At 40.5% G+C, this 144,179-nt stretch overlaps 1 protein-coding gene and 4 long non-coding RNA genes across 9 annotated transcripts in view; 1 reads left to right on the top strand and 4 right to left on the bottom strand.

Annotated features, from left to right (window-relative positions):
• LOC123372119 overlaps nucleotides 1-7,290 on the bottom strand; it is a 14,169-nt gene extending 6,879 nt beyond the window's left edge. Inside the window, exon 1 of the long non-coding RNA XR_006580108.1 lies at nucleotides 7,235-7,290. This is a non-coding gene — a long non-coding RNA (uncharacterized LOC123372119). The remainder of the gene's footprint in view (nucleotides 1-7,234) is intronic.
• Nucleotides 7,291-29,275: 21,985 nt separating this feature from the next.
• LOC123373065 lies at nucleotides 29,276-35,431 on the bottom strand. The gene is made up of 3 exons (XR_006580543.1): nucleotides 35,269-35,431; nucleotides 31,221-31,309; nucleotides 29,276-29,510 (listed from the first exon to the last, which is right to left on the bottom strand). It is a non-coding gene; the product is annotated as an uncharacterized LOC123373065 (long non-coding RNA).
• On the top strand, nucleotides 33,331-140,304 carry ZNF608 (zinc finger protein 608). 5 transcript variants are annotated; one of them, XM_045021823.1, is made up of 10 exons: nucleotides 33,331-33,527; nucleotides 36,571-37,629; nucleotides 78,432-78,687; nucleotides 129,979-130,066; nucleotides 130,560-133,011; nucleotides 134,709-135,126; nucleotides 135,670-135,842; nucleotides 136,758-136,911; nucleotides 138,175-138,256; nucleotides 139,331-140,304. In XM_045021823.1, exons 2-10 carry the CDS (start codon nucleotides 36,745-36,747, stop codon nucleotides 139,335-139,337), a joined length of 4,515 nt encoding a protein of 1,504 aa, XP_044877758.1. In that variant the 5' UTR covers nucleotides 33,331-33,527; nucleotides 36,571-36,744; the 3' UTR covers nucleotides 139,338-140,304. The 5 variants fall into 5 exon arrangements, with proteins under 5 accessions (XP_044877758.1, XP_044877759.1, XP_044877755.1 ...); XM_045021820.1 differs by lacking the exon at nucleotides 33,331-33,527 and adding an exon at nucleotides 35,543-35,690; XM_045021821.1 differs by lacking the exon at nucleotides 33,331-33,527 and adding an exon at nucleotides 35,873-35,904.
• On the bottom strand, nucleotides 82,931-88,566 carry LOC123373067. Its single transcript, XR_006580545.1, has 4 exons — nucleotides 88,443-88,566; nucleotides 87,311-87,355; nucleotides 86,343-86,437; nucleotides 82,931-83,077 (listed from the first exon to the last, which is right to left on the bottom strand). It is a non-coding gene; the product is annotated as an uncharacterized LOC123373067 (long non-coding RNA).
• Nucleotides 120,879-127,955, bottom strand: LOC123373066. Its single transcript, XR_006580544.1, has 3 exons — nucleotides 127,901-127,955; nucleotides 123,270-123,362; nucleotides 120,879-121,328 (listed from the first exon to the last, which is right to left on the bottom strand). It is a non-coding gene; the product is annotated as an uncharacterized LOC123373066 (long non-coding RNA).
• Nucleotides 140,305-144,179: the final 3,875 nt, after the last annotated feature.

Below are 144,179 nucleotides of genomic sequence, written 5' to 3'. Positions count from 1 at the left end.
TGCTTCCCAGGATAGAATCCCCTCACCCCCCTTAAGGATGACTTTCCTTCTCTGTGCCTAGATGTATGGCTTTACAATATGGCTAGCTCATTTTTGTTTCTTTGTTACTATGAAAGCATTAGTGCTGTGTCAAAGTGAAAGAGGCCATATTTTAAAGTAACAGGTCTAAAGAGCCTAAATGTTCAAAATACAGGGCCATATACTGTGTTTGATCCCTTCATACAACTACTATTGAATTCATTAAGAGCAGTTTCACAGCTCAAAGGCATAGTTTCACCAGGAATCATTATTTTAAGATAGAAACTAATACTGAGGAGGCTCCTTAATTTGATCTTTTCTTTTTTTAAGTTACTTTTTTCTATATCCCCTACATCTAATGTTGGAGCCTTTTGAGATAATACTAGAATGGGATCATAGTACAAACACATATTTGGCACAGGCCATTGGCATAATGAGAATGAAAGAAAGGTGAACATGAGTCTGACAAGCAAACAGAAGAGTAAAAATATGTTTTTCTCTTAGACACCTACAGCGCCTTTGTGTGCCGTGGTATGGGGTGTGTGTGTGTTTTTGGGGTATTTTTCTCTAGAGTTCAAATCTCTGGCAAACAACTTGCTGCAGCTCAAGTTAGTTTGTTTGGAGAAATCTAAAAAGGTTAAGCCAACTAAACCCATGAAACAAATGGTTCAAAGGTATTTGAGCCCTGTGGAGTCAAAGTATTAAATAAGTTGTAAGTTCATACTGTATAAGTTCTTAGTTTTCACTGTCTTCAACTAACGGATGAAGTAAAGTAAATCAACGTCAGATAAAAGAACATGTCAGTAACTTGACACAACATCTGTAAAATAGAAAATAATTGTTTTCAGTAAGAAAGCTCATCATCTAGAAACCAATAAACCAGGTTTTCTTATACAAACGTTTGAAAGAAACTTGAAACATTTACATTCTGAACTTCCTCCTCTTCCTCCCCTATGCCCCATTCTGTTAAGCCTTGGGTTGGTCTGATAGTGTGGCATTGTGTTTGTGTGCTTCCCGCCGTGTCTGTAGGGTTTTTTTGCCCACTGTATGGTACTTGTGCAGCAAATCAAACTGTTAGTTGAAAATTTTCAAAAGTTCAAGCACCTGATACATACACAGGAGTGCATACGTAGCTGTGTGTACATGCAAACCAAAACATGCATGCACACGGAACATTACATAGGAATTTGTCTGCATGCAATACCTGATGCACACAAGATTAATCCTTGACTTGCATGTGAATCAGGCCTTGTGGGTGTACAAGTTAGGTATGTGCAAAACTGTGTTTTTCTTTAAATTTGCACCTGGCTGTATGCTTTTCTGTTCAAGTAGGTCCTACTTCTGTTTAAAAATACCAGTCAAGGTCATTTTTCTAAGGTTTGATGAGGTCACCATGAAAGGAATAGTATCTAAAATAAAGTGCTACTTAGATGATTCAGCTTAGTTCTTATACAGCATTGCAGTTGCTGTCTATTAAGCCTTTGTCAGGACTTAGTTTAGACCAAAATAAGATTAGAATAAAAGCAAAATTGAAAAAAATATGAGGTCATTTTCTAATGGACATATTTTTTTGTGGTTTCTTTAGACTCTCCTCTAATCCCTTTCTATTACTTTTGTGTTTTGACTAGAATTATTCACAAAGGCCAAGCACAATCTGTACTTTAAACCTGTAAGGTGCTTTTTTATCTTTTGTATAGCTAGTGCAAGAAAGATCACCACAATATAAACTCTGAGATAACCAAGTGAAGAAATTTTGTAGCCTTTGTTTTTTGCTAATACAGAGCCTGATCCTGCAAGGTGCTGAGTGCCTTTAATTTTCAATGGGCCTAATTCTGAGAGATGCTGAAGACCCTGTAACTCCCATTGAATTTAATCCTACAGCTCACAGCATTGGGCCCAAGTGTACATGTTCTCAGTGTTTGCTCTTTGCTTCATTTTAAAGGTTGAAATTTGGCATTTTAAAAATGTAATGTCAGGTAGGTAATACATTTGAATGTTGAGAGGTTAGTGAGTATCAAATTTCTTTTTTAACAGAGGAGGAAGCCATAATTTCCTTAATACTTGTTGGAACAGGGTTTTTGTTTGAGGGGGAAGGGCAGATTTTGTTATAGGGGCTGGAGGCTCCCTGTCAGCAGACAAGTAGTATAAGAAGCTTCCTTGTGTTCAATATCAGCAACTCCTGCTCCATTTGCATTTGAGGGAGTTTTTTTCCATAGTGTATTCATTTGCCAGTGAGTTAATGTGTCCCTGCATAATCAGATAAGAATGGAATAGAATTACTAATGATAAGCGGAGGTGGAACAAGGGCACAACAGCAATACAGCCTTTCCTTCTCCCAACTAATCTGAATAGAATCTCAAGTTCTTTTTCAAGGTGGCAGTAGGGATATTTTTTTCAAAATTAGGATAGGAGAATTAAATACCATGGGTTGAATATGGCAGATACTGCTGCATTCTACAAAGCTCTATTTAAAGAACAAAGTGTTCTCTCTAACAGATGGGCAGATATGTTAACTTACCTTCCCAATCCTAGAACCAATTAATTATATCAGAGTGAAAAATACTCAAGCATTGAGCAAAAAATACAAAAAAAATTCTAATGAAAACATAAGCTGTCAGTGTAACATATTTTAATATGCATAAGTCAATAGTTATACTTGAATTAGAGTAAATGTCATTAGATCTAAGGGTTATTTACTGTGTCTTTTATGAGGCAGAGCTGCACAGGAAGCAGTAGCACTGTTCAAATGGCTATCACCTGGCACTGTGCTTTCTGGGCTTTGGGAGAGGGTGGTGAACAGCTTTTCTTGGGATGGCCTCCAGCACTCGTTCAGGAGGCAGGGTGTTGGCTGCACCCAGGAGGTTACAGCACCATTTCTGAAGCAATGCTACAACGGGGACAGTGTTTTAGACTATTTAACAAAGCATTTGTGGTTCTTTCTTAAACACAAGGGTAGGGAACACAGTAATAGACAAATAAGTAGCACCAGCTTCTACAATGGTGCCATCGAACCGGGCACACACTTGGAAGGGGCCCGTTCAGGCAGGAGTGCTGGAAGCTCCCTAGAAGTGGGGGGGGCAACCAGTGTCTGGACTGTTGCCCTGCCCCCTGCTCCACCCCTTCCTCAAGGTCATGAATCCATTCCCTCTTCCCATCCCATTCCACCTCTTCCCCTGAGGCCCTGCCCTCACTCCAAGACCCTGCCCACTGCTCGCTCCTCTCCACCCCTTCACCCCCTTGCTCGCCCTTAACACCGTAAAAAAGTGAGAGGGCACTTTTAAAAGTGATGGGGCCATGGCCCCTGGCCAATCTGTTCCAGTGCCACTATTGCCCAGGTGTCCAGTTTTCGACCAAAAAGTCTGGTTACAGGAGTAACCGCAATCAGCCTGCCCACCAGGAGGGTGGGAACAGCAGTTGCTGGTGTCTGGAGGAGCTGCAGCTCAGCTGGAGAGAGTGCGAACTGGCTCCTAAGGACCCGGCTCCAGTGGAGAGAGGTAGGTACTGGATCTGTGCTGCCCTGGGGTAGGGTGACCATAACTTCTGTTTTGACTGGGACAGTTCCTTTTTTAAGTCCTGTCCCGGACATCACAACTTTTTTCACAAAAATGGGCATTTGTTCTGTCCAAGAGTGAACGGGACAAATGCCCACTTTGGCCAAAAAAGTGAGGTGCAGAGGAACGTGCGGAGGGGGTGAGCAGCAATGCCAGCCCTGCACAGGGCAGGGGGACAGGTTGCAGGGCTCAGGCAGGGTTTGGGCGAGCAGCAACACCAGCCCCAGCCTTGCACGGAGGGCAGACAGGGCTCAGGCAAGCGGCTCAGGCTAGCCCCGCACAGGGAGAGAGGCAGGGCTTAGGCGAGTGGCTAGGGCCAGCCCTGCGAGGGGCAGGGCTCAAGCTAGACCCATGCAGTATCCCATATTCTCTTTGGATCCTGTCCTCCCACCTACCCCTCTGCGCTTGCCCCTGGCCCCTACCTCCTGCCTCACTCCAGGGACTGACCCCACTCCCGCCACACTGTGCTTGCCTCTGGCCCCTGCCTCGCTCCGTGGACTGACCCCCCGCAATCCCCATCCTGCTGTGCTCTTCTCCCCGACCCCTGCCTCAGTCGGGAACAAACTCCCCGCAATCCCATGGGGACCCACAAATATATTTGGCATCAGGACCACAAAAGGTTAATCCTGCCCTGCAAATAAGCGTAACAGACATTATGAGCATTTTAATAAAAACACAAAAAATGAGTGTGTCAACCCATTAATTTTTTTCTGTGTGTTCTCTTAGATCAGGGGTGAGCAAACTACAGCCCGGGAACCACATCTGGCTCTCCAGATGTTTTAATCTGGCCCTCGAGCTCCTGACAGGGTGCGGGGTCAGGGGCTTGCACCACTTCACGAGACTCCCAGAAGCAGCGGCATGTCCCTCCTCTGGCTCCCATGAGTAGGGGCAGCCAGGAGGCTCCACACGGTGCCCCCAATTCAAGTGCTGCCCCTGCAGTTCCCATTGGCCAGGAACCACGGCCAATGGGAGCTGCAGGGGCGGTGCCTGTGGACAGAGCAGCATACAGAGTTGCCTGGCTGCGCCTCCGCTTAGGAGCCAGAGCGGGGGAGACATGCTCCTCCTTTTGGAAGCTGCTTGAGGTAAGTGCTGCCCAGAGCCTGCACCCCTGATCCCTTCCTACGCCCCAACCCCACGCCCCAGCCCTGTTCCCTCTCCTGCCCTCTGAACCTCTCGGTCTGAGCTTGGAGCACCCTCCTGCACCCTGAGCTCCTCATTTCTGGCCCTACCCCAGAGCCTAGAACTCCCAGCTGGAGCCCTCACCCCCTCCCACACTCCAACCCCTAATTTTGTGAGCCCAGCGTACAATTTCCATACCCAGATGTGGCCCTCGGGCCAAAAAGTTTGCCCACCCTGTCTTAGATTGTTAAGGAAGGGAAAACACCCAGAATTAAATGTTGTCATATTCTGTTTGTATGTCTGTAACTCAGCATAAATTACTCCTTAATCCAAAATTTTCTCATAATCCAGATCAATTATTTTTATAATGGAGAGAAAAATGTTGATGACCAGGATGCAGTAGGTCAAATTTTAACCTGGTGTTTGGAATCTTTCCATTCAACTTTGACAGGCTTTGTTAAATCAACAGAGCTGCATCCATTTATTCATGCAGAGAATTTGTTCAGAAGATTGGATACTTCATTTGTGTAGTAATTCTGTTTTAAAACATTTTACAATTATTTTTAGTGCCCAGTTTGAGCATGCACATTGCAGATAGAGCCAGGAAAACACAGAGCCAATAAAGTCCATAGTGATGTGTAAATAATTTGAAAGAAAAGAAGGATTTACAGGATAGATCAATGACTCTGTTAGTCTTTTGCATCTATAATCAGCATTTACATCCCTAAATACACATTTACATGATAAATTGTAACAACTCCTTCAGTCTAAATACTCCCCTATGGGGTCTATTCTGGCTTTCTTTCTTTTTTTTAACTTATATAAACATATTTTCTTTCAACATATCATTTGCCCAGCAGGATAGATATGCTGCCTATATGGTATTTTGCCTAAGTAACACAAATTATGCAACCTTGCACTGGTCTCTGAAACTGATCTGTGCCACTAATATATTTGAATGAGGATTTCAAACAAGGGCAAGAGTGGTTCCTTCTTTATCTGATTTAACTTTGTGTTATTCCGGTTTTATACTAGTGAAACTCTTTTGATGTTGAAGGAACTACACTAACGGATAAACTGGAGCAAAATATTGGTGAATCAGGCCCCGTATGTCTATTTTGCGGACAAAATCAACAGAGACTTGATGGAACAAGGAAAATGGGTCTTGAATCAAGAAAAGTACCCAACATTCTGTTTCTGATAGTATTTGGGTCAGTCATCCAGAAAGAAGCACTAGAATCTCAAGGAACATCCCGCCTACCAACAATGAAGCTGCCCCTCCCCGTGCTCCTGCCATGACTGATGAAGACCAGCAAAAAAAACCCACCTGAGCTGCAAAACTGCAATCATAAGTGCCTGTTTCAAACAATGCAAGCCACTGACCACCCTAAAGATGACAGAAGTCTGAGCAGCTTTGAAGAAGTCTACCCTTGGTGCCAACAAATTCACCAGTTATGGCTCTCCCATGTTCAGCCTCCCTTTTCTTGGCAAGATGATTGAGAAGATCTATCAAGGTTTTTGTACTGTGTTCTTCATTATAGTATCTGAGCACCTAATAGTGTCTTGTAAATTACAGTGGTGTCTGTCTTTGTCCAGTATTCCAAGTTTCAGAAAAGAACATGACACAGAGGTCAATTTCAAACCAAACTGAAACCCAAACTCTTGGCCCTGAATGAACCAGAACTTGATTATCTCTAAGGCCACCTTTGCATTAGCAAACTTATTACAAACAAATGACCTACACGGTTATGGTGTAGCTCAGTGTTTCCCAAACTTGGGACGTCGCTTACTTAGGGAAAGCCCCTGGCGGGCCGGGACGGTTTGTTTACCAGCCCTGCCCACAGGTCTGGCTGATCACGGCTCCCACTGGCCGCGGTTCACTGCTCCAAGCCAATGGGAGCTGCAGGAAGCGGCGTGGGCGAGGAATGTTCTGGCCACCGTTTCCAGCAGCTCCCATTGGCCTGGAGCAGTGAACTGCGGCCAGTGGGAGCCATGATCGGCCGGACCTGTGGGCAGAGCAGGTAAACAAACTGGCCTGGCCCTCTAGGGGCTTTCCTTAAAGAAGCAGCGTCCCAAGTTTGGGAAACACTGGTGTAGCTGAAGAGATCCAGTATAAGATTCAAGCATTACAGCAGAACTTTCTGAGCAAGGGGACCTCAGCTGTGGAAAGTGGAGAGAGGAAAACATCCCTCAGAAGTCTTTGTGCTTTTCAGGGCCGCCCAGAGGATTCTGGGGGCCTGGGGTCTTCGGCGGCGGGGGGGCCCTTCCGTTCCGGGACCCGCCACCAAAGTGCCCCGAAGACCCGCGGCGGGAGCCCCCCGCCGCCGAATTACCGCCGAAGCGGGACCCGCCGCCGAAGCGCAGCCCGGTCTTCGGCGGTAATTCGGTGGCGGGGGGGTCCCCGCCACAGGCCTTAGGGGCACTTCGGCGGTGGGTCCCGGAACAGAAGGGGCCCCCCGCCGCCGAAGACCGGGCTGCGCTTCGGCGGCGGCGGCGGCGGCAGGTCCCACTTCCCCCCCCCCCCCGCCCTGGCCTCGGCCTCTTACCCGAGCGCGCCTCCGGCGGGGCCTGAGCTCCGTCCCGCTCAGAGCCGCGTGGTGAGGGGGCGGGGCTGTGAGCTCCATGCCTAGCGGAGGCAGCTGCCCTGCCCCCTCCCCACGCCGCTCTGAGCGGGGCGGGGCTCAGGCCCCGTTGGAGCTCCCAGCCCCGCCCCCTCACCACGCGGCTCGGATCGGGGCGGGGCTCAGGGGCTCGGCCGGAGACTCGGCGCTTTATGCGCTGAGGCTCCAGGAGGGGGGCGGAGGCGGGAGCCTCCGCTCTTCTCTTGGGGGCCCCTGCGGAGCTCGGGGCCCGGGGCAAATTGCCCCCTTTGCCCCCCCCTCTGGGCGGCCCTGGTGCTTTTTACATTATGTTTGGTGCATATATACCAAGTTGAAAAGCTACCTAATACCTAAGATAGACAGCTAATCAAATATGAGAAACAACCCAAGTTGTGTGCTTATTCAGTCTAGGTTTTCTCAGAAAAAATGAGGTTTTGATATTTGTTTTGCTTTGAAATTTTTCATGAAAGAGACTCCAGAATAGCCAAATCCCAGCAGTTAGGACACTCACCAGGATATGGGAGACCCAAGTTCAAGACCCTTTCTGCCTGATTCAGAGCAAGGACTTGAATCTGCATTTTTTGTCTCCAGACTATGGAGTCAGTCTCTTTAGTTCAATTAATATTTAATTTTTTATACAAAGTGGAGCAGCTTCCACAGGATAGATTGAGATAGAGACTGACTCTATAATTTGGTGGTTAGGGCACACACCAAGGAAGATCCATGTTTAAGTTTGAGCAGGGACTTGAACTTATGTCTCTCAGGGCTGGTCTACACTTACCTTGCAGTCCGACGCGGGGAGTTCGACTTCTCGGAGTTCGAACTATCGCGTCTGATCTAGACGCGATAGTTCGAACTCCGGAAGCGCTAGGTCGAACTCCGGTACTCCACCGCGTCAGGAGGAGTTGCCGGAGTCGACCTGCGAGCCGCGGACTTCGCTTCCCCGCCGTCTGGACGGGTAAGTTTTCGAACTAGGGTAGTTCGAATTCAGCTACGTTATTGACGTAGCTGAATTCGCGTACCCTAGTTCGAATTAGGGGGTGTGTGTAGACCAGGGCTCATATCACCACCAGTGAAGGCCCAAACCACTGGCCATTGGCTATTCCAGAGGCTCCCTCTCTTATTTTACCAAAAAGTTCATCCTGGACATGAGACACTTTCCTGACATTTTCGTTACCTTTCTGCAAAATGTTTCTGTTTTGATAAATCTGCATTTTCTGAACATTCCCCCGGCCCCTCCTCACCCCCAAAAAATGTTTTGTCAAAAAATTCCCCAACAATTCTAATTTTGTCTGAAAGAGACAGCTTTGATTAGTGAACAGTGCATTTAGAACAAAGAGTAATAGGTGGTAAAAAATGCTTCGACACAGTTTGACTGTAAAGATGCTACATCTGCATTGTTTTCTATTGCTGTTATTGCACATTCTAGACAGGTAAGATAAGCACATGTTCTGAATGTTAATATACTAGAATGAAGATAATTAATCTCAACTCCCTCATCCTGTCTCAGAGAGAGCTACTGGTGGGGGACTGGTGGAATGAAAAGATCTGCATGTTTCTGCTGTTTAAATGTCAGTTTATGCCTACTACATTGGAGCTATTGTTCAAGAACTGCTCATCACTCAATGAGTTGTTGAAACTGTTAGCAAGCATGTTTAGCCAACTAATAATTTTTCCATAATTTGAAAAATATCTGTAAATTGTTTGCTCGTCTGAGCTTTTCCAAAACTCCTTAGTGCATAGACTTTCCCCATCAGGTATCCCGAAAAATGTCTAGGAATGTGCATGAACTTCAAAAAGCGACTTTCCAATTTCATTTCATTGGAATTTTGCTTTGAAATTTTTCAAAGCAATCATATATAAAGGACAATACTGGGCCTAAGTAGCCCTGCCCCTCCAGACCTGCAGACCATGCTCCATCTGGAAGCTTAAAAGGGAGCAACTCAGCTTAGAAGAGAGAAGTTGGGGAGGAAGCTTCCCTGTGAGAAAGAAGACTGTCTGCTGAGCCTAGTTCGGGCTGGAGGTTTAGTTGGCTAGTTCTTTTGCTATTTTATATTGGACTTGAGGATGATGGGGGAGAGTGATGACAGAGAATGACCCAGTTCTGGGGTTACTCCAGAGTGCCTGATACTTGTCTCTCTTAGGGCCCTAGGTTGGAGCCTGGTGGAGTCGGAGGGTTAGGGCTTGCTTAACAACTGCACTTCTTACAAGAGGGGCATAAGATCTAAACTTAAAGACTCCAACAAACAAAAATTCTTTAGAATGATTGATAGTATTAGTGAGAAATAACTTCTAAACAAATCACTTTTCACTGTTGATTGATGTGGCAAATGATTAACAAGTTGTGAAAACAAATCAGATCAATCATGAATTGTGCAATGATGTAGATAGGTGCATGTGTATTTTCTGTAATACAGTTGCTGCCAACAAAGCTAAAGCAGATCATCTATTTTTTTATTGTCTTGTATCTTAAAAAGCATGGCGGTTGATGTTGCACAAAATAGGAAGATGCATTTGTGTATATTATATTTGTTCTTCTTTCCAGGTTTTTGTCAAACGATCACAAATCAGAATCACGTTATTTGATGAAAATGTCTTGTACATTTTCGCTGTATAATTGCTCCTATTGTATTTCTTTTAGTAGCATAGAATATGTCAATTACTGTTTGCAGTCTTGGTGACGTATATATTCCTTAATACCATCTTCCCTGAAAGGCTTGTAAATAGAATAGTGATTTCATTTAGTTTATTAACATTGTTTAAATAGCTACATAACTAGTGTTGATTTGCTGCCACTACCTTGGATATATTTAAACATTATAACTTAGCTCAACATTCCCATTTTACCTCTGAAATTAATGCTTTTAGGCTCAATTTATGCCTGTCAACAAAGAATGATCATAGATGTGAGCTGGGCTGGCTCATAATCCAGAAGTACTAGGTTACAATGCATTGCCATGGAAACTGTGTTTTATTGCATTTTCTCTACTTGATTTAAGACATTTGACAATCATAGCAACTGTTTGCCTGTCTTCCCACATCATAAAAAATTCAAAAACACAAACATCCAATAGTGGAAAATCATACAGTTCTTGGACCTCACTATAAAAATAAAAAAGAAATGACAACCTTATATTTAACAAGGACCTTTTGTGAATAGTTTATCTCACAGAATGTCCAGGAGTGTTGGAAAATTCAATCAGTGGTTAGTCATCGATGGACCTGTCTTGCCTGTGGTTCATTTTGTTTATTGCATCATATATTTTTTATGATCACTGGGACTTTAGCCTGAAACAGCATTTTCTTTAACAAGAACCATGTTTCCTCTAACGTTGTTTATTGCATCTGAAACATTACTCTTTGAAACCATGGTACATTTTCAATTGAGCAAAGGTCTGTAACTGAATACTGCATGTCTGTGTTTATTCAGCATCCAGAGTAAAAAATATCCCAGTTCATGTAACATTAATCACTTTGCCAGTGTAGCTGAGGTCATTGCCACATTCCTAGCAGTATTAAGGCGAGTCAAGATTAATCACATACATTAAACTCTGCAAGGAAAGCACGTGAAACGGATCTGAAATTAGACATTTGGTAAAAGACTGAGAGCACTGTAACAAAATATGTTAGCACTGCTACAGCAAGCACTTGGCATGATTTGGGATTTTTCTACTACGCTGGTGTCAGCTCATCTATATTTAAGAGTTTGTCAGTGTTTTCCATTTCTGAGTTTTTAACTAAAATCTTTAGACAAACAATCTTAGTTTTTTAGAGTGATTTTTTTCTTTTGCTTTCTACTTGAATACATGAGTAAAAAAATGCATTTTAAAAACAAACTTGTGCTTTTTTATGTAACTCAAAAATAGGTTGTTGAGTTTTGAAAATAAAAACAGATACTAGGACCATATGATATTTTAAAACATACCAACACTAATACTATCTAATGGACACTTAAAAATCTGTTATTGCTTATACATCTCTATCTCAATATAACGCTGTCCTCGGGAGCCAAAAAATCTTACTGCGTTATAGGTGAAACCGCATTATATCAAACTTGCTTTGATCCACCGGAGTGCACAGCGCCGCCCCCCCCCGGAGCACTGCTTTACCGCGTTATATCTGAATTCTTGTTATATCGGGTCGCGTAATATCACGGTAGAGGTGTACACTCTTTATTCTTTTTGTATGCACACATATTAACAATGTAATGCTTCATATTTTAAACAGACATAATTCAGAGTAGCTTTCTCATTGACGCATAAAATATGCATTTAAACTACAAATTTATGTTGTAAATGATAGACTAACAATTTCTGTGTCCATTCTCTATTAAAGGTTTGTTTATATTTAGTGTGTTAGGTTTTCATAAAAGAGTAAAAACAAACAAAAACAAAACATTGCTAGTGCTGTTGAGAGCAAAGGCATATTTAGGCCTGACAGAAGCCTGCTATGGATTTTAAGAGTCTGTTCTGATAACATTTAACAGTGTAAGCATTGTATGTGTAAGAACTGTGTATGTGTAAGAAATTGCAGAATAATCATTTGTGAGAACAACAATAAATAAATAAAGTAATGGAAAAGATCAGTTTGAATTAACACTAAACCTGTACTGTCAGGGGAGGAGAGTTCTCATGGAAATTAGACTAATATGTATGTGGAAGACAAGATGATAAGAGTTATAAATAGGTTGGGTTTGTTTGTTTGTAACAAAGGGAGGTTGAAGCTGTATTGTCCAGTGCTGGAGACAACTGTGTGATGAGATTGTCCTGCATGAGCTTCCCACTTGTAAGTAAGTGATCACTACTTGATGAGTGTTTTGCCTTAATAAATATTTGTTAGACCCATCTGAATCTCAGTCCAACAAAAGTTACGCTAAATTTGAATGCATATATTTTTGCAATGAGAATTTATTACATTTAAAGAACATTGAAATTCCTGGGATAATAATTCTTTTAAAATAGAGTTAATGTTAAACTTAAAAGAAAACTAACTGTGGAAATAAAGCTAAGGTAACCAAACTACCTTAATTCTGCCCCTTTGCAATGCCCTGAGAAAATCAGATACTCTTATTCCCTTCTGCATCAGTAACCCCAAAATCTAGAACTGCCTTATTCTACATTGTCTAATGGTTGTGCTACTTTATGGCCTGCTTTACAGTCACATACAGTACATATTTACCATCATACCGTATGATGAAATGCAGTACACATATTTTATAAATTCCTGATCAGGCAGCCAGCCTGCTGATGGGAATCATTCCTCCATCCTCATTAAGAGCCCTATGCAGTGAGGTGCTACATGAAGCATTTCCCCCTTACTTCCTGAGGTGTGCAGGAGAAGTACCTCACTTATGCATACTTCCTATGGTCCTTAGGAGAGAAGCTCATTTCCTGCAGACCTTGGGTAAGTGCATCAAGTCTCATGAGTCTCCTAATCCTTGTCAGGGTCACCATCGCCAATCTCTACAAGCTTTAGGAGACATATTGAGGCTCCTCCAATGCTCAGTGATCCTTATGTTTGTAATCGCCTCACCTGTGAAACCTAATAGCTTGAAAGGATTGGAGCTATGAGGTGCATAGTGAGGGAAGTGGGCTTTTGGCAGGTGGTTATGTGGGGGAGAATGGGAGTGGTTGCTAGCACCTCAATGCTTCAGGAGAAAGCAGGGATAAGCACTAGTGCTGCCCTAGCTCTTGCAACTAATGATCCTCCTGTGGGTCATCATAGTGGAGGCCTGTTACTGTGAACCACAGGAAATTTGTTGTGTAGAGAAGTCAGAAAAGTGGTAGTTCATCCCCTGAGGTGCAACTGAGTGGCTTCTCTGCACTAGGACCTCTCCTGGTAGCCTTCATGCCTGTTAGGCAAAGAACAGAGGCTCATGTTCCCATTTCTCCTACCAGAGATCCATTTCTCCCCATGTTCACCACACTAAACAGCCAGTGCATTGGAAATGGCTCAAGCAGCTGAAAGGGATAGATGGAGCAGCTTGGTGCAGTAGAAGGCTGTGGGGAAACATTAGTGGTTCCATTTCTTCTCCACCTGATGAATGTCCTGTGGCTTGTCAGAGGGGAGTCCTGCTGCTGTGAGAAATGTCAGAGGATTTCAGGAGATACTGAGGAAGAGCAAACTGGCTGAGAATAGGGAGCATTCTCTTCTCTTCCCCCTCCCTGCCCCTACACACACACTACCCGTGGGGCACTTCAGGTCTGCAGGGAGTAGGGGAGAGACAACTTGGCAAGCCTCAGGAGGTTCATCAACGCCATTTACAAGCTTTAGGAGACTTGTCTTGGTCCTCCACATCCTCCCACAAGCCGTTGGTAGAAAAGTTCTGGGATTTCCCATTGACAGGGCTCCCTTATGATCAGAATGTATTCTGACATCTATCTTTCTAAGAAAAAGGGCTACAGACTTGTTTTATTTTTTAAACGCAAGTTGAATTTAAAAGTAAGTTTCAAATTTTGAAATTAAACTTTAATCATCTGAATCTTCATCTTAGACACAAATTTTAGCTAGAGGCGTCCAGTACACAAAATTTTATTTTTCCTCTACTTTTCCTTGTTTTGCTATAAAGTGGCAGAGTCCAAAGATCATTCTTGGCTCTGCCAGACTTCTTTGTGGACTTAACAGCAAGTTGCCTTAGCTTGCCCTGCTGAACAGTGGCTAGGTATTATCTCCATGTTTCTATCTAAGTTATATCAAAGGTACCTGTGTCTGTGGCATCTAGGGGCTGCATCATACTTCACAGGGATATTCTGAGGATTGACTAATTATTTGCGAAGTCTTTTGAGCTCTTCATGGAAAGAGCAAAAGAAATATAAAGTACTAAAGGGATTCCATCTCCTGAGCTGCCAGTTTAGAACCTTTCACAGTTACTCCAGTAATTGAATGTTAGAATAAATCTGTATGCATAGTACATTGTATTCTCTTTTCTCATGTTTTATTACTAAGGACTTTTATATGAAAACCATGATGCAAACAGAAACCACACTCTAACGCTAACCCTAATAGCTAAGTATCCCAGATTAAAAAAAAGTACATCATGTTTTTCCAGCACTCTATTTGAGGAAAGCTTAATGGTTCTGGGCTCTTGCCATGTTTCTACACAGCCTCAAGTGTGCGCAGGGATGCATTCTCGCCCTGGCACTATTCTGTTGAGCTATTGACTGGGTATTAGGACTTGTCCTTCCACATGTCTGAATCAAGGTTGGTCAAGAAGTCTTCGCTGACCAAGACTACGCTGATGACACTGTCTTGCTTGTGGAGAATTTCAGCCTCACTCTCCAAGGTCTCCAAGATACTGCCTGCACTATTGAGTGGAACATCTCATGACAGCAGACCAAGGTTCATAACCTCAGAGTTGAGCCACCAGAACCCTCGGTGCAGGTAGGGTAGAGAACCAGGGAGAGAACTGACAAGTTCATCTCCTATGCTGAAAGCAGTAGCAGAATGATGGCAGCAAACAAACAGGTCTTGCTGCCTCCTACATGAAGTCCATGTCTCGGTTATGAATGCAAAAAAGTCTTTCCACTGAGACAAAGTTCAGGATCTATCAAACCTGTGTGCTACATGTATTACTATATGGGTCAGAAACCTGGACCCTTTTGCAGGCAGACTTGGGGCGACTAGAAGCATTCCATAGGAACTGTCAGCACTAAATCCTGAGCATGAAGTGGTTTGACTTTGTGCAAAATATCAATCTTGCAGGACCTGTTCTTCTTTCAATTGCGCATTACATTCAAAAGTAGCTGTAATACACTGCTGGAAGCACCCAAAGCTATAAACCACTGTGTTATTTCTCTGCCTCAGCTAGAGACTAAATTGTGTCAGGTTCTTGCCACACCAGTCTCTCTTCCTCACCAACAAACTTCTCAAGGCTCTCCTGGCCTGAACCTCGCCTAGCAGGTAAGAATCAGTGAACTCCAGCCCCCCAAACTCCTCAGAGATGTTTCTCTTCAATGCACAGCCCCTGCGAGTGTGCATTCACACATGACATTAAGTTAACTGCTCTTTTAAAGAGTCAGTACATTACAGTTTATTAACTTAACTGGGGTATACATATCCTTCCCTTTAAATACAGTACTGAGTTGGTATATAGTAAAAAGTGTATTAACAAAAAGCCATAAGTTAAGTGACACCAACTAAAAGAAATAAAGGTAGAAATGGTTTCAAGACATGAAAGTGAAAACACTCATCTAAAACGCTAAAACTTAATCTAGCAAGATAGTCTTTTTTCTAGATGGCTTCTTTTACCCACAGACTCCTTTCTAGCTTTTATTGGCCAGGATCTATCACAGAGATCAAATCACTTGCGTCTTTGCCTCCTAAGGTGAAGGAGAATCTGGGGGTTCTTTGCCCCTCTCTTTTATAGTCCAGTGAACCTTTGAAATGTATTCATCTGAAGAGTACCTCCAGCTAAAGTTCATTAGTTTATACTGAGTACAATAGCATGAGGTCCGAAGGATAAGGCTCCATGCTGGTTCATCCACTGTTCCCCACCCCGCTTTGCTGGTGATTGCTACAATGCGATTGATCTGTTCCTACAATCTCTGATATACAAATGAATAATGAATTGATTGTAATTGCACCTTGATGGAGGCATCTGCCTTTCCTTTCCCCTGAATAAAATCTGTTTATCAACCACCCAGACTTCTTTGGTTTGGACCATTTTAGTCCTGTATTTCCAGTGCAACTGTACAGTCCTTTGGGTGATTACTGTATATATAAGAATAAAGATCAGTGTGTTAGTTTTTATGATGATTCCTTACATGACACCTACTGGATATAGGTTATGACATTAGTGAGTTGAGATACACTGAACTGGTTTGGTCATCTGAAACTCACTGCTAGATATCAGGGCGCTCCTTGTCCTCTGACATTGGGATGCACAAAAACACCCCAGCAGACTGGGCTCTCAGACTCTCCATTGATGTGTGAAGGGGCACATGCCTTGACCCTACTGGCTCTGCCCACAAGGCTGCCCCAGAGATTAGTGGATTCACAGGATTGAGTCCGATCTGGGAACTCCACTAGTTACCTTGTCTGATGCCATCAACTGTGGTCACTGTGGCTGGCACAATGGTCTGCAGTAAACTATGCATGTTTTGATGATATTTCGAGAAAGCTTAAATATGAGCTTCAAAGGGAGGGAAAAATAGCTATGGGCCTCCTCCCCCTTCATTCTTGATGATGTATTCATTACCCCAAAACTTAATTAACATAGAGTTAAAGTTGACTGGCAATGGCTCATACCCTTCAAGTGAACCTGCATTTAAGTCTCTAAAAAACATGAAATATAATGAGACATATATCTTGCCCAATTACCTCAACTTGAACCACTAACACTATCCCTGACCTAATGTGGCATAGTAATATTATAGTAGCAGAGCCACCACAGCTAAGGTTACACCAAGATTTTCATTTTAATGGGGTTGAAAAAGATCTACAAAAACTCTTTTGCATTATGGTATCACTTTTAAATGTGTGTTGTATTTTGTCCACTGTTCAATTTTTCTGTAGAAGTTTGTAGAGGAAAATATCATTTGAGGTTGCTGTCTGTTTTTAAAAAGGGCCATGTGGCTGACATTTTTTCCAGTGTACAGTGTTTGACCTCTCCTTCACACCCCTTTTTCCAAGGAACTACAGCACTTTGACGGATAAAATTGATAGGTATGAACTCTGGGTTTGGTAAATTGGATTGGATGAATTATTGTAGAAAACTGAAATTTGTTTTCTGTGTTTATTTTTTACGATAACATCAGGTATTGTTTTGACTGGTGACAGTATCTCGGTGCTGCATTAGTCAATATCTACCACAGGCCACTCATTTGAAATTCCCTGAGAAAGGGGATGGATCTCTGGCTTTAGGACAGTTTTATGGGAGGGGCTGTCCTGGAGCTGCAGACTGTGGAAGTCAAGGGGTCCATGACTCTGAGGCAGTCCATCTGGTGGGCTATCCCAGAGTCATAGACCCTGAAAGCCCTGGGTTCCCCAGCCCCAGGATAATCCACATGGTGGGGTGCTGTGGATCCTCAAACCATGGGCTGCTGAGGAGCCAGTAGTTGAGTTGGCAGGGAACAACGCAGGTTTCTGTTGGAATCTTGCCTGGTTTCTGGAGGAACTTTGACAAAATCGAGCTTTCTGTGCAGTAAATCTTAACTTTGACTAATTAGAAAGTTCAAACAAAAAACTGTTTGTAATTGTAATCTTTTTGCCCAGCTCTATTCAGTAACCCCTTTGATCACATTGATTTGATGAAAGTTGAAGCTACCTGCTTTCTTTGATCATGCTTGGTACCACTATTCAGGAAATAGGTGAAAAGCATGCAGCATGCTTACATTACCTTAGTGCTGCTACTTACTGGAGTCTTTCATCTTCCCTCTAGTTCATTAATGCTGTTTTCCTTGATAATACTCTACAGTAAAATCAGAGTATGCATGCAAATTTTAGGGTACTCTGAAATATTAAACTCTGCTCTCAGGGCAAAACTTCCAGAAGAAGCCCCTGCAGAATGCAACTAATGTGCACAACACACATTCTCAGAAAGCTTCCCAAGTCATGACTCAAACTTACAGTACTTGGGAGCTCTTTGGGTTTAGTGACCACACATGTATCCTTGAGCTACTACCCACTTACTCTGAGATATCCCAAATACTGGCTTGTGACAGCTCCAATCTTGCTGTACAGATGCCAATGACTTTCTCTGGCTTGACAAATGGGCTTGAGTCAAAATGTAGATCCAACTTATTTTTTATCTTGAAAAACTTTTAAAGTATTCTTTCCCCAAAGACCTAATGGGCACTGGACACTAGCTGAGATAAATCCCTGGGTGATACCAGTCTGGAATGGATCAGAGACATAGTTTGAGTCCCAGGAATGTGCAAAAGGAGTTTAGAATTGTAAAATATTTTTCACTTGTGGGGACAGGAGTGCAGAATGGGGGCTATGAGCAAAGGTTTCTTGATATAGATGACCTCATACCTGGATCACTAATCTTAACTCAGATTCCTATGAGGCACAACAGTTTCCAAGATAAACTGGGAGAGCATATAGATTTTACAGCACTTAGAAAAGTTGTCTAGTAAACAAGAAGATAGTCTCAGCCTTAGCTACAATGGTGCTAATGCCTGACTATAATAAGGAGGGCCAATTTTATTTTATTTTAACAAATAAATTCATAAATTTTTAAAAATCTGCTTTATTTTTACTTAGAAATTCAGATTCTGTTTGTTCCAGTTTTTGTCTAGGATGGGAGAATGGCAAGTGGAGAGAGAAAAAAAATGATGTCACAAGACAGTGAAAGTTGAGCAAATGGGAAAGGAAGGAATTTCTAATCAAATGGTTTGAAATTTTGCTCTTTGTTAACACCTATTTAGTTTAAATAACTAATTAACGTTCTAGGAGAGAGACTGCTTGTTTAAAAATTCCACACCTCACCTCTTCAATTCAGAGGTGAAATCTAACAATGTACATCTTCTGAGCTCTGCCCTACCAAGCCAGAGTTGGCAATGCTACTATTTCTGACTTAAAAAAAAAAATTCCTGAAAGAAGAAGAGAGTCCAGAAAGAAGGTAAAAGAGGGTGCACACACCCAATTAAAAAAGATAGAGAATGTGTAAGTCATTTTAAAATACCAAATGTTCCCCAGTCTCCATGTTGTAGCCCAAGCTGCTACATTTTCATTGGGTGGTGGGAGAGGATGCCAAAAAAGGTTTTTCTGGATGAATGCAAGTATATTACACATTAGAACATGTTAGGTCCACTATTTAATTCCGTCATTAACGGACACCACCCAGTTTTCAATTTATGCATCTGTCATAAACAGTTAGTTAAGGGTTAAAGTCTCTTTTACCTGTAAAGGGTTAACAAGCTCAGTAACCTAAGAAACACCTAACCAGAGGACCAATCAAGGGACAGGATAATTTCAAATCTCTGTGGAGGGAAGGCTTTGTCTGTGTTCCTTGTTTGCTCTGTGTGCTCTCTTTGGATCTAAGAGAGGCCAGACATGTCTCCAAGTTCTCCTGGAGTATTTCCTACTATCCAGTATAGTGAGTATTAGAAAGGTGAATTAGTCTTATAATTTGATTTCTACATTTGCAATTGTGTGTTTGCTGAAGGAAATTCTTTATTTCTGTTGCTGTTACTGATTATGCTGAGGAGGAGGGAGGGGGAAGTCTCTCCAGTTTTTATAAGTTAGACCCTGTATTTTTGCATCCTGGTAATACAGAGATAGTGTACTTTTTCCTTTCTTTAATAAAATCTTTTTTTTTTAGAACTTGATTGATTCTTCTCTTGTTTGCATTTTCAAGGGAAGGGGAGGGGGAGGTGAGTCCCTCTTTGTGTTGAGTCAAGGATTTGACTCGGTGTGTATCGCTCCGGAGCAGGCTGGAGAGAGAGGGAGGGGGAGGGGAACTGGCTGTTTCTCTCTCTCTGGTGAGATTCAAGGGGTTTGAATCTGTGTTCCCAGGGGAAGTTTTTGGGGGAACAGGCAGTGTGTCAGACACTTAGAAAACTGACTGGTGGCAGCAAGAACCAGATCTAAACTAGGATTTTAGTTTAGAGGAGTCCATGCAGGTCCCCATCTTGGAACCCAACAGCTCCAAGTGGGGGAGAAACCTATGACAGCATCTTTTTCAGTGTATAATGCCAGTGCCAGGTGCCAAGAGTGAAAAATTATTTGTTTGTGAATGGAACACTTAAGGCCTGATTCTTATTTTATTTCCACTGCTTATTTTCAGGATTACTCCTCTGAAGTCAATAACAAGTTCAGTATAAGAACCTTAGAGTCTCTTCGTGAGACATCAAGTGCCATGCCATGTTCGAAGTTGGAAACTTTTAAGCTGCAATTAGATATATATTGAGTAAGCCATTAAAACATCATTTCATTTTAATGATTTGTATCTGTGAGAGGATGTAAATTAGTAATGGCCTATTAAATGTTACAGTTTAAGTTATTCAAAAAAGACGTGTATATTAGAGGATGAAAAAAATAATTAGCTTTTTTAATATACTTAACCACATCCCTTTCAAACACGAATGAGAAGAACTGAAATAATTTAAGGAAATTTAACATGTTTTTTGTCACTCTTTAAAGAAAAGGTTTGCACATGTTCTACAGCTTGAAAGTTTCCAAGAAAGATGATTGCAAATTATTATTGTATATTTGCAGAACATTTCCCCTTTATATTTGGTGCCATGGATAGGAGTATTCCATTCAATACATAGATTTTGGGATGCTTGAATCCCTAAAGTCCTCCTGAAGGCTTTTTTATTATATAGGTTACTTAAAATTAGTTTTTATGGCTGCTGGTTGCTCCTGAAATGCATATCAACGAGCTATCTCTGAAAAAGGAAAAATCTTTAAAAGAAACAGAGGACACTAATTTTCATTATTCTGAGTAGGAGGTATAATGTATTTATAAAGTAATAATTAAAAGAAAAACAATTACTGGAGCCTTATCTGGACCTTGCAGCTGTACTTCCTCCTTTTGCATTAGCAGTGTGTGCGCTAAGGTTATGACAAACCATGAAAATTGCATGTTAAGAGGAGTTTTATTCCTTTTCCTATGATTTGATTGAAACAGACAGCTACATTTTGTGTATATATAATTAGGCAGTAAAATAGGCTTTGAAGGCAGATTTCCATTTAGTATGTGAGTCACACGCACAACAGTCTTTCATTCAACAGCCAAAGACTGATCTTTTTAATGCCTCAACTCGCTCAACATGTTTTCTGAATGCTACATCTTGCGGGGGTAGGGGGGGGAGAGAAATCAGCTTTTAAGACATATTTTTCTTTTTTTTCTCCCTTCCCAAACAACAAACAATCTGAAAAGCCAATCTAGCAAGTCTGCGGTGATTTAACCTTACAACAAACTGATTTTTATTGTCTTTTTTTCCAAATTGTTGTCCAGGGCAGCGATGAATGCTGCACCAGTTCTAGGCGTATCTAATCCCTCTCATAAAAGGCCATTGTGGTAGTAAAACTGAGACCAATGGCTTTTTCATTCTCCATCTCTCAGCACTCCAAAGTAATGGCACTGGGGTCTCCTCTTCATGTTTTCCTTTTCAGATGCATAGTTTTTCCTTTTAATAAGGTGAAAATGGGGCAAAATAAAAGGAATACAATCACATCTTCCCCAGGTTCTCCATAAGCACCTTTTAGAAAACACAAAAATAGAAATAATCATCTGCAATATTAGTTGTTGTAATGTTATGTATGATAAACTTGTTTTTTTTCATAGCAATACGCCTTTGCAATTTTATGGCCACTATTTGAACATGTTTAAACGTTATGCAAATAATCTTTGGTTCCTCCTCTTTTTCCCCTCAGGGTCAGATTCTGCCACACTTCCTTGCACTGAAGTCAAGGGGACTACTGACAAAGTAAGGAACTATTCAACACGAGCTTGGATATCAGAATCTAGAAGAGCAATGATGTATTGGCGTGACATTCATTTATTTTTTGCCTTTTAGAAATTTGTGACATATTCCTGCAAACCAACAGGTAGAAAGAAGTATCAAGATAGCTGAACTGTAATCCAGTTTTAATGTATAGGACACACAAAAATAGTGGGTATATACCGTATATAATGCAATTTGGGAGGGGGGAATTTTTAGTTTTTTTCCCCAAATATCCCAACCTATGTATATAAAGGCACAAATGATTTATGCTAGTATAAGGCCATTGCATTAAATAGTTGGAAAAGAATTTGCTATTTTGAACTGGAATACCAATCTGCATTTGATACAACCTTGATTTTGACACCACAGGAATGTTTTTTCACCAACAAAACAAAGTGAGGCTTACCAATTATCTGTCTTTTTTTTTTTGTTAGAACCTTTACTAAACAGGTATATATTAAGCAAAGAAATTAGATTTATGGCTAGACATATTTCACACAGGACATATTTGCATCTTTAGTAATTTCTTAAAATGAAATTATTTTAGTACCTCTTTTTAATACCACTGTAGTTAAAGATATCTCTTGGTATCACCGTTAAAAACAAACAACCAAAACAATACAAAAACACAACAATGTTTAGGGGTCATAAAACTTTGCTCCAGGCTAAAACTTGGCATAAGAAATTTAAGCTAGGGCTGTCACCAGTTATAGGGATCTTTGTTCCTCGCCTGCATCCTTTCAGCTGCTGGGAAAACACAGGTGGCTGTCCTTGAGATCCTGCCCTGTGAAAGAGTTCCACAGGACAGAGGGGTTTCATACAAAAGGTAATTCAGCCTGGGCTTGTGCAGATTTCCCATGGGAATGATTCTCCTGGCTACATCCCTCTCACTTCCTTAATGCAACTCCAGAGGTGGTGCTGTTGAGGCAGCTGAATCTCTCTTCCATGTGGAAGGCAGCAGATCCACCTGCAGAAGTTGCCTTCCATACCTGAGGGAATGGTCCATTCTCTATATTATTATTTAAAACACAATTTTTATGGCACTTTCCCTGTAGTAGCTGAGTATTCATAAATACATTACACTTGAACTCAACATACTTTATAAACTCTAACCTCAAACCATCCCCATAAAGTAGGTAAATAATTATTACCCCAATTTACAGAAGAGGACAGCACTTGAGATGGTAAGACCCACATTTTTCAAAATATGTCTGTAAAGATGCATACACAGCACATCAATGCTCCCAATCATGCATGCACAATGGCAGAAATGAGCATGCAAGTCTGGAATATGTGTATGCAAATCAGATTGTAAATAGATCAGGTGTTCTGTTTATTCAAATTGGATGCATACACAATAGTACATACAGTTTTAAAATGAGGGCCTAAATAACTTACCCGAGGTTAACTCAAGACTATCCTTCTTCCCTCATAAAAATGATAGTTAATTATGATGATTGATTATATTGTGGTAGAGTATAAAGGCTTTAACTAAGGATTGGGTCTCTATTGTGCTAGGTGCCATATATATACATAATGAAAAGACAATCCCTGCCCCAAAGAATTTACAATCTAAAAACATTAACAGAGATAGAATAAGAGAAATAGAGCCATCACCACTGCTACCTTGATCACTGGGAAGAATTTGCTGGGGTCTTAGACCCCTTCTTCTTCTAGTTTTCATAGATTAAATGAAATAGAGGTCTGTAGTGACTCAAGTAGTCATTTGGTCCATTTCCCTGCACTGAGGCAGGACCATATATACCTAGACCAGGGGTAGGCAACCTATAGCACGTGTGCCGAAGGCGGCACATGAGCTGATTTTCAGTGGCACTCACACTGGCTGGGTCCTGGCCACTGGTCCGGGGGGCTCTGCATTTTAATTTAATTTTAAATGAAACTTCTTAAACATTTTAAAAACCTTATTTACTTTACATACACCAACAGTTTAGTTATATATTATAGACATATACAAAGAGACCTTCTAAAAACGTTCACATGTATGACTGGCACGCAAAACCTTAAATTAGAGTGAATAAATGAAGACTCGGCACACCACTTCTGAAAGGTTGCCGACCCCTGACCTAGACCATCCCTGACAGGTATTTGTCTAACCTGTTCTTTAAAACCTCCAATGACTGATATTCCACAACCTCCCTTGGTAACCTATTAAAGTACATAACTATCTTATAGCTAGAACATTTTTCCTAATATCTGACCTAAAACTCCCTTGCTGTAGATCAGGGGTCCCCAACGCGGTTCCCGTGGGTGCCATGGCACCCGCGGGAGCATCTAAATGCGCCCACGTCCTGGCCGGCGGTGGAGCATCTGCCGAAATGCCGCCGAATTTCAGCGGCATTTCGGCGGTGACGCCTCTCAATAACGATGCTTGTCAGTGGCAAGTGACGTCATCGAGAGGCGTCGCCGCCAAAATGCCGCAGAAATTCGGCGGCATTTCGGCGGATGTTCCACCGCCGCCACGGTCCTTCGAAAAGGTTGGGGACCACTGCTGTAGAATAATGGTTCTCAAACTTTTTTTTTCACAGACCACTTGAAAATTGCTGAGGGGCTTGGCAGACCACTTAATGATCTTTCCAAATGTTGTTTGTACCGTTAGCTAACTATTGTAAAGCGCTTTGGATAAAAGTGCAATATAAAAAAAAAGTAATAATTTTTTGTTCTACAAATAAAAGCACACAACTCATTTTAATATCAGTATTCTTACCTTTCTAATGCGATGGATGGTCTCTCTCTCCCTCACCATGGCAGCCCCCAAGCTGGGGCTGGGAAGGAGCAGGGTCTCTCTCCTGCCACAGCAGCCACAGAGCTGAGGCTGGGAAGGAGGGAGTCTCTCCCCTGCAGCCGAAGCCCTGGAGGTGGGGAAAGTCTCTGGCCACTGCAGCCCTGCATGTCCCAAATTCCTCTCACCCCACTACCCCCTCCCACCTACGTCCTATTCCCCCCAAGGCCACCACCTCACCTTATATGTGCATCTTCTCCAGGGTCCAGGCACCTAATTAGTGGAGCCCTGCCTGGCGCAGCTCCACTAATTAGGTGGGTGGCCCTTCATTCTCTCGTGTGCAGCCACCCAGGTGCATACCTTAGAGGTAGCTATCTGCGGACCACCTGAATGGAGCTCGCGGACCACAGACCACAGTTTGAGAACCTCTGCTATACATTAAGCTGATCATCACTTGTCCTATCTTTAGTAGACATGAAGAACAACTGATCACCATCCTCTTTACAACGGCTATTAATATCTTTGGAAACTATTATCAGGACCCCTTCAGTCTTCTTTTCTCAAGGTTAAGCATACCCAGTTTTCTTAACCTTCCTCATAGGTCAGGTTTTCTAAACCTTTTTGTGAAGATCTGAGGATGCAGATCTAGAACCTGGGGGGCGTATGTTTCTCTGACACTCTCTTGTCACCAGCAATGGAGATGGGCAAAGCAGCATCTTGCCAGTCCTGCAAGGTCAGGCTTATCGGAGCACCAAAGCTCTGCAGCCACTAACTAACAAGGTAGGCCATCTAAACAACTGTAGACTGACTGTCGCTGCATCTGACCCTGGTCTTGCCTGCCTCCTGCAATCCACATCTGAACCTATTCCTGCTCTGCTTCTGCCCTTGCTGCTCCTTGCTCCTAATCCTTGCCTCTTCTCCAGTTCCTGCCCTTTTGCCTCACTCCTCACCAATGGCTACCAATCCTGGGTCTGACCACTGGCTCTGGCATTTGGTAGCTGACCCCAGCCCCAATCATCAGTTTTGATTCATGGTTCTGACTTTGGCTCAACCCCTGGCTCTGGTATTTGGCAGCTGACTCTGGATCTGACCGTCACTTCCAGTCCCTGACCTGGATGCATATTCTGCACACTACTTGACTCCTGTTCTGCCTACTAAGCCAGACTGCCTATGTCCTGCTTTTTAACACTTTTTTATTATTTTTGTTGTTCTCTGGACTCTCTCCAATTTCTCAACATCTTTCTTAAAATTTTGTGCCTAGAACTGGACACAATACTCCAGGCTAGGTTTTTCCCCCCAGCTTTATCAATGCATAGCTGCAAAACTGTAAGTGGCATAAGGAGTGTATGGAGTGAACAAGCTTTTTTTCAGATTCAGCCTTTCTTCCCCTAACTAAGGCCTGGTATACAGTTAAAATTTATACTGGCATAGCTATGTCAGTCAGATGTGTGTGGGGAAAAAAGCACATTCTCTAGTGACATAGGGCATGGCTACACTGGAAACTTCAAAGCGCTGTCACGGGAACACTCCCGCAGCAGCACTTTGAAGTGCAAGTGTGGTCGCGCGCAAGTGCTGGGAGAGAGCTCTCCCAGTGCTCCTGGTAATCCACCTCCATGAGGGGATTAGCTCCCAGCACTTGGACCCTGTTTTCACTAGCGCTTTAAAGCGCTCAGACTTGTTGCGCTCAGGGGGGTGATTTTCACCCCCCTGAGCAGGGCCACTGGACGCGGGGCCGGGAGTGGGTTCGGGCCCTGGTGAAAAAAAATGTTTGGGCCCCCCAGCAAGGGCGGACCGGCTAAACAGGGCCCACGAAGCCAGGGAAGCTGGGCCCCCTTCCGGATCGCCAGGCCCCAGTAATTTGTATCAGCTTCCCCACCTCATCGGCCCTGTCCCTGAGCCAGCAAGTTAGAGCACTATAAAATGTAAGTGTAGACAAGTCCATAGCTATGCTGGCAAACCCCCCAGAAGAGACGTAGCTCTGCTGACAGAAGATGACTTCTCAGAGGGTTTCTTGGTGTTCCTACACCAGTAGAAAAACACCTTCTGCTGCCATATGCTGCATCTATACTTAGAACTATGCCATCGGAGGCGCTGCAGTGTAGACATAGAGTAAGAATAACAAATTAATGCTAATATTCTCAATGCAAATATTCATATTCACCCACGAAAGCTCATGCTCCAATACGTCTATTAGTCTATAAGGTGCCACAGGACTCTTTCCTGCTTTTACAGATCCAGACTAACACAGCTACCCCTTTGATACTATTCTCAAGTGAGGATCTTAACGTACTTTTACCTATCTGAGATATAGGTCACCATTATTGTCTTGTCCCCATTTTAAAAACAGGGAGGCATGGGGAGGTGACAGGATGTTCCCAAGACCATACAGAAAATCAGTTGGAGAAATAGGAAAGTAACTCTCTGGAGTTCCGACTCCAAGTGCTGTGCATTAACCACAAGATCATTCTTCCTCTTTTTCCTCCCTTTCTTTCCTCCCTTTCCCTCTCTTGGTTGCAATCTCTCCTATCTCTTGTTTTTTCCCCCCCCCTCTGCATTGTCTGCCATATTATCTTTTCTCTCCCCACCTTTTCAGACAGTTCTCTTCTTGCAATGGTCCAGTCTCCCTTCTCCCATTTTTCTCCCACAGTCCTCTGTCCCTGTGTCTCTCTACCTCTTGTCCCATTGTAGCAAGGGATCCAGCAGACAACCAGTAAGAAGAGTGGAGCAGAGATGAAGGCATGGTTGCCAGTTCACAAGGGTCATATAGTAGCCTCCAGTAGATTTACTAATTTATAACAGGATTGCCCTCAACTATAACTCCAACATCTAATGTATTTCCTTGCTTCTAATGTCATTCAACCCTGCTATCAGGAACTCAGGTATTCATCTTGATTCTGAGCTGCTCCCAACCCACACACACACTTTCCTCCACTTATTAGGCCTGTCAGTCTGCCAGTTGTTACTTTCCAAATATATTCTGATAACTTCTTTGCTGAAATTCCACTGTTACAACTCTCCAAACTGTGTTCTGTCTAAAATGTAGCAGCTTGTCTTCTCCCGCCTACTCAGTGGTAGGAACCCATTACCCTCATACTCAGAAACTTTCACCAATTCACTCTTCATTTCAAACTTTAGTACACACTCTGCCTCCTAGTCACCATGATCTTATTCCGAATATGTACTACCTGATCGTATCTCTTTCCATTGCCTGTCCATTCCTTCTGTTCACTCAGTGTCAGATTTCTGTCTGCCCTCTTTTCACATTGCACAACACATCCCTCTCCCTCATTTTCTAGTATAGACTCCCTATGACTAATTGACCACCACTGTGCAAATTCCAATTCAAGACTCATCTCCTCTTTCTCTGGCCTATGACTTCTAGACTTCCCTCTAATAAAACAATCTAATCCTATTCCCTATGCCTTAGTTTCATTTCCCCATGCTCATTTGTTCTTCCTGAAAATCTAAAATGTGGCACTTGGCCATTGGCCTTTGTATGCTCCTTCACCTTAGCACTACAATAACTATGAATAGTACCTGTATAAAATATTGTACCTTCATACATCACGTGTATTACAGACTGTATTTCACTATGAAGCATTGTGATGTTTTGTATGAAAGATGCTACACAAAAATTGCTTACATATTAGATCTATAAGAAAAGTCTAATATACATTTTAAAATTTTTCTTTATCATGCACAATCTACTGGGTAAATAGAATGTATTTTTAAAATTAGATTAATACTTACACAAAACACTAATTAATATAGTTTTAAAATTATTTGAAAAAGGGAGTATCTATACCGCTGGGTCAAAAGGTCAGTAGCTCTAATTCTACTGCAAGATATCATAGAATTACAGAACTTAGAAATGAGAAAGGCTTATTAGATCATTCAGTCCATTTCATTGCCAGCATGGGATTGTTCCCTACAGTGTATTTTTCTAGTGTTTTGTCCAATCTAGTTTTAAAGTCCCAAGCAATGGGATTTAACAACTTCCTTTGAGACATTATTCCATAGATTAATACATCTCACTGGCAGGATTTTTTCCCTGATCTTCAGCTGAATTTTTCTCTATTATTTTCAGCCCCCGACTCTTAACTGTACTCTTGTCTATCACAGATGCATAGCCCCTGATAACTTTTGTTGCCCTCTCTAAACTCCATTGAGGTGATTTGTGATCATATACAATGCATCCTGCACAATTAGACCTTTAGATTAGACATTAAACTGAGGTACCTTGTGATTATTCAGGTGAAATTTAAAGACTGTTCTAAAGGAATAGGGGATAACCTATTCTGTGTAAGTCTGTTTATGAACTATTTGCTAAGTGTATAATGGCTAACTCCAGTTGTCTATACAATCATTGCCCCACAGGTATCGAATTTATTGCTTTCAAAAGTGCTGTGGTGTGCCTTGTATATAAAAGGTGCTATATACAACAACATTTCATTCTACTTTTACCTAATTCATCTAGTAAATTAATAGAAAAATATATATTGTCTCCTTTTGGATGCCAGGTTAAAAGAAGAAATGCTGGTTTAGTTACTGCTGCTATGGTACTTTTAGCATTGACACTGTCATCACATATACACCTCTCAGCTCCCTTAGTTAAAAAAAATCCTGCACAGTCCTTTTACAAATCAGAAACAAAGAGCAACAGTGGAGGACTTTTATTTATAGACAATAAAATAAGACAATAAAAACCCAGCTGAAATTAAGATTTTGTTCAAACATTTTTTTTAATAATTTAAAAAATATGTTTTAAAAATCAGACATTTCAGAGTGACTAGTGTTACAAAAACACTAACATCTTCCCAGTGGGAATACATTTGCACATAGCTAATATGTTTCTCCATGGTTAACTGCTTGTTTACAAAGAATGCTTTGTGGAGCAGGGAATGTGAAAAATACGATGACCTGACTCTCTCCTCCACAAAAGGCATAAACCAAGCTGAGGTCGGTGTGCAGACTCGGCTGTATTGCTGCTAACTGAATATACTGGCCTGAGTATCAGCCAATGAGAAGGCTTAAAAGCGTATTTCCATAATGATGATTGGCTGCAGGACTCCAGGCTCACTTCAGCCTTTAAAGGAAAGAAAAAGAGGAGCTTTGCTGAGAAGATAGGCAACACAACTTTCTGTTGCTTGTTAAATATTCTCTGATTGTACCAATTCATCTTCTTAAAAAGCTGTTTTGGGGGGGAAATGAAACATTTGTTCACAATAAATAGGTTTCAAACAGCCAAAGGGTTTCACAAAATAGCCTATAATTCTTTTTGCTAAAAATAGATGTTTGCTGGTAAATTTGCTTAGCAAATTTGATGCACATGCCTGGCTACTTAAATAGAGTGAGGTTTTCTTCAAGATTCATAACAGTCCACAATTGCTTTAATTAGAAAAGGTTGTGCTATTTCAGACAAACACCACTAGTTTATTGGCCTCCTGCAGGTCTTTTAAAATGTGCAGGAATACAAAATTGTAATTCAATTGGGAGAGCAGACAGAAATTAATGAAGGTGGAAAAATCTCTGTGAATGTTCATTCATACAGAGGGCGTTAGATTCTTTAGGATGAAGGACATTTTCCCCTTCAGAAAGGAGTTGTTTTGAGCAATCTTTCTGCAACCACTCATGATGTGAGAGTGCTGATGATACAGCAACCCTGGCAATGGGCTCGGTGTAATTGTTCCTTTCGAAAAAACCTTCTTAATAATCAGTCTAAAAACGACACAAACCATGTAGCTATACGTATTTCCTCCCCCCCCCCCCCAAGTTATATGAACTGCGGGGTAAGGTGACGCTATTTCATCTACATAATGTCTGCTTCAGTTGCACAAACATCTGTTCGATAGACCGTCCTTTTAAAAAATTTAGAATGGTTGACTAATTCAGATAAAGCAGTGGGCGCATTTTTGCAATCTTTTCCAGTGACCATTCCTTGGCTACCTAACAGACCAGCCATTCAGAAGCAATTTTCTTCAGCCTGAAATTATGTGCTGACGGTAGCAGATCACTTCCCATAATAACCCTTCCCCCACCCAATGCTAAATACAATCTGTCTCCTACTCACTGTAATAATAACGTGCAAATGACTGTAATTTTGCAGACAAGAAACAGCCCAAAGTGAAACGTGTCTAAACAGAGGTCGATTTTGAAAAATCAGGGCTATTACCTAAATCTGTAAAACACATATTGTAAAAAACTCAGCAACAATGATCTGCGTTAAGTAGTGTGGGGGGAGGGGGGAATAGCCTCGATGTTGCTGATTTTAAAATCTTCACTAGCACAAAGTTAAATAATTAAAATAAAGTTTCATTTCATGCTCTATTTCAGAACCATGCCACAGTATCCACAGCAGTTATGATGTGCATAGCAATTTATCGGACCTATCAGGTAGGAGTAGCTGTGTTTACACTGATTTGCATTGCACTGCTTCTTTGGAAGTAGACACTTTGCAAGTACTTACTTTCTTGGCAGTGTTGTGTATGGTGAGATTGCCTGTGTGGGAGGGCTTACTAAAAAGAAGAGTCCACACAGCAAACCCTGCTTACATAACAACCATGCTCACGAATCCCGCTTCTCACCCACAAGAAGTATTTTCAAGTGGTTCTTTGACATTGTCCTTAAATGCCTTTTCCTACTTATAGTGTACGCAAACTGGTATTTTTAAAAACAATTAAAAATGTTTAATGACATCAAGGGCCTTCTTGGCAGTTCCCTTATCTGCGCAAATTAGACCCGTCTCTATCGGCACCAAAAGGTGATATGTTTTAAAAGAAAGGGCAGGGGAGCATACCTCGTTCCTTCCATGCAGTTTTAAGTGTTGCTATCCAAACAACGTATGGCGTGATGTGCACTCTTTACTCCCAACAAATTTCCGTATAGCTGGGGAAAGGAGAACAGGAGACACGACCCGTTATTATAGTTTACGGTCATTAAAATATAGTTTTCATTACATTTAAAGACGCTCTCATTTATATGATCCATTAGCAATAATTCAGACGTATTGTGATTCACTATGCGGCCAGAGGGAAAAGAAGTATGCACTCGCCAGTCGCCACAGCGAAGAATGGAAAATGTTGTTTATTGCAGCATCAGCTCCAGTTGGGCTTTAAAGAACAGACAGAAGCTGTCTAGTGTTTTGGTAAGACAACTAAATCAGAAGTGATTTTTATTCAATCAAATGTTTCTTTAACTGTTACTTCTGAAATGAGCAGGTTCTAAAATGTTTACTCATCCGAAAATACTCTACTAAACAGCCTTTTGATGTTAAGTGTCGACCATATAAGCACTAATGCACATAATTTGCTCAGTTGGACAAACTCCAAAAGCGGATCTTGTCACATTGTCATTTGTATGCAGTTTTACAAACGTCGTGCTTTAACTTCTTCCCGGAAACTATGATTTGGACAAAATTTTCAATTAGCTATTCAAAGATAAGAAAAGTCCAATATTGATTTTCAGAGTGAGATACTTTACATACACAAATACACACACAGAGGATTTGAAATGAGTCATAAATGAAAAATAAAAGCGCAGTTAGCCAGACTCCATGGTAGTTAATAGACTTTAATATTAAATTACCCATACAAACTATTATTTTCATGCTAGACCCCATGAACCTCATGATATGTGACCGCAGAGACACATTATCTGGGTTATCAGCCTTTCGTCCTATAGTTAATTTAATTCTCGACAAGATATTCATGTTTGTTGGGTCCCTTCAATGTAGAAATTGTTCTGTACAGAGTGGGTGGGGGAGGGGCTATGCTTGGCAAGCCGATCAATTTAAGCAGCATAAGGAACGTACTCAAGTTTTTTAATAAATTCAAATACATTTTAAAGGACATTTGGCTCTAAGCATAAACAAAAGAACTGATTAAGATTTTTTTCCTTTTTTTGACGCAAGACAAAGCCTGCTAGAAGAGATTTGTGTTACTGATTCTTGTGAAAGGGTGGTGTTCACGTGGTAGTTATATGGTCGCTTGCATTCACAGTTCAGTGCTTGCAGCAGTAAATCAGGAAACTGGAAACAAAAGGGTTACGTGTTTTTTCAACAACAGAGAAACCGCAGTCTCCTGTAAGTCGTATTTTTTATAAAAATGAACATGAAATAAACTCGGAAGGGACAGGCGTTAGGCTGAGGAATAAGGACAAACCGAACACGCTGCAGTACCTTGAGTGTCCCTCTAACGCAGGGGTGGGTGAGGGGGAGGAATGGAATCCAGTTCTGTTCTTTGCTGAGCCTCCCCTGCTTAAGACATTGTTTGCTTTTCTTCTTCACTAAACATGAAAACGATCGCACTCATGTAACAGCCTCTCTCTCTCGGTTTCGTGTCAAACTGTTACAATTTTGAATGAGGGGGCATTTAAAAACAGAGTGAGATTTTAATTTGCCTCTTTGAAACAGAAAAATCATCCATCATTGCTTTGAAAACTGCCTTGAAATTAAATTAAAAAGAAAATGAGGCAATCCTCCTCCCACTGTGTGAGGCTTGGCTGGGCTGCTCGCCTCCCTATTTGGTTGTCTTGACATAAAGTGTTATATAGGATAATACTGTAATTGAAATGGGAAACACGATTTGTATCTTGCTGCAGCAGGAGGCTGCCTGCTGTAGCACTAAACGTAGTTTGAGGATTGCAAAATACAAGGCTTCTATGTATGTATGCGTGTGTGTTTCTCCCTTTCACCCCCTTCGGAAGCCGAGAGGAGCAGCTAGCCAATCAGAGAGCCCGGTTTCATAAAAGCTGGTCTTTGATTGGGCAGATGGGAAAGGGCATTGGGAACAAAGAAAAGTCCCTTTCAGGTACAGAGTCTGTGCTTGCTTCACACTCTCCCTTCTCCAGTTCTGATTTCTGCTGCTCACTATTGCAGTAAAGCCAGCTTGTTGTGTGGTGTGTATGTGTATGTGTGTAGGGGGATTTTTATTTTTTTAATTTTGTTTTAAAAAGGAAGGTTCATGAAATCTGGTGCTCTTTTCTTCCAAACACAATAAATCTGTTGAAGAAATTAGATTTTTTTTTCCAAAAATAAAAAGCGGCTGCAACAAAAACACACTCAATGCAGTTAGAAGGAAAAGGTCAACTCGATCCAATACAGATCGTAAGTACGGTTGCGTGGTGTGTCTATAGCACTTAGAGGGGATTTTTTTCATGCAAAGGGGAATATTATGAGTTTTGTGCATTGAAATAAGGAACTAGTTATTTGTGTTTTAAAACAGCAAACAAAAAACCACGAGTAGGCTGAGTTATCGAAGGGATATGAAGGTGAGGGTGAAAAGCATTGTAGCCTCTCACACAAATCATACTTGACGGTGCACGGCGGGGGGAGGGGGGCGTTTTTACCTTTTTTTTTTTAAACTAACCAAGAGGGGAAAATCAAAGTGACACAACTACAGGACAGCCAGCATATTTTTTCTCTCTCTCCACCCAATCCCCCTAAAAATGAGCAAGCAACTTGTTAATAGGACCTTAGGGGTACAAAAATAGCTTAGTGGAGCAGAAGGGTTTTTTTGCTTCTGTCACATGTTAATACCAATAATGTAATGCTAAATTAGGGGATAGTGACGCCCATATGTTGTGGTGCAGTGACCGTTTCTCCCCCTCCCAAAAAGCCAGCCATCCCCCAAACAGAATCTACCGTGGGTTCAGAATGGAGACTAACTTTGAAGCTATCAAATGTTTAGTTATGTTTTATATACGAAGACATTAAAACCTTGGAATAACCTCCCTATCCCTCCCCCATCCTGTGTCTCTAAACTACTACAAATTGCAGATAACTCGAGGAAAGGTTTTATAAGGTGTTTCTCTAAAACATATGCTGTGCCATGGTGTTCAGTACATTTCACTCATTCCTAACTTCAGAGACCCAGTTCGCAGAGAGAAATGTTTCACATTCATAACTTGTAGCTGTGCCAGCAGCAGAAGGGGGAGGGAAAGAAACAGACCTTAAGTTTTTTTTTCCTAAAGACCAGATCAGTATTTTCTTGATACGCTTGTCACCCATTTTTGTTCTCACGACAACCAATTGAGCCCTTGATCGTCACGTGATGAGAAAGGCTTGAACTGTAACAAAATCGCTCCTTTTAGATGGTTGGTTGTTGGTAACTCGCCCATCCCCCCTCCTGCCCTAACATTTCCAGCAAACCAACTCTCCTTTCCAATCCATCAACAATTCATTACAGCCTTTAGCTTCCAAACGCCAGCTAATTAAAAATACTAAGCCAAGCTCCGAGACAATCTGACTTAAAGGGGATGAAGGCATGGGGTAATAAATAAAAAGACGATGCAACGTTTGCTGAAACAATAAGGAAAACATCTGTCCAGCAAAACCCAAAAGTCGATTTTATCTTTTTGGTCTCTAATTACTGAATTACTTGCAACATGACTGATTAGCCTGAGCTTCCGGATTCTCCCTCCTCCCCCCCGTAATTTGGATGCTATTTTCTTACAACATACAAAAGAAAAAGGGGGAAAAAACCCAGGTCATACCCTTGGGAAGATTTACTTAATTTTAAAACACACTCTTTCCTCCACTCCCACGAAATGTTCTGATAACTGGTTTATCAGAACACTGATTTCCCCCTCCCTCTTCTCCGCCCCCCCCCTTTCCCTCCTCATCCTCCCCCCTTCCTTTTCCCCCTTAAGTTAGTTCAAGAAATCAGATCTGTCAGGACCGGCGAAAAAAATGCCACTTCCCGACTAACAGGCGGAATCCAGCCCAGATTTTCAGTCCTTTCTTCTTTTTTTCCTTCCTTCCTTTCACTAATTTATCCCGATGTTAGCACATTCTGTCTTGTAACAACCGGACGCCTGTAGGTTTGTTTCATGGGATCATTACTTACTGATCAGGATGGCTCTGAAGTCTGGAGTTGAAGACGGAATGTGAAGTTGGAAAACATTTTAAAATTATTTATTATTATTATTATTATTACATCTCGGTGCTTGTTAAGAAAAAAAACAAACAAAAAACCCTGGTCCTTGATGCTCCTGTTTTGAATGTGAAATATTATCTTCCAGCTTGTAAAGTTGAGGAACAACATTTTTAAGAAAGGAGGAAAACCAACACAAATAAAGGACTCCTGATCCGTGTGCCAAAATGGGGGGAGATATATTTTTGAGCGATTACACTGGCTGAGATGTTATTTGTTTTCTACTTCTTGATCACTTTGCTCTTTAAGTAAAATGAGGCACACAGTTGTTGCTGAGTCGAATGGGAACAGCATTTTGATTTGCTGGCTTAATTAAAAATGATAAAGGATTAAAGGTAAGCAATATGCCTATATATGTATAAATATTGAGACAGTCAACTGTAAAAGGGCTAGATCCCTTTAAAAATCGTTTTAACTAAGCTTTGTCAAACACACACTCATTTGCGGTCATTGAGGCCACCTTGGTGCAGATCACTTAAAGTGTATGTCTTAATCAGTTTCCTGTACAGTCAGTAGTACTATACTTAACAGCCTGAGCAATTGTTTAAGGTAGGAGTGCATTACAACTGCTTTTAGAATTATCTTGGGTATATTTTAAAAAGAAAAGACACTTTTTACCCATGGAGTTGGATATTTCTTAAGTAAATGCACCGTTTAAAGTATAGGTTGTTGATTTTTAATGGAAGCTATCCTGTGTTAATGAAAAACAGGCTTTATGACCCCTACTCCCCCAAGGTTAAGTAAAATTGGGATAAAAGATAGTATAGAAAAGTCACAAAACTTCAAGGGTCTGGTTTAAAGCCACAAAATCCAAGGAATGCAGTGAGGAGTGAAGCTGTGTCCTTCCTTTCTCGCTTTTGTGTCTAAGTGGTGGTCTAGGAGCTTATTTTACACATGTGCTCCAACAGCTAGTCACCAGCCCTAACTCTATATCTCTGACTTTGTGGATTTAAATCATGTAGTTAGGGTGGGTTTTTATATATAGGATACATGACTTTTTAAGAGTGATCATGGATGTTGAGGTACAACTAGATTCAAGCTGTTCACTATAAAATAATCTCAAGCAATTGCCTCCTATTTAACAACTTTTAAAACAAAATAAAACGTGGAAATACTGAATGATCTTGCTCCCCCTCTCCTTTGCCCCCTATATTAATCGTATTATATTCTGGTAATATCCAGACAAGAAATATTCGACTTTTCCCCTCCTCACAGGAAAAGGTGGACCTGGACTTCAGGGTATAAACCTAGACATACCAGGGGAAGGAAGACAAGAAGAGTTAAATAAATAATAATTTAAAAAGAAAAGCCCAACGGAGATAAACGAATGTCCCCTCATCTCCAAAGGAAAGTTCATCGGATTTTTATTCTAGAGATCTCATCTTCAGGATGTCAGTGAACACTTCCACTGCATGCAAAGGTGTGGATCCAAACGCGGTTGATACTTATGACAGTGGCGATGATTGGGAAATCGGGGTTGGAAATTTAATAATCGATTTGGACGCCGATTTGGAGAAGGACAGACAGAAATTTGAGATGAATAATTCCACTAATACCGCCACCAGCAGCAGCAGCACCAGCTCCAAGGATTGTGGGGGTCTGGCTTCCAGTGGGGCTAATGCTACCTCAGCCTTAGCTGATGGCCTAAAATTTGCTTCTGTTCAGCCCCCTGCCCCCCAGGGGAATTCCTCTCACAAAGAGACTAGCAAATCAAAAGTGAAAAGGAGTAAAACTTCTAAGGATGCTAATAAATCTCTGCCTTCTGCTGCCTTGTATGGGATTCCTGAGATCAGCAGTGCTGGCAAGAGGCAGGAAGTCCAAGGGCGCCCTGGAGAGGCAACTGGCATGAATTCAGCACTGGGTCAAAGTGTGAGCAGCAACCCAAACGGCAATAATAACAACACCAGCAACAACAACCCTATTGCCTCTTGCGGGAAAAACAAAGAGGAGAAAGCAGGTAAAACCCAGGGCAGCAGAGGCTCCAAGCGGGATAAGGATGCGGGGAAATCCAGGAAGGACAAGCATGACCTGCAGCAGGGCCACCCCAACGGTGGGGGTGGCAGCAGCCAAGCTCCCTCTGGGCACCTGTATGGCTTCGGGGCCAAGGGAGGCGGTGGTGGGAGCAACAGCCCCTTCCACTGCGCCTCCTCCACGGTGGGGGAGGTGAGCAAAAGCGCCCCGGATTCAGGGTTAATGGGGAACTCTATTTTGGTAAAGAAGGAAGAGGAGGAGGAGGAGAACCACAGGCGAATCAAGAAATTGAAAACAGAAAAGGTAGGACAAGCTCTTCTTTCCCCAGCTATCTCCCCCCTGTGTTTATTACAAACTTCCCGCAGCTGTGTTCCTAGCTCCTGTTGTTGGTGTTATGCGTTTGTGGTATACATATAAACCGTGTGTACAAACCCCACTCCCGGACAGAAATTGCTACGTTGGAGCCTTATTTTCGTCTTGTCTTTAATTTCTCTCCCCCCCCCCCCCCCATCCTCGCTGTCTCCCAAATGTGGCCAAACGTGTGTTTCGTGTTGTCGTGTCTCCTCCTTTGTTTATTTTGAAGGAGAATTCGAAGTGCCCCTTCCTGATGGGGCTATTAGTGCAACATTCCGAAGTGATGTTTGCAACCCCCGAGGACACGTGTTTGCAGACCGAAGGCTTGTTTGTGTGTGTGGCTCAGACCTAGCTGCCTGGGTTTTGTTTACTATCCTTTTTATTGTGCACTCTAGTATAAAAGCGGATGTTCCTTCTGCCAAGGTGGAAAGGAAATTCACATCCTTTCTTCTCCACCCTTCTCTTTGGAGATTAGATTGAGACAGGGAGGAGAGATGCATCCGCAGATACTTTGGCTCTTCCATCCACTCTAGTCAGGGGTCTTTTTGGTATTGGGGCGGGGGCGGCTCTTGTGTTTACAGTAGCCAAGAGGCCTCGGAAGCTGGCGTGGGGAATGGGGAGCATTGAGCCAGAAGACACTCCAGTGCCTGTAATAATCGGCCTGGAGGAAGGGAGTTGGGGGAGGGGAGTGCACCTTGTACTGTGATATATGTACAAAATACCTTTCTCTCTTATGTGGGGGAACAGTTTTCTCCTGTCAGGGCAGTCCTTCTTATCTGAGCCCTGTAGGTTCTTGGCTGTGAACTTCTTGTTTGCTGAGTGGTTGAAATGTGTGAAAGAAATCAAGTGGTGTGAGTGTTTTTTCTCCCCCTTCCTTTCTGTTAATGCATAAAGGATGCTCTCTCTAAGAATAAATGGCCTTGTATTGTTAGGGGAGGGTGGGGAGAGAGCTGGTTTTCTTGGCTATTGTTATTGCTTGTTCAGGCAGGTTCTAGGGTCAGCAGCAACTGTTCTATCCAGAGAGCAGAAGGTTTCTTCTCTAGGATCTAGGGGGCTATTGTTGGTCCATAATTAAGAGTCAAATGAATTCTACAGGTTGGGTTAAACAAAGACACCTTCTCAAAGACACCACCTTCCTCCCCGCCCCCCAGAACCAAAACCTTAAGGGTATTAGCTTGTAGCATGATTGTCTGTCTGTCTGGAATTGTTCTTAAATTACCTGCTTTTACAACTTCCCTGACTGACTTCTAAGTGATGGGAAAACTTTCTGGCTGCTGCTATGTGTACAGAGTTGTTTACCAGAGTCCAGATGGATTGCAGTCCTTGGGAAAATGTATGCTGTTTACAGCATATTATGAGCCTCTTTTTGTGTGTCATTGCAGATGTTTAAGATTGTGTAATGTTTCAACAAACTCTTGGCCTATTGATAGGATTAGATTTTGGGGGTTGTGACATTAAATATGTTAAGGAAATGTAAAGATAGATCATTCAAATTGACCTCTAGATATATTATCCTAAAAGTGAAAAAATACTTACAAATGTGAAATTCAAATTTGCTCCTCATACAAGACTCTAATCTGTTTGATTTTTCTAAATACAAATGGGAGAAACTAGGTTGCTTTAATTAATTCACAGGTGTAAATTTGCCCTCTGATTCACTGTGTTCACTCTGAAAGGTGTGCTAAAATCCCATGGTCTTTTTACTAATTTAGTACATACAGTAGGCATTTACTTTCGTTACCAGTAGTCTTCAAATTGCAGTTCTCTAATCTGCTTTAACTATCTAGATAAATTGCCCTAATCCAGTCTTCACAATGGTTGTGGTTAAAGAGTCAGAGCCATTTGATTGGATTCAGTGGCTGCCTGGAATGTGGGAGGTACTGCCCTTTTGCAACCCCCTTAGCCTTTTAATCTTTCAGCCAAATGTTCACATTCAACAATTTTGTTTAGCTGGCAATCTGAACATTTCAGTATCTCAAAGGCTTGCTGTCATGGCAACAGAGATTAGAGAGTAGTGTGGTTTCTCAGTTTTTGTGTTCTTTTCACTCTAGTCTCACAGGAAATTGTATGAAGAATGAATTCATATACATGCAAGTAATCTTCAGTCAGTGTAATGTAAATGGGATAATAGGTAAATTAAGAACAAACATGTTAGGAGTAGTTTTGAGCCAAAGGTACACCTTATTTTCCAGCTCTTGGCTTTATAGAATTCTCAGAGCTTGCAATTCCACTAACACCCACTGCTGTTGGCACACAGTGACGTTAATATAGGCTTCACACGTTAGAGTCCTGCAGTGCTGGCCATTGTCTATCACGCTGGTGTGCTGGCTTACTGTTTTAAACAACATCCCTTAGTGTTTCGCTCCAGAGAGCAATTTCTTTAAAGAACGTCTCCTACTTGGCATATGAAAATAGAACTCACAGCAGACATTGGTTGCAATTTTAGATCCAGCCTGTAATGCTATCAATGAAACTTCAGTTTTAAAAAATACTTGCAAATCATTCAAGATAATTTTTTTAGGGATTTAAGATTGAATCTTTTTTTTCTGCTTTGGCTATACACACTTGCATCTATAGATGTGACATGCCCAAAAAGCACCATTGTGACCATCGATAACTATATAATTTTCAAGCCTGGCTGTTAAAATCAATTTCCAGTTGTTTTAATGTTTATGAATGAGTTGTCTCGTAAATTTGAATAATGTCTTGTCAGATACAAATTAGTTAATGCTCACAAATTTAAAACCTGAGTTTCTTTGTATAGTGTTGGAGGATATTTTATTGTGTTTGTTTACTCTTTGTTAAAAGCTTGGAGCAGATTCCCAAGAGTTGCAGTCACTGTTTAATTTTCACAGTATGCTTAAATGTCTATTTTTGGTCTGTTTATTCTGTTTCCTTACTGCAGAAAGTCATGTAAAACATGATAAATTGGATTTCATGAACTCTAATTAAATCAATGACTGTGTTCTGCTGGCTCTTTTATGCAGAAACCACAAGTATGTTGTAAAAGTCGCCACTCCCCTAATATGTGGATAAAGTCAAAGTATGCTGTAATTCTAAGATGTTTGAGCTATATTCATGAAGCCCATTTTGTGGTTAAGCCACCAGTGACATGTCTGAATAGGTAGATTTGAGAGGTAGGCTAACCACTCCTAAGATTTTTGGTGTTAAAACCTGTCCCCTTTCTCCAGCCTTTAATTTTTTTTTAAGCACAATTATTCCGTAAATGTTGGTCAACATGTACTCTTCACCCATATTACACTTTTGTAATTTTAATTGCTCTTACACTGAGAAATGTTCAGATTATCAGTAGTGTTATGTCCTAGATTTTGTTTGTGTGTGTGGGCTCACAACAGACCCTAAAACATGGGAATACTAAGCATGGGTTATGAAAACCTTCTGTTTGTTTGCGGGGGGGGGAATACAGAAAGTCTACAGCAACATTTTAGCTGTCTTCCATCTTTAAAATTAATAAATCTGGTAATATTCCAGAATGGAATTTACTTCTCCTGTATTGGTTTATTGGCTTTCATTAAGACGGTATTTCACATCTGAACGTTGTCTTCAGTGAATTAACCCACATGTGACTGGTATCATTTATTTTATTTTTCTTGTATAGCTGTTGGTTTTACACTTAATCAGAGAATTCTATGCACATTTTATAAGTGCTTGTAAATTGCTGAAGAACATGTTCTGATTAATGAGTTTATAGAGATATGCTTTTCATATATTTTGCCCCTTACAAACACTACTTCTTGGGTGTAGTCTTTTCACTGTGAAATAAAAGGGGAGAAAGGTCACTTGCTGTAATTAAAGAACAAAGTCCATTGTTGTTTGATAGCAAACTGTTTTGAAGGGATTTAGCTGTTAAAATCATTGATGACTATGGATGTCTAACAATAAGCACAGCTCAAGGTTCTAATGTGCTGTAGTGCTGTCTAGTAGTGTGACAGTGCTTTCTGAGCTGGGTGAAGAGGTGTTGCCCTTTGGCTGAGGAAAGCTTTCTGTGTGAACTTGCTGACCTCTGAGAATATGTATGACCAGCTTTGCTATTGAATTCCTGTGCAAGGCTAAAGTAGCATTAAAACAATTGAAGGTGGTTTAGAATGTTTATATCACAAAGTATTGAAGGTGATGAGGTTATTCTGAACTACAGGCAAATTATATTTCACTTAGGACATCAGTAATTTTACAATTTTAATAACTTCATAAATACCCATTAAAAAGGAAAGGATTGATTGTCCAGATGTCATGAGGTTAAGCATGTTCTTCACGTTAAATTGTTTCGCTGCAAGATTGTTTTAATTAGAGTTATATAAAGACTTGTTTTTCCAAAGTAGCATTTTATAGTCCAATAAATGAAATGTATGTTAAAAGTGCTAAGCAAAATTCCCCCCTAACCACAGAGGTGTTCAATAACCAGAGTCAAGTAACATGGAAAGTACCATCTGTTCTTAGTTTTCAACATAAAGACAAGAATTGAATAGCTGAGATTTACTCATATTTTGACTCTTGTTTTTTTTTTTTAATTATTTTCAAAAGTTCACCTGGAACTTTATAGAAACTTTCTGAATTGCAATAATACAAGCAAGACTGTGAAAACACATGTTTGTACGTATATTTTAACCAGTTCCGCTTTTATTTAAAGACATTTCCAGAAGTTCAGTCACTGAAGAATTTAGTATACTGAATCAGCTCCTGCAGGCAACACAATGATGGCCATTTTTTCAAAGATCTTATTGTTTAGCTAGAACCTGAATTATTCTGTCAATTTTCCCCAATGAGGGGAAAATCCTTCCAAAGGGTAAATTTAGTAAGCTCCTTTCAGTTACCTAATTGCATGTGATAAAACCGTTAACTAAAAATTTCCATGCAGAGATTTTGCTGTTCAAATAAGTGTCCTAAAATTGTTGATAGCTGGATTTTTTTTTTAAAAGATACCTTTTTAAGTTCTGAACTGTTAGTCTGCAGCCAAGAATCTTATTGCCTATGAGCCCCGGATAAAACATCATCCGGCTTTTGTTTGAGGTCTTTTATTGAAGCTAATGACTGGTCTTGTGCCGCCCTGAGATAAATGACATTATCTCTGAGTGGGCTGACAGGAAACAGACATGTTAATGGTGAAGCTGCGGGGAGGATCTGCTATAGTTCTGACAAAAGAGTAAAGCATGGACCCCTGGTTGTGATCATTAACACATAATGCATTCCTGCTTTTCCTATGAGGGCCATGATAATTGGAAAGCTATTTTATCAACAAGCACTTATATCGTAAATCTGAAACTCCTAGTTTCTTTGCATGCTAAAACTAGTGTGTTTTTTTTTGTTAAATGTGTGATCTAGTTTTTAAAAGATGCCAGCTCTAGGCTGTATAATATTGACATCTATATGAGAATCTGTGGCCTGCTTTCCATTAATTGAACATGTCTTTTGGATGTTAAGCATTATGTTCTGCACTTGGACTGTGTTATCCTTGTGATTTGTATTTGTAAAAGTAGATATGAGGCCAAATGCTGCTTGTTTTATTCAGGCAAAAAGTTACATTGACTTCAGTGGGAGCAGGATTTATTCTGTGTTTTGTAAAACGTATATATTTATTAGGTTTGTATAAACTGCATTTCTCTATGAAAAAGGAAAAGACTTGAAAGGTGTTATGGGGTGATGGAACTTAATAGTACCTGTTAGAAAGCTGCGAGCTTGATGTCACTCAAGAATGGATAGGTCTGCTCCTTATCTCTAGGAGCAGGCCTCTTGCTCACCACTTCCATTGAGTAGGTAAGTGTGTTCTGTGAAGCAAAGGCAAATCTATTCTCTTTTAAAGTTTACAGTGCCTGGCTGGTTCTAATGCATCTCCTGTGCACTTCCAACTTACTTCAGTTTCTGAAACCAAAAAGAGGGCATGCTGCAGGTTGGCAGGTCACAGAATGTATACTATACTTATTTAAATTGAGATTTCTGTGTAACAGTCATTTGGAGATCGAGTTGAGAGATAAAGTATGCACTGCGCTCCAGGAGCACTGGGCAAAATCCTTTTGAGAAGTAGAGGTGGGAAATCAGAAGTCACAAGCCATCGTTTTTCTGGTGCCCATGCTTGAGCAAGGATGGAAGTGATCCAAATATAGTGCGCTCTCATGTAATCTTTATTTCCCTTGAAGCCACTGAGACTATGAATATAAGTACTTGTGTGAGTAAAAGTTGCAGGAATTGACCCAGGAAGGGTTACAGCAGAAGGTTAGCGTGAATACTATAAAGAAATATGGAGATAAGAGGCTGCAGTCAAATATGAAATTAGGCAGAGTGCAGCTAAAAAGATGCGTATTGTGTAAGTAATGCCTAGATACACTGTGCATGTACTTTCTTTGCAACTCAAGCCCTAACTGTATATAATTTTTCATCTTGCATACTGTTTGGCATGCTGTTACTGGTGCATGTGGCATGTAAGCATGCACTATACTGATGCTTATCAGACCTTACTCAAGATTCCTGCCAGATTCTGACACGAGCCATCAAGGTTGACACGTGAACAAATGATTGATTTGAGCAAAATAACATGCAGGAGTTAGACAAAGTGGGGAAGGTAATATCTTTTATTGGACCAAGTTCTGTTGGTGAGGGAGGCAAGCTTTCGAGTTTAAACAGAGCTCTCCTTCAGGTCCTGGGACTGACACAACAACTCTGTATACATGCAGGAGTTTCCACTATCCCATGGGCAGGCTAGACTTCTTTCACAGCTATTTAGGCAGCTGCATACTAGCCCTCTAAATAAAGTTATTGAATAATCTATTGCTCTTTTTTACTCCCTTGCATAGCTCAAGCAGTAGGCAATAATGCATCTTCCTGACTTGTTCCATGGTTCTCAATTGGTCTCCATGAGTATAATCAAGTTTTTGTAGTACTTCAGATTATCTCTTGCCTACTAGCTGGGATAATTCCTGTTGGACAAAGTCTGTAGAGAGATTTATCAAATGGGAGTGTCAGGTTATTCTGCACTTAATCCATTAAGCACAATACAAGCTTTACACAATACTTATATAATGTCATAACATACAGTTACGCTAGCCAGAGTCCTCAACACATCACTACATTGCAATGAAGGGTTGGTGAGATTGTCCAGGTTCTTATTTGTGTCTTTCCCCCTTAAATTAGAAACACCAGGCCAGCTCCTTAGACAGTGTAGCTCTGTTGAGTCCCTTACACCAGTTGAGGATTTGGCCTATTTATGGTGAAATCTCAGGTCAGCATGGTTACATTTACTTGTTAAGGTTTTTAAATAATAAGCATAATTTAGCAATTGTATTTATACACAGATAGGAAAAACAGAATATTTCTGTATAGCTGAGGATTGCAAACTCGTGTTTGTTTCCTTTTCATTACTTTTAGAGGATTATCTGAACACACAGTATAAATGGCTGTTTAGAATTTAGAAATGACTACTTTTGGTTTTTATTACAGAAGCCATAGTTCCTTTTTTTTCAGGGCTTGTCAAACTTCTAAGCCATTTTCAGTGCATTGAAAAAATACATTTAGAACAGAATAGTTGATTAATGTGTCCTATTGGTAGTTTCAGAACATGCCAGTGTAGATCTTCATCTGAAGCATTCAAATTTTAAATCAGATGTATTCTTCAGTCTTACCTATGAAAAATCAGCAGTTGAGTGCAAGCAATGAATTGCTACTTGAACTGCGCTGTGCTATAGTGGAGGTTGCAGTAATCACTCTGTTGCAGTTTCTCTTTAATTCAGAGTAAATGGTCTTGGCAATTGGAACAAAGCATTTACACTTGAAAGAAAGGTTGTAAAACTATTCAGAGTGGCGTGACTGACAATTGAATTGTTTGTATTTTTTTTAATTTTGTTTTTGTAGAAGACAAAATTGAAAGAAAAATCAAGAGGGGAGATTGGCACTTTTCTCCTGTGGCTGTTGAATTTTGATTAAAATACCTTTGGGAATAGATCAGTTAACTTATGGATGCATGTGGTGAATTGTGATGTTGGTCTTGCTTGGATTTACACTTCAGGCTGCATAGTCTTGGTGTCTGTGTCCCTTATAAGTGCTAAAATCCTGGGTCAACACTGTGATTAAAAATACATTATGCTCTAGTGTGAGAGAAGTTTAATAATATTAGTATTCTTATTTAATCTAGGTAGGCAAATACTACTAAACCTGAAAAGAAAGATGTCACCTTTTCCAGCACTTTGCGTACACAATGTCTTCAGAGACTCTACAAACCAAAGCTGGTGTCCATTTAAATTTGAAGTTATTTTTCCTAGTAAATGTAAAAAACAAAAAAAGCAATGCTTTAGGTGAATTTTGAAACCTTTACGAGAAATACTTTCTAACTCATGGCTACAGACAGTTGTGTGGAAAAAATAATTATTGTGAACAATGAAATTGTTCTTGATTTTTTTTATTTAACTTTTTTTCTAATTTTTATGTCATCTCATTCTGAATATTATTCACAGGAACTATCCCTGCTTGACAACTGCGCTTTCTGCCTCCTGGGAACCTTCACAGTCAACTAGTAACATAAGAAATATGTGCCCACAGGGACATTTTAAGTATATTCCAATCACACTATGTGAATGCAGCTTTTACAGTTAAAAGCACAGATGAAAATATACAGTATTGATTATATTTTGTATTTTGCGTAGCAATTTTAAAAAGCTGATGTTCAGGTTGTGGTATTGTCTCATTATGTTAACCAGGAAGCAGATGGCATTGTGCCACAGAAGTATAATTTTACTTAAAGGAACTTTAAAGGTTTTGATGTGTTTTCTTTTCCTCTTATTTCCCTGATGGCTTCTTTTTATTGAAGGGTAACTTGAGGAGAGCTGGTAGCAATTTTATTGCCTTCCCATGACAGTTTGAAATAATAGCTTGGTCTTTGGTTGCCAGTCAACTTTCTACTAGTTAGCTTGATTCTGGTTTTTATCATGTGGCAATGGAATATAAAACGTATATGTTTGTAGTTAGTTCTAAGAAACTGGCTCTTTTTTTATGCTTCAATTAGCAACAGAAGACTAAGCTCCAATTGGTCACACTTTTGTAAACTCCTAGAAGTCACCTTCTTTCATCCTTTTGATTAAAGAAAGCTCCCAAGTTTAGGATCAGTTTCCCAGGAAAGCTTGTCACACATCTGGCCTCTTTAGCTGTTCACTATACAATTTAATTTTGCACACTGTTAGTCTTTCACATTAGCCATTGACTTAATTCAGAGGTTTTGTTTAAGTTCTTTCCTATCCAAAAGCACAGTCCACTAAAAAACCACCTTCAGTCATATTTCAGCTATGCTATAATGACCTATGCTAGAAAATGTTCTGAGTCTGTCAGAGCAGTGCTGTTTCTTCCACCTCAACCATTTGGAAGAGTCAAAAGCAACTTGTAACCTCCTTTCGCAGTGTAGAGGGCCAGACCAAATTATTTTTGGATTTCCTGTCAACTCCTTGGCTGATTTTTATGGATGGCTCATGTTAAAAGCAACAATAATGTTTGAATTGGAAGGGTTTGGTCTTTGGGTTTTTATTCTTCATGGAGAACTGTTTATTTGTGTGTGGTTTGCCACAGTACATGGATAATACTATCAAATCTGGGCTTTATTATAAGCTTATAACTGTAGAGCATCAGCAGTAGTTGTGTGTTTCTGGGTTTCATGTCGTTGCCTGTTTTTCTTTTTGGGGGAGGGAAACGAAATTAGATCTATATCTTGGCAACAAAGAGTGAAAATTAGACACACAAACAAATCAGAAATTGACCCCTTTTCTCAAAGAGAGTAAGTGGTGATGTTGGAAGTTTTACATAAGATTGACCAAATATCTAAGAAGTTGTTAATTTATTTTTTTTCCTGAAGATATATGAAAGATGCACCTGGAGTATATTAGAGTATTAATTTACTAATTCTCCCTTGATCGAATGTTATGTGATGTACACATGAAGATTAAATTGTGCTGAGATCTGGACTTTGTGAAAAATTATTTCATTTCGGTCCTAATTTGAACATATCATATGTTATTGCTTCACATCATCAATTACTACAGAAAAAGAAATTCAGATTCCCTACTCTTTTAGCTGGTATGAAGGTATAATTTGATATAACTAGGATAATATTGCTTGTTGCTGTTAAAAAACAAAATATAAAAACATGCTATTGTTTAAAAAAATATAGCCACTAAGCTTTTCAGAATCCAGCTACTTTTGGCCAGTTGTGTACATTTACATTCTTTGTCCAAATCCTTCACCAGCCTTTCCCATGATGCTTCAGCAGATGCCATACACTGAAGTAGAAGGCAGGCAGCTGTTTCCATTACACCATTGCTATACTATCCACCATAATTGGTGTATTTCTTTTTTTTTTCTTCCCCTCACTTTTAAATAGATTTTTCCCACTGACATTTGACTCTGATTTATCTGTCCCCAGGTTATCTTGTCATTGCTAGTATTTTTTTTGAAAAAAATCTGCTCTTATTTTTTTCCATGAAGAGCCTGCTTCTGCAACTCTTGATCATGTTGAATCTGCAATCCTTACATTGAGTAGCAGGTTCCCACTTTAGTTGTCCCTGGGATTACTTGCATTAGTAAATACGACTCAACATGCATCTAAATTGCTGAATAGGACCTTAAGTTAATAATTTGATGTATGTCTCTGACAACTGTTGTGATTTTTTTTTTACGTTGTCTGAATATATACTTTGCACTCTTACTCTTTCCTTTTCTACCCGCTCCACTGAAAATAAGTTTCATAGCTGTATGCTGTTGTTGCTGAGATATGACTGAGAGAACTGCATGCAGTACAGTGAAGCACATTCATTTTCGTCTAGTACCCGTTTATTGCCTTGAGCACTGTAAATCTGTCAGCTCTTCACGATGCTTTCACCTCTTTCTTCATTTGCTCCAGCTTCTAGTTTGACAATGTTCCCCTGAGGCAGAATTCTAATCTGCTTCCAATTAGTTGCAAAATGTGACTGAAATTTCCACATTATGACTGCTGTTTTACTTGCACGCACACATCTAGAAACAAATTAATGCTCTTGAATATTTATTTTTTGAGCCCTTGGATTTACTTTCGGAAGAAAAGTTGCCAACTGTTTTCAAGTGACTTGCAAGGTTTACATTTTTCCTCAAACTCTAATATTTAGCATAGATTTAAAAATGCCCTCTGAGTTTAAAAAAAACCCCTACCGATAAACCTTCCCACCGTTCTGAGATTATGGAAAATGTAGTACATATGCAGAAGATATAAAAAGAAATTGCTCTAGTTTTATCTCCTCATTTATAATTATCTTGCCAATTCAAATTGAGAATTCTGATCCTGTGGGGGATCAACACCACAGAAATCTTTTTTTCTGCAGATTTAAGATATTGTGCAGGAAAAATAAAATGCTTATTTTCTACTCTTCTTCCATCTGTCAGCTAAGAGTAATTATTTGATTGGTGGAGGAAGAGTTTTAGATTCATCTTGTTTCCTGGTGTTGGCAAGATTAGAATAGATATGGCTAATTAAAATGTGTGTGTGTTCCTTTTAAATGTATATTGTAATGGTTAGGACGTGATCCTGCAAACTTTTCTGACAGCAGTACTTTTACTCATGTGAGTAGTAAAATTAGGACTACTGCCATTATAATAGGACCACTTGGATGAGTAGGAAATAGTGCCATAAAGACTTTCAGAACTAGACCTTAATTTGTTTGGCATTTGGGATTGGGGGAAGCACAGGAACCTAAAACTCTAGACGACCTGAATGTGCAGACCTTGTTTAGGCAAAACTCCCATTGACATTCCCACCATATTGCATTTCCACTTCATCGTATTATATCTCTTGTAGCATATCTGGAGAAATGCTGTGTATTTAACTCAAGTATATCGGTAGCTAAATTTATAGGTGCAAATCTTTAGTAGAGCTTAGCACTCTGCAGCTTGGCAGATTGATGTCAGCAGCTGTAATAGACTTTAAATAGGCTTGCAGAATTTCATTGTAAGTAAATTGCCGAAGTTGATATTGCTAAGTACCTGTCATTTCTAAATGAGATTTGCACCTGTAAATGTAGCTATTGGTACACTATCAACAATGCTATTATTTATGGACAGGAAAATGTAAAAAATAATTAAATTTCATTAGCTACCTTACGCTTATGTAGTAGCATATAACCGTCACACTCTCTTTTCTGTCAGTTCATATAAACATGAATGTAGATATACACATATATGCAATATCTTTGGGCTCATGCAAAATCTTCAGAGAAGTGATTTTCATTCACTAGGAAATGGTTAAAATAGAGGCAAAGGAAGATGACCTTGATATTACTCAGTTTCTCTTGGATCATAAAGCTCTGATATGAGACTCCTGATATAAAGATTGGAAACCTAACATAATTTTTTGTATTTTGTTTACTCCAGTAACCTCCAATGATGCACATCATCTTTTTATGAGGAAACCATATTTACACACGTGAAATGCTCCAGCAACATTTTTTTTTTAAATGAAACTTCAAAAGTCTCTGAGCTTCAATACTAATTCCAGGATGAATTGCATTTGCTATGATTTGTCAATTGTTACGAAGAAAATGCACAGACAATTAAAATTCAAGTGGAATGCATGTATTTACAATAACCGACTTAAAGAAATCCAGAGTGAATAACCAGGGCCAGCACATTTCAAAATATTATTAATTTTGCAGGCAAAAGCCACGGTGCTTCTGAGAAGCATTAAATGCTTTTGTTGATGGCTTATAGTTTTATAAACTCTAAATGAGCTTATTGCCTTTTAACCATCATGAGCACTAAATAACAGAAGAACCTATGAACCTCCGCATTGGACAGCAGCCAAGCAGCCACAGAAAGGAAAAAGAAATGAATGGTTTAATTGTAGAGCAAATCATTTGTTTACAGATTAAGACCTATTTGGTAGCCAAATCCTATGGACAAGGAGGTGAAAGAATGAGACACTGAGGTACAGGAAATGAATGTCTGGCTTTATATTTTGTGACAATGTTCTGCTATTTTTACCCCCTCCTAAACTAGAAAAGGCAAGGAAAAAATGAATTGTTTAATGGTGAGGACTGCTGAGCAAAGTGCACATATTTAAAAACAACAAAAGGGTGGGGGAAGGGAAGTGTCGGTATGCCTTTGCAGTCTGACAGGAACCTGACAACTGGAGCTACTTCCAGCTAAGGGGCACCAGTTGTTGGCAAGAAGAGCTTGCCTCTTTTGTTTGCCTGAATTTGAGAGAGAGAGAGGGAGAAATGCCTCTGCTAATCTGAACAAACATAATACATTCTCTTTAACCTGTCTGCCTGAAATGCAATTTGGCCTGTTCACAGAAGCTTTAAAAAAAAAAAAGAGTTGAAACAAAGACCCATTTACACAATATCGCAATTCATTAGTGGCCAGTGCTAGTGGTCAGAAAGGCCTGTGGTTATTGCTTTATTATTTTAAAAGACCAGTTGACTGGTGGCTTGTGAATTTCAGGATATCATTTTCGTGACTCATTGGTTTAAAGCTCAAAGGCAAGAAAGCATTATAACAGAAGTGGCATTAACCTCTATATTAAAGATTGTTTAATGTTTCCATTCTGAACACCTGTTTTTTTCAGTTTCAAAACTTTCACCTTTTCAGCTGAAATTTTCCTGGTGGTTTAAAGATGATTTAAGCAAAAAATTTGATTAGCTACTTTTGAGCATGAGGAGAGAGGATCAGAAAAAAAGATCCCTTTCCACTTTTTTTAAGCATCCTTTTTTAAAACATCCCTAGTGATAAATCAGAGAGCTAGGCTAGCCCTTATTGAAAAATATCACTGAGTGTTTCAATGAAAATTGTTCTGATTTGACTGACTTATGAGCCTATTGAAAAACACACTCTGGGTATGTATAGAGTAGGTGGTATGAATTTTTTTTAGCAACATTCAGAATGAAGGGAAGCAATGTTGCACGTGAGCATGGCTAATTTAGCTGCATAGTGAAACTTTTACTAAGGGCTTGGCTACACTTACAAATTTGCAGCGCTGCAGCAGGGTGTGAAAACACACCCTCTGCAGCGCTGCCAATTGCGGCGCTACAAAGCGCCAGTGTAGTCAAAGCCCCAGCGCTGGGATCCGCGCTCCCAGCGCTGTCCGTTATTCCCCACAGGGAAGTGGAGTACGGACAGCGCTGGTGCTTTGATTACACTTAGCGCTTCAAAGCGCAGCGCTTTGAAATGCAAGTGTAGCCAAAGCCTAAAGGTGTGTAGTTAATACCTCTTTCATTAAGAGTTTTATAAAGCGATGTCTCCACCATTTAAGAAGGATTTTTTTTTTAACCTTGGAGTAATTAGCATGTGTGAGCTATGCTGAGGTAAAAACACAGTGAAGATAAGGTGGTTTTAATTTTACCAAGCAGTAAACTAGGTAAGGTCATTGCTATACACCTTACCTATCCTCACAGTAAAACTCAAGTGCTTTTTCTTCATTGTGTTTTTACCGCAAGAGAGCTGACATTCTGCAGCCTGCTGAGACCCAGGGAAGCTTAAAACACCTGAGGACAAAGGGGTTGATTCCTTCACAGTAGTCTGATGACCTGCTGGCAGGGAGGTAGTTAAGCTGAAGTAAATAATACTGAAGATGTTGCCTGAGGTAGGCATTGAATTAGGGAGGCAGTAAACTAATTTGCCTCCATGTGTACCCACTGTGCACAATTCCTTGGCTACAATTTGGAGGATGAAACAGTTGACTTTTCAGATAATTGCTGGGCTGGGGCTTAAATCAGATCTGCATGGGCATGATCCTTGCAGCCAGATAGAGCTTCACTGGGGCTCTGTTCAGGCCTGTTTACAGATTAGGGCCTTAGTTGATCCAAATATTTCAGCGAATTTTGGCTGGTATTCTCAGCTGTTGTTCTTAATCTGTAGCATGTTGTGTAAATACATTGTTCTGTCTACTTTTAGGGTGGGATTTTCAAAGCCACCTTTAAGGGAATTGAATTGGGCATTCAGATCTCTCATACAGCTTTGAAAATTTCAACCTTAAAAAAACTGTGCTGCAGCCTTAACTGCTGTCACTGTTCCATAAAAATCAGTTTTATGAATTCTATTTGTCCACCAGACTCGGTGTGGTATTCAGTACTAGAAAATGTTACACATAAGGGATTGTTTACATGCAGTTGCACTGATTTAACTTAAGGGGTGATTTTAAATCAGTTGACTTTAACTGGTGCAAAAGATTGTATGGGAACTCTTATTTCTGTTTAAACCTGATTCCGATTTATCTTAAATTAATTTTAAATACAACCTTTTAAAACTGAAATAGTGTCCATGCAGGGGTTTGCATGAGTTTAGTTAAACTGTGTTAATTAAACCAGTGCAAGTTTGTATGCCGACAAGGTCTAAGATATAGAAAAAAAATTATCATATTCTGTTGCATTTGAGATATAATTGAAATATTGTATACTTGCAAGGAGAAAAAGTTTTACATGTGACCTTAATTGTGGCATTTTCTGACTTCTGAGAGCTTAGCTATGCAACCTTAACTTTCACTTAACATAATCTTCTTAATGGAATACTGTCTATTGTTATAATTTTAAACATTTTCCCTCTCAATTCCGTTACAAATAAACACATAAGGGAAATAGTCAGTGATGTGTGTTATTAAAGAAGTACTTGAATTTAACAAAATTATAGTCTACTACAGGATTAAGGTGTGAACAAGAGGCTTCCTATTAAGATGGTGTTTTCAATATTAGCTTCTCTCTCTCTCTCTCTCTAAAAAATTAAGAGACGACATACCCCAAAAGTCATAAAGTTATTCTCCAACTCACAGGCCATTTTTCAAATTGCATTTAGGATTGATCTTGGAAGCATTCGCAACACAGCCACTGACTCGCTAGGAGCAGAATTGAGCCCTAAATGTAATCTGAGAAATGATCTGTTGTGTGGCATAATTATATGCATATTTGTATGTGGGTATAAAGTCTAGTTTTTTTCCTTAGCAATGGAAGGGATATTTTCTTCTGGAACATTAAAACTACAGTCTGTTATCTGATATGTACTCGCTACAAGGAGCGTTGACATCATATGTTAAATGATTGAAAGCAGTGTTCTAAGTGACCCTTAAGGAACCTTACCTTACTTTATGTTCTGGTATTGTGATCTTGTTCACGTTGTACTTTTAAATGTGTCTGATATTACTGGCAAGTTACCATGATAGCCTGTGATTGAATGGGGATTTTTTCAGTTTGTTTTTGCAAGCATGTCCTCAAAGTGATGAGATATTTTGCATCCAGTTTCATATTTGTAATAGCATTTGTTGTTACTGAGGCTTCCAACAATATGCAGATGGGTTTTCATCATGCTATATGGTAAAATGCTATTACTGACGATATAAGACATAGTTTCTTAAACTCAGAGGGCAAAGTTCATCCTTTGCATGCATCTACAAGGTTTCTATTAACTTCTAATGGCTCATATTCATCCCAGGCTTATGTTTAATTTCTAACAAATAAAGTATGTACAAATGTATGTTTGTTTTATTAATAATACCATGTGGATAAGAGACTAACTATTATGTATCATCAATCTTGTATATTTCTGTCTGGGAGAGACAAAGAGGAAAAATAAGAAATATTCCCTTGGATATAGGGCCCAGTGAAGTCAAAGGAAGTTTGGCTCTTGACTTCAATGGGAGCAGGTTTTAGCCCTTTTAAGTTACTTGACCTAGGGATTTTTGGAAATTCATTATGTACTCTGCTTTGGTTTACTGTGGGAGCCAAAGGGCTGGTAAAATAGCTGAGAAAAACAGAGGAAGTTGCTGACATAGAGCCAATTCATTAAGATAAAAATGGATGATGATGATAATTATGGCAGCTTTAAAGTTGTTGTTGTTTTTTTGTCTTGAAACTGTGATTAACAAATTTTAATTCTTCCAAGAAAACCCTTGTGAATATAGTGTTACCTTCAGAAGTTGAAAGGAGTGATTTAAACCACCAAAATAACCCACATGGTAAATATCACACAGGAGGTGAAGCTTTGGTGATTTTCAGTTGCTGAGTTTAAGGTATGACTATAGCAAGACTGAGTGTGTGAGAGCGCATGAGAGAGCGCACATGTGTGAGAGCGCATGAGAGAGCGGTGTGTGTGTCGGAGTGAAAAAGAGAGAGTTGCCCACACACAAGTAATGATGCTGAGGTCACTAGGGTTACTCATATGAGGAGAGACTACTTCTGTGAATAAGGTTGCAACGCTAAATTTATTCATTCTCATATTTTCCATTTTTGACCCTGAGAAAGTCCGCTGAGGCGTAAAACTGAGTGCCAACAGTTTCTTGTACAGAAATCCTTTTTTGCATAAATAGGTTGTTTTTATTTTAGTTATGGCTAAATGCGTAATGATGTTTCTCTGAGAAGTCAAGTTATGAACAGGAGAGGAGATCTTTGTTGTTTTGAGATTAATTGAATCTCGCTCTTCTAAATTACAGTTTTACAAATGTTGAATTTAAATATATCTCTAGCCCACATTAACTATGGGTTGGATCAATCTGAGCTTGGGTGGCTAGCCTGAGTTTCCACCAATTCAGCAATGACCATGCTAATATGTTTAGTATGCTAGCTCAAGCACCGCACGTGGGAGTCTGTCTCCTCAGGCTGGGAGGCTCACATCCAGGTTCAGTGTAAGCGTACCCTAATTTAATTAGCAACAAGGAGAGGAAGGTTGGTTTGTCCAATAGTTAGGGTGCTAGTCAAGATCTCAGAATGTCCATTTTAATTTCCTGCTCTGCCACAAACTTCCTGTGTGATTTCAGGCAAGTCTGAGTGTGACTCTGTTTCCTGTCTTTAAAATGGAAATAATAGTACTTCCCTATTTCACAGGTGTGTTGTGAGGATAGATCTATTAAAGGTTGTGAGCCACTCACATAGGATGATAATGGGGACCATATAAGTACCAACAGTGTATAGCAATCCATTATGTGACTGATTAATCTGGCAACTCTGCAATGGTGACCCTTTGCAGCAAAGGCTGTGTTCTTCGGAGAGTCAAGGAGAGTACATTCCCGGACATCATCTATAGCAGACTTTCATCAGATGAGGATTTGGGTGGGACACAACTGTCAAAATAGTGTGGAAGGAAAAGGGAGATAATATGAGATATTCTCTCTTCTCGTTCCATACAGCTTTCTCTGTCCCTTCCACAATGGGCTGTATGGAGAAAGGGGTACTGTCAGGGGGAGGAATGAGCCACTTTAAGTAGCTTGTTTCCTTCCTTCACAAACTAAAATCTGTCTGAAATATGAGTGAATACTGCTTAGAGCAGCATTAACTCCTTTTCTGAGCTCCGTCAGAGCTGCCATAGGCTATGTGCCTTGTCTCCACTAGGATTTTACAGCACTGTAGCTAACACACTTTAGATCAGGGATAGGCAACCTATGGCACCCATGCTGCAGGCGACATGCGAGCTGATTTTCAGTGGCACTCACACAGCCCAGGTCCTGGCCACAGGTCCAGGAGGCTCTGCATTTTAATTTAATTTTAAATAAAGCTTCTTAAACATTTAAAAAATCTTATTTGCTTTACATACAACAATAGTTTAGTTATATATTATAGACTTATATAAAGAGACCTTTTAAAAATGTTAAAATGTATTACTGGCACGCAAAACCTTAAATTAGAGTGAATAAATGAAGACTCGGCATACCACTTCTGAAAGGTTGCCTAGCCCTGCTTTAGATATTCCAAAGTAGGAACACATCCTTTGGGAATGAAGACCATTTAAGCCATAGATTGCAGACAGTGGCTAATTGCTGGGGGCAGGACAAGGGGACACTGTACAATGGTCCTTCTTGTGACTGTCTAATTTTGTGGCTTTTTCTGACTCTACCCCAACATGCTGTTGCCACTCCTGCAGACTAGGGATGCAGCATCACAGCTGCCCTTTCAAGCCCAGGGACACTTTGAATTAATTTGTTTCCCTCAGTGTGTTTTCACACTGGAGAGGAACATATGGTATGAACTAATTACAGAAGAGTTCGTTTCTCTTCATTACTTCAACACTTTCATATAGATGATTGTGCCTGTAGTAACCTGGACTCCAAGCTGCTTTCATCTCACTGGGGTTTACAAGAAGCATTAGCTATGTATATCACCAATGACTCTCTTTAGAACTATGAGCCGAAAGCAAAACACATTCTTTCCCTGGTTATAGTTAACCTCCAGCTGAACTCTGACAGTTTAAACTGGCACCAGCCCCTCTCTCTATTCTAGAACTTCCTCTTCCAAATGTGTACGAAAAGGTATCCTGAAAGTTACCACAGTGATGACTGATGTCATTTTTATGACTGTGGAAACCACAGCTAGTTTAAGTGACCTGGACTGACATGTGATCTTTCCTGTAGTCATTCACCTGGAGAGTAAATGTTGAAAGAATTGCCAGTTCAAGAACTAAAGAAATGTAATAATAAGCCATAAAAATCTGATGTGCAGTGAGCTATAGTTGCCTCCATTTTACTTAGGCTTGATTGTGTGTACATAATTGAGATTATTTGCTGTGGTGGGTGTGGCTGTAAATCTCAGCACTGAATATAGCAGTTACTTTTTCAGCTTGCCCACAAAGTCTGTGACTGATTTAGTGACTGTTAAGATTTTTGCCCATATGTTTGGCTTTGACTGTGGAACTGTTTCAAAGTACAATGAAATAATGTTCCATTTCCAAAATTTTAACCTCTGAAAAAGTCACTGTATATCAGTTAATAAATGGCATCATTTTACATAGATAAGCATGTGATTAAATAATCAAAATCTTGACATTCATTAAAATGTGTGTATTATATATTTTAATATAACTATCTGACCTCATACAATTAATACACTACTCTGTGTTTGTGCTATATTTAACTAGAAATTAAAACCTAATAAAGGAGTATATAAGCGAAGCTAATTATAGGAGAGTCCTGTCACTGCCTTTCATTTGTTCCTGCTATCTGTTGTTTGTAATAACATTTAAATATTTCCTCCCCAATCATTTCTATTAAAATAGACTTGGTATTGACTGGGAACTTTAGTTCACAGTTTAGCAGTTCTTTACTGCCCATATTGTTCTTTAAAGCACAAGGATAGCCTAAAATGGCTGCATATTATGATGTATGGCTGCTCTTGTGAAACTGCAGCTGTGAATCTAAAAGAGGATGTAACCATGCAGAATCGCTCTTTTAGATGGTCATTAGCACTGCATAAGTACAAGCCTCTTTTTCAGATAGCATTTACTCTTCACGTTTCTTCTGCTGGTATTTGATGGCAATGTCATTTGCCAGGCACTGAATAACAATGAACATTTTGCTGAAGTACAGTATTCTGAACGAGTGCTTTTAAAGCTGTTTAAGTGCTTAATTTTTGTTTGACTGCTCCTTTTCATGCAAATGTGAGCGTAATAGAAAAAGCTAATACATTCTGCTCTGTTGTGCTGTTGTGATGTATGTAACTGAGTTGAGTCCTTGTTCTGGAGGAGAAGGAAACATAGCTTAATTTGCCCCACTTTATGCAGTGACATCCAGCTCCAGCTCTGTTTTTGTTTTCATTTCAGAACCAAGAGAACAGTGAAAGAATTACCTGTGTTGACAGGGAAGGGAAGAGGCAAGCCAAGAAATGGTCTCTGTGAAAAGTGGGAGGAATTTACTGAAATACAAATGAAGGGCTAAATTCCAGATTCCTTTGTCTGTCCTTATTCGAGCAAAACTTTCATTGAAGTCAACAGGTTTTTGTCTGAATTAGGACTATAGGACTCAGCCATAAAATTTTTATTTTAAAATAACTCTGTTTACTTGTTTAGTTTATTTCTTCCAATAATCCCAAAGCACTTTATAAACATAAAGGAGTAGATTTGCGGAAGAGCTCAGGGCTGGATTTTTAAGTGCTTAATACACACAATGGCAACCAGATTTATGGGCAGATTTGCAAAAGACCCTATCAGTAGATAGGCTTTGCTCTTTTGAAAATCTGGCTACTTGATTTGGTACTTAAATAGGAACTGAGCTATTTTGAAATTCTGGCCTCAGTTGTGGTTTTTGAGCTCTTTTGAAGGTCTGTTTTAAATCACACAGCACCCATTTTACAGACAGAAAAATTGAGGTAGGGAGTTCTTGTAGTTAAAGGAGTACTGTCAAATTAATTTAGGTCCAAAATTAAGACCAACAGATATATATCCAGGACACAGTAGAAACATTTCCACAGAGTTTGATGTGTGGATGTCAAGCAAAGTGCACAAGCTGTCATTTCACTCCTGAATAGGAGAAAAACAAATGTTTTTCAGAAATACTAATTCAGGGCAGAGGGCTGGTGGGTGCTGGAGGGATACGCCCCGCTCCTGCCTCCCTTCCCCGCCTCCTTACCGGTCTGAGCAGCAAGGGTGCTGGGGCTGCTCTTCTCCCCTCCCTTGCAAGGGCCATCGGTGGCAGGGAGGGAGAGGAGGCGGGGCTCGACGCAGCACGCTGGGGGAAGAGGCAGGGGAGGAGGAAGCTTGCCTGCCAGCGGAGCCTGCCATACAGCAGCAGCTGGCAGGACCAAGCTTGCTTCTGCCTCCTACCCCCGCCAGAGAGAGCGATAGGCGGAGGGGGGGAGAAGTGCGGGCTGGGTCGGGCAGCATTTTTAATGGCACGCTGCTGCCTGCTGGGGTCCGGCTCAGCCCGCTGCCAGGGTTCGGCAGCGGGCTGAGCGGGACCCCGGCAGGCAGCAGCGTGCCATTAAAAATCGGCTCGCGTGCCGTCTTTGGCATGCGTGCCATAGGTTGCCGACCCCTGAATTAGTCCAAAGGAAGAAAATATTCTTTCTACGCTGGCAAAAGAAACTACTGCTGTTAAAAGTGAGATTATCATTTCAACAGTCTCTGAATCCAAGTGCTTAAGTGACTTCCACCAGTTCACTGGTGTGACTTTCTTTAAAACATCATCAGCAAACACATATTTCTTGAATGGTTCACCCTTAACTCTGAAGTTTATTATAGTAGGCATTATGGAGGGCTGATGGCTATGACATGGACATCCAGCAAACTCCTCTTCTTCAGCAGTTAAGGTTTGACCCTGGTACCAAGTATTGAAAATATTTGCAAGAAAATGAGATGAAGATAATGCTTGTCCCATTTGTTTTTTTTAATGCTTGTAATTTAACTCTATCATTGCATATTTCTCTTTTTAAGATCTCACTCAGTTCCTTCCAAATTTCAACAGCGTCATCAATAAAACAGCTATTTTCCTGCATTTTGTTCAAGCTACAGAAATAGGCTTCAGGGTATTCAGCATGGGTTCAACATTTCTCTTAAGCCCAATGTTGTGAACTTTGGCTGTGACAGTGCCATCTATTTTTTTCACAGTTTTGTTCACAAACTGTCATCAGATTAGTCCAGTTTTGATACAGTGATCAAAACAGTCCACTACTGAGTTCCATCGCATGTCTTGTGGGAGAGTTAGCTTGGTTCCTCCCACTTTTTTCAGAGCAGCTGCTGCAAAGTGGTTGTTACGGAAGTATTTTGCAATTTCAACAACATTAGCCTTTACTTCTGGAACACTGAAGTCTTTGGCTAGGGGGTACATCAAATGAACACTGCAACCATACATCATTTGCTTGGGACTCTCTTCTAAATTTGCAGCATTGTCTGTGACCAAGCTGCGTACTAGCCATTTGAATTTTTTTTCAGTTTGTTATAGCTTTTACTGCTTCTTCTTGTAAGTATTCTGCTGTGTGTGCATTTCCTGATGTATCAATTGTTTCTGTAAGGAAGACATTCCCTTCTTCTGTTGTCACACAAGCACATACAACAAGATCATTGTGGACATTGCTCCACCCATCAAGACTCAGGTTAACAATTTCACCCTCTAGACCTTTTGCACACTTTTCAATTTCTCTTTCATACACTTTATCCAGCAATTTGCCTGCAACATCTGCTCTGTTGGGTGGACTGTATCCTGGTCTTAATGACTGAACCATGTTAATGAAGTGTGAGTTCTCAATCATACAGAAAGGAGAGTTTGTTGCATAAACAAACCGGGCAATTTTTTCATCAATTACCTCTTTTTGTAATCTGCTGGTTCTTAACACAAATTTATCTGTGGTTGTTTCTGTATGATGGAGATTTTTTCCCCCTTTTTGCTACATGTGATATACTGTGGCTATGTGCCATACATGAAGTGACTGAAACACTTTAATTGGCAGATACCATCATTTTCTACAGTTTTGAAGTTGATCTTGAAAATGGATAGTCTTCAGAATCCTGTATGTTGAGGATGGATTCTCCTAAACAAAATAAGTCAATGTAGTTATTTAATTATTACCATACTGCTCATTTAGTATTACTCATTGCACTCACTGACACTCAGGACTACTTTTAAAGGTGGAATTGTAAAAGGAAGCTCTGCCTATTTATTTTTTTATCACAACTGCATCTAAAATGATAGTACCATAGAGTAACAACCGTAGAGTATATTTTTTGCTCAAACATGACAATTCAAGAATAGTCCAGAAGAAAGACAGGCAGTCCTTAAGAAAGAAGTATGAAATAAAAGTTTTCCAACCGGAAGATCCTGTACGTTCAGACATGTTCCTTTCATCATCTTCAATGCAGTTTGCTCCTGAGAAGGAACACTTCTCATGATGTTGTTTCATTCGGGCAACCAGGCTTTGCATTTCTTTGTTGCACTCTTTGGATTTTGCACACACACCTTTCTTACTCACAGGTAGAGGAACTTCATTAAAATATTCCCGAACTGGGTCTCTTTTATGGCCTGCTACCTTTGTAGGTTTTCCCATCTAGGGAGAGAATGGTATGGTGGATCTCAAATCAATGAAGGCTTCACTCAGAAAGACCTCAAGACTTCTGGAATATGCTGCTTAACAGTTTCACCTTTGTTTCTACTGCCTGTCCCTCCCTTCTCACATTTGTCTCCAGACTTCTTCTCTTTGTCCAGATCTATTCCGCTCCCAACAATCTTCTATTCATTGAACTTTTTGAAACTTTGAACTTTTAGATAGAGGTACGGGATTGACTCTGAGTACACAAATTTGCAGAGGGACAGTAGGGTTGAGGTCCGTTATTTCTCACCTCTCTATATTTATTTATTTAAAAACATTTTTGCTGTTAACAAGCATGTTATCTCTGGAGACACAAATCAAAACTAAGCATCTTTGATGGTATCTTCTAGACCCAACACTGAGTCCCTTTGGGTAAATAGAAAGATTAATCTAAATAATCTATACAGAAGCCCCTGGAACCCCATAAGATTAGGTCCCTAATCCATGAACTATTGGAACCCATTTACAAAACTTTTCTTATACATTACATGAAAATATTGTCTCATACTGTAGAATTAGAATTTATAATCCCTATTGCATGATGAGATATCTTTGAGCTATAATGTATCTTAATTGAAACTATCTTTGATAGGTTTTTTCGTCAAAAAGCATCTTATCAAAAAATCTGATTTAAATAAAGAAAATCCAATTTTTTTTTAAATCATTGATTTTTATCCACCCTGTTAAAAATTCTTCCAGTTTAAATAATCTAAGGTGCTAATAATAATACAAGCAAGGCTGTTTGATTTTAAGCTTGACAGTATCCAGGTCTTATACCTAATTACCCCCTCTCCCCCAAATAGAATAATAAATGTATTATTCTTTTTATTATCTGAAAGCAGCGCAGCTGTTTTTGAAATAATATACTCTCTGCTTTATATCTTCAGAAGTGCTGTCAGACCCAATGTACATTTGTATATGCTTTATTGTAGTACAGTATTTGCTTTAACTAATTGAAGACTCCATGCAATAAGCAGGAAAGTATAAGGAAGCAGAGGTATAATAAACAGCAGTTTAATTTTTACAGCACAGTATTTTGTAGAACTATAAAAAAGTGTGACTGGCGAAGGCATTAACACTAACTTAAATCAAATAAGTGTTAAATGCCTGGCACAATTGGTGTTGAAAACCTACATATCAGCTACTTGCTAATAGAGAATTTGAAAAGGAGTAACTGGGATTGTCTGAGACAAGGATTCTGAAACTATGCACCATCATGTCTCTGTGTTTTGGGACCATATAATTTCATTAGCTTCTCATTATGATTTACATATGATTTATAATGCACTTCAGTTTTACAAGACAGTGAATTTTTACATAACTTTGATTCTTCCTTATACATCAAATGTACTTACCTCTAAAAGAGTTACACACCTCTACCCCGATATAACGCTACTGGATATAACACGGTAAAGCAGTGCTTTGGGGGGGTGGGGCTGCACACTCCAGCGAATCAAAGCAAGTTCAATATAATGTGGTTTCACCTATAACACGGTAAGGTTTTTTCACTCCTGAGGACAGCGTTATATCGGGGTAGAGGTATATATACGTACACACACCCTATGAAGAATTGCGGTGGATTGATTGCAATGACTGATTTTAGTCTTTTTTTCACCCTTAGTTACTTTGATAAAGACTTCATTTTTATTGGTTGGTATGAGAGCCTAAACTTGTTAAAGAATGGAGTTGGTGGAGCATAAAAGGGCTTGATCCAAAGCCCACTGAAGTCAGAGTCTTTCCATTGACTCCAAAGGACTAGGTCCTAAATTCATTTTTCATGTTCTTAGGCCAAGTTTTTCAGTAGTGATTCATGATTTAAGGGACTGAGACACCAGAAGGTGAGTGCTCAACACTTTCTAAATATTAGAAGTCTGGGCACACAAAAATTGAAGAACCCAAAATTATTGGTCACCATTGGAAAATCTCCTCCCTAATTTTAACATTATTGTAAAAATGGATAAACTATTTCTGATTTGCTATACATTGAGAGCTAAATTCTGCTAAACTAATTCAAATGAATATATCCATTGAGATCAATTTTTAAATATTCGGTATTTTTTTCTTCATTTGGATTAGTTCATTCAAACTTGAAAACAGTTATCATTAGAGAAAGTAAAGAAGTTGGTTTTCTTGTCCCAAGCAACTAAACAAAAACCAGATGGCAGATGAATGTATCCTGTTCTAGAAATCTTCTTGGAGACAATGGGTGACAGAGTTATGGGTAGTATTAACAGTTTATCAGTTGTTCAGTCAGTTAATTTTAGGGTCATAATTACCCTGTGTGCGGGGTGGTGTGAAGCTGCATTGCCCAGCTTGAGGTCAGGAACTCTCCCTGTTGCTCAGGAGTGGCATGGGCCCTGTGTTACCCTTTTAGAAATAAATGGCATGCACTCCCCTCTGCAGCCAGTCCGCTCTCCTACTCAGGAGAGGGAGTTACAATTGGGTAATAGGGGCAACAAGAGGGAAATCAGCGGAGGAATCTGCTTAACCTCTCAGATGTCTTTACTGTGATTGGTATAGGCCAGATGGCTATAGTAAAGTAGTCATGTTGGGATCCAGGAAGTGGGCAGGCAGAGCCCGCCCACTGCTAAAAGACCTCCCCCCAGCTATTATCTGGCTCTTAGCGTGTAACTTGTTTTGGTTCTAGCAGAGTATCTGCTAAACAGAGGCTGAATTTACGGAGGTTTGGAGAAAACCAGCAGTCATTCTATAGTTTGGCTATTGTATCCTTGACCCAATTTTGCTTGTTAATTGATAAAATAAGCTCTAATACAGTACAATTTGTGTCATGGATCCTAATATGATGGTATGATGACAATTACATAGCCACACCAGCTATATAGGAAACTTTATTGGTTCAATATTAAGGTGTTTTCCCCCCCGCTTTATTAACAATTATTTTCAGATTTCGGGTGACAGATTGTTGTTAAATTACAAGTTTGAAACAAGCATAAGTTTGTTCTTTTTTTTTTTTTTTTTTAATTATTTCTGATCACTATGAGAAGGCATTTTTGTCACTAGCAGGTGCATGTTTGAACTACTTCTGGTTTTTATCAGAGTAGAAGTAACACAAGCAGAGTTGCCACACTAAATATAACTAACTTAAAGGTATTCTCCCAAAGATATTCTCTTTAAAATAAACAGCTAAATATTAAAGTGGGTGGCTTATATAGAAAACAAAGGCAACAATAAACTTTCTGAAGTAAAAATGTGTTATTTTTTGGAGGGGTCCTGATGACTTTTGGAAGGGATTGTAAGAGAACTCCTAGCACTAGAGCCCAATCCAGTGCCCATGGAAATATTCCCAGGCATTGTCTAGACTGGGATAAAAGGTATTTTAAAAAAAAAAAGTTGGCTAGCACATTTTAACTAACAGACTAAAATCTGAGTGTAGGTGGGAAAGTTGTATTTTAAGGTCTTGTCCTCACTGCAAAAAAATAAATAAATCTTATTTGAGTTAGCTAACTCAGCTTAATTAAATTGGGATACAATTCTTGTGAAAATCCAGTTTGTCGTTTTACACGTGCGTTAGCAGGTTGAATTTAAGTTGACCCGCTAACTCATGTAACTCTCTAGCTAGCTTGAGTTAAGAACGCACCTTTTTTCCATAGTAGTGAAGACAAAGCCTAAAATGGATTAGCTGATTGAAGTGAACCTTAGGGTTTAGCTAACACATTTTATTTAAAACAACACCTTTTATCCTAGTCTAGACAAGGTCCAACTGACTTCAGTGGATCAAGCTGTAAGAGTGTGCCTATTACACTATTATTGTTGCTGTTGTTTTATTTAAGTGCCAATAATGTGCAGTTGAAACTTGTCTCACAGGGAATGTTTACATTTTTGTGAAAGAATAAATATTGTATTACTTCTCCCTTTGGAGGTGTATTCTTGTCTCAATGCACCTCCCTTACATGATAATGAGAATAGACATCTAGTCGGGCTTCCTCAGCCACCCCTGGATAAGAGAAAATTCAATAAGAAAGGAACAATCATGGGATTTTTCCACGAGTAGCCAAGTGCCATGTTTTGTTTCGTTTGAAGAAAAAAAATGAATGTGGAGATGACTATTTATTAGCACTCGTAGTTATTTTAATTCACTTGTCAGGCCTATTAGATGGATGTCTTGAAGACTGACTAATTTGTTTATGATTACAAGTATCTCTGATTTTGAGAGAAGGGAAAAGCCAGTGAGTGCTTCTGTGTATGAATGTTAATGTGCAAATATTTGAATGACGATGGCTCTTGTATAACTGATGCATTAAAGATAGGCACTTAGAAGTTGTCGCCATTATACACCAAACGAAGCTTTTTTGGCCATTTACAACTTCTCATATGTTAATGAAAAACATTTTCTGAGAAGTTGGCAGCTCCACACTTTTGTAGCTTATGCCAGCTTCTTTCATGGACCTGTTCAAGGCAGAGCAAAAAAGAAAAAAAAAAAAAGCCCTGTTTTAGTGGCTGAATTACTCTGACAAGCTTTCACATTGCCCCTCCTCTTATTAATATTTTTTTTGATGTGAGCTTGTAAAACAGAGGATTGGCTGTTAATCTCCAGGATCTCAAGGGCTTTTGGCAGTGGCCCATAATTGATGTGTTCACATGGCTGTTGTCTGACTACTAATGATTAGACAGCAGTGTTATCTCCTAGCTAAATCAGTGTTGCTTATAAATCACACTTGATAAACTGCAGTTTCATTTCTTCAAAGGGTCTGGAGGTCTACATCCTTTGATAGAACTGCCAGAGGCATTTCATGATTTTATGACAGTTAAGATTATGTTTATTTTTCATTTCACTTGGGCAAAGTATTTGAATTTCTACCAAGTGTAAATAAGTGTTTTTGTTGTTGTTCTTGTAATGGATTGATCACAGAGTGATCTAAATAGAAAAACGGAGAGAAGGAAATAAAAGGTGCATGGGATGATGGTGTATTGTACAAGGAATTTACAATATAATTACCCAAAATAGGACTTTTCTTATGTGGGGAAGATGGGTGTTACAGTTGCATTAGTTTTTATCACACTGTTGTTTGATAAAAATAGTCCATGAAGTAATGCAAGAAAGGAGGAAGGATTTTTTTGTGTGGTTAAATTACAGGATTGAGCTTTAGGAGATCTGGGTTAAATTTCTGGCTCTACCACAGGCTTGCTGTGCCTCAGTTCTGCATCTGTAAAGCAGAGATGATAATGCCCTGACAGGAATGTTGCAAGCATAAACTTCAGAAATACTTGGATGCTTAGATATTATAGGGATGAGGTCGTATAAGCACCTTGACAGTATCAGTGAAAAAGCAAAACATTCGAAATATGGAACATGTTTGAGAAAGAGACTGGATGGCATTGGTTAATGCATTACCATTGTGGGCCATATGCAGCTCTCTGTGTGTTATGTGAGCCATGTCCACACAATATATACACACCTCTACCCCGATATAACGCTGTCCTTGGGAACCAAAAAATCTTACTGTGTTATGGGTGAAACCGTGTTATATCAAACATGCTTTGATCTGCCAGAGTGCGCAGCCCAGCCCCCCTGGAGTGCTGCTTTACCGTGTTATATCCGAATTCACGTTATATCGGGTTGCGTTATATCGGGATAGAGGTGTACTACCCGTATGGCCATGAGGAGGTCACATGATTGGGCTGCAACTATTTGCTGATTGGACTTCAAGTTGAGAACCACTGCGTTAATGGGTTCCAATGCCTTTACTCTAGGACAGGCCACTGCTTTGAATTCAGCATAGCGAGGAAAAGCTTTGGCGATCAGATGTCTGTTCAGTGACCTATAAACAAATGATCTGGTGATCGTAGTTACTAGTGGACAGATGGTCTTCATATAAACTATAATTACACTTGGCATTAATTGACAGCCTTATTGGTATTTACATCAGAGAGCAAAAGAATTAAAAGGGCACAGAATCTCAGGAGTCGTTCCCCCCCCCCACTCCAAAAAAAAAAAAAAAATCTTCTCGCTCAGAGTTGAGGCATACTGATAAGTGGGGAAGCTTTCACTGATGTGTGTATCTATCTTTATGGTTTAGGGCTATCAGTCTGGCACTTTTCATCAGCACAAAATTCAATTTAGAAAGAGGGAGAAAATAAACATCTTGGAGAGGAATGGTTATTAGCAGTTTCTTTCTCGCATGTATTATTTTCCATTTCAGAATCTTCACTGCACTTGTTTTATTTTCAATGTTTCAATAATTTTAAATTATTTTATGCCCCTTAAAAACTCTTGAAAAGCTAACTTCCTCCCTGCCAATTAAAACAAACACATTGGGCCAAATTCTGTTTTCTGTTGTACCTCAGTGGAGTTACTATGGATCTACACCAGTGTAACTGAAAGCAGAATTTGATCATTATGATAACTTAAGATTACTTAAATACTGCAAACTCTATTGGGGGAGGGGGAGAATATTTTGTTATCTATGTGTTTTCAACTATGGTTATTCAAGTTGATAGTTGAATAGTAATTATACAAATCCCTTTTCAGGATTAGAACCAGATTGTGAAAGAAAACAGAGACGACATTCTTTGTTGTACTTTATTTTGTCATGTGGTAGTTTTATGAGTATGTATCATGATTTACATAATGACAATACTAATGTCTAGCTTTTATAATAATATATAATAATAATATCTAGCTTTTAATTAGGACACTGCCAGTGGGCATGGAAAGAAAGTAAGTGATCCATAAGTACACCAGACAACAAGACATAGCATTTTCAGAACATATTGAAAGTCTCATCTGTAAGGATCTAGTCAGACAATGCCAAGTTTGTGGCATACATCGAGGGAGCACATGGAGTCATGAAATGTCCAAGGGTATAGAACCCTTGTCTTGGCAATCCACATTGCAGGAAATAAAAGTAACACGATGGATTGATGGAGACTGGGAGCTAAATCACAGTGTTTGACTGAATGTGGAAGAAAGTGGGGCACAGACCACAAGTTGACCCGATGATGCCCAGAAAGAACAGAAAAGTACAGAAGCATTTAGCGGATGCTAAGGAGGCCAGAGCAGATTTTAAATAGATTCTGTAGCTATCCTATGAGGCTTCAGCCTCACTTACATCATTACCCCAGTAAAGGATCCTGTAGAGCAGGGGTGGGCAAACTATGGCCCGAGGGCCACATCTGGCCCTCCAGACATTTTAATCCGGCCCTCGAGCTCCCGCTGGGGAGCAGGGTCTGGGGCTTGCCCCACTCCACATGTGCCGTGGCTCTGCATGGCTCCCAGAAGCAGAGGCGTGTCCCCACTGTAACTCTTATATGTAGGGGCAGCCAGGGGGCTCCGCACATTGCCCCCACCCCAAGTGCCGCCCCCTAGCTCCCATTGGCTGGGAACTGCAGCCAATGGGAGCTGCAAGGGCAGCGCCTGTGGATAGGGCAGCATGCAGAGCCGCCTAGCCACGCCTCCGCATAGGAGCCAGAGGGGGGACATGCTGCTGCTTCCAGGAGCTGCTTGAGGTAAGCACCGCCCAGAGCCTGCACCCAACCCCCTCCCATGCCCCAACCCCCCCTCGCACCCTCTGAACTCCTCGGTCCCAGCCCGGAGCACCCTCCTTCACCCCCAACGCTTCATCTTCAGCCCCACCCCAGAGCCTGCATCCCCAGCTAGAACCCCCACCCTCCCCAACCCCCCCAACCTGCTGTCCCAAACTGGAGCCCCCTCCTGCACCCTGAACTCCTCATTTCTGGCCACACTCCAGAGCTCCCACCCCCAGCTGGAGCCCTCCCACACCCCAATGCCCAATTTTGTGAGCATTTATGGCCCACCATACAATTTCCATACCCAGATGTGGCCCTCGGGCCAAGAAGTTTGCCCACCCCTGCTGTAGAGGGATGGTATGATGAGACTGGCTACATGCCATTGTAGGCAATCTGCTACTGCTAGCAGCAAATATCTCCATCAGCTGCTGATGGGATACTAGATGGGGAGGGCTCTGAGTGACTGCAGAGAATTCTTTCCCAGGTGTCTGGCTGGTGGGTCTTGCCCACATGCTCAGGATCTAACTTATTGCCATATTTGGGGTTGGGAAGAAATTTTCCCCTGGATCAGATTGGCAGACACCTGGGGTGGGGTGGGGATGGGATCGCCTTCCTCTGTGGCATAGGGCGTGGGTCACTGTAGGTTTAAACTAGTGTAAATTGTGGATTTTCTGTAACTTGACGTTTTTTTAAATCATGATTTGAGAACTTCAGTAACTCAGCCAGAGGTTAGGGGGTCTATAATAGGAGTAAAAGCAGCAAAGAATCCTGTGGCACCTTATAGACTAACAGACGTTTTGGAGCATGAGCTTTCGTGGGTGAATACCCACTTCGTCGGATGCAAGTAGTGGAAATTTCCAGGGGCAGGTATATAGATGCAAGCTAGAGATAAGGAGGTTAGTTCAATCAGGGAGGATGAGGCCCTGTTCTAGCAGTTGAGGTGTGAAAACCAAGGGAGGAGAAACTGGTTCTGTAGTTGGCTTGCCAGGCAATGTGCTACTAGATATGCATTCTTGGCTTGCCAACTACAGAACCAGTTTCTCCTCCCTTGGTTTTCACACCTCAACTGCTAGAACAGGGCCTCATCCTCCCTGATTGAACTAACCTCCTTATCTCTAGCTTGCTTCTTGCTTGCATATATATACCTGCCCCTGGAAATTTCCACTACTTGCATCCGAAGAAGTGGGTATTCACCCACGAAAGCTCATGTTCCAAAACATCTGTTAGTCTATAAGGTGCCACAGGATTCTTTGCTGCTTTTACAGATCCAGACTAACACGGCTACCCCTCTGATACTATAATAGGAGTGGATGGGTAAGGTTCTGTGGCCTGCAATATTCAGGAGGTCACTAGATGATCATAATGGTCCCTTATGGCCTTAAAGTCTATGAATCTATGAGAGATTACTGAGTCATAGTTCATCGTCACGGGCTCTGGACTGGCTGAAGAGACCTCTGTCCCAGGATACAGCAATCATGTCAGTAACTAGCTGGATTTGACTTGGCGATCTCTGGTGATTTGCTCTGTAACCCTAGATACTGAGAGTGAAAACCCGAAGACAAGCTTATCAGGTAAGGTTATTACAATCATGGTGCCATCATCTTCACATATGTACCTGAGATTGGAAAACCTTATCTTGGTGGTGTGACAGAGCAAGAATGTATTCACTCCATGCCACAGTACCAGAGATCTGGAGTTTCTACAAGCTAGGCTGGACATGGAGTTAAGTACCAGCTGCTTCAAGGTTCAATCATCAGCAGTAGCAGCTTTCAGTGGCTGGACAGCAGCATTTCTATAGGCAGGGACCCTGATTTATTCCAGCTTTCTGAAGGCTTGTCATAAACTGAATCTAGTAGCGCATTGCCTGGTCCCTGAATGGCACTTGAACTTGGTGATTAGCATCCTGAAGGCTCCTCCTTCAGACCTCTGAGGAAAATATCTATGTACATTTATTTTCATTGTTGTGGAATGCTTATCTGGAAGGGTTAAAGAACTAACCCCCCCCCCCCCCCCCGCCTGAGCGATGCAAGTTTCAGCGCTGTAAAGTGGCGGTGTAGACAGTGCTCTCCCAGCGCTGGTGCTGTGACTACATAGCCATGTTAAAGCGCCACTGCGGCAGTGCTTTAACATTGGTAGTGAAGACATATCCTTAGATTTAGAGACTGTTTATTTTGCACTAAGGTCTAAAGAAGAGTCAGACAGCCTGTGGTGACCATTTTGGAGTGGATCAGGAAACCTTATGTTACCGTGGAGAAAGGTTGTGACAGAGACTTTTAAGGGATACTCATCCCAATCAGTGGGATTTTCTTTGGTTGGGACAGGAGAAGTATCTTTATTAGAAATTGGCAAGGTGGCCATCTGGCCATTATCCCATGCTTCTGCCAAACATTGGAGTTGACAAACAGGCTTCTGCAGATGCAGTCTTTGGCAGCAGAATACTGCAGGCAGCTGTCAAATGCTAATCTGTCCCATCCTAAAAAGGAGTGAGCTGCTTTGGGAAGCCCAAGCATCTGGACTTGTATAGAAGATCAAAGAAAGAAGAGGATTTTTTTTTTTACCATTGCCTGTTAATTTTTCTTTTTTTTTTTCCCCCCCAAGATCTTCTCTACAGGTCTTGAAGTGCTATCTGTGTAGTTTAGCATCTATTATTCAAGTTCATTTCTGCATTAGAATTTATTGAAAGGTTTTAGTTTGTGTTGTGAAATATCATTAACGTAGTTGGTTTCCTATGTTTTCAGTCCAGTTTCTATGGAACTTTTGAAGTGTTCGTCTCAAATCTGAGAGACAGTTAGAGCCTTGTATGTATATGAGGATATGTTATCATCAAAATACTTTTGTGTATTGTATCTATTTGCCACCTGGGAGGAACTATAACCCAGCTGTTGGACTGTTACAGTAAATCTTTAAGATGGGGAAATTGACCCTTTTTGAACAATATCAAACTTGTACAGCACTGAGGTTTTTAAGCAGCATATTTCGCTTACAAAAGATTTATTGATATTTCCCATATGTAGAATCATGGACTATCAGGGTTGGAAGAGACCTCAGAAGGTCGTCTAATCCAACCCCCTGCTCAGAGCAGGACCTAATCCCCAACTAAATCATCCCAGCCAGGGCTTTGTCAAGCCTGATCTTAAAAACCTCTAAGGAAGGAGATTCCACCACCTCCCTAGGTAACCGATTCCAGTGCTTCACCACCCTCCTAGTGAAAAAGTTTTTCCTAATATCCAACCTAAACCTCCCCCACTGCAACTTGAGACCATTACTCATTGTTCTGTCATCTGGTACCACTGAGAACAGTCTAGATCCATCCTCTTTGGAACCCCCTTTCAGATAGTTGAAAGCAGCTATCAAATCCTCCCTCATTCTTCTCTTCTGCAGATGAAATAATCCAGTTCCCTCAGCCTCTCCTCATAAATCATGCACTCCAGTCCCTAATCATTTTTGTTGCCCTCTGCTGGACTCTTTCCAATTTTTCCACATTCTTCATATAGTGTGGGGCCTAAAACTGGACACAGTACTCCAGATGAGGCCTCACTAATGCCAAATAGAGGGGAATGATCACATCCCCTGGTCTGCTGGCAGTGCTCCTAACTATACAGCCCAAAATGTCGTTAGCCTTCTTGGCAACAAGGGCACAATGACTCATATCCAGCTTCTTGTCCACTGTAACCCTTAAGTCCTTTTCCGCAGAACTGCTGCCTACCTGCTTGGTCCCTAGTCTGTAGCAGTGCATGGGATTCTTCCATCCTAAGTATTTCATATTTCATGCTGCACTGACATTTTTCTCAATGTTGAGAAGAATATTGTTTTGTTTTACATTGTCTTTAGATAGAACTGCCATTGAGGAGAGACTAAAGCTTTCAAAATGATTGAAAAAGCAGCTGCACTTTACATTTGGTTATTTGGTACCCGATTCTGTTGAGCTATTGTGTCAGACCAGTTAGTTTGGGTGGATTGTTGAGAGTTACAAGGCTGATAGTTATTTAAGTATGAGATATGTGAACTGAAATTAAATTGAGATTTTTCAGATGAGCCTGAGATGATCCTTCTGTGATGATGAAGGAATTATTTCATATGGTCAGTTTCATTAAGTGGGAGAATTAGTAGAGGAACAATGGTTTTTAGATCTGTATCTATAAATTCTTGGTCAGTTTCTCCTCTCACACTTGTTTTCCCATAATTTAATTCCATTAATTTCAACAGAATAGTTACTGATTTACACGCCGTAAATGGGATTAGAATCAGGTCTTCTAGGGCCATTGTTGTTTCAGTGCTCCGTTGAGGGAGGACAGGCATACTTTAACTTAGTTTTACTTTAATCTCTGCTTGGCTGTGGAATCTTGGAAAGCCACCTGGCGAAAAGGAGCGCTTGCTTCAAGGACCGATTTTTCGAGCTCCCCCAGCCCTACTTGAGAAGCAGTGGTTTTATTAAGCGTGAGCTCATAAATCTGTAAAAAAGGTGAATGCCACTGCCAGTTTTAATAGTTGGCATTTTCTTTTACATTGCAGTCCTCCTTACAGGCCTTGTTTTGTTTTGTTGTTTTTTTTTTAAATGGAGGATGTGTTTTGGGAAGGGTCATGCTTTCATTTTCAGGCATGCCATAAAATGATCCATAAAATGTCTTAGAACCTTTCCTGCCTGAAAAAAAATTCTCTCTTTCCCCCAGTCGTGCTGCTGCAGTTATCACTGCAAGTGCTCAAGCTAGATTTGTTATGATTTAGAAGAGGAGGTTTGGTGGCAGAGTGTTCTCCGTAAAGGGCTTTCAGCTTGGAACCTGCTTCTCTACCTTGGTCCGAAATAGTTCAGTTCTGTTGATCTTCAAAGCATTCTCCAAGGGACATCTATTCACTTAGCCTTTTTCAAAAGGGGGGTGGAGGGGACCATGATCTGTGGATCTTAATTCAGCAAGATGGTTGTCATGACTTCAGTGAGACTATTTAAATACTTATAGTGTGAACCTGCTTATGTGTTTTGCTGGACCAGGGCTGATAGTTGAAGGTTTGTTGGCTATTGTATGGCTGCTAATAATTTATCATGTTTTTGCAATTTGTGTCAAGAACATCTAGAGTTTCAGCAAGATACTTTTAAAAAATATTTAATGTGTTTAAATAAATAAATTTAAATATCCAGGTAACAGCAAAGACATATTTAATAATTTAAAGTAATCTATTTACAGTCTCTGAAAAGGTCAGAACATTTTCATTAGAACAAAATTCTAAATCACTTTTCAGTCACCACAACCCCAGGTTCCATAGGTTTGTGTACAGTCCAGATTATTTTTTTCATCAACATGGGTTTTCCACAGGTGTAGTGAGGCCCTTGGAGACATGCTTCTTTCGTATAGGACAGAAGGCTTTATCTTTTTTTATAGGAACTCAGTGTTGTTCAATGGAATCCACCCTGCAGGGCAGGAAACCCACCTGTAGGAGAGGCAGAATTTTAAAGCTCCAAGACTGTACTTCTAGAGATTAATGACTGCATCAGAAAGACTGGCTGTCATGCACAGAGCTTAATTTCAGTATCTAAAATAAAACTAATGAGAAATTGAAGGAAATCTGCATACATTAAGAACCTCACATGTTTCCACTTAAGATGACATTTCTTCTCTCTTAAAACTCTCCCACCCAAATACAGTCACCAATGCATCCATAGTGCAGCCACCAAAATGTCTTTTTGTCATCTTCAGATGGAGATGTGCTCACTGGAGCACTTACTATCATTGGCAGACATTCTTCATTTGCATTCAGCTTTCTAGTCCTGAGAACTACCACTGCTTGATACAATCAAACTTTCCGCAATGGAAAGCTGCCACAAATAACACTCCAGTTTTTTACCCTTCATTATTAATCAGCTGTCAAAAGCCCTTGAAATAAGTTGAATGTAAAAAATATTGCTTTAATATTTTTGTAGATTTTTTTTTTAAGATCTTTGATTATGTACATTAAGAGCTACGATCTGTGTAAATAGCCTTCCTGTGTTTCAACTCCCCCCGCCCCTTGGAATCTCTTGTGTGATAAATAGCAAGGCTACTGCTCAGCATGTACCAGCACCTGGGAATAATCATGCAAAAATAACAGTGAGAAACGGCAGAGCGTCTGTTCTTGACATTAACTTTCCTCAGGTTGACAGACTGCCACCACCAGATGTTAAACTTATGTGCCTTTTTTCCACTGGAGATGGCGGCCTTCATGCCTCTCTCTTTTTAACTCTAATAGATTACATCAGTTCCCTTTTGAGCATTCATAAAAAAAACTTGTGACACCACACTGATCACTGAGAACTATCACTTTATGATTATCAAGCAATCTTTTAAAATAATTTTAAATTATTGGAAACTGGAGCACTATTGAAGCTACACACAACTTTTATTATGAGTGAGGAAATGTTCACTTCAAGCACAAACTGGGAAGGACAGTAAAATCTTTCTCTCTACCAATGATTTTTTTTTATATTAATTCCATAGAGCAATCTTTCCTTTTTACTGTAGTATTCACCTTGCAGCTTTTTTCCCCCTCCTGGGTCCTTATGGCTGTATTGTATTTTTAACAATAAAATCTAAATATTTATTTATTAGTAAGTGGAGAGAAACTAGAAATGAATAAAACTATTTATAACAATAGCTAAACGGGTACAGTATCAGATGTGCACTTTGTTCCCTTTCAATTGTTTGTTTTCCCATTTCCAAAGTATTACAAAGTGTGCCATATTGTCTTTGTCCATTTAAAATATGTCCTTTTTTCCCTAGCTCTGCAGAAGCAAATATTTAGTGTTTCTCTTCTCTTTGTGATGAGTACATCCTATAGAAGAATGATGTCATCTATGAAACAGGAATTTTCCCAGCTGCAAATCATCAGTCCAACAATTCATTTAGCATTTTTCAATTTTATAAAGGCACAGGGCTCAAATTCTCCTTTGCAACTGAGCTGCACTCAGCATAGGAGGGAAATACGTAGAGGCTTGTGTGTGCCAGTTATGACTTTCTGGTTCTGTGCCAGCGTGAGTTAGAGCAGGTCCATGTGCTCTACCTCAGCTAGTAGTTCCCCTCCACCAGGGAATGCTCTGCTGGCAAGCTACTGTCAGGATCTGTGTAGCACAGAATCCATGTCTTTTGAATGCTGTTCATACATAGCTATTCTTTTATTTCATATTTAGTTCAGGGAAATCTTGCAATGATCAGCTGTTGGGGAGTCAGCCGGTATTTGAGCTGCCTGCTTCAGCCCATGCTGCAAAGCTTTCTTTTATTATTGCCTACCTCTGCAACTTTGATGGCAGAAAGATAAGTGTAAGGATGCTAGGATCTGATTCTGTACTGTATCACATCATTTTTATGCCACAATAACTCCATTAAAGTCAGTAGACTCACCGTGGTGTAAACCTGGTGTAATGAAATGGAAAATCAGGCCTTCAGTTTTACAAATTGCTGTAATATTTGCATTCTTTGATTTATTTTTTTCCCTCTCCATGTGTAGTGTTATCTTGTATGAAACAAAATTAATTTTAAACCATTACTGCAAGACACTAAATAGTGTATAATATTAAAAAAAAATGTGTGCAAATTGCTTTTGTGCATGTAGGTCAGACCATTACATATCCTGCTTGTACCTGCAAATGCATTTTACATATACATAACTAACACATGTTGAGAAATGCAATAACATGCAAAAAATGTATACATGCAGAATTGTGGGTAAAAATTTAGACTGTGCTTTTCGGAAGTTTGGTCCACTATGTTTTTAGCTCAGAAATGTTGTTAGTTCTAATGTGATAAGTATGTTGGACAAGAATCTGATCTCAATTACATCACTTACCCCAGTGTAACTGAGATGAGACTCCAGCCAGTTATCTTTACATTTCATCTTGTTCGTGCCCTTGCAATCATAATTTCCTTCCTTTTTGTTTATGAACAATTAAGATGAAGAATAAGTGATTTTTAAGGAAATAATTTCAGTCCTTACATATATATTTAGAGTTGTGTGCATAGCTAGATAGTGTCAATTTTCAATTGTATGAATGATGCTTAAAAGAGAAATTGGCTGTCTTTGTTGTTTGAGTGGAACAGATTACAATTTTAAGAAGTTTTTCATCATTTTATATTTTCATTAGATTTTTCTCCTCATGAACATTCTGGGATATAAAGAATATAGATATTAGCATGTGCTCTGTAATCTCCCTCCCTCTCTGTACATTTGTCAACTTGGCTTTAAAAGAGTAACCATCAGTGTGATCTGCTTTAAGCTGCATTTACATGAAACATAAATCAAAACATATAAGGATGTGACTTCTAAATGCCTTTATTATCAGGGATGCAGAACAGTAAAGGAACATAGAGGTAAAGAAATTTTATTACAGGTTTGAAAGCAGGAAACTTTTAACATTCAAATGGTGAAGTGTTTCTTGGTTGAGTCTTGGCTAAGATGTACCAAATGAACATTAGTTTATCCTTTGAATGTACAACTGTATTGCAGGATTGTTTAACTGTCATAAACAAAAAGCTGACAGGATGCTTGGTTCAGCTGTTTAACTGGGAGCTCATTTCCTCATTTTTTATTTCCGTTTTTATGTGATGAAGAGAACATTATGTCCGTAGTAAAGTACTGAGCTTCTGAAATGCTTAAGGGTGAATATGTGACTGAGCATGCAGAATGGAAAACTAAAACAAATTCCCATCACATAACTAAGGACTTTGCTAAGTTAGACCAAAATGCTCAGCACCTTGAGGATCAAGCCCCACATGCAGAAAAATCTCCTGTTGCACAGGTATAATTAACTGCAAAAATGTGGTGCTGTTTTTAAATCAGCATATAGTGTAACTGTCTAATTAATTTTATTCTTCTAAAATGTATATGTTGATAAGCCTTATAAATTAGCGGGATAGTTGTGTTGTTAAAAAAAAAAGTCATAATCTCTGACATTGTATGTGCGTAGATAGTAGATAGAATTCTGTCCGAGTGTTATCAGCTGGATGAGCCTAATGTGTTTTAAATGCTTGAATGACAAGAGATCATGTTTCATGGCATAGGAGTATTTGAGTTGTTCCATGTACATCAGTGCTGTATGGTGTACAGAAGAACATGGCATTTCTATGTCTTTGTACTGTCTTCATAAGTGTTTTTCTTAAGGAAGAAAAATGCTGTTCCCATTTTGCAAAACTAATTTCCATCCACAAATCAGTCTTCTGCCGGAGGCAAGAAAAACAGTGGATTTAATTCTTTTTTTATTTCATACTAGTAGTCTAAGGCCACAGGGAATATTCTTTTAGAACTTTAGTGTTTTGTCTTGTTTAGCAAGACAGATTTTCTATAATTTTTTCATATGCAGCATGTGGGATCCATGTAAAAAAAATGAGTGCAAGACTGAAATCATCCTATGATATACTAAATACCTATGTACTCTACAGTTGATACAACTCTAAGCAAACTGATTAAAAAAAAAAAATCTCTCAGCACCATTATAGTAAGTTTGTTTGTTGTTTTCAGGTTGACCCCCTGTTTACAGTGCCTGCACCTCCACCTCCGATTTCCAGCAGTATCACGCCTCAGATTCTGCCTTCCTACTTTTCCTCATCTTCATCCAATATTGCTGCACCAGTTGAACAGCTTTTGGTACGGACTCGTTCAGTGGGTGTAAATACTTGCGAGGTTGGAGTAGTAACAGAACCTGAATGCCTTGGACCCTGTGAGCCTGGGACCAGTGTGAACTTGGAAGGGATTGTGTGGCATGAAACCGAAGAAGGTAAATTGTGTTTGTTTGTTTTTGGTTTGGTTTTTTTCATTAGGCTTGTATATTAGATAGGTATAGTAGGGGACTTACCCTGTGGTACCTGTCTGAGGTGGTTCAAGACTATTCAACTCCCATCACCTGCAGTGTCTGTCACAGTTTTATAAATAAGTTACTGAGGGCTTGTCTACACTTACATTTTATAGTGCTCTAACTTGCTGGCTTAAGGGGGTGAAAAATCAGCCCCCTGAGCACAGCAAGTCTGAGTGCTTTAAAGACACTAGTGTAAACAGGCTCCGAGACTGGGAGCTCGGAGCTAATCCCCTCGTGGAGGTGGATTACCAGGAGTGCTGGGAAAGCTCTCTCCCAGCGCTCGCGTATGACCACACTCGCACTTCAAAGCACTGCCGTGGGAGCGTTCCTGCGACAGTGCTTTGAAGTTATCTCTGTAGCCATGCCGCGAGCCTGTTCATATCCTTAAAAACATTGTTAAAATCTGTTAACTGACTTTGTATAAAACTGAGTGATCAATTAATGACGTAGTTAATCATAATATTAAGAAATCATTAGCAAAATAGAGTTTTATTATGTGTCTTTCTTGAGGGGTATGTATATTATGAGTGTGCTCCTATGAGTGGTACAGGTGAAAACAATAAAACGGAGCAATTCCGGCACCAGGCACCTTGATCATGTTTATATAATGAAAGCTATTCCAAAGACCTGTATTAAAATTATTCCTAAGTTATGTTATCAATTATTTGCATTTTGCTTGTTTGAAGTGCTAGCTAACCCAGTCTGATTTCTCCAATATCCTTAGATGGCACTTGGCCATATAGGAGTGCTGTAGAGCTTTGGGGAATATGAGCTGCTGATTGGCTGGTGATTTAGAATAAAGTAAATAGAGAGAGGATTATGCTGCAATATGCAGATTTTTCCATTTTCATTTCTAAATGCTCATTATAAAAATTTGAGTTTCCTGTTGTTAATTACAGACGCTCCCTGGGTTACGCAAACCCGACTTATGGAAGAAGTTCTGTAAGCTGCTTTTTTTTTTTTTTTTTTTGGCACGTAATTGTCGGAGATACGTTCCTGGCTTACGCAAGGAGTTCTGGAATGGAATGCTTGCATAAGTTAGGAAGCTTCTGTATAGAAATACTGTATGTGTACTTCAAACCATTGCAAGTTTTGATGTAATAATAACTATAATAATAAGGTATTTCCCAAATTATGGCTAAAAGCTACTACAAGATCCTATTGTGAGTATTGTCTCCTGTTTGTTTTCAGGTGTATTCAGTTTGTAGTGGTTTAACTTCCTCTGCAATGAAAACCAGATTATTTATAAAAGTACATAATGAAAGAATATAACAGTGCATCAGTTGATAATATATCCTGACATCCTTGAGATATATGCACAATGGCATTAGGTCCTTTGAAATGATATATAAGACCTCACCAAAGTGCTCTACAGTGTCCTCTGAAAAATCAATATAGAGAGTCAGATTTACCTGCTTTTATGTGCTCTCATCCATCCATCTTTCTCTCTCAGTATGTCTACAACAGATTCATAAGGCAGATTGATCCTTTTAGATTGTTTGTAAAGCACAGTATAAATTCTGTTTTAGAATATTCCAGCAGAGATGGCTGTCCTTAGCAGCTCCAATCTTCTCTTTACTGGTCTGCATTAACCAGTGTTGAAATGTGTGGGTGTTAACTGTGGTGACATGAAAGAGCAGTACCTCTTAATAGTGTTATTCTTGCTGAACAAACTAAACTTCTGACCCCCACTGACTTTAAGAAGCCCTCCTTGTTAAAGCTCTAGGGCCAGAAATATAGTATTTTATAAAGTTCTAGCACACTCGCAAGGATGACATTCCATTTGCATTCTCTCAGTGCTCTACCAGTTTAAAGCACTTGTTGTTGTTTATTAAAAATTAATGCCCAAATATCATTAACCTCTCTCCATCCTGCATAAAACACTCTTCTAAAACAATTGAGGAAGCAATGAAATTGTGAAATAGTTTTGAATGCCTGTGAATCTTAATATGGGTTTACGGATATTATGTGGTAGGGTTGCAGGGGTAAATGTCTACATGCAATGCAAAGAAGTAGAGAATCAGGCTCTTACAGCCTCTGCCCTGGAGAGTTTACCTGTATCTTCATGTTAGTGCCTAACAGGTTTGTGGATAGTGCTAGAATAATGATTAATAATAAATGTTATGCCCTATCTAATACTAGCAACTCAATAATGGTAGTGTAGCTTGAGCCTAAATTGCGTGAAAGGAGTAAGATCATTTGTATGGTTCGCTCTAGGAAAAAAAGAAAAAAATCAGACCCTGCTTAATGGAATATATGATTACTAATCTGGATGTTTGGTTATTCTCTTACCCTTTCCCAAAACAGTGTACCTGTACAACAGTGTATTATGAAAAATTGCCTACAGATGATTAACTGTCCTTTATATTTTAGTTTTGACATTTGGAGCACAGGTGCATGCATTTATTTAGCTGTTTTTTCAAATTTGCTCAAATTTCACATTTTCACAGAAGGTCTATATTATAGCTTGCATGAATCCATGTGTGCTGAAATTTGTCATAATCCTTTTATGAATGCAGGGTGCACATGGGCCTTTTATTTAATTTTAACGTTGGGTTTATTATCAGGTATCTGTTTTCTCTAGTTATGATTTTGACTTTTAATTAGGTCAAAGCCTGACCTTTTGCACTACTGCTTTAAATCTAGAGGAACTCCACTGAAGTCAGTGAAGTTATTCAGAATTTTCACCAGTGTAACTGAGATCAGACTCTGGTCCATTGTTTATAAGGCACAGTTGAATTTTGGGTTTCTTTTGTCACCCTGGCCTCTTATGTTTTTTCATCTTTCTTTCCCCTTTGCTTCAAAGCCCATTACAAAAAACAAAAACCTACAATGTGGCTTTTTCAGGGCACGATGAAAGAGTTGTAACAGACTAAGATGTGAGAACTTGGACAAAGGTCAGAAATTATGAGAAATTTGAATAATTTTGTGTGTGATCTAGCCATTTGGTAAAATGAGTTGTTTAATGATCAGCATGTGCTTGTAGGATGTCTGCACATCCTACATCCTTCTGCATGTGGGAACTATGAACCAAATGTGCTTGCTTAGGAGCTTTCAAATGCTAGCTGTGGGAATGCAAACACAGAGAGGATGTGGCGGTTACAGCTATAATGAGAACAGTTACAGTGGGTAAAGGAGATGAGTTGATATTTTATTTGGAGTTCTTTGCTAAGTCTAATACATACTTTTTTCTAGACAAGAGGACGTATACTTGGGAATTAATGTTTTGAAGATGGCTAATATTTGAAATAACTGGTTCCCTTTTAGGATCATTACACAAAATGTCACATTCTGCACGTTCTACTGCATTTGTTCTCTTTGTCTAGGGTCATAAGAAGGCTGTGGTTTTATTAGTCTTGTTTTTAGGGTAGCCGGTCCAAAGCAAAAAAACACATCGGGTTTCAAGCAATATTGTGGCTGATACAAAGAGAGAGTTGTTGTTGTTATCCTATTTTTCATTTATGCCAGGCCAATCAATCCAGTCAGTTTGATAAGAAGATTTCATACATAAGACCATTTTTTCCTCTGACTGTTTCAATTTTAGGATGTGGGAAGTAGACAATTGAAATCTGTCACATTTTATAATGGGGCTTTGTAACTAAATGTGGCTGTGATTTCACCAACTATAATTTTTACCAAATGATGATTATCATATGGGTATTTCTTAAATGGTCTAAGGGTGTTCAGTTTGCACATATGTGTACTGTAGGCATTTACTGTTCCCATCTCATTGTTTGGCTGGGACTTGGAATGTTTTCAATGTGTTTTTAATTGTTGTGGAGGAAAAAGAAAAGAGGAGGAACTGGTGAGGCTACCTGCTAGTAGTGGTGTGAGGAATAATTTATAGGCAAGTCAACCTGAAACTTGGCAGCTGATGTGGATATTTGGTATTATAAAACTATAAACTACAGTTTTAGGAACATTTAAGAATCACTGATAAACAGCAGTGTGGTTTTGTTTTGTTTGTAGCTAACATTGGACATTTTCTCTTGGAAACAACTGTTAAGAATGCATATTTTTAAATTTAGAAATAAGGTTAACCTTGAATGCTTTAATTGACTTCTGTTAAAATGCTTCTAAAGAATGCAAAAAGGCAGTGGGCTTCTAGGTTCATACTGCTTGGAGGAAATAAAAATCACCTACAGAAAGGGAAAACCACTTACCAACTTTCTAAACTGCTTAGAGGTTGTTTTTATTATTTTGTTTCTCACAGTCAGTTGCCCTGGGTTATGTCCTGCTTTTGGTGCTGCATCTAGTAGTGGAGTCAGCTGTTAGCTGTGAGAAGTACTTATGCTGATGATTACTCGTTTGCCTGAAAATGGATCAGGAAACAACCATCACTCACTTTGCTACCTTTGTGTGCAGAACAAGCTGTCAACATGTGGTGTTCAAGTTCTCACCTTGCTGGATTGACAGTTTTCCTCTTTGTGGAATTTGGGTATAATTTGTTTTTGTCATTATATAATAAATAATGGAGAAATGAATTGTATTTTTGAAAAGAGTTCTGTTGTCACCGTTGGCATGTTCTCTTTATAATTGAGATTTGTTCTCAAATTTAAACCCTAGGAATCTGAGGTTTGTTTTCATTTCATTATATTGGTTCTTATTAGAGATGAAATGGGGTCTGCGACTAGGGAATTGGGCTAAATATTTCTCAATGTTTATTCTGCAGCCAGTTCTGCCATAACTTTGCAGAAGAGCACATAAGGAAACACCTTCGTTCACATACAGGCATTCCCAAATCTATTATGGAAGGCTTTTCCAACTTCCCCATCCAACTCTTCTGAGTGTAGGTATGGTTTTGAAAATATAGTTACTATACAAAACTGAGAATTCCCTTCCCGCATGGTTTTGGTTTTACAACGGTATTTAAAGGAACACAATCAATTTAAAATCTATTCAGTTGAAATTTACCTGAAGTTGTTTACCTGACCCTGAATCCCCTTAGCAATTTTGAAAAATTGTTTTCTCTTCTTTTTTTGGTGTGCAAGACCCACATGTGAAAAACTCACAAATACAGTCACTTGACTATAGTAGAACAGTGAAGCTCACAATACTGAAAGTACTGCCATATGCCCAAGTAATCAAATGCAAAAAATAAAGAAAAATAATTTTTTGTTTCTCTGATCTCTTTGTTAGAGGAATCTTAGGTGCAGGGCCATCCCTAGCCATTTTGGTGCCCTACACAGCCCCCCCCCCCCCTGCCTCTGTGTGGGGGTGGGAGGGGGCTGGTCCCAAGCCTCTGCAGGGGGGAGCTGGTCCCAGGCCTCTACCGTGGAGAGGGGGAGAGGGAGGGAAGGTGATAGTCATGGTTGATAATGCTTCATGGAGGTGATAGATGGTTATATTTTGCCAGCTTCAGTCAAAGAGCGTGGGCCAAATCCTGCTCAGTTGACTCATGTGAGTCATCATGTTGACTATAGTAAGTAGGATTTGAGCCACAAGAGGTGTTCTAGACACACACAGCTCTTCCATATTTAGATTTGAAATTTTATCTGTCATGTCTTTGCAACCTGTAACAGTATCTGACCAGCAAGCTAATGTACCTAGAGAGAGTGATTATTTTGCAGACTGTTTTCTTGCTGTGTATTATTGTTTGAAATTACTATACCTGTAAATAAAATATCAGCCCTAGAAATGACTTGAGTCTGACACCTAGTGAGTGTCATATAGAAACGTATACAGAAGTATAGATGATGTACCCTCACAGTGGGGAGACAAAGAGAGTTGTATAATCACCTATGTCTCAATGGAACTATATCGTGCAAAAGGAGGCTGGGAAATTGTTTGTGGACAGAAATAGAGCATCTGAGGAAAGTCTGTTTAAGCGGCAAAGGTGAGCACAGGCTAGTCATTGAGTTGAAGATATGACATGGAAGAGATTAGGTAATACAGTGAGGTTGAAGATATGACATGGAAGAGGTTAATAGCAATTAGGCTGTTCTGCTTAATTGACAAATATCATGTACATTTCTCTAATCAAAGTGTGTGTATTTAGGAAGGGATATAGACTCTCATGATCGGGCATAAGCCAGCGTCTAACCAGTAGGGGTTAGGAAGAAACTTTCTCTGTTAAAAGATGATTCGATAACAGGAATTTCCATCGGGTTTTTTGTACATTACTCAGAAGCATTTGGTGCTAGCCACTGTTTGGGACAGGATAGTGGGCTAGTGAACCCCTGGTGTGATCTAATCTGGCCAGTAATTATGTTCCTGTATATTTCATGGATATAACAAATCTGTCTAAAACCCAAGTTGTCTTATTGTTACATCTTAAGCAGAAAGGTAATAACTATTGGCTTGGTCTGAAGTAAAGTGCACAACCATTGGTTTCCAAACTAAAATGGTGCTTTTATTTAAGACTTCTCCAAATTGTTTTGATCGGAAATGTATGTTGTAACAAATTGGACCAAACCATAATTTTAAAGCATAAACCCTTAGTCTTCATTGGAGCCTTTGGATCATGTTTTTTGCAATACAACAGTTTTAAAACATGAAGGGCAGGTCTACACTACAGTCGGGATCGACGCTCTGAGATCGATCTACCGGCGGTCGATTTAGCGGGGTCTAGTGAAGACCTGCCAAATTAACAGAAAATCGCTCTCCAGTTGACCCCGTACTCTACCCTCAACGAGAAGAGTACGGTATCCCCCGTGGTAACTCGAAGTAAGGTACGTTGACTCCAGCTACGTTATTCTCTTAGCCAGAGTTGCATAGCATAGGTCAACTTACCGCGGTACTGTAGACGTAGCCAAAGAATGACTCTTCGCTACTCCATTCCTGTACTTGCAGCAGGACTGGAGGGTTGTAGGTAGATGGGATAAAGATGCCTTCAAGCCACCCCATGTATTCGGGGGCTGCATGGGAGCCTGCTCAGCTCCCTTTGGAAGTTGAAGCAAAATAATTTACATTGTTTCCCAGGACCACCTGTGGGCTCTAGGAAGCAGAGAATAGTGGTGGAGCCGTACACTCTGGCCACGCCAGATATGGCCCGCAATTTAATTCCCCTACCAGAGATTTGAAACAGGACTAAGTGTAGAGCCCATCGCATCTTAGTGTGTGATGATATAACTTTGCATGCCAAAATTGAGAGCCATCTTGGCCATTTATAAAGCCAAAATTGGTTTCTCTTGTGTGACATCTGTTTAATGCAGTCATTAGCATTACCCCCTACTTTTTTTTTCTTCTTTTTCTTTCTTTGTTAGAGATGACCTCCATTTTTTAAAAACTGTGTTTGTGCCCTTTTTTCTTTTGCTTCTTTGTTGTTTATAAAGGAAGCCTGAAATGTGTGGTGGTGTATTTTTCTTTAAAATTCCCTTTCTAAATTTGTTTTTTCTGCTTGAATTTTTTTAAACTATAAAAATGGCCGAAATGTCAAGTTGGGTTTTCCCTGAAGTAGCAGGAAGAGCCCTTCTGTGTGTACCAGAACTGTGTATTTTGACCTCTCATAATTTCATTATGGGTGTTGAGTCTCTCACAAAGATGTCCTTTTCTAAAATACTCAGTCATTAAAATTAAATTAATTAGTGTTAAAAACAAAAAAGTCAATACAAATTTTAAGCAGCCAGTTAAAATACCTTTCTCCTCTCGGTTGCCCAGGTTTCAGTCTGTTGAGTCTTGTAATATCATCACAAGGCTATACCATTGTACATGTTAGACAAGACCTGAATACCTAATGAAAAACATTTTTAAAAGGAAAAAACCTTTCATGCTGTCTTCTTGTGCTATTAAAAAAAAATCCCTCTTCACTCCCACACCTCCCCTAAAACCCAACCACACACAAGGGCAGTGGCTTTTTTTTTTTTTTTAAACTTGACTAGTCACCTTTAAGGGAAAAGTATTTAAGAAACGTGCGTAGCCACATTATTGCTAAATACATTAAATTCAACGTCAAAATATTGCTTCTCATTAGCATTCTCATTCTCCTTCAGCCAATTTATACTAGAGAAAGAAATCCATATGACACTGTTTAATATGCAGGTTGTGTATCCATACTGATTCATATTCATATTGACTGATGCAGATGTAACGCTAAGCAGAGCATAGCCACAGTTTTTACTGACTGTATTTGAAATAGCTGACCAAGAATATCTAAGGTGTCTTATTTACTAAGGGCAGTAAAGGCCAGCTTCTTTAAAGGGAACCAGCAAATGCCACTTTTCACAGCTCAGTGAAAAGATTAAGTGCAGCTAAATGGGTATAACCCAAGGCACAGAATGTGAAAAGCTAGCAAATTGCAGTCAATAGTTACATAAAAACCTGTTTCTTGCAAGACTGCTGCAGTGCAAGACTCCCTGCTCTGCTCATACATACATAGAAAATTATTCCTTGTTCAAACAAACATATGGGGTTGGGGAGGGTGCCTAGAAAGAGGAAGGAGGAAGATTGAGATTGGAAACAGTGGCTTGGAGCTATTTGAGCATGAAACTGAGCCTGCTCCACCAAACAGCAGTCCCTTAAGACCAAGAAGCCAGTCAGTATTCTAAAGCAAAATCACACAAAGCAGTTTTTTACGACTGACACCATTTCATTATAAAGTACTCACTGCATGTTCTACTCATGTTTATAGCAGGCCATCAGGGCAGAGTGACTGCAAAGCAAGAATATATTTTTAACGTGCATGGGTATTTTTTAAACTAATGAATACCATCAAAGAGAGGAATGAAAACATAGCTGAAATAGCATATGCACCTAACTTGTTACAGAGATTAAACAACTTCTTTAAAAATTACTTACTGTAAAAAATACCGTACAGTAGTGGTGACAAGTGTTTCAACTATCTTGGCTACCTTTAGGAATGTTTAATCTCTTCTGAACTGCATGTTAAACTGTTGGTGTTGGGTTACAGTAGGCAATGGGGGAGGGAGAAACAAATTTGGTTCCCCTTATTGCTGGAGGTGTACGTCTACATTAATATGAATTAGTATGTAGATCATACAGACAGTGGTTCTCAAACTTTTTTTGTTCGCAGACCACTTGAAAATTGCTGAAGGTCTTGGTGGATCACTTAATGATCTTTCCAAATGTTGTTTGTACCGTTAGCTAACTATTGTAAAGCGCCTTGAATAAAAGCGCTATATTAAAAAAAACTTCATACAATTTTTTGTTTGTTTGTTCTACAAATAAAAGCACACAACTCATATTTTAATATCAGTAGTTTTACCTTTCTAATGCGATGGATGTGTCCTCTTTCTTGCTGCGGCAGCCCCCCAGCTGGGGCTGGGAAGGAGTGGAGGGGTCTCCCCCGCCACAGCCGCTACAGAGCTGAGGCTGGGAAGGAGTGGAGGGGTCTCCCCCGCCACAGCAGCTACAGAGCTGGGGCTGGGAAGGAGTGGAGGGGTCTCCCCCGCCACAGCAGCTACAGAGCTGAGGCTGGGAAGGAGGGGGGCCGTCTCTCTCCCCAGCAGCTACAGACCTGGAGCTGGGGAAAGTCGCCTCTTTTTCTGGCCACCGCAGCCCTGCACATCTAGGGTGACCAGATGTCCTGATTTTATAGGAACAGTCCCGATTTTGGGGTCTTTTTCTTATATAGGCTCCTATTACTCCCATCCCCATCCCAATTTTTCACATTTGCTGTCTGGTCACCCTATGCACATCCCAAATTTCCCCCACCCCCTCTTCTCACCCCACTGCCTCCTCCCACCTACCCCCTATTCCCCCCAAGGCCACCACCTCACCTTACATGTGCGTCTTCTCCAGGGTCCAGGCATCTCATTAGTGGAGCCCCGCTTTCGCGCCTTCACTAATTAGGTATGTGGACCTTCATTTTCTCGTGTGCAGCCGCCCAGGAGTGCACCTTAGAGGGAACTATCCGTGGACCGCCTGAATGGAACTCGCGGCCCATTGGTGGTCCGTGGACCACAGTTTGAGAACCTCTGCACTAGAGAATAGGAACTTTTCCTTTTGTAGTTCTCTTCCCCCCCCACCCTTTTTTTTTTTTTTTTGCCACGTAGTCAAAACCTGCTGTCAGGATAGCGACTGCTTTTCATGCAGTGAGGTGAACAGAGTTTGGCCCCTAATATTTTAGAATTAGCAGCAACTAGCTACTGATTTTTTTTTTTTTTTTTTTAAGCTTTAGGGCATATTAATAATGAATCTGGTAGTAACCGCTACTTGGCAAGAACCGCTGCTGCTGACAAAAGAAAATCCAAAGGCCATGAGGGACAACTCAGTTCAGAATTTTAAAGTAATGATGAATCTTTGGCCTTCAAATTATGTTTTTGTTCTGAAAGAGGGAGTGTGAAAAAGGAGAATGGGGTGGAGAAAGAGAGAATATCAACTGAAGAAAATTTCAAGGGAAACGGCTTGCTTTGCTTTGGACTGAAAAACTGGGTCTAGTTTTATTAGTCAGTCATAGAGTGTAAGGCCAGAAGGGACCATTAGATCATCCAGTCTCACCTCCTGTATATCACAGGACACCAACATCACCCTGCACCTGCACACTAAACCCAACTGAAATGAGACCAAAGTATTATAGCCCACAGGAGACTAGAGCATTAAGTGATACAGGCAAAGAAGTGGAAGGGACCCCTAGTTGCATCAGTGCCTGATGCCCCTGCAATAGCAGAGGAATGACCTAGGGTATGGCTACACTTGCAAGTTGCAGCGCTGGTGGAGGCTTTCCAGCGCTGCAATTAGTAAGTGTCCACACCTGCAGGGCACATCCAGCGCTGCAACTCCCTGGCTGCAGCGCTGGCCGTACACCTGGCTCCGCATGGGGAATAAAGATTGCAGCGCTGGTGCTGCAGCGCTGGTCATCAAGTGTGGCCACACACCAGCGCTGTTATTGGCCTCCAGGGTATTAGCAGATATCCCAGAATGCTTTTATAAATTACTCTCTTTGTTTTGTTATGCAGCATCTCTTTGTTTTGTTGTTAACTCGGAGCGTAGCTCCGTTGATCCTGGAGCTGCTTATCTACAAACACAGCTCCTGTTTGCTGTGTTCAATCTGTGAACAATCAAATGAGATAATGAGGCAGGCAGGGAGTGAGTGTTTGCTTGACAGAAACGGGGCAGAGGGGAGAGAGGGGGGCAGAGGGGAGAGAGGGAGTCCGTTGGTTGCAGGCTGTTTGCAGTTAAGAGTTAAGGGTAAGGGATCGGGAACATGTTCTGATTTTTCAAGGCAGGAAGCTAAACACACAGTGTTGGCTCCAAAAATCCACTCTCTCTCTCTCGCCCGCTCCCTGACACACTACGCCCCACCCCACCCCCCTCTTTTGAAAAGCACGCTGCTGCCACTTGAACGCTGGGATAGCTGCCCATAATGCATCACTCCCAACAGCGCTGCAAATGCTGCAAATGTGGCCACACACCAGTGCTGGTAGCTGTGAGTGTGGCCACACACCAGCGCTGGCCCTGCACAGCTGGACGACCAGCGCTGCAACTACCAGCGCTGCAGATTTGTAAGTGTAGCCATACCCTCAGGCCATGGCTACACTTGCAAATTTGCAGCGCTGCAGCAGGGTGTGAAAACACACCCTCTCCAGCGCTGCAAATTGTGGCACTGCAAAGCGCCAGTGTGGTCAAAGCCAGGTGGAGTACGGACAGCGCTGGGAGAGCTCTCTCCCAGCGCTGGCGCTTTGACTACACTTAGCACTTCAAAGCGCTGCCACGGCAGGGCTTTGAAGTGCAAGTGTAGCCATAGCCTCAGTGAGATATACCCAGACAATCCTGGCAAGTGACCCACACCCATACACTGCAGAGGAAGGCGAAAAACTCCCAAGATCACTGCCAATCTGACCTGGGGGAAAATGCCTTCCCGACCCCACATAATTAGATCCTGAGCGTGTGAGGAGAAACCAGCCAGCCAAGCACCTGAGAGAGAGAGAGAGAGAGAGAGAGAGAATACTCGGTGCTGCCTCAAAGCCCGACCCACCCCACCCATGTCTCATCTCCAGCCGTGGCCATCTGTGATGCTTCGGAAGGAGATAAAAATAACTTTCCCAGATTACATGAGGGATAGGAGGGTGAAATCCCTTCCTGAGCCCGGCCAGTGGCTGACTGAAACCCTGAAGCATGACCTTTACAAACAAAAGACATACACTGGAAGTGAGCCCCAGGGCTGTTGAGGACTGTCCCCTACCATCACAAGCAACCCATTCTACAATTTCACTCATAAAATTAATATTGCAATGGAAACTTCAGTCAAGGTTCATCAAGTCTTTTGTCCTAAACTCCTCTAGATTTGTGGAAAAAACACAACATAAAATCTGATTAATCCACAGTTCTTTCCAGTATGACTAAAATTCTTCCTAATCCTTTGTTCTAAAAAAGCATTAATCAGCGTTGAAGGTTTTTTGTTTCATCAAAACTCAGAGGGTTTGTTTGTATTTTCGTTTAACTGTTACCTTGATGCAGACTCTTGAATCTCATATAGATATTTTTAAGTGAATGTAAATACAGAAATGAGGAAGTTGTCCTCATGTTTCCATTTTTTTAATAAAGGGAAAAAAATATTTTAAAAATCTCTTTTCCCATACAGTTTGTAGCTGTCATTCTTTTTAATGTGTGTGACTTATTTGCTAAATAGTCGCTTTTCAGGAAGGTCAGAGAGAGATAATGACAGAACACATTGCATTATGTTTTTCTGTATTTAAGTAGTTTGACTAATTCAAAAGCAGCTGTAGGATGTATGTTGTTTGTTTTCATTTCAGCAGAAGTAGGTCAAGCTGTACAAAAAAGGGAGACTTTATCAGTAGCATGAAGATCTCCATTCATAAAACTGAGCTGAAGCTAACTGTCAATAGATAGTGATTCCGTATCTTGTGCTTAACATTAAAACAATGGTTACAAGCAAAGACAATTCCAGAAAAATCTTCAATTAATCTGGTGCTGAAAAATTCACTTAAAAATTTCTGTCCTTAGATAGGACAATGTTTTATTAGGGTTTACTGCTTGCTTTCCCTTGCTGAGATTGACTTTACCACCAGACTTGTTCATATGCTTTTGTGTAAAGGGAGCTTTCGTTCAAATAAAGCTAGCTTTTTCAGTGCATCTGTGCAACGTCCATTTGGAGGACCTAGAAATATAAAGGAGAATCTCAGATTTAATTAAACGAGTGTGTTTTCCAAACTCTTTTCCTTGGGAGGTTTGAAAGCTTGTCATTGATTTTTTTCATAAAGTTCACAAGTTGGTTCACAAATTATTTTCCAGGACTGGTCTCTGAAGTCTAGAAGAATCATGGATCTGGGCCCTTGCATTTTTTAATGAAAACTCCAGATCAGTTCACACCTGCAGGGAGCATTTGTGCCCAAGCTACTGCTGGTGGCACTGGAGCCTCTACAACCTTCTTCTGCCTGCATATGAGCATAAGAAGGGGAAAGTCAGTAGAGTAAGAAACACCATGATACATGCTACATCATGCTACATGATGCTGAGAACAAAAGACTTATCACATAGGTCAGTATTTCCAACCTTGGGTCCTTGATGTTAGGCATCTAAATTGAGATGTTGAGAACCAGAAGCTTCCATTGACTTGGTGCTAAAATATAGACCTGCATACTTAACTGTATACATCCGAGCTTGAAAGTATTTGCTTAAACCTCTCTTTGCCTGTCTTTTCTTTAGTGTATAAAGGGGATACACCCAGCCTCCCAGGAGTGTTGTGACTATTAAGAATGTAATGTTTGCAAGCACATCAAAATCCCCAATGGCTGAACTTTCCAGTCACAGCCTCAGAAATGTAGCTTATTTGGGTAACTGTCCCTTGCTAAACTTGCTGAAAGTTGACAACTGTGCAACTGGGCTTCACTTCTTTTGTAGCAAGAACTAGTTAAGATGGGAGATAAACATCATGTTTTTTCACCAGTTTCTTTGTAACCACGCTGACTAGCCAAGATTTGTTAGAAACCATATTAACTGGAACAAAGTTGAAACACTGCTCCTTAATTTGTTCCAGTGTGGAAAAAGCCAAAGAGAGCAAAATAATTCTCCCCACAAATGCCGCCACCACCACAAGTCTGAAAGCATCCCCACACTGCTTTTCCAATCCAATATGAGCCTTCCACATTGTACGGGGCACTTTCCAACAAACTAGCCTATTCACAAATTTCCTATGGACACCTGCAGCAAAACCCTCATATCTCACTTGACAGTAGTGTCCCAGAGGCCTATTATTCCATCTGAGCACTGCATGTCTTAGCAGCACGAGCTGCTCCAATTGATATCTTTAACTATTTCTTTCCCCGGCAGACGAAGGTTCTGAAGGGCCTCCACCCTCTGTTTTGTTAAACTAAGGCCTGGTCTACACTAGGGGGGGGTTCGATCTAAGGTACGCAACTTCAGCTACGCGAATAGCGTAGCTGAAGTCGAAGTACCTTAGTTCGAATTACTTACCCGTCCTCACGGCGCGGGATCGACGTCCGCGGCTCCCCCATCGACTCCGCCACCGCCGTTCGCGGTGGTGGAGTTCCGGAGTCGACGGGAGCGCGTTCGGAGTTTGATATATCGCATCTAGATGAGACGCGATATATCGAACTCCGAGAAATCGATTGCTACCCACCGATATGGCGGGTAGTGAAGACGTACCCTAAGACAGGCCTGCACAACTCGTAAAGCGGCGAGGGCCACATTCCTCCAAAGAAAACAGGTGAGGGCCGAAACCTCCCGGCCCCGCAGAAACACCCTGCCCCAGGGCCGCCCAGCCCTGCGGAAACAAACCCTCCTTCCCCAGCGCCGCCCCACCAAAACAGCTGTGGGCCAAAAAGGAAGGTTGGGGGTGGGGAGGTGATACTTTATTTTAAATCAACCAGGGGCTCAAAGCTGAAGAGGTGGCTGGGAGCCCTCAGGGGCAAATTAAAGGGCCCGGTGCTCCGGCAGCTGGGGGAACCCGGCAGAGCTGGCTCTAGGTTTTTTGCTGCCCCAAGCAAAAAAAAATTTGGCTGCCCCCCGTCCCAGCCCTGGGCTCCCCCCTGTAACTCCCTGCTGCCCCAGTCCTGGGCTCTCCCCCCATCCATACCCTCTGCCGCCCCAGCGCTGGGCTTCCCCCTTTCCTCCCCACCAATGCCCTCCCCCCACCCCGCTGCTGCCCCAGCCCTGGGCTCCCCCCACCAATGCCCCCCCCCCCCACATCTCCTGCCGCCCCAGCCCTGGGTCACTGGTAACTCGCTCCCAGGGTGGGTCATTCAGCAGGAATTTTGGATGTGCACAAAACACAGACAGGATTGGTTCCCATATGGTTACAGAACTGCAGTAAAGTGGAACAATTTTCAGCTTGTGTGATTGGAGGATATCTGGATGCATATTATAAGACTGTCCTCCATAAATGAGGAAAAGTTGAGGTGCCTTTATTATTCTTTTGTTCCACTCTTTCTTTCTATGGGGAATTTGCCAATGCAATATCACTGTCTTCCTTTTAAACAAACAAAAAGGCAATGGCTGTTGAAAATAGCAGTTCCAGTCCTAATAAGCATTTCTTGCTCAATTTTATCCTACTTTTTCTACAGCAAGTTACAGTGGATCAGTATATTTGATTTGGGAGAAATGAAGTAACAGCTGCCCAAACTGAGCTTGAGCACTCCTGAATTTTGAGGTGTTCAAATCTGGAAGGCAGGTGCTGGGGGGGCGGGGGGGGTTGGAGGGGGGAAGGGGGCTGTGGGCTCCGCGGGGGAGCATGGCAGCAACGTATCTGGAGCTGCATGGAGCCAGACACGCTGGTCTGAGTGGCACGGTAAGGGGGTTGGAGAAAGGGTAGGGGGTTCCGGGGGACAGTCAAAGGACAGGAAGCAGGGGGGGTTGGATGGGGCGGAGGTCCGGGGGGGCAGTCAGGGGACAGGCAGCAGTTGGATAGGCATGGGAGTCTCAGGGGTTCATCAGGGGACAGGTGGGGGTGAGGTCCTGAGGGGAAGTTGGGGGGGATCTCAGGAGGGGGCAGTTGGGGACAAGGAGAAGGGAGGCTTAAATAGGGGCTGGGATCCCAAGGGGCAGTTAGGGGCAGGGGTCTCGGGAGGGGGGAATCGGGGGACAAGGAGCAGCGGCATTTAGATAGGGGGTGGGGTCCTGGGGGGCAGTTAGGGCAGGGGTCCGTGGAGGGGGCAATCAGCGGCCGCGGGCCGGGATTCAAAGGGCGCTGGGCTGCCCTCCGCTGTGGGCAGCGCAGAGCCCTTTGATTCCCCGCCGTGGCTGGGATTTAAAAGGCTCTGGGCTCCCCACGGCTGCGGGCAGCGCAGAGCCCTTTGATTACCCGCCGCCACTGCGGGCAGCGCAGAGCCCTTTGATTCCCTGCCATGGCTGGGATTCAAAGGCCTCTAGGCTGCCCGCAGAGCGCCGTGTGCGGGGGATTCAGCATCCCCCCGCGGGCCGCACAGTGAGGCTCTGCGGGCCGCATGTTGTGCAGGCCTGAACTAAGATATGTTTCAAACTGCTGACTAGAAAAGCAGTGGGCTCCAGCATGACATTTAACCCATGTTTTGAATGACTGTGCTATCTTACTGCTAACTCTTCTGTATTAACAACAGAAATGAGTTAGTGAAACATTTCACTCATTTATTTCCTGATTTCAGCCTGGAGGTTTTCCCACAAGAATAGGTAGACAGTCTCTTCTTGAGATAGAGATTAAACTAAAAGGTGACAAATGATTACTCTCAGAGGTTTGGATTTTTCCATTGATGGTGTATTTTTATGAAACAGGAAACTAAGTTAACCCATTTCTTCATTCTTATCCTAATTCTGTCGGACCAAGTGTCCTTATTAGATTAGTAGAAACGAAGTGGGGGGCTTTTTCAGAGGAGGTAGGAATTCCCAGCCTGGTGTTGCTCCAGGGGTGAAGGTGATGCTTGGGTTACAAACTGTTCTGTTGGTCTAGACAAGAAATGACAGGAAATAAGCTAGAGAAAATGTTTTTGTATCCCTAAAGCGTTATCTGAGAAGAGCACAGTTAGTAATGTCGTTGTGAAAAGCAGGCTCCATTTGGACAGACAGCTTGATACAAGGAAAACTGCTAATTTGTTTTCGGCTTCAAGGAGATTTAGAGTCTTTGCATCCTTGGCAGTAGCACACAGTGTAATTGTTTCCCTGCTCCTTAATCATCAGTCTAGTTGCATTGGATTAATGTAGCTAGGAAAGTCTGAAATGTTTACTGAATTTGCTGTACCAGAGTCCTCATTCTGAAGGACACGGAGAAGTTGTATAAGGACTATTCTGACTTGATGGTATATTATGAAAACACACTTAGCTTGTGTCTAATAACATAACCTCACACAGAAAGGGGGAAAAATTCAGTTCCTGGGTATGGAGAGGTGACAGAACTATCACCTTGTGTTGGCGACATTATTTATATCTTGCATATTTCACATAGGGGCATTCTGCAAATAATACCTTTGCTTTAGTCTACAGTGCATTTTCTGTCCCCCATTTCCACAAACTCATTTGATAACCCTATAATTCAAACACTTTTTAGAACCCAAATGTATCCTGGGAGGTTTGTTCATACTCCTTTATTCACAATTTGGCATTGTTTGTAGACAGCAAGTGTTTACATTTTTAGAATTTGTGCTATTACATACCATTGGTCATAAGCCTAGATATGCTCACCAAAAATGGTCTTTAGAAAAGGGAGATAGCATATTATTGAGCAATTAATTTGTTTAGTCAGTCCAACGGTAAAGCTTGGGTCGGCCTTGAAGGGTAAATTTCATTGCTGGGATACATTCTTGGCTATGAATGAATGCAATAATAATTCTTGCTTTGAACCTTAAAATGCACAATAGACACAATAACTCTAGAGTTCAACTTTACAAGCAGAAGGGGCTGATTTATGGGCAGCTGTTGAAAATGCTTCTAGGCAAATTATTTTTAAATCTATGAATTAAGAACCTGTAGTAAATTAATTACTGTATATTGGTGCAGTGCTAAGTTGCCTACAGCTATGCAAGACTTTATTTTTAATCTATAAATTAAAAACTTGTAGTAAATTAAATAATGTATATTGGTGCAGTAATTTACTATGAATTGATAATAACTTTCAGTTCGCTAGCAGAGGGATCAAGATAAAACTGTTTCCTGGTCTGTGGTAGCTTCTTGGTGCAATGCCTTTTTAATGGCAGAGGAAGGGAAGAGTTTTTCTTGCTATTCATTGTTGAGATGGTTTTCCTAATCTTTTCAGTGCCAGAAGGTTTATTGATCATCATAAGGCATCCTGTTTTATTAAAGTTGTATCATGGAATCTGCTTTCTAAGGAGTCCTTCTGAGAATTAGTTGGAGAAAAAGCAATTTGCTTGTATTTTACAATAGTTAACAGGCCAAGCAGATGGGAAAGCAGACCTGAAATAGTTTGGTTGGCTGCCTGCCACCACTCTGTGACTTTTGATTTGTATGGATATGTAACAGTTTTATTTTTCTCTGTTTGGAAGTGTATGTCTGTAAGTCTTGGGAAAATTAATCCTTGGTTTCCTGTGAAATGTGCACTCGTAAAACAAATGTTGTAGCAATGTGCCATGCAGACCTTGCATTGTGTCAATTACCAGGCGTGACATCAGCAAACTCCTTAAGCTGTCAAAGGCTAGAGTAGTTTTCAAAGGCATCAACTGTTCATGGGTTTTTTTCAGAAAAGAAATACAAAAATGGCAACATTCAGAGCTACAGTACATCACAGTTTTATTGTTTGATTCTCCTCCTCCTCAAAAGGGTTGGGATCATTGTTTCTGCCATAAACTTGTAATTCTATTTGACCATCCGTATTTTATGAATATGAAATAAAACAAAACATTAAATGTGTAAAATTGGCACAAAAAGCAAGTGTGACTCACTCATGAAACTTTGGGGTGAGCAAGAAGATGTTAATGAATCTAACTTTATTCACCCCTAATATTTGCTAATTCTCCTCCTCCCAAAACCTGTTTAAAAAGCAATAAACATTTGATAACTAAGATATAGACAATGAAATTGCCATTAAGTACAAGCCAAGAGCCCTATGTTTCAACACTAAAATATGCTAGGAATTTAGCATATGACAGACAGCTTGGGTCATAGTTCCTTTCTGTAGTTTTTCCCCTGGAAATCTAAAGCATGAAGATTCTCACCGTTCAGCATTTGAATCTTTGAGATCAGAAGGCCCTTCCTTCAAAGAGTTTCATATTGTTATTTAAATGGAAATTGGCTCTATCCTCAGTTTGACTATGATCATTTTATGTTTAGCAGCTTTTGGACTTTCATTATTTCAGTTTTGTGTTTCTGACAGAGAGGGTGATTTGGGAAATGACAAAGACTAATTGCTAATTTGGAGCCAGTTACTTGTGGTACGAGTTGACAGCTTTTTGGTAAGGCATACAAGTTCTTTGAGAAACATGTGTTTTTAAGTAAATTATTCTGCTTTTGTAATCATCTGTCTCTCCTTTACTATAAAGTTTCACATCTGGAGTAGTTTTCTCTTAGACAACTGAATGTTTTCATATATTGTAGACTATACGGTAAGCACAAACCATGGAACTGGATCAATTCATTTGCCTTAAAACATTTAGTCTAATATAATAATCTCTGGAGAGGCAAAACCTGGATCACAGAACTTTGAATCTGGTTCAGATTGACAGTGTTTAGATAATAATCATTTGTCAGTGTTTTCTACTGTAATCCCCAATACTTGTGGGGGGAAAATATTATAGTTCCATATTTTCAGAAGACAGATATAGCAGACATTGACTCATTATTTCTTCATCCTGTCTTTGTTGAATTGGCTTCCATCTCACTGTGCTGTCCGGACTATTACCTTCAACTGCCTCCTTTGTGTGATGAGGAAACCAAGAGCTTTTACAGGAGATAGTTGTTTGCCAGGAAAGCCTAAAATATTTTCGTTAGCAAACAGATTGACAAAATAAAAGTAGCAAAATTGATCTTGAAGGGGGAGTAGAAAATCGGGCATGTTTCCTGTGTCTAGCAACTCAGTACTTGTTTTATTAAAAAAAAAAAAGTGTGATTAATATGGATACAGATGCCTGCATTTAGGATTAAAATGTCTGTTTTCATACTAAAATGTTAAACAAACCCCTGAAGATTAGGTCAGTCAGACAAACAAATTTATGTTGTAAATTCATGCAGATAAGATGAACGTGTAAAAGGATGGGAGGTGATTATGGATCCTAGAAGAGGTGATTTAGCATCAATGTGTTGGATGTCTCCACTGTTTCTTGATAATCTTAGTTGCATCCTCCCATTCATGTGTTTACCCTATGGTGGGTTTAGACCACCCAGCAGATCTAACCTGTAGCGTTTTTCTCCATTTCCCCCCTCAAATCTACAGTGCATGTGTACTCATGTTTTTGCTTTCCATTCACGGAGGTATCCAGCTGGGAAAATATAGTGTGTACAATACTCTCTGCCTTCAACTGACATTTCTCATAAATTGCAACAGAAACACTGCTATCAGCAGCTTAATAGCAGGTAGAATACAGCTCTACATATCAAGTCTCAGCAGGATACAGAAACTATGGTTACCAAATTTCCAAAGAGAAAGCGGGTGTGGGAGGGAAGTTTCTATATAAGAATAACTGAAAAAACATTGAAAACGGATTCATTGAAAGCTGCCTTTTAGAAAAGGGCTTATAGGGGCTGACTCAGTGGCTGCAACACTCTCACTTTTTGCTGAATTGTTATTTTTGAAGACCTCACAAGAGGGTTTTGTGGTTAAGCAGTGCAGTAAAGCCAACAGTCTTTCCCCTTCAGTCCTTTAAAGGAAAAGCTCTTTGATAAACTCAGTGAAAAAGGGTAATGGTTAACTGCAGTTCTAATATGGGGTGATTATGGTGAAGACAGAAGTTGTACTCAAGCTCAGCCAGAGATGCACACCTGCAGGAAACATACTTTAGTGGAGAGGTGACTAATAAATCTCCCTGCCTCTAGTAGGGCTTAATTAATTCATCATCATATTGCCCCATGATCTGTTTAGACCCTTGTCTTCTGTAAACAAACAAGATGAAGGAAAGTACATTGGTAGAAGAGTATCAAGAATTATCACAATATATGAAGTGCATATTAAAATGTGAAGTTGTAAATCTGCTTTTCATAGATTTCTTTTGCAAAGCATTCATTATTTATTTTTTATTTCAGTCACATGGTAAAGTTCATTTAGATCTAGATGAATTTTCTGAACTAAGAGGGCCCTGTGATAAACTGATATTGGTTTATTCCACTTTCCTTTGTCATAGAAGGAATTGCTGTGAAGTTAGTATGTAATCCTTAATTTTTTTTTAGACCTAAAACTAGTCATATTTAAAACAACATTGATGGAGGGGAGGTTGTATGCATGTAAGAATGACACTATTGTGAATTAAATAGAATGGGAAAGATATGGCTAAAATTCTTAATAGATTAATGTGGACCACAAATTACAACAAAGGATTTCTCATTCTTACATTAGTCATACTGATAGAAGGTAATAAATGTGTTTACTAGACTCTGGTCCCACACTGTTTGCCGTGGTGACTTCTTTCTGAGGGCCAGCTTTTTGTCCAGCGTGCTTACAAAAATAAATAAATAAAACTAAAAGGTGTAATGTTGAATGTGTGCTTTTCTTCATCACTTCCCTTTTTTTCTGTAAACCCCAGCAGAATCCAAATGGAGTGATCTGTTTTATGTTAGGTATAAGCATGTTATTTTGCTGAATATTAGTCTGCAGTTGGCCTGACATTCAGTAACCCTCCTAGAGGGTGTGACAAGTGTGGCTTATAATACTTAAAGGCTAGATGTAAAGACTGCTAAAAGTCAGAGCATGAAAATTATACTAGATACCTACCAGTCAGAATATCTACTCTACTAGCCAGCGGCTGATAGGAAAAATAAGACCCACTTTCTGTGGACAACACGCTGATGAACAGCCCAGCTGTCCTAAGGGAGAGGGTGCTGGTATTTCTACTAGAATGCTGTGCCTGGCCGCTGCTCGGGCCTTCATCTTTCATGCCAGCATCAAGTTAGTACGTGTCACATAAATTTTTGAAAGACTCTTCCCCAGTTATCCACCCTTCTCAATAAAGTAAAATAACCTTTTCGAGTTATGTTATAAATGGCAGAAGAAGGCAGAGCTGTAAACATGGCAGCCCATATTAAAATCTAAGAAATGAACTGCTGATTCTGAGCAAAGCACATAAATAATGCTAATCTAGGCTCAGTGAAGATGGCTGTTAGTTTTCATTTGGCAGGATGAGTGGAATTTATTGTTCCCCTTTAGCTTGTCAGACTATCTCCAACTGGATATTTTTGGAAAGCACCAGCAGTAAGTATTTATTGGTGTTTGTCTGTTCTTTTAGTGGTGTTGGTTGCATTTTGAGTCTCGATTGGACCAGAGAAAACATTTTCCTCCAAGGTCTCTCAGACATAACCTAGTATATTTTACTGAGGCCAATAGGTGTTCTCTCTACATCAGTAAGGGAAGTGGCAGTCAATCATATGATGAGGTTTTTACGTTCTCCAGCTTTTTCCATGCCTCTTGTTCCTTCCCAGTTATTTCCTGTCTCATGTCAAGGCAGCTCATGGTGGGTCTTAGTCACCATCTTGTTTTTCTCTTAGTGTTACTTTCTCCAAGTTCCAGCACCATGGAGAGAGAGAAGAATGAAACATGCTCGGTGCAGCAAAATTCTTCCTTTCATCATGGAATCCTTTGGTTTCTTCTGCAGTCATTTATTACATCCACTATCAGGATCAAAGAAGCAGCATATATAGCTATACTGAGTAGTCATTTCTGGCAGACTTATCCCAAATGCAAATCATGAGGCAAACATCCTTCCAGGTACCTTAAAAAACAGCATTAATCTGTCTGTCAATCCGTAGTATTTCTGAGGCATGGAGAATTTTGGTATCTAAGCACCAAGAATTAGTGACACGAATTCTTTGTTCATAAAGTATGACAGCCCTGGGCCACACATGTCCATTGTCTGGGTTAGTCAGGTTTAAATTGTTCACGTGACTTTATGGGTTGGTACACCACATAATCTCCCATCCTGAAACTGATCCACAGCTGGTCAGGGAGTGGGCTCCGTGCATGTTTGCTTCCTCTGCCACCCCAAGAAACGTAGATGCAAACTCACTGTAAAAGATTCTATTTCTTTTTCTCTTCAGAATCTCTGTCAACGGAAAGGGCAAATTTGCTCTGAGTCAGTACAGAAACCCCAAATCCCTCTAGAAGTGTTTCCTTTTAGAATATGAATTATTTATTAATTCAAAAGTCCCGAAGAAAAGAGATCCTCAAGTAATGACAGCCTGAGTTACCCTTGGATTCAACTATGCTTCTAATGCATCCACTAGACAGGAAAGAGAGGGCTGTACAGTTAGAAAAAATGTTGAGTTTGAGGCAAGTCAATTTCAACACGTCATAGCAGCCAGTGAATGGATGTCTGAAATCCAAAGGAATTTGGAGGGTTCTGTCTAAAACAGTAGCGCTCAAACTTTTTTTTTTTACTGGTGACCCCTTTCACATAGCAAGCCTCTGAGTGTGATCCCCCCCCCCCTTATAAATTAAAAACACTTTTTTTATATATTTAACACCATTATAAATGCTGGAGGCAAAGCTGGGTTTGGGATAGATGTTGACAGCTCGCGACCTGCCATGTAATCACCTCGTGACCCCCTGAGGGGTCTCGACCCCCAGTTTGAGAACCCCTGGTTTAATATGCCTTTGCCATCAATAATCTCAGTAACACAGCTCACTGTTGACTGAATCAGGTCCTCTTGGAATCAGGGCCTCTAATGCAAGAAACTCTGTTATGAATCTCAAAGCCCCTAGATCTGTCCAATGGGATCACTTTGTTAGAGCTGAGAATGATCGTATTCCTTTTCAGAGACTCTAGGCTTTTCAGGAAATTGCTACAAACAAGCTGGCTCTTTCTGTGCAAAGCAAAAGACATGTGGAGGTCTCTGAATTCCCTCCTGCAGAAAAAGTGGCCATTTCTCACATTCTTCTCTTAAAGAATGAGAGGGGTAGCTGTGTTAGTCTGTATCCACAAAAATAATGAGGAGTCTGATGGCACCTTAAAGACTAACAGAGCCCAAATGAATCTGTTAGTCTTTAAGGTGCCCCCAGGCTCCTCGTTGTTCTCCTAAAGAATGGTATCCCAAGAACGAGACTCCTGCTGTTTTGTGATTCCCAAAAATTATTAGAGTGGGTTAGCAAGGCTCAATATTGTGCTTGAAATGGTAAAATCAGTGAAATCGCTAAAATTTGGGATGGAGACATTCTGCACTACCTTGAAGGCTACATGCCTGAGAGAACCACCTACCACCTATTGGTTTGAAGGCTTCTTGCCTCTACATACAATTTGCCCAGGATCACCATCCTTCCTGAGCAACTAAATTACAGAGAAAACAAGTTACTGTCTTTCTTTCTGTCTTTCTTTCTGTCTTTCCCTCCCCTGTAGCTTTGGAAAGCCACCTAAGAGGTCTTGTTTGCTGAAACACTCACAGAGGCTGCTTTCCATAGAAAGGTAGACATGATAGGCATATCACTTTAGGATTTTTTGACAGCTATAATAGGAGGACCAAGATGAAGGAGAGGGGTGCAAAACTCTCTTCTTGTGATTTAACTACCTTGTGTAAATATATTGACAAGTAGGGAGAAATGTGTTTGCTGTTTTTATTGTTAAGAAAAATAGTTTCCTTATGCACTTGATCTATCACCCTGCGTTTGATGAAAGGAGAGCTACCCATGAGATATGTGGAAGATTTTATATAGCATAATGATGGCATCATCTCCCTGGCTTCCTTCCTGACAGAAACCATTAGCTGCAGTGGATTAGCTGCTGGCTGAGTGGAAGTTGTTCTGACAAAGATGATCATGTACGGAGTGAGCTGCAATTTTATATTTGGAGAGAGGTCAGAAAATGAATGCATCATGGGATTTGCCATGAGGGAACAAATCATGGTTTGTCAAAAGCAGCTTTCCTCGTGTTGTCAGGGAAAACTTAAATGACAAGAAAACATGCAGTAAAGACATATACTTAATCTGTCTGAAGTGTTTACCATTCCGTGTACCTACCCAAACATATAACAACATATATATTATGCTCCTATCCTACAATCTCAAAAATTGAAAATATATAGGCAGAACTTTCAGGAGTCCAAACAGTTGTCTAGAAATAGAGATTGTGCTGGCACGATCTTCCTAAGCTTATTCAGTTTAAAAAACATGATTTCAGTCTTTTTAAGATAATTAGACTGAACTACTATTAATTCAGAAATTCATTCAGAAATATGGCCAAGTATAAGAAGAAGTGTAGGCACTACCTCACCATACTTTAAAAATCTTTGAGAATGGGGAATGGAAATGAGAATTTAGTCTTTGAGGGCTGGTGATTTCAGTTTTCTATGTATTCAGCAAAGATACTTTTTAGTGTAAAATTGAGTTAGTTTGAAAGAATTTTGGGGAAGAAAACTCCCTTTGTCAATTTATGTGACAAGGAAGTGAAACAAAACACTCAGCATGTACTACAAAGTTTTGTATTGCTTTGTAAAAATTATTGAGATAGAAATGAATCCGTTTTCTTTGTGTTTTAAGTGCAGGCAAATCAAGAAGCCCATCTGTGTTCCAAAGTAATTTTTTTTTTCCTGTTGGAAGAAGCAGCAATTAGCATCAGAGATATTTAATACCAGGCTACTATGTTAAAGGAACCCATTGGTTTGGATTTCTGAAGTTAATTCCTCCTCCTAGCTTCTGGGATTAGTAGTAAACTTTTGAAGTATCAAATATATATATATATATATATATATATATATATATATATATTTTTTACATTACAGTTTGTACTAAGAATGTCACTGTGGAGACTCAGAAGTCACATGTTGAAGACAAGAGCTATATTTACACATTTCCAATAGCACTTCAGGGTCTCATCCTCACTAGGCTGTACTACAATGTTTGCTGAAGCAGTTTTGAACTATGTTCTGCTGGTCATTGTGGGTGGGGCATAACCATGTTTAAACAATGTTTTTAAAAATGTGTTCTAAAGCTGGTTGAATTTAACTGTATTATCCTTTAGCAGAATTAAACTGACTTAAACCCGACTGAACATATACATTTTGTCCCTTAGGCCTGGTCTACACTGCGGGGGGAGGGAGACCTAAGATACGCAACTTCAGCTACGAGAATAGCGTAGCTGAAGTCTACATATCTTAGATCGAATTAAAATTACCTACTTCGTGTCCTTGCGGCACTGGATCAACAGCCACAGCTCCCCCGTCGAGTTTGCTTCTGCCTCTCACCAAGCTGGAGTTCAGCAGTCGACGGGAGAGTGATCGGGAATCGATTTATCGCGTCTGGACTACACGCGATAAATTGATCCCCAATAGATCGATCGCTGCCCGCCAATCTGGCGGGTAATGTAGACATACCCTTAGTGTAGACAGGCTTAATTTTAACTGAAAGCCTGATAACCTGTGTGTGCCTGAAAAACTGCAATATGTAAACAGAGTCCTTAAATGTCACCTAGATTTTTCTGTTTTACAGTAATGAATGTGTTGGATGGGATTTGCATCTCTGAACAATAAGTTAAATACTTTAAAATCTCCTTGAAATCAATTTCTGGTGATCACACATACAGATTGAAAACCATGGCTTCAAGATTTACATTCTGCAAATAAAATTTACGTTCCCTGAAAGGCAGAGAATGCTGTCATTTCATGCTTCCTGACCTTCATTGTCTATTTCCCTTTGGTACACACGAGCACACGTGTGCACACACACAGACATGCACGTTATAGAGGAATAGCTTTCTGCTCTGTCGACTTTGTTTTATAAAAGCCCTGTTTTCTTTATTGCCTTTATCTATTACATCTGTAAAATTTATTTAAGCAATGACAAATCTCTTTTTTGGGCCCAGAGTCTAAGAGAATAACTACTGTCAGGCTGTTGGAAAGAGATTTGTTGGATATGACTGTTCATTAAATTGCAAGGAGATGTGGGTGAGGCTAACTGTCTAGAGCTGCTGTGGGTAGGTGGGTTGTGGGCTGTACTTAGTGCATATACTTCAGCTGAGAGACAAATGCACCTCAACAGTCTCTTGTTGTTTTGTTAAACTAAAATAGGTTTTTATTTTGGAAAGATCAGCGAAAATGTTCTCATTCCTCTAACTTGTATGTTACTTGCTTTATGGGGCATCCACTAAAACACAGCACTCACATTGAATGCTTTATCTCTCAGCTGAAAATTGATAAGAGAAGCTTCCTTCTTGATGTGGGTTTGGTTTTTTTTAACACTCTTATTTCTCTTTAAAAACACATACATACAAAACAAAGAATGTAATACTTGTGAATAGTGATTGACAGTGCTGGAAACTGGAATCCACTATATAGCTTCAGAACAAATACAGTTCAGGCTACACCAGTGCAAGCCTCTTCACTCTGCCTCAACCACTCTAGGGATGAGAGAGAGAGCTGTTCAGTCTCTACTCCACCTAACTGCTGATTTCCAGTATCTTTTAAAAAATGTATATAAAAGTCAAGATGGAGTTTAGTCTTAAAGGACAAGAAACGTGATATGTCATGGGGCATTTAGTTGTTGTTTTGGGATAGAATAAAGGATAGAATAGGTATAAACATAAAAACTGTTTATATTTACAATAATTACATCAGTAATTTGAAAGGCCTGCCTTACTCCGATTTCTGTTATGCTTCTTTTAAAAAGGCTAGTACTTCATTGACTGCGGTCAGTTTCTTCGGATGTGTTTCTCTATTAATTGTTAAATTCTGTGTTTGGCACTGTCTGAAAACACATTTTTGGATGTATTATACAATATGAATTCTTTTCATTCTTCAGGGTGTAAATTTGGCAAGATGAAAGGGGGGAATCCTTAATTTGAAACAAGTTCACAATATTCTCTTGTTTTGTATGAGAAGCTCTGTTGAATGACAGCTGAAAGGGCAAGCTGCTGTATCGAGAGGAGGTAGCAGAAAGAAACTGCTGTTCTCTCAACCAGCACCTCTCCAGAAAGCTCACTGAGTAGTTTACTGGTTCCATTCACATTTTGAAGTCAATACCCTAACATACGTGGATAAAATGTCCTTCAATGGCTTTGTAGTGGTGTTCAGGTTTAAGAAAGTAAGTAAATATTCATGTACTGCTATAAAGTTCTATTTTAGAATTTAAAATGACATAATCCTTTCCTAAAGGCTGGAGATTATACAGCAGAATCATCTAACGCTACAGTTAAGATAAAAATGAGCCATTCTGTTTCTTCTATTTCTTCAGCATCCAGCAGAATTGATTCATAGAATTACTACATCTGATTTCTGTCCTTATGATCAAGAGTTCCATTCATGCCAGAACAACCCTTTTTTATTATTATTTTTGGAGTTCCAGCTCTAAATTTGATAAGAAGAAAAGAAAGTATATTTCCAATTTTTCATTTACAGATGAATCCTCCCCAGCATTAGAAATTAGAGTTTTGTAAAGGAAGACTGAAATCCTTACACAAAAGGGGTCATGTACAGGATTTAACTGTGGTGCATCATGACTACAGCCTGTTGGTAATAAAATTTTTACATACAGCTAGAGTGACAGACTGCTACTCAAAAATAATTAATATTAGTGCATAATGTGCTTAAACTACAAATTCAGTTATTCCATATAAGAGTTGAAAATGTTTAATCTGAAAAAGACATCTAGACCTTCATGAAGAATGTTAGAAGGAAATAACACCATCAAATCATTCCTAAACTGTTTTTCCCCACATCATTTTGAGGAAAGGATAGTATAAAACTTAAAATGCATTAGTCTTAACAGAAAAAATATCCTTTTGTCTGTTTAGCATAATGCGACATGCATTTGCTTTTTTAGTCATATTCTATTTTTAGTCTCTATAGGGTTTTTTTTCGGTGTGTTAAGTATATTCTGTGAAACATTCCATATTTTTACAGCAAGCCAATGTAGCTGATTGAAAGCTTATAGTCTTTATTTGTGTGCATGGTTAGTGTATGGAATGTGCTGTGTAATAAATGGAGACTTATCAGAAGAGATGTTGACTGTTTATATTACCTTCCCTTCATGAGAGGATGCATCTAAGAGATTATTTTTACTGACTATTATTAGCAATTAAGAATGTGTTACTTTCCGGGCCATTGTTCCACAGATCAGAGTCAATAAACTCTGAGCTGCTCATAATAGCCTTCTTTCTCATTGAAACCTTGGACTTGCCCTAACTTCATCAGAGCAGAGAAAAAAAGATAATAATGTGAACAATAGGAGCCGTGGAGTTTGACTTAGGCCTAATGTTAAGAGGCTGTAAAAACTGTCAAGGAGCTTGATTGATTGGCTCTCACGCTGCAGTCCCCTGTGCAAAGCAATAATGTTCCTGCTTCAACTGAGAGAACTTGATGTGCCACCTGGGGTCATAGCTTATCAGCCTGAGGGGCCAATGTTTCAGACGAGGCCAAAGTTCAGTCAATAATTTATACAGAAATTTGTGCATAGATTCTCAAGTAAGGCAAGTTTTATCTTGACTTTGTTTGTCTGACCAAGGTGAGAATTAAGTCATGGCTGAGAATTCAGCCTCTTCTTGCTCTTGCTGAAGCCAGGCAAGTTTTCATTAATGCTGAAACATGCTTGTATCATAGTGTCAGTGACATTTTCACAGGAGAGAGAACGAGAGAAATGTGGGATCATCTGGGCAAAGCTTCCCAGCTAACATGGTCTGTGGACTTTTTCAGCTGATTATATTAGGGCTACTAACAAACAAACTATAAGATTCTGCTGAAATTTTGGATAAGATTGTCCTGTGCTCAGAGTCTAACACAATTTTGTTTCTAAATCTATGAAAGTCAAAGGTGGATCAGCTTTACAAGCAGAGTGAAACTGTAGTAGCTATATGGATCACAGCAGGTCAAGGAAAACTAGCCTGTCTCTTACTAATAAATGGAGAAATTGGGATACTCTGCACAAAGGGGAGTGTTAGGAAAACTGTCCATCCAGTCACAGTCAAAAGAAGAGATACCTACCTCAAGTGTACTTATCACTAAGGGGAAATTGGTTTTCTGGTAGCTTCCCACTGCATTCCATCAATATTGGTGAACAGCTGGGTTAAGCCAACTGGTTAATCAGAGAGTACCAGTTTCACCCACTTGTGGGGTAATTTAAAGAAAAAAGTTGAACTGGACTATGACACCTAGTCAATAACTAGCTAACTTTTGTTCTGCCCCAACAAAATACCTACTTTGCTTCAGTAAATGCTAACAAAGCCCTTTTTGCCTTTCCTCTGCTCAAGGAGAACACTATTAGGCCATGGCTACACTTGCAAATTTGCAGCGCTGCAGCAGGGTGTGAAAACACACCCTCTCCAGTGCTGCAAATTGCGGCGCTGCAAAGCGCCAGTGTGGTCAAAGCTCCAGCGCTGGGAGCGCGGCTCCCAGCGCTGTACGTTATTCCCCACAGGGAGGTGGAGTACGGACAGCGCTGGGAGAGCTCTCTCCCAGCGCTGGCGCTTTGACTACACTTAGCGCTTCAAAGCTCTGCCGCGGCAGCGCTTTGAAGTGCAAGTGTAGCCATAGCCTGCGTCACACTTCATTAGGCTTGTTTACAGAAAAGAGCTGGTCTCTAAGCATGTTATTGAAATACTTGTAACTGTGTTGGGCTTCTTTCCCTCTACTAAAAGATAAGAATTTTGGAATGTGGACAGTAGGGGAAGGTGGCAAGAAAACCACTATTAGTTTCTAGAAAAACTGGTTTGTCAGAGGGGAACTGTAAAGATTATTTAGCATTTAACCATCTTTATTTTTTCCTAGAGCCCTTCTTGAGAGCTTGGTTACTGGATTCATGGTAGTCCGTAATATTTATTTTGTGTGGGTGTGTTTTTTTTAGTTGTTCGTTTGCTTGTTTGTTTGGGATTTTTTTTTGGTAGTCTAGAATGTGGAAAAATAGATTTCAGGCAAAGCTTTTGTGTGGTGTTCAACTGCTGGCTGTTCCATCATGAGGCTTGCAATAACTGCTTCAAATTCCAAACCGAGCTGGTGGTTGTAAGGAATTTTACATAAGGGATGTCCTCAAATTCGCAAGCCTCCCATTCCCCCTTTTTCTAGATAGTCCAGGAGATGGAACAGGTCAAGCTTAGTAGGTTCTTGGTGAGAGATGTTTTGTCTTGTACTAAGCTGAATTAATAAATCTGAAGGGGGTGGGGGTGTGGCGTTGAGGGAGTAAAACAGCAAACTGGAAGATGAGTAACCTTAATAATTTCCAGTTACAATGAAGGCTAACACTGTGCATCATTGTAACACTGGAACCATTGTAACTGGAAATTATTAAGGTTACTCTAGTGTACATTTTATTGTTGACTGTTCTTAGCTAGAGTTCATCATTTCCTAGCTTTGGTTATTTTACTGTGACATTTCATTATGTGATGTTACTGCCCGAAGAGCGTGAAAGATTTCACCCACACAGACATGTAAGATGTGGGCCAAAGCCTCATGACAAATAAAAATGGGGAACTGGTCTTTTATTAACGGTAATAGGAGCTCCTTAGAGATTCATGTATAAGAAATCCCATACAAACTCTATCCCGTTTGTCTTGAGAGCATCTGGCTCAGGTGTTTTCCCCATTACTTACCCTTTCCCCAGACTGAGGACAATGAAGCCTTTAAACGATATGTGAAACTTAATGCAGACACACAGGCTGGTAGAATGCAGTTCAGTGGCTTTCAGTATTTTCAGCTGCTGTTTTAAATTCCAGTGAGTGAAATAATAGAGAAGTGATCACGTCTAGTAACTGCTGTTGGCCTTTGTAAAGAATGGCTTGTTAGGAGGCTTTATGATTTAGTGAAGCCACAGCTGGCTGCAAACAGAGCTATAGGAATGTGTTCTCTCTTGGGCCTGGTATCTAGAGATGAAAAGGCTCCAAAGCTGGCACAAAAGCAAATAAACGTTTTGACTTTAAATAAAGCATCATAATTTATATCAGGCTCTGCTTTTTGGTCCCAACGAGATACATGGATCAGCAGCAGCTTTTTGAGGTTGAGCTGAACTGTCAGCCTGTTCCCACTGCATTTTGGTTTCTGCAGATTTGGTTTTTGTGGGGGGTTTGTTTGTTTGTATCCTTACTCTTCTCTTCCCCCAAACTCCACTTCCTTCACTCCTGTCCCCTGCTGGCTTATGTTTCATTAATTGTTCCACACTTTTGACAAATAATTGTGCCAATGTTCACACCTGGCAACCCTTTATCACCATAGCTAGCAATAGGGGACTAATCACTGAAGACACTTGAAGGTTTATTGTTGTTTGGTGTTTTTTTGCATTTACACTCCCAGTGCGTTTTTCCTACAGAGGCATAACTTAGAGCCAGAAAATAAAGTTCTGTTGATGTGTGTTAATGCTGGCTAGCTATTTGTTTATTTATTTATTACTATGAGCTCTTCTGGCTTTTTTTTTTTTAAATAATGAGCTTCCCTATTTCTTCAGCTGTTTCTCAACAGTTTACTGCTGAAAACAGCGCTTTTGTGATCTGACATCTGAGAGAGAATAGGAAGGAGGCAGATAATTGTTAAAGGACTCCTAAGCGCCTGACAGTGTGTGTCTTACATTATTTTCATTTAAACACTATTGCTTTTTTTCCTCTAATCTTGTTTTGCTTTTCTGTTTACTTGGTTTTTAAGGTGAAAGAGTTTGAGGGAGGAGTAACTAGCTGAAGAGCTCCTGTAATTAATATAGACTGCAGGAAGTGAGTGTGACAGAGGAGTTGAAAGGCCTTGCATTCTGTTGCTTATCTCAAGTGACATGTGGTGCTGGGAGTATAAGCAAAGACAGTGGATTTTTTTTCTTTCCTCTGTAGTATAATGCAAAAGACTGGCCATGTGTTCCACAAAGCAATAACATAGTGTGGAAAGCCGTTGACCAAAATCTCTCTCCTTGAGAAACGAGTGATACATTTGGGAGATTACAAAAGAGGGTTTCCTTTTCTATATCAAAATTGTTACCATATGACTTTTTTTTTAATGTTAGAGAATATGAAGAACAAATTGTGATTATTGCAGTTAAAGAACAAAAAGTGCTGCTGGAGAAAAAATAATTAACTTTTTTTCTGAAACAGATTTGATCTTGTTCAGAATATGCAGATATTAAAAGATTTTTCAACTAACTATATTTCAGTTGGCACCGAAACCTTAGGTCTGCAGCTTGGTTTTCAAACTTTAGAAGAACAGTGAAGTGGGTCAGTTGCTCTGACCAAGGAAAAGATAGAGATTAAAAACAATAAATCTCAAGTTGCACTCTGGAGGTCAGCTAAAAGTACAACGCGGTCCTTGGGAGCCAAAAATCGCTACTGCGTTATAAGTGAAATACTGTTATATCGGGGTAGTGGTGGCTGGGCTGCAGCGGTGATTTAAAGAGCTCCGGGCTCTGGTTGCTGCGGGGAGCCCGGGCCCTTTAAATCACCAGCCCAGCCCAGCCCCACTGCCGCAGCCCTGGGGTAGCGGCAGCAGGGCTCCAGCAGTGACTTAAAGGGCCCGGGGCTCCCCGCAGCAGCCAGAGCCCCGGACCCTTTAAAGCGCTGCCGGAGCCCCACTGCTACTGCGCTATATGCAAACTGTCTATTGGTATATTGGTGGCTGTGGCTTCATAATTTTGGAAACCATTCTTCCAAGTGGCTCATATTTTCGTGTAGTTATTCAGTTTGCATTAAGTCTACCAGTTATTTGGGGCCAATCTGCACTGCCTGTTGCGGGTAACTCTCACTCTTCATTAAGTCTTTTGCTGCCTAAGAAAAGAGTGCAGGATTTTGCCCTCAATTAATTAGGAACTTCTGCATTATCAGTTATCTCCTCACATGTAGATGGTGGAAATAGAATAATAGAGTTCACTTATACTTTAAGCAAGGCATATTTTTAAAATTATTTAACGGAAACCTACAGTGAAAATATAATACAGAAAAGTCAATAAGGTATAGTAGGGCTTGGCTTTTACACTGTAGTAGCTTCTAAAACTACACTAACATTAGCATTTAGGTGGTTGCTTTGTGCACACAGACATTACCATTTCATATCACCCTTAGCAACAAGCCTTTCTAACATGCTGTTGTATTTTATTCTAGAGCTGGGAAAGGATAATGTTACTAGGGAGGCAAGAAAAAGAAAAGCAGCAAGAGCTTCTTTTGGCGACCAGTCAACTGAATATTGACCAACTGTCTTCATGAGAAAGAAATAGATGGTGGTGAATAAGCTAGAGTCTAGTTTTCCAAGAAGCTCAATGATTTTCCCAAATCAATACAGCTCATCAGGCTTCAGAACAAAGGCTGCAGGGGATGTGACAGTGATGGAAGTGGCTGTGTGTTCTTTTGTGAATTAAAGCATGCGGGCCCATGGGGAAACGGGCTTTCTTCAGTTATGGTTTTCAATGCTTGTTCTGTGCGCTTTGGGAGAAACCTTTAGGTTTTTGTGAGTTTTTTTACATGGGATAAAAAGGTTGTCTTCTTGATGGCCAGAAACAATAGCTACAAGAAATAATCTTTGTTGTGTAAATGTTTCAACTAGCCAAATGAATAACAAATCATTTCAAGTCAAGATGCTTGTTGTTTTAAGTAACTTGTGGTGAGGACTTCATAGTTAAGGGAGAAATAAAGGCACAGTATTTGGATTAAACACCTGGCAAATGTAAACTGACATTATTCAAAACCTACTGGAAATCACATGAAAATGAATTGTCTGGTACCTTGTTGATGAGGCTATAAATTAACGTGGATAGAATAATGCTAACCTACCCTAGCCATCGACAGGGCAACACTATCTAAACCAGAAATGTTTAGTCCTTCTTCAGACATTTAATCTTTAAGATCACTGTGCTTTCATAAAGTAGTACATTAACACTAGAGTGATGTGTTTCAAAGGTTTATGACTGTAGCAGCAGCACACTAAGGCATAAAGTGTTTCATTACGGTTCTCTTTGTTAATGCTGCCCTATCTCCTCTGCTCCATTGCTGTACATTTGTTCAGATAAAGCCCAATGTTCAGGGTGACTAATCACAGATCTGTGTTCCAGATGGTTTGATTACAGGATGTGAGTAAAGTGACTCTTCAAACATTGAACCCAGCAGTAGGGCTCTCTGGGGGGGAAAATAAATAAATAAAAATCCCTCATCTTGCATTTTCTGTCACCTGATAATCGTTACAGTTCCAAACTTGTTGAACTTGGTTTCTGCAACATAAGTACCTGCTGTAGCTGGTGAGATTCTTAAGTGGTGTTACGTGTATTACATGATAAAACTAGTGAAAAATATAGAGTTTCTGGATCACTATAAGACAAATTCACTCTTCAGTGTAGATTTATAAGCATTTCCTGTGGCTTTTAGGCTATTGGAAAAAATACTTGGAAGTCATGGAACAGGAAAAAAAGTGTACAATTAGCTTTGAAAGTATAATATGAAAATGTTTAAGGGTTTTTGTTTTTGTTGTACATGGATGGATAGATGGAGGTTATATGATGGATGATGCTGTGGTATAAAATTTTTTATACCAGTCTGGGTTGACTGTTATGGAACACAGGAGTTATATTGGTCCTCCAAAATGAGTGACAATAAAATGTTCAGACCATATATGAGTCTTAGTCTCCTAAATTATGGCTTTTTCTTCTCCTTTCCTTCCCATACTTTTTGACACTTGAAATACTTTAGTTACTGTGGACAATTATGTCAAATAGGTATGAGCGGAACTTACTTGATGGTCACAAGTGTAGAATAAAGCTAGTTTAATCCTTGGGCAACAATTTATTTCATGGCTGACAGTTTGTCATAATTTGGGCAATCTTAGGTGTATCTGTGTTATGTATATTCATCAGAGAGGGGCCAAATACCAATCTGAATTGGATTTGTGTACAAATTTACAAATTCACCAATAGTGAAGATATTCAGAATTGATTTTGTATGATTGTGTGTGCGTGTCAAGTGACAATGTGGTGATATGCCATTTGGAAGTCCAACAATTGGTCTCTCGACATTCAAGAGCTGCTAAATCAGAAAAGCTTTGGTATAAAAGTCACTCCAATTTGACTTTGTTTGGAACACAATGACAAAAAAAGAAGTGCAGTACTTACTGTCTGGGAGGTTTTTTTCTGCGGCTTCGAGTGAGCAAAAACTGTCTGAAAGTGGAAAAGTCTCCATAGTACACCAGCTTGCCAAGGGAATTAGGCTTGACTATCATTCAGATAGATATTTTAAGCAAGTAGAACTCCACTTAACCCATATTTAGGCATTTGATTGAAAAAAATGGTTCTCACCTTTGGAAAATCATCTGGAAGATATTCAAAAGATCTTTGTGTAAACCTCATGACTTCATTTTACTGGCCAAATTCTCTGCTGAAGTAAATGGAAACAGCACTAGTGGAATCAATGCTGCACCCATTCACACCAGCAGAGAATTTGGCCCTATAATCTAGCCCTTGAGTTATTTAGGAAGATAGGTTAGAGTTGATCTCATAAGTAAACTAGCATTTCTCTGGTGGTTGCTGTGATCTATATCCCCGGTGAGCATTTATTGCTCTCCTATTATAATTGATTTAGTGGCTACTTGTGCAGTGCTTTGAAAGTATGACATATTTTATAAAGTTGTGATTTTCAATAATTCGGGCCTAAAGTTAGGCTCCTAAATTGTTAACTCTGACTAAATAAATGACCTCATTTTCAAAGTTTTGAGCACTGTCATCAACAAATCTTGGCTTAAGTTTATTATGATTTATTAACAGAACTATGAAAGCAAATAATGTATTATCGTAACCTTACATATATTGTCTTGTCCAGGGGTCGGCAACCCTTCAGAAGTGGTGTGCCGAGTCATCGTTTATTCACTCTAATTTAAGGTTTTGCGTGCGAGTAATACATTTTAACGTTTTAGAAGGTCTCTTTCTATAAGTCTATAATATATAATTAAACTATTGTTGTATGTAAAGTAAATAAGGTTTTAAAAATGTTTCAGAAGCTTCATTTAAAATTAAATTAAAATGCAGAGCCCCCCCTTGGACCAGTGGCCAGGCCCCGGGCAGTGTGAGTGCCACTAAAAATCAGCTCGTGTGCTGCCTTCGGCACGCGTGCCATAGGTTGCCTACCCCTGGTCTAGTCCTTTCCGCTGCAGGGCTGTTGGGGTGACTGCATGGGTTTCTGAAGCTACTCAGAGTATTAGGCTTGAGGTGGCCCCATTCCTAATCTACAGTCTGGGGGAGAAGAATTACTCCCTCCTTCCTGCCACCATTACCTTGGCGATCCCCAATGCTCAGTTGAGATCCTTGTGTGGAACAGTGGAGACAGTATTTATGCTTTCTCTCTTTTACTAATGTCACAACCGGTCTCCTAAGTTGTATACAGTGTAGTTAACACTAAGAGAATTTAGTGTTATATGTATTGTAATGCTTAGCATATATAGCACTGCTATGATATTTACTTTGACTGATTTTTGTTTTTAAATCACTGCTGAAATAATATAGACTTTTCCCCCACCAAAATTGTGTTACATACCTTATTATCTAGATTTATATTCAGTAGCCAATGAATTTCAGGCCTGCTATTTGGTATCCAACGAGTGAAAAGAAGGAAGGAAAATAAAAGTGGGTTCACCACATCATGAAAACATACAAAATACTTCTTCCTTATACTTGCTGATGAAGTGACTGTATTTTACATTTTAACTTTTCACGTCATACTTTACAATGACAAAACTCCAGTACATGCTTACAGTTTCTACCCTTCATATGCACTAAATTGTGTAATATTATCCCAAAATATTGTTGGGAACACCTTGTTGTGTCCTTGGGGATATTTATGGATATTCTGTTTTCACAGCTGGTTTAGCTTTATTTTTGCCATAAGTATCACTTCCTATAATGTGGCTGTGAAGCTGAAGAGCAATGAAAAGCCCTCAGAATGATGCAACAAATTTGAAATAAGAATAAATGTCTCTCATATAGGATCTTGTGCCACTGCTAAGGGCCTGATCCAGAGCCCCCTGAAATCAATGAAAAGGTTTCCATAGACTTCATTGGTCTTTGGGAGAGCCCCTAACTATTCTTTGGCATCTCTTACACTTACATTAAGGCCTATTTGTAAGACCTTGTCTGAGCTATTGACTAACTGCTCAATGGATGTTGGCGCAAAAAAATATTGACCAGCTTAGGTAACATGATCCTGTCTCATTCTATTGGATTGTTTTTGAGAATCTAAAGGTGTAATACTTTCTTTCTTTCTTGGAGAACTGGTTATTTGTGTCCACTTTGCAATAAAAAAAGAAATCTACAGCAGCAGGAGTGTCAACGTCTGAAATATTGAAAAAGATTGTTCCTTACACTTGGCTATTTTGATTTCTGTGTGCTTGACACTGCTTGGTGTCCAGCATATTGCTTGTTACAGAAGTATCCTAATTGTGAATGCCTTTGTTACCTTGAAAATAGAATAATATATCCAAATTGTAAAGGGAATGTATGCTCCTATTTTGGGGTTATGTTGTTTGCTATTACATACATACCTTTATAAACTGTGCTCAAACCCTAATACTTAAACCAACATGGAATTAGTAGTCCACCTACACTAGGTTGGAAGGGGTATTTTTATTTAACCTAATCATATTTATTATTATTTTTGGTACGACTGCATCAAAAATGTGCTAGGCACTTTACAACTAAGTACTTTTAAAGGACAAGTTCCCTGAAGAGAGAATAATCTATTTATAATCTAAATATTTTGTGATAAAATTGCACTATAAATGTCTGAGTTTTTCTCCCTCCTTGAATAGAGCACTAATTTTCCCTTGATATTTTCGAGCAGTTTTGTCCTTCCCATGGAAGGAATAACAATGTGCAGATAGCATGGTACCCTTGGTTTCCTCAAAATATTTTCCTGTTGTGCCTCCTGTTGAAATAATGCTAAAGAAATGGGCTGAAGAGGGGTAGTATAATGAATAGAAAAAATAATCCCTCTTCTTTGAGTGATTGCACGTCCATTCCACTGAAGGTGTGCTCACCTGCCTTGTGCACATTTATCAGACATTTTCCCCTAAGCAGTACCTGATGGGGTAGTATGAGTGCCCAGGTATGAAGGGCCATGCTGCTCCTGACCCACCTCAGTTCCTACCTACTGCCAGTGATGATTGTTGGAGCACTGACCTTTGTGTCTATAAAGCTTTCCTCTTGTACTGTTTATAGTATGTAGTCTAGTGTAGTGTGTTTGTCTATATTTAGAGATAAGAATAAGTTTAGAGTAGTAATTTTCTAGAGTGGGGTTCCTGGTTGGATACTGGGCTCTGTACCAGACTAATACCTTATTCTCCTGGCTTCAAGGCCTGTCAGTCATGTAATAAATTTATGCCAGTGAGCGACCCACACCCCAGCTGCCTTGAGTGTCTGTGAGAGGCATACCGGTATGTAGGGTGACCAGACAGCAAGTGTGAAAAATCTGGACCGAGGGGGGGAATAGAAGCCTATATTTAAAAAAAGACCCAAAAATCGGGACTTTCCCTATAAAATCGGGACATCTGGTCACCCTAGGCACATGTGAGTGACAAATGTCACATTTTTAGGGGGTTCAAACCCCAATAAAAAAAGGACAGGGCTGCCAGACTCAAGTACTTGCTATTGAAGTCTGCACTTCACCTGATGCCAGAACCTTCCTGTTCAGAATGGATACTGAGAACATCTGAATCAGTAGGAGTGCTCCCCCTTTTCTGAGTCCACAGGCAGATCCTTGTGCCGGTACCTAAGAAAAGACATATACATCTCCCAAAGACTCTGTACCGCAGCCTTCAAACTCTACAGTGAAGGCACTAAGCGGAGGCAAGGATTCAGAGGTGCGCTCAAAGAAGAGTCACCCCCTGACACAGTCCATAAGCCAGGAGGGATTGCTGAATCTGGAGCACCATAATTGTCCATTGAGATCAATCCCGAAAGGACTGGCATATCTTTCAGAACTGCAGACTTAGGAGCCCTTTCCGGTGCCGTCTACACCTAAGACTTTTGTGGTAGCTAGAGAGTTGCGTAACCCGTCAATGCCAGCTTCCCCTGCTGTTCAGGAATCTCACCCGTTACTGGGATTGGAAGCCTATGCTTCTGCAGTCCCAGCTCCAGCCCCAGAGCACTGTTTGGTACCAGTGGCTTCTACAGTAGTAGCTCCTCTACGTAGGAGTCCATTTAGAGGGAAGCCAGCAATGATTTTGTTCGTATCCCCATCTCCAGCCTCAGAGCTGGTCTCCCCGGTACTGATGGGGTCAGCTCCACTGAGATCTGAGAAAGCGGACTCCTTATCAGACTCTAAGGTCAGGTCATATGAGTCTCGACCTGAGCATACCCAGCAGCCCCAGTAGGGTGCCTGCCCATTGTGGTACCAGCCTTGGCACTGTATGGGCCAATGGCTTGCACGTAGCTGGGTCCTGCCTCTGTATCAGTGGCTCTTTTGGTCCCCTTTGGGCTTCCATCCACATTCTAGAGTAGAGGTGGGCAAACTTTTTGACCTGAGGGCCACATCAGGGTTCTGAAACTGTATGGAGGGCTGGTGTAGTGTATTAAATTGCTGCCCGTAGGAATGTGCTTCTTACTTACGGCTGCCAGTCCTGGTGCTCTGAGTGGCATGGTAAGGGGGTGGGGAGCAGGGGTGGTTTGGATAAGGGGCAGGAGGTTTCGGGGGGGGGCAGTTGGGCAGTTGGATAGGCATGGGAGTCCCAGGGGGCCTGTCGGGAGCAGGGGTGTGGATAGGGGTTGGGGCAGTCAGGGGACAGGGAGCAGGGGGGTTGGATAGGGAATGGGGTCCTGGGAGGGCGGTTAGGAGTGGGGGGTCCCAGGAGGGGGCAGACAAGACAAGGAGCCAGGGTGGTTGGATGGTTCAGGGGTTCTGAGGGGGGCAGTCGGAGCGGGAAGTGGGAGGGGGCAGATAAGGGGCAGGGGCCAGGATTTTTGGGGAGGCATGGCCTTCCCTACCCAAGTGTAGTGTATTAAATTGATCCCCATAGGAATGTACTACTTACGGCTGCCAGTCCTGGTGCTCCGTAAGTAGCACATTCCTACGGGGAGCAATTTAATACACTACTTCCAGCAACTCTCGCAGCCCGGCTGCCCGGCACGAGCTCACAGCCCTGCTGCCCAGAGCACTGGTGGCACAGCAACCTGAGGCTGCAGGGGAAGGGGGATAGCAGGGGAGGGGCTAAGGGTAGCCTCCCCGGCCCAGGCGCTCCAGGGCCAGGCAAGATGGTTCCGTGGGCCGTAGTTTCCCCACCTCTGTTCTAGACCCTCTCTGCTCCCTTTCCACCCTTCAATATTGGCTAGACGCAGGGATCATCTGCAGCAAGGTCACCATCTTCCTTCCCCCGGGACTGGTGTCGGACAGTGGGAACCGTGTTCTCGGGATGCTCCTGTGGAGGAACTGAAGTAGGGACCTCTTCAACAACCCTTAACCTCTTCTTTTTCACGGCCTGATGAGGTGGTAGTGACTGAGTCTGCTTTTCCTCCTCCTAATGATTTCAGAGCTCATCAAGACTTGTTGAGGAAGTGGCTGCTGCTCTGTATTTCCACCCATATGAGGTGCAGCAAAGGTCATTCAGTCCCATGGACAGTTTAGCCTCTGCAGGACTGTTTAGGGTAGCCATCCCTATTAATGAGGCTAAGCTGGAACCTCTCAAGGTTTTATGGTGAACCCCCCCCCAAAAATTGGAAATATACCAATCTCCTAGAACTGGAAGGGATCTTGAAAGGTCATTGAGTCTAGCCCCCTGCCTTCACTAGCAGGACCAAGTACTGATTTTTGCCCCAGGTCTGTATGTGGCCCCCTCAAGGATTGAACTCACAACCCTAGGTTTAGCAGGCCAATGTTCAAACCACTGAGCTATCCCCCACCCCCATCTTCCCTGCCTCCCACTGCTAAAAGGATGGAAAAGGGATTTGAGCACTTCTATAACCAACGTCATCCAGGGTCCCTGGTAGTTGCTGCTGCTAACAGAAAGAGAGGTGGAGATATCAGGCCTCTACCCTGAAAAGAAAAGAAGCAAAAAAGCTAGACCTTGGTTGCCTCAGGATCTCTGTCTCCATATAAATATCAAGGGAGCACTGAACCATCTGTTTAGCTTGGGTGGAGTTCCTTCTGCATATCAAGGGGCAAAATTTGTTGGTATTCATAGACAATGGCAGCAATGGTCTGTGTAAACAAACAAGGGAGACCCATTTGATAAAGCGGAAAGCTTTATTCCAGAGGAATTTTATAGTTGAGGATCATGAACCCAGAGGCTCTGCTGGGTCTCTACGATTTCAGCTTGTGGGATAGTATCGTGAAGTTCAAAGACAAGGAGGCCTCGATGAGGCAAAGCAGGAGTTCAGTGCTATGCGGGAGATGGGGAAATTAATTTCCAAAACATCATTGCAAGCAAGTCTGGATGCAGCGGACTCTGTGGCTCGAGCTATGGCTTTCTCCATCATTATGTGATGTTCATCTTGGCTGCAATCATCAGGTCTTCCCCCACAGGAGCAACAAACCATCCAAGCCCTCCCATTTGAAGGTCCCTTTCTCTTTTCCAATAAGACCAACGAGAGGCTTCATAGTCTTAAGGATTCAAGGGAGACCCTTAAGTCTCTGGAGATCTATACACCAGCGACAAAAAGAAAGCTGTTCCTCTCACAGCAGTCCCAATGGTTTCAGTCCTTCATGCCGCATTCCCAAGACCTGTTCAAAAAAAGGAGCAGAAGTTACAAGAGGCATCCTCCTCTTCTGCAGCTACCAGTTCTTCTAGGCAAGCTGGGTCCTCTCTAAACAAGCATTTTGACCTGTTGATTGAGAGCAGTCTACCACTCACCAGAGAACCATCTCTTACCACCCCAATTTTTGCCAATTGTCTATCTCACTTCCTAATTGTTCTGACCCACATTGCCACGGGTCAGTAAGTCTTAAGCACGGTGGAACTGGAATACACCCTTCTGTCCCCCCTTTCTACCTCCTTCCCTGTCTTCAGGGATCACTCTCATGAAAGCATCCTACATCAGGAGGTCCAGTCTCGCCTCCTCATGGGGGCCATACAAGAAGCTCCCATGTCATTCAATAGAAGGGATTTTATTCCCATTACTTCCTAATTCTGAAGGCAAAGCGTGTGTGGGGGGGGAGAGGGGAGGAGCGCTCTAAGGCCTATTTTAGATCTAAGGCAGCTAAACAAGGAAAACAAAAGGCTGTATGATTACTCTAGTGCAGAGGTCAGCAACCTTTCAGAAGTGGTGTGCTGAGTCTTCATTTTTTCACTCTAATTTAAGCTTTTGTGTGCCAGTAATACATTTTAACATTTTTAGAAGGTCTTTTTCTATAGGTCTATAATATATAACTAAACTATTGTTGTATGTAAAGTAAATAAGGTTTTTTAAATGTTTAAGAAGCTTCATTTAAAATTAAATTAAAATGCAGAGCCCCCTCCCACCCCCCCCCCCCACCCCCCGGACTGGTTGCCAGGACCCAGGCAGTGTGAGTGCCACTGAAAATCAGCTTGCATGCTGCCTTTGGCACATGTGCCATAGGTTGCCTACCCCTGCTCTAGTGTCTATTACCCTTTCCTTAGATCCTGGGGACTGGTACATTGCTCTTAACTTAAAGGGATGCTTCTTCTCACATGGAGATTGACAGAAAGTTTCTCAGATTTGTGATCAACAGATTCCACAACCAATCTGCAATATTGCCTTTCAGCGGGAAGCGGCGGCCAACACATCCTTTGGCCCACGCCGCTTCCCACAGCCCCCATTGGCCTGGAACGGCAAACTATGGCCAATGGGAGCTGCGATTGGCCAAACCTGTGCACGCTGCAGGTAAACAAACCGTCCCAGCCCGCCAGCGGATTTCCCTGATGGGCCGCATGCCAAAGGTTGCCGATTCCTGCCCTAGCCTATTCACAAAATGCATGGCTGTAGTAGTGGCATTCCTGCAAAAGTTGGGTGTCCATGTGTTCCCCTACTTGGATGACTGGCTACTAAGAGGCTGAGCCAGGTCTCCGGTAGTTTTCAACCCTAGCCACTATTCAGTCCACTTTTGACACTCTGTGGGGGCTCCTAATCAATACAAAGAAATCTATCCTCATGCCTTTCAAAGAATAGAATTTATTAGGGCAGCTCTGGACTCTACAAAGGCTGGGGCTTTGCTGCCAGAACAGAGGTTCCAAGCAATGCAGGTCACTGCTGTAGAACTAAAAGTGCACCCTGTCACTTTAGTTTGGAATTGTCTCAAAATTCTAGGACACATGGTAGCGGCATGCACTTGTGTGGTGTAGCATGCTAGGCTACAACCCAGAGAACGACCTGGTTGGCTGGCCTTGGTGTAGTCACAGGCCCATCATCATATGGATATGGTGGTTTAAGTACCTGCGCGGGTCTTATCCTCCCAGGACTGGTGGTTAGAACCTGCACATTTTTGTGAGGGAGATACCTTTTACCCTTAAGAACAGTCACTCATTCTAGTCACAGATGCATCAGATCTAGGTTGGGGGGCTCCCTTCAGACTCATGGCCTTTGGTCGCCTCCACACAGGATCTGTCTTCATATGAATATCAAGGGACCTTTGGGCCATCTGTTTAACTTGTGTGGAGTTCTTTCCGCATATCAAGGGGCAAAATTTGTAGACAAAATAGACCACCTGATCAGGTCATTCACAGGTCACCACAAGTGGTCTCTTCATCCAGATGTGTTCACATCCATTTTTCAGTGGTGAGGAACTTCCCAAGTGGACCTGTTTGCAACAATAGCAAACAAAAATGTTATTTTTTGTTCGCAAGGGGATCACAGCCCAGGTTCACTGACAGATGCTTTCCTCCTACCCTGGTCAAAAGGTCTGCTGTATGCTTTCTCTCCAGTTCCACTGCTTCCCAAAGTCATGTCCAAAGTCAAGAAATATTCTGTTTACCTTATTCTAATAGTCCCAGCATGGCCCCATCAGCATTAGTTTTCAACTCTACTAGCCCTATCCACCAGAGCTCCACAGCTGTCTCCTTCATTCCAAATTCAGGACCTCCTCCTGACAGTGTGGAAGTTTCACGGCTGACAACCTCAGAATGAGTTTTTCTCTAAGGGGATGCAGAAAGTTCTTCTAAATAATAGGACGCTTTCAGCTGGGTCTACTTATCTTGCTAAATGGAAGAGATTGTCCATTTGTTCCTTTTTAAGAGGCATCCCTTCAGCTCAGGCTCCAGTTTGCTATATCTTGGACTACTTTTTGTTTCTCAAACAAGGGTTAGCATTTAGCCACCAAATGGACTCTAATGGAACTAACTCAACCTTCTACCCTCCGGTGTATAACTGATCAATTTTTTCAAACCCCCCCCCCCCCCAATGTCCCTCAGATTTCTAAAATGTTTGCTCAGATTATACCCTCTACAGTAGAGTTTAAATTTAGTTCTACGAAGGTTGACGGGTTCACGCTTTGAGCCACTAGTGACTTGTTCTCTGTTGCACCTGTCTATGAAGGTGGCTTTCTTGGTTGCTATAACCTCGGTTAGGAGAGTACAGGAGCCTCCTTATACAATTTTCTTTAGGGACACCATTTTCCTTTGACCTCACCCAAAATTAAATGATTTCCAATTTTCACATTAATCAAGCAGTTTATTTACTGACTTTCTTTCCAAAGCTTCATTTGAATAAAGAAAAGTTCCATGCTTCATATGTTAGAAGAACCTTGTTTTTTTTACTTGGATCGGATTAGGCCTTTTAAGTCTTTGTCTCAGCTGTTTGTTGCTGTTTCAGAAGAGTAAAGGGCCATGCAGTATCCACTCTAGGATCTCTTCCTGGATTTCCAGCTGTATGCATTTAAGATACTGATTACCCTGAGGTGCAATATCAGCCAAACTGGTGGCTCACTCAGTCAGGTCATAGGCAACTTCCATAGTCTTTCTGGCTGGTGTACCCATCCTGGACATTTGTTGGGTGGTAACCTGGTCATTAGTCCATACATTTGCCTTTCACTATGACATCTCACATTAATCTAGAGATGATGCCAGATTTGGACAGGTGGTGCTGCAATCACTGTTCAAATAGACTTCACACCCATCTCCAGTTCGAACTGCTTGTGAGTCATCTACAGTGGAGTGAACATGTGCTTATCACTCAAAGAACTATAAACAGTTACCTACCTTTCTGTAACTGGTTCTTAAAAGATGTGTTGCATGTGTCCATTCCACAACCTGTCCTCCTTCCCCTCTCTTTTGGAGTCTTTCTGGTAGGAAGGAACTGAGTGGGTTCAGGGGCAGCAGGGCCCTTTATATCTGCTTGCAATGGTGCAAGGCACCAGACGGCACTCATGCTGTCTCGACAGTTACTGCTGGGGGATAAATCTCTGACAACTGTGCACGAGGCATGCACATACCTACAGTGAAATGGACATGTGCAACACATCTTGAAGAACAACAATGATGGAAAGGTAGGTAACCATTTTTTTACAGCTGTTTCCTATACCTTGGCACACACGTAAGGCCACACCTCTAAGAGTTTGTCTTCACTAGCTTTCCATCCACAATTCCCAAACCATTTCTCTGATAATACCTAGCGAAAGCATTCACAGAGTAGCATAATTTGTAGTAGTGCTATGGCTCATGAGATGTGCACACAGACATTTTTTTCATCTCGGTCAATTGAGATTCTTCTGAACAGGAAGAAGCATCTGTCAGGATGTGAAGAACCACACAAGAGTCTGTAACCACTACAGCACATGGGCTCTCAGCATACAGGGGAGTTTTGTGGGTGAGGTAAAGGAAGGGCCAGTGGATCTGCAGGTACACTCCATGTGGATTCAGATACAGCAAGATTAGAGGTTACTGGCCATGTAAAGCTTCTGAAACCTGGCAAGAAGATCCCTTCCCCCTCAGTCCCCAGTGAATTCCCAGTTATGTAGCTCTGTTACTTGAGTTGTGTGCCAGGATAAAGATTTGGACTAAAGGAGCCAATTATACTACATCTTAACTAGATTCAACAAGTCATTTTTTTTCTAGCTATCCAGTGTTTTGATCACATCCATTTTCATCTTCCAGAGCTTTGCTGCAGTGGGCCTTCCAGTTGTATGTCTCCTTATGAGGCATTCCTAAAATCCCATGTTGCTTCTGTTCACTCAAACCATGTCTGTTATAATTTTAGTTGATTAAAAGTGCTTCCTTCACTGCACATTCTTAGAGGACTTCCCTGTGGCTAAAGAGATTCTGTATTCTGTACATGAAGGAATGAGAATTCATCCTCTTCCATACTTTTCTTAGAGAGCGAAGGTTTCCTTTCTACAGATGTGTCTCTGAGGTGACCTAGATCATTCTGTTTTATTCTGGGCATGTTGTTACCAAAAAGATATTGGCAAATTAAAAGGAAGTTTAAACCCAATTCCAGCAAAAAAACATAAGCACATCGTTAAGTTAAGCATGTGAGCAGTCCCATTGAAGTGGGACTATACACATGCTTAAATTAAGGATTGATGCCTTAGAAATGACCAACAAAAATGAGTAGGATGTTAGTAGAACTGATTTATAAGGAAAGAACTTACTCCTATTTGCTTGACACATTATTATTTTAAATATACAGTATTGACTTTCTTATACTGGAAGGTCATTTGAATGTCTTCTAAGAATTATTGAATTACTTATTGATTTCAATTATTCTGTGCTTGTGCCTACTTCTGATGCCTGTCTCTGTGCTTTTTCTTTTTTTTTTAAATGTAACATACATATACTCTATATATACACAATATAAAAACTACATATATTTAACATTATTAAGTACAGGGAAATATAATGGTATACAAGTATATAAACACCAAAGAGGGAGAAAAGCAACAAAGAGTCCTGTGGCACCTTAAAGAGTAACAGATTGCCACAGGACTCTTTGTTGCTTTTTACAGATCCAGACTAACATGGCTACCCCTCTGATAAAAGAGGAAGAAGAATCATTTAGGATGATCCATGTGGTTTTACCAAGAAGTAACAAAATGAATTTAACTAAGGTTAAATTTAGACAGAATATGAGGAAAATACAGAGAGAGTTCTAATGCTTTGGCATAATCTCCCAAGAGAAGACGTAGAAGCCCAGTTGCTTTGTACATTTAGAACAAGACTGGACAACATACTGAAAATGTACTTTAGGGAACAATTCTGTAGTAGCAGAGAGAGATGGGCTAGATAGCATAATAGAATTTTAAAGATGGGAAAGATCTATGATTTCCACTCTCACGGTTATGGTCATTAGAACAAAATTAGATGAAAGCATTAACATTACCACTGAAATAGTATTTTAATGTATCCCCATGGTTCAGAAATTTAGAGTTGACATTTAGTTTGGAGCTTCTAGTTTGCAGAAACCAAATTTCCAGTGAAAATCATTAATTTTCATCATGTGTCTTCACTGGCACTTTCTTCCTTCTTTTAAGTTTTTGCCCATTCACTTGAGTAGGTCCAGGGATCACAAAACATTAAGTGATTTCAGCACTTGAGTAAAATGCTATACCATTTATTTTCCCAAAGCCAAAACTTGCTATTCTCATTTGGCTCTAGTGGCATATGTGGTCTGAATGTACACTTCCCTATATGAGAGCAACCCACACAGGGATTTATATGCAAGCAACTCTGGATATGTTTGGTCTGTTTTTACAGACATACAGTTATGAATAGATATTTTTATAGAGGAATATCAGTCTGCAACTATAAAGCTCCCATGCAGAGGACCATTGTAGATGGATGAGATTTCTCAAAGGGTAGAACTACTCTCCCCCCCCCCCCTTCTTGAAGATGAAACTACTTCATTTATTTGTTTTTATCAGTCACAGTACACTACTACTCTGGTTTTATTGACCACTCAACTAAAGCTTCTATAAATGATACCAGATTGGAATGGTTTACTATTTGGAGGTATCAGCTTCATTTAGGCTATTATTTATAGAATCTTACCCTGCCTTAAACAGCGCCACAGATGATTAATGATTAATTACTTCTTTTTTAAATAAACCTTTTCTTAATCCTGTTTTCCTGTGAGCAAATTCAGTTCTTACAGTTTTGAATAGGTTTGAATGCTATCTTAAACAGTTCAGTGACATGAGTCTCAGTGTATAAACACAATGCAGTTTAGCAGACAGTAACCTTTCGTCACATTGACAAGCCTAGTTAGTGCAAACAAACCAGTGTTTGATTTACAGAGTCAAGAAGCATTAGGCGAGCCTCTCTCATTGTTGGGATTATTCCTGCCCGATAAAACAGTTTCTGCATATACAGTCGCTCTCACTCACTCAGTCACCCTCTCACTTACTCACTGCTCTGTTCTGTGGTGATGCATCATTTTTCCCCTTTGAAGCTCATTTATCTGAGACACTTGCTTTTTGCGGTCTGTGCTGCAGTGTTCATCCCAGCCAATCAGATAGTAATGTTCGCAGCAGGAGCTGGCCAATCCAAAGCCTGCTTTTGCTGGAAACGTGAAACCCTTAGGGGAATGCAATAACAAAAGCCTTTCACTGCAGACAAATGTTAAGTGTCTGTGCAGACTTTTCCTGGTTTTAATTTTATTACTCTAAGAATGGAGGGTTTGTTGTTTCTTTCATGTTTCCTTTCAAGCTATTTTAATTATACATTTGTGCTACATCAGAGACTTTGAAACACAGTGATTCAGCCTATTGCATCTAAAGCTAAAATGCAGTAACCTTCTGGCAATACAAATATATTCCGGTGCTGTAAATATAGCTGACATGCTGAAGAATTTTAAGCAGCTGGAAAGGTCTCTGACACCACACACGATGCCCTAGAGAGCAAATGATGAGAAAAACATCACTTCCCCACCCCCCAATAGCTTTGTCAAGTGTTTGTTTCTTTTCTATTTTAAGGGGGTCGGGATAAAATATATGTCCCCAGCTATTCCATTTTGTTAGTATCAAAGCATAGATGATAAAAAAAAATTATTTAACTGATTGTCTAAATAGGAATTTTAGCCTGATCTTTTATATTCCGGGGGCCTGTTTTTAACCTTGGTTGAAGACTGATTTATTTTTTGTCTTTAGACCATGTTACCACAATATATGGTATTCTACTGTCAAGTTATAATAATAGCAACTTAAAACCATATGGGGAGCAATTTTCAAATCTGCTATTGAGAATTTTCAAGGAAATCCCTTCTTCCCTTGTACTTTAGCTAACAGCACTTCAAATACTTTCCTGCTGTTAAAAGGGCCCTAAGGAAATAAGCTGGGGGTTACATGTTTACTTTACATTGGTGCTGCAGAGTGAGATAGTTTTAGTGTAAAATTAGAAATCACTCTGGTAACACAAAGCAAGCAGACAGGCTAGAAACATATTTGGCACAGTGCCATTATTATTTCCATTGTAGGAAAGCTAGCGCTAGCTAGAACAAGGAGAGTGTAGAGAAATACAAACCATAAGATTCGTGTGTGTAGTTTTAGTTAAATATTTAGTTCTTTAGAATGAATTTCTGTGAATCTGCTAACATTTTTGCACCATGCCTCTTCTGCCTAGGTGAAATTAATCTTTTCAGCATGCATTCTAAAGAGAAATGATAACTGATTCAGAATATTGCCTTCTGTTTATCTACAGTATCTAATGAATTAAAGGGGTAGTTATGTTGACTAGTCCACAACATGATTATAAATTGTCTCTCTGTGAAAAAGTGTTTGAGAGAAATCTGAATGGGTTTGAATGACACCCTCCATTAATTTTTTTTAAAAGAAGCCCCTACAGTGCATACTTAATAATACATTGATTTTTCAGATAAAACAAAATTTTAAGCCTGCAGTTATTGTGCAGATTTATTTAAATTTTAACAGAAGTATTTTTAAAGCAAAGCTTTAAATGATGAAGACATTAACATTGAAACAGCACATTTATTTTAATAATAAAAATTATTATTATTATTTGTCTTCCCTATCTAACAAAACGTGTGTGTGGTGATTTGGATATTGGTAATTTCAAATAAATAATATCACTACTATAGTATTGTTGAAAACAAAGCGCATTCTTCTGAGTCACCTACTGATTTAAGCACTGGTAACGTGCTCAGTTTATGCTGGCTGCCTGCCAAATGAAAGCAATTATGTGCAGTAATAGCAAAATTAAGAGGTGAATGTTGCCGTTTTACAGCAGGACATGGCAAAAACCATTTCCTTCTGTCAGCTGTATCTTGATCACACACGCACGCACACACTCTTTCCTGTGGGTTTTAACTTGAGGTCACTGAAACCAGAAAAGAGGAAGAGTGTAGACCACAGCTTTTGAAAGCAAATAAGAATGGGGCTCTGTTCGTTGTTGGTTTTTTTATTTTATTTTATTTTTTTTTAAAGTTGTTGTAACTGTGATAATATTTTGTTTCTCTTCCTCCTACAGGTGTCCTAGTGGTAAATGTTACATGGCGGAACAAGACTTATGTTGGGACCCTGCTGGATTGTACAAAGCATGATTGGGCCCCTCCCAGGTAGGCAGTTATTCTGGGACTGTTTTTTCTCTACTCTTGCCCCTCCCCCCCAAAAAAATCTCTGGCAAGAAACTGTACAGAGATTAATAATGAACAACTGTATATAATTGAAACCATTCAGAAGAGGAATGAGTAATTCTTTCTTACACACTGCAAAATGCAGATGTTGAGCTGGCAGTTTATATTTTCTAATTGTTATGTTACTGAAAAAATATCTCTGGAATTAAATTGAAATTGAGTTTATTTTAAAATATTTTCTTGGATACTAAAAAATACTTTTTTTCTCAGTAATATTCCTGAAGCAAATGTTTTTTTTTCTTTCATGATGTACCTATTTGAAAGAGAGCACCCTTCCTCTAACAGCATTGCAGATTCTGTTACATGAAGCCTTGTCATTCTGATATTTGAAATATCAATTCATGGTTGAAATAGCTGATGGTGTCTGGTGGTGATGTTTTAGTCTCTGTTCTGACATCTGCTCTTCTTAACTTAGGTTTTGTGAATCGCCAACAAGTGACCTGGAAATGCGAGGAGGTCGGGGGAGAGGAAAGCGAGCAAGGTCTGCTGCAGCTGCACCTGGAAATGATGTTAGCTTTACAGAGTCAAGAGGACTGCAGAACAAGAACAGGGGTGGTGCCAATGGGAAGGGGAGGCGAGGCAGCCTTAATTCAAGCGGACGCAGGACACCCCCAAATTGTGCAGTGGAGGATGTCAAAGCCAGCCCTTCATCCACGAATAAGAGGAAAAATAAACCTCCAATGGAGCTAGACTTGAACTCCAGTTCAGAGGACAATAAATCTGGAAAGCGCATTCGCACCAATTCTAGAAGCACTCCAACTACCCCACAGGGGAAACTTGAGACTACTTTTTTGGACCAAGGGTGCTCTTCTCCAGTATTGATTGATTGCCCTCACCCCAACTGCAACAAAAAGTACAAGCACATCAATGGACTGCGTTACCATCAGGCTCATGCACATTTAGATCCAGAAAACAAACTGGAGTTTGAGCCTGACAGTGAAGATAAAATTTCAGACTGTGAGGAAGCATTAAGTAATGTGGCACTTGAATGCAGTGAGCCAAGCACAAATATATCAAGTTTTGATCAGCTAAAAGCACCAACATCTCCTTGCCCTCTTAATACCCCTGGGACACCCAAGGGGAAAAGGGAGTTGACCAATAATGGTCCAACTTCAATCATCAGTTCTAAAACTGGCAAGAATTCTGGTAAAAAGAAGGGCCCAAACAGTGAATTGAACAGCCTTCCTGTAATTTCTAATATGGCAGCCACGCTGGACAATTGCTCAGTAGCAGATGGAAGTTTGGCCTCTGAAATGCCCAAACTGGAAGCTGAAGGATTAGTAGACAAGAAAAATGTGGGAGATAAAGACAAGGGCAAAAAAGCCAATACCTGCAAAGTGGATAAAAATCTGTCAAAACTTAAAGCAGCCAGGCCCATTGCCCCAGCTCCAGCTCCTACTCCTCCCCAATTAATAGCTATACCCACTACAGCCTTTACAACCACCACTACAGGGACAATACCAGGATTGCCCTCACTCACAACCACTGTTGTTCAGGCTACACCAAAGAGCCCTCCGTTAAAACCTATTCAACCAAAGCCCACAATTATGGGAGAGCCAAGCACTGTAAACCCAGCTCTCACATCACTCAAAGACAAAAAGAAAAAGGAAAAGAGAAAGCTGAAGGACAAAGAAAGCAAAGAGACTGGAAGTCCTAAAATGGATTCTAAGCTGGGAAAGCTAGAGGATTCAAAAGGGTCTGGGAAAGATTTATCTGGGCATTTTTTAAAGGACCATCTCAACAAGAATGAAGTGTTAGCTAATGGACTGTCAGAGTCTCAAGAGAGCAGGATGGCAAGTATTAAAGCTGAAGCGGATAAGGTTTACACTTTCACAGACAATGCACCCAGCCCTTCTATAGGGAGTGCCTCCAGAATGGAATGCAGCACTTTGGTGAATGGACAATCTTCTTTGGCGCCACTGCATGTGTTGACACAAAATGGTGCAGATAGTACAGCTGCTAAAACCAACAGCCCAGCTTACTCTGATATTTCTGATGCTGCGGATGATGGTGGTTCTGACAGCCGGTCAGAGGACATGAGGTCAAAGGCCAGCTCTCCTTCAGATATTATTTCTAATAAGGAAAGTGTTGTAAAAGGACATTCTTCAATCACAGCACAATCATCACAAGTGAAAGAGTCCCATTCTCCCTATTACCATGGCTACGATCCTTATTATTCTCCAAGTTACATGCACTCTGGACAGGTCAGCACCCCTGCAGCTGGGAACAGCAGTACCTCACAGGGACTGAAGATCAAAAAGGAGGCCGAGGAAGAAGCTGAAAAGAAAGACAAGACAGAACCATCAGATTCCAAGAAAAATGATACTAATTCCACTAATTTACAGCCTCAGCATCAGTCAGTAATAACTCAGAGACATCCTGCACTTGCCCAGTCACTTTATTATGGACAATATGCCTATGGGCTTTACATGGACCAAAAGTCCTTAATGGCCTCTAACCCTGCCTATAGGCAGCAGTATGAAAAATATTATGAGGACCAGAGACTGGCAGAGCAGAAAATGGCACAAACTGGGAGAGACTGTGAAAGGAAGAGCGAACCTTCACTGAAGGAACTAGGAAAGGATGACAACAAGCAGAAAAATATCCCCTCTGCTACTATCTCAAAGGCTCCTTCAGTTCCAGAGACAAGCAAAAATAACACTAAAATAGGGTCATCAGTCCCCAGCAAAGCTGAAGAGACAAGCAAATCACAGATTCTTTCCAATCACCAGCAGCAGCTTCAGTCTGATAGCTTCAAAGCCAAACAAATGGAAAACCATCAGCTTATAAAGGAGGCCGTGGAAATGAAATCTGTTATGGACTCAATGAAACAGACAGGAGTAGATCCTACCACAAGATTTAAACAGGTGAGGCCACTGGAACTTGAACACGGATAATCTTGAATTATTTTTAAGGTTTTAATGATACGATTATGTTGTATTTTTCTATCTTACCTAAAGGGCCAAACTCTGCCACCCTTTTTTTCGTTGAGTAGTACCTTATTCCTTGTGTAGTTCTATTGCTTTCAGTGGGGCTTTTGAGAGAGGGGAAACCGAGCATGAGTAGAGGTGACAGAATCCAGGTTTAAGAAATTAATTAGAAAATTTTGAATCTTAATTAAACAGAATTCATGTTTTCATATAGAACCAAGTAGAATTAAAACTCTTAAATGTAAATTTTAGTCATTCTGCTTAGTGCAGCAGAGTGAAATTTCAAGAAATAAGCACTTTTCACTATGAATGAAGTACAAAGTAGATTTGAAAAATGGCTTGGGTTTTTTTTTGGTTTTGTTTTGTTTTTTTAATGACAGCTGACATTTACTAAAGAAGGACGAGCAGATTCTTTGTTGCTCGACTCTTTATCCTAATCCAGCGTGACCTTTTCAAAATCGTGAAGGGGGGACATCCTTCCCTATCTGTCCTCAGTAAGCTCCTGACCTCTGTGGGCCCACACAGTGGGTAAAATCCTGGCCCCACTGAAGTCAATGATGGTTTTACCACTCTGGCTCCTCCTGGCCTTCCCACATCTTAGACAGCCTTCCAATCCAAACCCCTGCCAAGACATGCTACTCTTTCTTTGCTCTGATCCAGTGCTCCCACACTGAATATCCTCATGCTCTGGCATTTGGCAATCCCAGAATTCATCTTAATAAGCCACCTTTCAAAGTAAGGCTGAGGGTCATGGAACTAGAAGGAAAGTGGGATAGTTCAGGTCTGGATAGGAGAAGATTTCTATGGACTATGATGAGTATCTGAACCAAAGCTAATCCAGTTTACCTATTACTATTTCTTATGCTGTGAACATTGACCATTAAAGTAAAATAACAGTAATTAGCCCTTGTACATCTCATAAAAAATAATGTTCTTTTGTTATTCAGTAAAGATGTGCTGTTTTATGTAACCCTGTAAAGAAACCACATACCCACTCTTTAACATGTTTATAAACAGTTTTATAATAGTTAGACATATTCTACACACATTTCTCAAACCCTGACCTCAATCCTGTGAACAGTGATTTTATAACTTTACCCATGTGAACAGTCCCTCTCAGTTGAGTGGGATGTAGAGTTACTCAAGTGTACAAATGTTGGCAGGATCAAGGCCAAGGAAAGCATCTTTCCAGCAAGATCCATTTTTCAGGTTTATCATTCCAGGTTATCAAAGTCCTTTGACATAGCATTAGCAATGTTGTAGTTCGCAGATGGGAAAATCTCTCTATGGCCATTAATCAAAATACATATATAGTATGATCACATAATTTTAACACCTAATACATATGTAATTTGTGATTAAACTAGTCAAAGGCAGGGAAAGGATATAAGATGAAATAACTCAATCAGATTATGATAGAAGTTTATTGCTATTACATTGTAATGTTGGCTGGAGTTTGAGCTTAAAAGTATATTGAACCTATAAGAAGCATGTCTGTCCTACAATATACATAATCTGTGTCTATTGTTAACACTTCTATAAAAAAAGACATCTACAAAAGTATGACAAATATCAATAACTATCTTGTTTCACAATGTGCATTTAGAACAAAATGTATTTCTCCCTCATATCAGGACGCAGATTCAAGAACATGGCATCATTATGTCTACCAGCCCAAATACCTTGATCAGCAAAAATCAGAAGAACTTGATCGGGAGAAAAAACTAAAAGAAGACAGCCCTAGAAAAACACCTAATAAGGAAGGTTCCATACCCAACCTCCCTGTCTCATTAACAAGCATTAAAGAGGAACCGAAAGAGGTGAAGCGTTCTGATTCCCAGTCACTGGAGGAGAGCAAGATCAAAAATGATGATCGAAAGACTCCTGTAAATTGGAAGGACTCTCGGGGTGCTAGAGTGGCCGTTTCCTCACCAATGAGTCAGCATCAGTCATATATACAGTACTTGCACGCTTATCCTTACCCACAGATGTATGATCCCAACCATCCTGCATACCGTGCAGTCTCTCCTGTTCTAATGCACAGCTATCCTGGTACGTGTTCTGTAACTGGCATTGTACACTAGTAAAGATTTACACACTAACAGTGCAGTAAAACCTACATTTTAATATTGGCTGTTAGCAGCTTCACGGATGACATTTGTTTTGCTTGTTCTTATGCTAGGGAAAATTCTGCAGATTAAACTGATTTAATACAAGATGTTCCTTTTATGAACTGTCAGAGTTCCCAGTTACAGTTTCCACTACCCCTGACAGGCTGCTGTTGCTGTTAGACTGACAGATAGTTTATTGCCTATAAAAATATTCTAAGCACTTACTGTCAGAACCATTATAGTTACTATTCTTTTCACTTAAGAGGATCCATAAATGTCTGAAATGTCTGTAAGCTCAACCCTCTTTATAACCTCCATTCATCAGGGTGAATTAGCTGAAAAAAATGGAAGAACAAAGATAAAATTTTATAGTCACGTGATCCATTTTTGATGTAATCCCCTGTATAGGAATCTCTCCACCCCACATTGGTATAACCAAATGTAAAAACAGTAACTTGACGTGGCATTTATTGTTTATCTGCAGGGGCCTATCTCTCGCCAGGATTTCATTATCCTGTTTATGGGAAGATGTCAGGGAGAGAAGAGGCGGAGAAAGTCAATACCAGCCCTAGCATCAATGCAAAATCAACCACTGAATCTAAAGCACTGGATTTGCTCCAACAACATGCCAACCAGTACCGCAGCAAGTCCCCTGCCGTAAGGCTTCATCTGTTGTTTCTGAACAGCAACACATTCGGGGTTGGGTAGGGAAAGGGCAGAGAATGTCATCCAAAAATGTGCATAGTCAAGCTATGAATTCAAGATGTTTTTTATATCAGCATTTAAATCAAAAGTAATTTAAAATCTGGGTGCTTCCCTGGCATATACTGGAAGTGACAAGTATAACAGGTTTCTTGCTAATATACTTCCCAATATAAGTAGTAGATTCATATGGAAATCCAGATTCATAGATAGCTCTCGGGACATGGTATGCTTTATTGCAGTTTACCAAGAAGCTTCTGTTTGAAAACAGATAATGAGATTAAAAAGTTGAACTATGGGATTTGATAATATCCCTTCAATATATTTGCTGCAGAGCTGTTATCTTCTAAATAGCAAATTACTAACATTTGTTTTCGAGACTTCCATGTCAGAGTAAACAGTGTTACTTTGCCTTCAGATAAGTCAGTAAAAGTTTTAATTAATGAAAGCAAGTTGCTGACCCTAAACATAATTTTGAAATAGCTCTCTGATGAAAGAAATGAAAGAAGTCCAAGGACTGATTTACACCAGCTGCCACCAGCTCAAATAGGCTGTTAGAGCAGCCAGGAATCAGCCCGGCATAAGGGAGCCTAGGCCATCCCCCCCCTGCAGATTTGGTGGGAGAAGAGGTGGTTTGTGGCTGCTATGTGATGCCTGAGGATCCCTTTATCCTGAGAGTATGGCTACACCAGCTTTAGGGCACCTAAGTATTCTGGGGAGCAAAGCAAATCCACTCCAGTGTACTGGAGAATCAGTCTAATATTTTATGTTTAAATGTCCATTGCTAAATACCCAGAGTCAGTGTATTGGTTGTGATATTCTCAATTTTAAAAATATTATATACTATTTCTTTTATCTTTTTATTGTCAGCCTGTGGAAAAATCTACAGCTGAACGTGAGCGGGAAGCAGAGAGGGAGCGAGATCGTCACTCCCCTTTTAGCCAGCGGCACCTTCATACACACCACCACACACACGTTGGAATGGGCTACCCACTTATACCTGGGCAATATGACCCATTTCAAGGTGAGCTGGGGCTTCTGACTGTAGGATCAACGTGTCTTTTTAAAGTTGTTTGATTGATGTTGCAAGTATGATGTGAAGCTATTTTAATAGAAACCCATGTTTTACAGAAACCAGAAAAAATAGTTTAGGGAGAAAGCTTGAAAACACGCAGCAAGGACTAAGCTGGTAACACCAAATTACACTATAGCTACAGCTTCATGCTTGAGTAATACCGTTTTAGAACTCACCACTGATTGCCAGTAAATTATTAAAATTTTACTTGTCAGCTAGGATATCGTTCACATGAGTATTTTCAACCATAATAAAAACTGACATTAACTGATTAACATTAGAAAGACCCAAAAGAGGTTAAAAAAAATAAACTTTTTTACATAATTAGTCTTGTGGAAACAATGGAGAAAGCATGGCAAAGAGAAAAGCTCTTAATTTTGAACCAATTTTATGTACAGCAGAGACCCTGCAGTCAACCTTGAGATTGTCACAGCTACAGCTTCTCAAACAGCACATGATCTGTTTTTATTTAGGTGAATACAGCACATATTGTTGCAGTCAAGGAAAAAGAACCACAAGAAGAGATGCATGAAAGATTATTAATTTTCTCTTGATTTACACCAGTTTTTCTTCCTTTTCTGACACTGTTCTAGCAGAATTAAAAGATTTCCTCCCCTGCAGTGAAGTTCACACTAGACAGTTTGTAGCTAAAATGACATTAATTTATTGTGTTCTCTCAGTGCCTTAGAGTCATTTTCCTATGCAAAAGCCTTAAATATTTCTAAATTTGATTCAGTGATTGCATACGTCTTATGGGATGCATTATGCTCATTCAGTGGGAGAAATTTAAAAATAAGTTACTATGGAAGTATTGTATTCCAAGCAGCTAGTATTCGTTTCTGTAATTCACTGTGACTCTTGATTCTTGTTGTTTCCTGGTACCCATTATTTCGACTGAGCTTCCTATTCAGGAATTCATACAAACCGTTTAGCACCATGCAGTGCAATGCTTGGAAAGAAATACAATAAGATAGAATGCCATATTTTCTTGTAAAATGCCTATTAAGGAGAATTCAGTACATTATATTAAAGCACATTGATCAGACCAGGCAAATTGTCTTACCTCTCTTGCCTGAAATATTTGATGTATGCATCCTGCAAAAAGTGATTGGCTGCTATTTATGGTTTTTGCACTGATGACTATACTTGTCTCTCTGAACACAATAAAATCCAGAAGTATATCCACAGTCTTTTGTTTCTTCTTTCCTTCAGGGTTGACCTCTGCTGCCCTTGTTGCCACTCAGCAGGTGGCTGCTCAGGCATCTGCATCTGGTATGTTTCCTGCACAAAGAAGGTAAATATCTTGTAAACCTTGAATTATACTTACATAGACATCTTAATAGGGAGGGAGGAAGCAAATTATAGGTTTCTAAGACTGGAGGTCTGCATCCCTATAGACAGCAGCTTTTATTGAGAGGGGAGGGGTTGTAGGGGTTTTTTAGTTAATTATAGCTCTATTCTTCCTAACAAGACACTTGTCTTTGACGCTCGTATTATAATCATAATGTAGATAATTAATCAATGAAATAGACTGCCTGTCGTCTGAGATTTTCAGAGACTATCCTTTACTCTTGGTACTTATTAAAGTAAAACAATCTGTTATGAAGTATATAATTAGGATTCAAAATGTTTTCATAAAAGGCAAGTAAGGGATTAATTTTGGAGTAGATCCATCTAAGGTTGAGTAAACTTCTGCAGTTATGTATAAGTACAAGTATATCTGGCTTCCTGATTTGCAGATACTTTTATTGGAAATAAAATATTTTCAGAAGGTACATTAAAGATTATATTATTTTAAAGTTATCTAGGAATCAAATGTATTTGCCTTTCAACTATTTACTTGCTTTTAAATAGAATTTACTTTTCAACCTCTAAAGGAACTGAAAATCCTATATATAATAAAAATTCTGTCTTAAGAGAAAAGCTCAACTCTGCCTTAACAGTGGAGTCTCCACCAACACCTCCAGAATAAATCTTATGCAGTAAAATTAACAACTTCCATGATTTTATCACAAGTCCCATGATATATGCTGTTTTTCTTAGTCGCAGCCCCCCAGAGGCAAGTGATTACATGAGAATCTCAGCTTTCATTTGAATAAAAAGCAAGTTTTTAGCACTCAGTGTTGCAGAGAAATGCTTGAGCACGTGACTCAAGTGCACCCTAAAGGTTCAGAAACTAGAAGAGACACACTATTCCTCTCCCCCTCTCAATTTATTAACATCTCATGATTTGGTGCAGGGAGCTAGGGTTGGCAATACTAATTAGATGTGTTTAGTTTCATAGTTTTTGTGCATTTCAAGAGTCCATAGTTAAATGTTGCAAAAGGATATCATACTAAAACCTCTTTTTTTTTTTTTTTTTTTCTAGAGAATGAGGAGTTTGGAAATGTACATTGTCATGTGACTGGATCACATGAGGAAGCGCTTTATTACAGACATCAGTTCCATGGTGTTAATTTGAAATGCCTTAATGGCAGGCAAAAACCAGTCATTTCATTTTTGTAAATTGCAGATTTTATCACAGAGTAACAAATGTTGCTGTAATTAGACTTCTGTTTTTTTATATATCTATATATATATGCGCGTATATATATATATAAATATATATAGATTCTTTACTTTTTTTTGTATCGGTAACCAGGCTCGCACACAGGGTCTGCTGCTAAGTTGCAAACCACACAATAAAGGAAAAATGTATTTGTCATGTTTAGAAAAATGTTAACCACAAAAGGCCGTTTTTCTTTTCTTTTTGCTTTTTAATTGTAAATAAATAATACGATGTATCAGTGTGCCTGATCCTTGCATACCCTTCTAATATTGCCCACAAGCCCTCAGAGAGGCTAACTGTGATGATGACACTTTGGTACAATTTAGATGTCTATTTGGTGGCTCCTGTTAAGATGCATCAGTGTAAAATGTTACTGTACTCACTGTTTCATTGTAATTGTGTATTGTGAAAAATATACATTTGGAAGGCATGGGGTTGCCAGTACCACAAAAACTGTGTTGTACATAATGTATAGATTTTAAATGGGGAAATAATGAGTATCTGTGAATAATGAAATGTCTTTTTTTGATAATCTTGAATGGCAAATAACCCAATAGCCTGCATACCAGAAGACATCTGTGATTGTTCTATTACTTGAATAGTCCTGCAGTCTTTTTTTTAATGTTTACAATTATCCAGTTTTAGAAGAGAGACTTTAATGCCATTGCCTGGTTACTTGTTTTATGCTGTAATCTAGTTTATTTTATGTAAAATGTATATTGAATGCTTTCATTTTTATACCTGCCTTAAATAATTTGGCAATCAGAATTAAAAAAAAAAAAGTTGTTTTTGTACTTTTTGGCGTCTGTCTCACCTTGCTTTCCTCTGCCCAGCTTAGAGAGAGATTGTGTCCTAGTTACCAATAGGTATGTTTGACAGGCTCTGGAGGCACCATACAGCTGTTAGTGTCCCCAGAAGGACTTTTGGCTTGGTTCCCAGGCAGTACTCACCAGTTTGGCGGCTATGCTATCCTTGAATAAGGTGAAGCATGAATCCACACCCTCCATGCCCAGCCTGTTCCATTTTCACCTTACCCCTTTCTTCCTTTTGGGCACATAGGGCCTGAGCCAAAACTGCAGTTAAAGGAGGTCTTTCCATTGACTTCAGTAGGCTTTGGATCAGGTCCCTAGTACCCATGAGTGATCTTTCTGATTCTTAAGCTACTAACACCTTCAGCTGAGAAATGACTGCCTGTGTGCACTAGAAACACTAGCCAAACTTTGCCCTGGATTTAACCTGTGCAGCCCCGCTGTGTGGAGTTGATTGTGTGTACCTGTGGACAGAACTAGCCCACCTTTATTTTAAATGTTCCTACCCATACTACCCAAGAACATGTTCTACATGTTATTGCATTAACAAGAAGCAATGGGCTTAAAGCAATGGGCTTAAACTGCAGCAAGGGAGGTTTAGGTTGCACATTAGGAAAAACTTCCTGTCGGAGAGGTTAAGCACTGGAATAAACTGCCTAGGGAGGTTGTGGAATCTCCATCACTGGAGATTTTTAAAAGCAGATTAGACAAACAGCTGTCAGGAATGGTCTAGATAATACTTAGTCCTGCCACGAATTCAGGGATTGGACTAGATGACCTCTCGAGATCCCTTCCAGTTCTATGATTGTCCAATAGTTTTGTTCCACTTTAGTAAGTAGCATATAAGATGATAATAAAAGGACACCAATTAATGCATGAAAGAAACTGATGGTTAGCCAGGTTATTTTGGGTGTCAACTTTATCCTTGATTGCGTACCATTAATACATTCTTCCGCAAATACAGGGGTGTTTGAACTCTCATTTTTATTCTGATGACAACTTGTACTACCAGAGGTCAGAGCTTGTATATGAAGTGGGTACCATTTTTCTTGCTTAGTGGATACTAAATGCACAAGGGTGGATTAAAGATTCCCAACAGACAAGCATATAACAAATTCAAGTATTACTTTGATGAATCTGCCATTAATGTTGCTATAATTGTTTTACTTTTATGGACATAAAATCAGCCCCCTTAGTGGCTAGTAATAAGGTTTATTGATTTTACTATACATTATTCATCTCTGGGCTGTTCTTATGGTCTGGCCCTAAACACATGTGGAAAGCTTGTAGTGCTGACATAGTTCAAACTAACTTAATCGAGAAATGGGGGGAAAGGGTGTATTCCCTGGGGAGGGAGGTGTCCTTCAAATACAGAATTCTTGACCACTTAAATAAGTGTCATATTACTTCTACATTAAAATTTCAATTGGTTTTGTATTGAAATGTGCCATTGATTTGCAGCCTTTGCTTTTAACGCTTCTACAGCAAAATAGATCTCATTCATTCACACTATTGGTGATTCTGATTTAGTGTGGCTTAAGAATGAGTGTCCGTAAGTAACCAGAATGAATTACACTGATTGATATGGGGTAAGCAGCTGTTTAAAAGATGATTAATTACATGGTTTCATTACAGTCTTTAGGCTATAAGAGAGGCCAGTAGCCAGAACCATTCATTTTTTCCCTCCACTGACGATTAATCTGTTCTTCCTTCTCTGTGGCCTTCCTTTAGCTTTAACACTTTGAGGGACTAACATCTTGCATGCTTTCCAACTGTGAACCGCTAGAAGGAATACAGCTTGGCTGACATCTTCCAAAGCCAGGAAGTGGCCATGCTGCCAAGCATCAACAGTCAGGCACAATATACACTTCTGCCTCAGCTATGTGAAGGCTGAGACTCCAAAGAGCTAATGAAGAGAGGAGATAATGTCGGGGAAACACTCACCAGCCCAGAACCTGTCTGAATGCAAGAGAAGTTGGCCCTCCCTGCTAAGCCATCTCCTCACCAGAGGCTTTATCTCTCAGGCTATGTCTACACTGCAAAGATAGTCCCCCCCAAGCTGGCCATGCCAGCTGACTTGGGCTATGGGGCTATTTAATTGCAGTGTAGACTTCCGGGCTCAGGCTGGAGCCCAGGCTCTGGGACTCTCCTACCTTGCAGGGTCCTGAGCCTGGGCTGCAGCCTGGACCCAGAAGTCTACACAGCAATGAAACAGCCCTGTAGCCCAAGCCCTGTGAGTCTAACATGACTCCCCTGATGCTGCAGAGTGGCATCTCAGGCAGTGTGGTGTACAGACACAGGGATAGTCCTGCCCTTGTTGCCTCTAGTGAAATGCATCCCACTCTGCTCACTCCAGCAGCAACAAGCACCTGCTCCATTCCATCTCCATCTTCCTCCAGGGTGACTGATGTACCCAGAAGTAGATGCTGCCTTTGCTCTTCGGTATGATTTGCATCCCAGTACATTCTTGGACCTGGCAACCTCTTCATGAGACCTGGAACCTGTGGAGGGAGTAAAGCAATAAGCCAAGGCTTCCCAGTTTTTCTTTGTGCTCCCAGGTGCTCTGTGGGAGAGTCCACAAAGGCACAGAAAGTCCCAGAAGAGGCACTATTAGTATCACTACAGGTGTACTGACAATTTCAGCATCTAACTCTCATTCTTTATTGTCCCTCAGCCTTTCCGTCAATCTGTTGAAGGACCACAGACTTCCATCCTTGGTTCCCCTCTTTTTTCTAAATGGACTCTCTTCTGTTAACATCCATTCCCAGGGTTTCAACCAGAGATTAAATTATGGGACGCTCTCCCTCCTCTGCTAGAGAAACTCCCTCCTCTTGCTGGCTTGGGGAAACAGTACCTGCTCTCTAGCTGATGAAGTGAGAATTCCCTCTTGTTTCAACCTACTTTAACCATTTCAACCTTCTTTAACTAACCTATTTTCAACTACAACATCTTTGTGTGAGGTTACCATATGTATCTCCCTACCTTCTACACCTCCAGAACATGTGTCTCCTATTGGAGGTCCTACTGTCATCTCGAAATCAACACTTAAAAAAATGTATATATGAGACCAGATTCCTTCTTTCATCTGGTCCCCTTTTGCTGGTCCCACCAGTACAAAGGGACTGTAAAGGTAGCAGAACCAATTTATTGGAAATTCTGCCTGGTATCGGGGAATCTTTAGAACTCTGGTTCTATGCCAGTCCCTCCAGGTATCTGATATTGTGGTTTGGTTGAAGATAAGCCTGGAGAATCACTACTCTGGAAATTCCTAGGTGGCATATCAGCCCCTGGGGACCATAGCAAGACAGTATAAATTAGGGCCACCCTGAATCTGTGTTTAAAATATGCCAGGGATGGGAATGGCATAGTACTGGACCCACAATTGGGGAGCAGCACAGACCTTTTTCATGTCTCCTTACTTCAGGTGCACCCAATGGAAACTGGGTGTAGCAGAGAATCCAACTGCTTGCCTTCATTATTCCTCTCTTTCCTGTCTTCTGTATCACTATTGATGTCTACTGCTTTTAATCTGCCTGACCCAAAATCTCAGTGTAATCTTCACCTTTTTTTTCTCTTCTCCCCTACTCCCATCTCCAGACAATAAGTCCTCCAGCTTCTTCCTATTTAATATCTACCAAAACCCACCCTTTTCTCACTATCCTCACTGCTAAAACTGTATATGTATGCTTGGTTGTTTCTCCCTTTGATTACTTCAACTTTCTCCTTTCTGGCCTCTCCTATTGTTACCTCTGCTTTCCAAGCTATCCATAACTTCCTCTTCTGCCACACTGACTGCACCTCTCCCATATTTTTCATTGATTTCCTGTCTTCTACTGCATCAAATTTAAGTTTCCTATCAT

This window comes from Mauremys mutica, chromosome 6 (assembly GCF_020497125.1).
Source record: "Mauremys mutica isolate MM-2020 ecotype Southern chromosome 6, ASM2049712v1, whole genome shotgun sequence".
Lineage (NCBI taxonomy): Eukaryota > Metazoa > Chordata > Testudines > Geoemydidae > Mauremys > Mauremys mutica.
The sequence above is the reverse complement of the archived record's forward strand: the minus strand, read 5'-3'. Positions and strand labels throughout refer to the sequence as shown.

Excerpts from the sequence above, each read along its gene's own strand:
- ZNF608 (XM_045021823.1), top strand. The coding sequence starts at position 36,745 with ATGTCAGTGAACACTTCCACTGCATGCAAAGGTGTGGATCCAAACGCG. Across the intron at positions 130,067-130,559 it reads CATGATTGGGCCCCTCCCAG|GTTTTGTGAATCGCCAACAA; the intron begins GTAGGCAGTTAT and ends TTCTTAACTTAG. Across the intron at positions 136,912-138,174 it reads GCAATATGACCCATTTCAAG|GGTTGACCTCTGCTGCCCTT; the intron begins GTGAGCTGGGGC and ends TCTTTCCTTCAG.